General features: G+C 40.4%; 1 protein-coding gene and 1 non-coding gene across 6 annotated transcripts; both read left to right on the forward strand.

Moving 5' to 3' along the window:
• The first annotated feature begins 7422 nt into the window (after positions 1–7422).
• LOC126163331 (U6 spliceosomal RNA) lies at positions 7423–7529 on the forward strand. The gene has a single exon (XR_007535222.1). It is a non-coding gene; the product is annotated as a U6 spliceosomal RNA (small nuclear RNA).
• Positions 7530–9324: 1795 nt separating this feature from the next.
• Positions 9325–53903, forward strand: LOC126144077 (gastrula zinc finger protein XlCGF67.1-like). Of its 5 annotated transcripts, none has more exons than XR_007529756.1 (3): positions 9325–9462; positions 11327–11361; positions 31564–31845. XR_007529756.1 is itself a non-coding variant. In XM_049915468.1 (3 exons), the coding sequence occupies exons 1-3, from the start codon at positions 9391–9393 to the stop codon at positions 53576–53578; spliced, it is 825 nt and encodes a 274-aa protein (XP_049771425.1). In that variant the 5' UTR covers positions 9325–9390; the 3' UTR covers positions 53579–53903. The 5 variants fall into 5 exon arrangements, 4 of the variants coding, with proteins under 4 accessions (XP_049771425.1, XP_049771427.1, XP_049771428.1 ...); XM_049915468.1 differs by lacking the exon at positions 31564–31845 and adding an exon at positions 52861–53903; XM_049915470.1 differs by lacking the exon at positions 31564–31845 and adding an exon at positions 52861–53902 and having other exon boundaries at positions 9325–9469.
• Positions 53904–134540: the final 80637 nt, after the last annotated feature.

The raw sequence follows: 134540 nt of genomic DNA on the forward strand, positions 1-134540 counted from the left end.
TCAAACAGAGCTTGGATGGGGTGTACAGGTACAGCTGCCCATGCAGCTTCAATACCACAGTTCATCAAGAGTAGTGACTGGCGTATTGTGACGAGCCAGTTGCTCGGCCACCATTGACCAGACGTTTTCAATTGGTGAGAGATCTGGAGAATGTGCTGGACAGGGCAGCAGTCAAACATTTTCTGTATCCAGAAAGACCCGTACAGGACCTGCAACACGCGGTCGTGCATTATCCTGCTGAAATGTAGGGTTTCGCAGGGACCGAATGAAGGATAGAGCCACGGGTCGTAACACATCTGAAATGCAACGTCCACTGTTCAAAGTGATGTCAGTGAGAACAAGAGGTGACCGAGACGTGTAACCAATGGCACCCCATACCATCACGCCAGTATGGCGATGACGATTACACGCTTCCAATGTGCGTTCACAGCGATGTCGCCAAAGACGGATGCGACCATCATGATGCTGTAAACAGAACCCGGATTCATCCGAAAAAATGACGTTTTGCCATTTGTGCACCCAGGTTCGTGGTTGCGTACATCATCGCAGGCGCTCCTGTCTGTGATGCAGCGTGAAGGGTAACCGCAGCCATGGTCTCCGAGCTGATAGTCCATGCTGCTGCAAACCTCGTTGAACTGTTCGTGCTGATAGTTGTTGTCTTGCAAACGTCCCCGTCTGTTGACTCAGGGATCGAGACGTGGCTGCACGATCCGTTACAGCCATGCGAATAAGATGCCTGTCATCTCGACTGCTAGTGATACGAGGACGTTGTGATCCAGCAAGGCGTTCCGTATTACCCTCCTGAACCCACCGATTCCATATTCTGCTAACAGTCATTGGATCTCGACCAACGCGAGCAGCAATGTCACGATACGATAAACCGCAATCGCGATAGGCTACAATCCGACCTTTATCAAAGTCGGAAACGTGATGGTACGCATTTCTCATCCTTACACGAGGCATCACAGCAACGTTTCACCAGGCAACGCCGGTCAACTGCTGTCTGTGTATGAGAAATCGGTTGGAAACTTTCCTCATGTCAGCACGTTGTAGGTGTCGCCACCGGCGCCAACCTTGTGTGAATGCTCTGAAAAGCTAATCGTTTGCATATCACAGCATCTTCTTCCTGTCGGTTAAATTTTGCGTCTGTAGCACGTCATCTTCGTGGTGTAGCAATTTTAATGGCCAGTAGTGTAAATTTTTTTTTCTATTTAAGCGAGAAGTGAAATACCAGTTGCACAGATTTAGCTTTTTTTAATATAACGAAATATTTTCTTCAAAATTTTCTTCCCTGTTTCACCCCCTTGGGGGTTGAATTTCCAAAAAGAGTGAAACATGTTTTTTTTTGTTTCTGGTAGAGAAGTCATATAATGATTTCCATAGATTTAGCTTTGAAGATCCTTCCATAATGAAATAATTTCTTAAAACTTTTCATATTTCCCTAGGGAGTGGAATTTCGTACAGGTCCCTCTTGAACGGTGGCTACAATACAGGATCAATACCGTCTCCAAATTTCAAGTTTCTATTCTTAGCAGTTTTGGCTGTTTCACTTCCTAGGGGGTTGAATTTCAAAAACAATGAAATGCTTATTTTTATATGTCTGAGAAGCCAAATTCAGATTTTAATAGATTTAGCTTTAAAAATGCTTCCATAATGAAAAATTTTCATAAACTTTTCATCCCCTACTTCATCTCCTTCGGTACTGAATTTCAAAAAACACTGAGATATCTGTTTTTTTTGTATTTAAAACTGAGAAGTCATAGACCAATTTTCATAGCTGTAGCTTTAAAAATACGTTGGTAGTTCTTTAATAATGATTTATTTTCAAAAACAGCTTTCACCTACTGTTTCATACCATAAGGGTTAAATTTCCAAAAAAGCTTAAATATGTATTTCTTTATTTCTGACTAAGAAACTAAATTCCAATCTCCATAGGTCTAGTCTCAGAATTGCCTTAATAGCAACATATTTTCAAAAGACCTTTCATCACTTGTATCACCCCCTTAGGGATAGAATCAAAAAAGAAAACCCTTCTTATAAGACGCCTATAGGATAAGATCAACGCACTCTCCAAATTTCGTTTCTATCCCTAGTGATTTGGGCTTGGCGATGATCAGTCAGACAGTGAGTGAGTCAGTGAGTCGGGATATTGCCTTTTATGTATAGATTCGAGTGTGTCTAGCTGCACAGGAGCAGAGCCAAAAAGTTATCATTATAACATTGGAAAAATCAAGCTACCACCATAAACTTTGGTGATGGTGTTAGTCCTTCTGTTATTCACCCTCAAATGCCAGTCTTAACAACCATGGAAGACTTGTCAAACATCTTGGTTGTAGAAGTTCCCATTCTGGATGTTGAGGAAAACTTCCGCCTCATAAATTGTCTCGTCATCATTCTGGAAACGCCTGCCACACAATGTTTCCTTCTTCCGAGGCAAGAGAAAGGGGAATACGAGTGGTAAGGCAAGATTTGATAGCCCAAAGAAGCACTGTGTCCAGTGCAGAACGAGTTGGGGTCTTTTAGTGGACGAAAAAGATCCCTCGGAAGCTTTACGTGACACTTGTTTTGGCTTCTTCCCATAAATTTGTCGTGAGAGTTCACTAGTGTGCTCCTGAGATATTTTACTAGCATAATCTGTGTGGTCTTCGCCTTTTTCGGCTGTGACGAATCAACATGTTCCAAGTGATTGCTTTGCCCCTTTGTCTTGGGGGTGTAGTGATACATCCAGCACTTGTCTATGGTGATTAAACGTCGTAATCCATCATGTGGATTCACCCACACATCTACAACATTTCCGTTGCTGCTTCATTTCGCGAGTTTTTTTGAATAGATTTGAGAAATCTCGGGACTCAATGGGCAGTGACACTGATCATGATCAAAATCAATCTGCCCACATGTCGCCAACGCTGTTTCGACTATGCTGCAGAAATGTTGCTGGGAAGCCCATCACATCGACAATACAGTCCCTCCATAGATCCGTCTCACTTAGTTTTCCTGAATTTCGGGGATAGGGGAGTGGCTGGTACCTCCGTACGACGATGGGGGACACTTACGGCAAGTTGGGGAGCAATCTTGTCCAGGGTATGGCAATGAGATTCGTCCCACAGGTCGACAGTAAGCGTCTACAATTACTAGCATGAATAGCATAGTTGTGATGACTGATGTCTTGCAGTGTCATTTTTGTCAAACACTCGTATTCTTTCTCTACAGTAGCATACAACGTGTCCAGAGCGTTCAAAGTGAAATTAGGCCGGTGTGTTGTCCTGTGTCCTCCAAATATGTGTGCTTTGGTGTGGCGTTATGCGTGGCAGAGTAGCTGGTTGTACCTGGTCGATTGGTTGCTGGGTTGTTGTTTGACTGTGGTGGTGTAAGTCCAAGTTCGCTGTGGCCATTCTTCCTGCAGCGCTGGGCTAGTGGCGGAGACAGGTATCAAAGATCAATACACCTCTTCTTCGACGTTCTGTATTACCTCCTGACTTATGGCATCGACGTCGATGGCACTATCTGTTGTGGACTCGGTCCGACAATTCGGCCTGCCGTGAAATGCTCTATATCTTCTTTTAAAACGTGTTGTATGAGAGAGGCGTGATCATGGTGGTCTTCTACAACTGCCATGGGGACCATATTCTGGAGTCTATCATATCTCTTTCATCTGAACTCTTTCTTTCTTTTTTATTTTCCTCAATGAGCTGGTATCATTTAATGAATTCTTCTGTAGTTGCGTTGTGACATTCTTTATCAGAATTGACTGATATACAGGGTGGTCGATTGATAGTGACCGGGCCAAATATCTCACGAAATAAGCATCAACGAAAAAACTACAAAGAACGGAACTCGTCTAGCTTGAAGGGGGAAACCAGATGGCGTTATGGTTGGCCCGCTATATGGCGCTGCCATAGGTCAAACGGATATCAACTGCGTTTTTTTAAATAGGAACCCCCATTTTTATTACATATCCATGTAGAACGTAAAGAAATATGAATGTTTTAGTTGGACCACTTTTTTTCGCTTTGTGGTAGATGGCGCTGTAATAGTCACAAACGTATAAGTACGTGGTATCACGTAACAGTCCGCCAGTGCGGACGGTATTTGCTTCGTGATACATCACCCGTGTTAAAATGGACCGTTTACCAATTGCGGAAAAGGTCGATATCGTGTTGATGTATGGCTGCTGTGATCAAAATGCCCAACGGGCGTGTGCTATGTATGCTGCTCGGTATCCTGGACGACATCATCCAAGTGTCCGGACCGTTCGTCGGATAGTTACGTTATTTAAGGAAACAGGAAGTGTTCTGTCACATGTGAAACGTCAACCACGACCTGCAAAAAATGATGATGTCCAAGTAGGTGTTTTAGCTGCTGTCGTGGCTTATCAGCACAACAGTAGCAGACAAACTGCGCGAGAACCGGCAATGTCAAAAATCTCGGTGTTGAGAATGCTAAATCAACATCGATTGCACCCGTACCATATTTCTATGCAACAGGAATTGCATGGCGACGACTTTGAACGTCGTGTGCAGTTCTGCCACTGGGCACAAGGGAAATTACGGGACGATGACAGATTTTTTGGACGCGTTCTATTTAGCGACGAAGCGTCATTCACCAACAGCGGTAACGTAAACCGGCATAATATCCAATATTGGGCAACGGAAAATCCACGATGGCTGCGACAAGTGGAACATCAACGACCTTTGGGGGTTAACGTATGGTGCGGCATTGTGGGAGGAAGGATAATTGGCCCCCATTTTATCGATGGCAATCTAAATGGTGCAATGTATGCTGATTTCCTATGTAATGTTCTACTGATGTTACTACAAGATGTTTCACTGCATGACAGAATGGCGATGTACTTCCTACATGACGGATGTCCGGCACATAGCTCGCGTGCGGTTGAAGCAGTATTGAATAGCATATTTAATGACAAGGAGATTGGTCATCGAAGCACCATACCATGGCCCGCACGTTCACCGGATCTGACGTGCCCGGATTTCTTTCTGTGGGGAAAGTTGAAGGATATTTGCTATCGTGAACCACCTACAACGCCTGACAACATGCGTCAGCGCATTGTCAATGCATGTGCGAACATTACGGAAGGCGAACTACTCGATGTTGAGAGGAATGGCGTTACACGTATTGCCAAATGCATTGAGGTTGACGGACATCATTTTGAGAATTTTTTGCATTAATGTGGTATTTACAGGTAATCATGCTGTAACAGCATGCGTTCTCAGAAATGATAAGTTCACAAAGGTACATGTATCACATTGGAACAACCGAATTAAATGTTGAAACGTACCTACGTTCTGTATTTTAATTTACAAAACCTACCTGTTACCAATTGTTCGTCTAAAATTGTGAGCCATGTGTTTGTGACTATTACAGCGCCATCTATTACAAAGCAAAAAAAGTGGTCCCACTAAAACATTCATATTTCTTTACGTACTGCACGAATACATAATAAAAAATGGGGGTTCCTAAATTTAAAAAACGCAATTGGTATCCGTTTGACCTATAGCAGCGCCATCTAGGGAGCAAACCATAGCGCCATCTGGTTTCCCCCTTCAAGCTAGACCAAGTTTCGTTAATTGTAGTTTTTTCGTTTGACGCTTATTTCGTAAGATGGTCAATGGACCACCCTGTATATTTTCTTCGACTGGCTTCCACGACTCCTTTCATAGGGTGTGATATTTTGTCGGCTTCTATTGTATTTGAATTTATAATGTTGGAATGATCAAAAACGTTGTGTGTATATGACTGTATCGTTTCACCTTGACATTGCGCTTTGTTTTCTGTTCTTCAATTACAGTGGGTGGACAGTCCTCTGACTGGACACACTGAGCTCCCGTGCTAGCGACCACGTTCACATAAAAATCTTGCTCTTGTATTGTTTAGCTTAGCACCTCTTAAAGGCTTTTTACCGCTGCTGTGTCATTAACTGATATTAAATTATAACAAATCGCACCAAGAGTGACGTTTGTGATAAATCCTCGATGCGCAATTGCCTTGAAACGGCATACTGTCGTAACACACAAGTCATAATACAGAAACAACAGAATTCGATGAAATCCAATATGGAATCTCCGAAGCAGCAAGCGAGCGATGTAACGTGACGGCCCAATTGCTATGAAATGCTATTGGTTATTCTTGTTTCGATAAGTGAAACCATCGTGTTAAAAATTAAACTTGTTTGGTGAAACTCTAAATGAAACCGCACAATGGTGGAGGTTCTTGCCGACCGCTGTGGCCGAGCGGTTCTAAGCGCTTCAGTCTGGAACCGCGCTGCTGCTACGGTCGGAGGTTCGAATCCTGCCTCGAGCATGGATGTTTGTGATGTCTTTAGGTTAGTTAGATTTAATTAGTTCTAAGTCCAGGGGACTGATGATCTCAGATGTTAAGTCCTATAGCCCCTAGAGCCATTTGAATTTGGCGTTTCTAATCGGTCATTGCTGATGACTTCCAAATGGCTCTGAGCACTATGGGACTTAACTTCTGAGGTCATCAGTCTGATGACTTCCAGCAACACGACCTTGATTTGTTGTCATGGCACAATGTGTACTACTGTCGTCCTGTGTTTCCGTATTGTAACATGAGCCTTGCTCTTCTTATAATTTGATGCTATGCTGTGTGAGTCTCAAGATAACTATGTACCAATGTTTCCAGCTTGAGAGTTTCCCCCCTAAATTTAGGGTGAATCAGCTGCCTTAGGGAGTAATTTAGAGGGATGAGTGCTTCAGGAGGAAATGTAGGGGGAAGGGCTTACATCTCAGTATGTCATGCAGAAACAGTACAATGTTCTTAGCTCAAAACTGGAAAGCGATGATTTTAAAGTGGAAAAATTGACAGGAATTGGAGTAGATGGTGCAAGTGAAATGGTAGTACTCTATAGCTCTGTAACTGCTTATCTGAAAGAAACAGTTTCTGACATAACTGTTATTAAGAGTGTTTGTCATTCTATTCATCTTTGTGCAGCAATCTTCCCACCCCAATTGGGATTTCTTATTAGAGAAGCCAACAAGCAAACAACTGTTTTTCCTATGAACCTCAGATACCAGACCAATACAAATATTTGTAGAAAATTATGAATGATAGTTGCAATTCTAAAAAAAAAAAAAAAAAAAAAAAAAAAAATATTCTGCTATTGACACAGTTTTGAAGCAATGGGAGGAGTTGAAGTTCTTATTTTCTTATTGTCTCTTGCTAAATGCAGTGATAAATACTATATGTCTGGACAACTTTAGAAGATAACGGATTGCACAGCATACAAAATTCTATTGATGTTCCTCAGAAATTAATTAAAATCCATATGCAGAACTGATCTGCTTTTTCAGAGTGAGATTATATAGGTTGAGAAAGTCTTGGAAGACGTCATTTAGTTATTCAGATCACTACTCAGGTCAAACGCGCGGGATTAGCCAAGTGGATGTACTTGCTTCGGCAGTACATATACTAAAATTGGAACGACACAGAGAAGATTAGTATGGCCCCAGCGCAAAGATGACACGCAAAATCGTGAAGCTTTCCACATTTTTGCCGGCGCGGCAGCTCAGCGTGTTTGGTCAGAGAGTTAGCTGCCCTCTGTAATAAAAAAAACTGAGTTAATCGATCAACAACGAACTTGAACGGAAGTCTTACGACGTCCGCCCAGACCAGATTCAACGAACAAAAGTGAACAAAATGAGATTAAAAAAAAAAAAAAAAACGAAGCAGTCTAAGGCGCTGCAGTCATGGACTGTGTGGCTGGTCCCGGCGGAGGTTCGAGTCCTCCCTTGGGCATGGGTGTGTGTGTTTGTCCTTAGGATAATTTAGGTAAAGTTGTGTGTAAGCTTATGGACTGATGACCTTAGCAGTTAAGTCCCATAAGATTTCACACACATTTGAACATTTTTGTGCTACTCAGGTCAGAAAACTAAAGCAATGCGAACACACAATTTTTCGTCTTGAAACGAGTTCTTAAAGCAAAAGAACGTTCCAATATCCATAAGAGGTAAGATATTTGCACTAGCATTTCATAGGGAGTTTCAAATGCGATTGCCAAAAAATATAGCAGTTCTGCAAAGGACTTCACCCTTCCACTGCAACTTTCACATGTTGCTAGCTTTAGAAGTACAAAGATAACTGGTAAAATAGATGACATCTCAGAATGGAACGCCCTGCCAAATGAACAGTGGAAAAACATTTCAGACAACGTAAGTTACTGGATAGAGGTTATGCAAGGTACAGATGCAACTGGCAATGTCCGATTTCAGGATGTTTGCGATTTTGCAGCTGGGTTGCTAATACTGCCCATATCACACGCTACAGTTGAACGTACATTTTCAGTATTTTCTTGCATAAAACGTAAACTGAGAAATGGTTCTCTATACAGTTAGTGAATGCTTTACTAATTACCAGATATTATTTAAAAAGGGAAAACATATATTGTACTGAACCATCCTCGAAAATGCTGAAGAGGTTCAACTTGTCCACGTATGAGCACAAACAAACAGAATTATGCAAAGAAGGTGTAGTTGTGGCAGACCTTGAAGACTTCTAGGGACGTCCATCTTCCTCCAGCTTCCTTTGTCAGCGAAGTGAAGAGAAAATGCTGTGTAAGTAGTTTACAATATTAAAATCGCTGCTGCATGGCCGGAATTTGGCGCGTACTCTTGGAATAGTGACAAACCATACTCTAAACCTCAGATCTCTCAGGAAGTATGCAGCCACGCAATTCTCTTGAGATGTTCACCTCAATCTAGTATAATTCTTTGGGGAAATTAACGCATTATTGGTGATGTCGTTATCGTAGTACCGCTTCTTACTGCTCCAACATATTCACACTTTTAGAGAGCCAATGAGTTAGAATTTGTTGGGTGTTATCAGGTATCGTCGGAGGAAGTGTATATCCTTCTCAAAAGCGTTAAATTCCATATTTCCTGAAGAAAAATCACCTTGACTTAATACTGGAAACTTCAAAATTTCCGAGTAGAATCCTGTTTTTTCTATACGATATTTATCTAAAACATACCATAAACACAGTATAAGATGTTGATAATCAGTTTAAAGTTACGTACGAGAACTTCGTAATAATTTAAACACTGAGGCAGACTGTGGCATTTTCTAACAGAATTGCAGGTCACAATGGCCTCATGCAAAGTTTTTAAAAGTTATTTAAATGGTTCCGAACGCCCCCCCCCCCAAAAAAAAAGAAAAACAAATATAAATTTAGTAATATAGCCATTTAGTCAGACAAACTATTTAGGGGATTTTGAACCGATGTAGGGCGTTTAAAATTCGATATAGGAGGAAATTGTGCTTCAGAGTTGGCAGTACTGCTAGACACTTGTGACAAGTTTGAACAGAAACAACTGAAACAAGCACACAAACAACAGAAACAAACAATCGGGAAGGCGTATGAAAGAAACAAATATGCAGAAAAGACGACGCTGTGAGCTTGTTGACAAAGAAACGGCACATTTTTCACAGGTAGATGGTCAGTTGAAGTATTGTCAAAGTGCAGACGTACGATTAATACGTGCTTAATACGTGGTAATGAATGCCCCACTGCCATAAACTGAACCTAAGTGACGAAGCTCTGTCTCTAAATTTGCGGTTTTGCTTAATATAATTGCTGTTATTAACTTACGATGTGCCACTGTCATACCATTTTTACGTCTGTGCGTAATACATCAGTAATCGTTCGAATTTTTTCAGTTATTTCACACAGTTTTTTTTCAGAATTTACGTATTTATACAGAAAAGTAAACGGAATATGCATCGGCAACGGCGCTTTGTTTAAAATAGTTTGCGATTGTTATATGAATAGATTCATGCAGCCTCATAATGACCTGTTTTATTAGTTGCCTATGGAGTCAAGTATAACATTTGAATGGAGCAGGTAATAAAGAGGCGATAACATGATTTTACATCTGTGAGATAACATTCACAAAAATAGGGTGACTAGATTGATGTGTTGGTTGCAGATTGGTATTGATTGAAAGTTGGTTGCAAGTGCCTTCTGCGTGGCTGTCCTACTACACCGAATTTTAGTGGTGTAGTTTTCTCAATTTAAGATTATATGCAATGAAATACAGATTCACTAATCACAGATGGAATTATGAGTGTAGTAAATACGCAACAGGCAGAGGATAGTTTCTCAGCTTAGAGCAACAAGAAAATGTACACACAAGGCATCATACTTTCAGGAGAATGTAGCATTGCCAATGTAGACAAGTTTTGTTCTGCATCCTGCGATGAATTAGTCTGTAACACTGAAGAGATCGTGCGAAAAAATTATTTTTGCCTTCTCACGATTCAGTTGTGCACAGAAAACTAAAATTACTTTATTTTCTCAAGCTTCTTAAGACCACTATATGATTAAACACTTGCAGATTTGATAAAGAATAGCGAGATTAGAAATCAACTGGGCATCAAAATTATACTTAAGAAAATGAAGTAGAGAAAGAAATGGCATGAACAGATTCAGATGAACAAGTAGCCTACATAAATTAATATACAAATATACATCTTGAGGGAAGAAAGATAAGACAAGATGCAAAGAAAAGCTGCAGTCTGGTTGAAATTGGGGTAGTCAATAATACCTAAACGAGAACTGGTTATGATGATGGCCTTATTGTGCACCACTCTTCAATAGCAGTAGCTTTTCCTCCTTTTTGTGAAACATCAGGCCAATATTGAGATGGATTTAATCGTAACAACATATATTTATACACTATAGAACTGCTGCCTTAAATATTTGCTATCTCTAGGTGATGTATTACATGGTATGTTTTATTAAGACTTGCAGTATCTAGCCTCCAGCAAGATTGCACACTATCCATATCTGGATCTTTCCATGAAAAGGGAAGGTTTTGTTATATCTGTACCACTTCATGTTCCATTGTTTAGTGACAGATTGACTCAGTTCACATCAAACCTTCCCCATATGTAGAGTCATATTCAGATCTGTTTTTTAATTTCCACTTTAATACTTCAGTGTAAATTGTTCAAATGCTACGTTCATAACCATGCAATGATTCATTTGTGTCCTGGCCTCCCTTGTTGCGATTCAGATGTTACAACATCCTGGAATTTCATTTTTTACCACAGAATCCCTCACTATAAATGTTGATACAAAAATTTTTGGAGAAATCTTACTGAGCGGTTGACCTAATTGATATCTCTGCACACAGCTTCCTCCATTCTGCATATTTTTAGGATGTGTGTGTTTTGTGTATTTTTATTTGTGAACATGTAATAATTATATTTGCAGTTATATTTCTTTGATTTATTTGTTGTGATGTTGTTGTTAAAAATGTGCCTTTCTGATACCTCCTTTTTTCCTTTCCAGAAGCTTGCAAGGAAAAGGAAGATTGCTTTGCAGAGGTATAGTAAAAGTATCTGGTCCATTCTTCCACCTCTGGGGCTCACAACTCTTTTTTGAGTATGGGTGTGGCGAGCACGGGTTCCCAAGCTATTGAAGCACCTACTTTCTTTCATGTGCTGCAACCTCTCATGGTAGCAACCTTTGATGTTGACCCACTCAGCTATTCCCTAGACTCTGCTTTCCTTTCTCGGTATATTCATTAATTTACATTGATTTTTGCTGAAATAATTTTTGGCCCACTTCTGAGTTTGACCTTCATTTTCGAAATTTTTTCTGTATAGTGGACTTGACTGGGGAAGAACACCTTAAGTAGCACATACTCTGTGAAGTGTCAAAGATCATGTGTGAGAAGAGGGACAAGCTAGACATCTGGGTGCAAAACAATTTATCAAATACTTTGTATGTACTCAAACTGACAGGTAAACTTTTGCTGTGACAAACCATTATTTTCTGTGGAACAAATTAAATAAAAATTTGGAGAAGTTGAGTCATTGAGAATATTGCTCAGTGGATTGCTGTTGATTAAAGCCTCCTCTGCTGCAAAACATAAGGCTTTTCAGGCATATGAACACCCAGGTTGACACACCAGTGATGATTGCATCACACAACTTTGAATATGGTCCAAGGACTCAACATCCAGAGACCTTATGCTTCAAAGATGAGGAGCTGCAGGCTGATCTCAAGTGGCGAGTTTAATTAAACAGATACAGATGCCTTTATCGTAGCCTTTGAAGGGAATGTCCTCCTGGAAAAAGTTAGTTATGGTGTACAGGTTTAAAGTGAAACCTTAAGTCCCACGACTCATGAGGTGCTTCTGATGCTTACACTTCGGTCATATGTGATCCTGCTGCAAGGAATACCCAAAGCATGCCAACTGTGAGCACTCATACTTTTGTGCGTGAACTGCACAGAACACTGTCTTCCGTGTCCATTAGTTTGCTCAGGCTCAAGAAAGAAAAGAAAATACAGGAATATAATCTACTGACCACTTGTCATATATTGAGGCACAAAATAAAATGTATGTGTACAACCTGTGATACGATGCCCGGTGAAGTGAAAGTCGTGGCCATCTCCTCTCCCACCTCAACTTTTCTCTAAATATATCTCCCATGACCTTCCTCTCCTATAGTATCATCTTCAGGAACCACTTCATGCACCCATCTAAAGAAACATCTACTGGAAAACCCCAGACTAGAAGCCAGACACCAAACAATGTCTGAGCGAGCCACTGCCTCTGGGTCCTAGGGCTGCTTGTTCTTCATCCCCCCACCCCACCCCCAATGTCCTCTGTGGATAGGCCCTCTCAAGAACTTTGGCCACCAGTAGTGAAGGAGCAGGAGGAGAATGGGACAAGGCTGCCCCGGTGCCCTCGATGTGCCACTGTGCTGGCTCAAAGAGGACATCTGGAGGGGACTGTGTACTGGTTTGAATTTATGTCATCAGTGAGTGTCTTCCCCTCAATACCACATTGGAAATAATAGTGGTGCAGTGCAAACGAGTGCAGTGATCACCATTTGTAACCAGAATGAAATTTTCACTCTGCAGTGGAGTGTGTGGTGATATGAAACTTTCTGGCAGATTAAAACTGTGTGCCGGACCGAGACTCAATCTCGGGACCTTTGCCTTTCGCGGGCAAGTGCTCTACCAACTGAGCTACCCAAGTACGACTTATGACCCGTCCTCACAGCTTTAATTCCGGCAGTAGAACACTTGCCAATGAAAGGCAAAGGTCCTGAGTTCGAGTCTCGGTCTGGCACACAGTTTTAATCTGCCAGGAAGTTTCACCATTTGCAACTCCTGGCAGCCCACTCATGTATCTTTAGTTGACCACCAAGATGGAGTGTAACAATACGAGAGAACGAAAGTTGCTACTCCTTCTCTCATATTGTTTAGTTGACCACCTTAATCCAACAAGTTTGTCCTCCTTGTCTATTTGTAGACTTCAGTGTGCACCACTTTGTATGGGGAGTGACACCTTCCTCTGAAAGGTACCTTCTAATTGACCAGCATCTTAGCAAACATGATCTACATCTCCTCAGTGATGGTGCTCCTTCACACTCCAGCACTGCCTTTCACACCTTCTCAGCTATCAATCTAATGATCTCTTCCCTCAGTCCCTTGGCTTCACTGCATTGGTCACTACTTGACAATGTTCGTGACAGTGACTGCTTTCCAGTGATCCTGTCATTTCATTGTGACTACCAGGCAGACCAGCTACCACAGTGGGTGTTTTGAAGAGCCAGCTGGTAGTTGTATGCCTCTGCTGTTACCTCCCCCTCTCTGTCATATTATCAACAGGAGTGCGCAAGATGTATCCATCACAAACACCCAAGTTGGTGGAACTACAGTGCCCCTCCCTACAGGTCCCCTCCACTGCCAGCACCAGGATGGACCAAAGACACTGCAATATCTGTTCAGGTTTGCCAAAGAATGTTGCACGTGACATCTCTTATAGACCAACCTTACCACTTTCAAGCAACTTCATGCTAAGGCTTGTTATCTAATTAAATACAGTAAGAAGGAATGCATCTCCTCCCTGGGAATGTATGCCTCTTCATCCAAGGTGTAGTCCAAGCTCCATAATCTTCTGGACCACTAAAGATCCACAACTATACCAAGTCTCTTTCTTCAGGATGTTCTCTGTACTGAAGTGTTGGCTCTTGCTGAACACCTTGCGATGGCAGTGGCATACCCTTCCTATGTGACTACCTTCTCTATGCGTACATGATGAATTGAAGACCTTGCCCTCTCCTTCACACCTTGGCATGCTGTATTATCTAATGATCCTTTCACTGACTGTGAATTACTTCAGGCTCTTGCCTCACCTAACAATATAGCCGCGGGTCCTGATTCCATTCACAATCAGATGTTACAACATATGACTGGTACTCTATGACTCTATCTTCTCAGAGTCTCCAACTGCATTTGGCTCAACTGTGTCTTCCCTTTGCAGCGGTTATTATTCCAATGCTTGAACCGATCAGAATCCAATGTCCATCAACAGTTACCAGCTGATTGGCCTCACCAATGTGCTCTGCAAACTGGCTGAAAGGGTGGTTGCCCATCAATTACACTGGGTTCTAAAATGTTGGAGCCTTTTGTCCCACTGTCAGTGTGGTTTCTGGAAGGGACGATCCACAACTGACCTTATGGTTATGTTGGAAACAGAGATCTAACAGTCTTTTTCTGAACACCCAACACCTCATTGCAGTCTTTTTTGACCTACATTAAGCATGTGACATGCAGGTTGTGCATTTTTGTCATTGTACCACAGTCCAGCCTGACCCAGAACTCTACTTGGGTACCCAGCACTTGGATATTGTAGCACAGTCCCAAATATTGGGGCTCCTTTTGACAAAAAGCTGACATGGGTGCTCTCATGTTCATAAACTATGGACTACTTGCATGTGAAATTTTAACACTTTCTGCTCCGTGCCCATGTGCTCTTTGTGCCAGTTGAGCTACTCTCCATTTTATCTGTTGGGTTCTGGTCCAATCCCATTTGGATTTTGGTTGGCAGATTGATGACTCAGCACCGCCTTTAGCTTTGAAATTGTTAAACAGCCCATCCTTCTGGAGTTTGACTGGCATCTGGTGCCTGCAGGCTAGTCCCGTAGACTGTCTCCTGCCAAAGTGAGGATCTTCCCTCATCAGTTCTGACAGAATCAAATCTTGCTTACCTATGCAATCACCATTTGTCAGTTTCCTGATCATCCAACATATCCTATTCTTTCTCCATGCAAGGGGCACTGACCCCCTGACACCCACCCGCATGTGAGATTTCCAGCCCTGTGCCACCACCTCCATCTATCCTCTTTAGAAAGTATGTCTCCTGCCAGTCAGGAACACCATTCATTGCGAGGAACATGTAGTGTTTTGAGGAGGATCTGATGGCCATTGACATAGCCCTTTGTTTCATTAAACATTTGATCTCATTTTAAGCTGTAGGTACTCATTAAGCAGTCTCCAGGCCATTTACGGACTTAGCTAATCAAAGCTCATAGCAAACTGACCATGGTTTTATTTTACATGATGAGCCACTCCCACGTTATGGCTGTGGAGCCTTCCTGACAACCATTCGTATCTTAATGGAACCCCCCCCCCCCCCCCACCTTCTGGCTGTCTGTGCTAAACAAGGTCTTCCCAGTTCTTTGCCTCGGTTATTGTTGGATCAATATAACTCGTTCTCTGTGACTGGCTTTTATTCTCAGATATAAGATTTCAAACTCCTGAGGACCCTGGATAGAGACCTGTACCATTGTCAGGATAATAAAGCATGGAGTGTGGAGCAGGCCGGTCACCACACTGGGCACTAATGATACAACATTAGTGAAGCAAGAATTGTATTACTTTAAATTTTACAGTTGTTTATTCTTCTCTATGGCAGTGTCCAGGCCAGTGACAATGCTGCGCATTGTCTTGCGATGTGCTGACTCTCTCTCAGAAATATTCAGAGGATGTCGCTCCAGCAGCATCTACTCACATATACATGATATCAGGTGGGTGACAGATCTTGCTGGTGGCAGGCATAACCTGTACAGCAGGCGTCACAATCCAGGAAAGTGTCTGCATGTTGTAAAATTTGAAATTTTCCCTGTGAATCAACTGTTCAAAAAGATTTCGGGCTCACAGCCAGTCGTCGTAAACTTCATTGCACGATATTTTGGCTGGACAACTGCCAGCCATCTTCAGGTGAGCCGGACAAGGACTGACGAAGACGTTCTCTGCTCTGTCTTATATAGTGCGCTGATAGTACTGCTACGCATGCGTTGCAGTCATGGAGACAGAAGGGAATATTTTGAACAGGCTGACGGTGTTGCCATGGGCAGCCCTCTGTCTCCTCTGGTGGCTAACCTTTTTATGGAGGATTTTGAGGAGATAGCACTTGAATCCGGTTTGTAAACCAACTGTTTTTTTGGAGATACATCGATGATACTTTCATAGTGTGGCCCCACGGAGAAGAAAAGTGAATGGAGTTTTTTCGTCATCTTAACTCCATCCATCAGAATATCCGATTTACTATGGAACTAGAGAAAGATGGCTGTCGTCCATTCCTGGATGTTTTGGTTTAACGGAAGATTGACAGCACGGTGGGACATTCTGTCTATCATAATCCCACTCAAACTGATTTGTATTTGCATTCTTCAAGCTGCCATCACCCATCACAGACCACGAGTGTACTTAAAACCCTTGTGCACAGGGCACATATGGTGTCGGATGCAAAGAATTTGCCTAAGGAACTTGCACATTTGAGGATGGTGTTCAGAGACAATGGGTACTCGAAACAGAAAATTAACAGGGCCTTCTCAACTAGAGCCAGGAACCGGAAAGTTCATCAAGAGGAGAACGTGCCAGCCAAGTCCCTAGCATTTCTTCCCTTCGTTGGAAATATCTCCTTGAAGAGGGTGAGAATTCTTAATAATTTTCATGTGAAAGTGGTTTTTCGTCCGCCTTGTGAGATTTCAGATTTGCTGGGATCGGTGAAGGATGATTTGTTTCTGCAGAAGGCAGGAATTTACAAAATACCGTGTCAATGCGGTATGGCCTATATAGGACAGACAAAGTGTACAGTGGAAGAGCGTTTTACAGAACATCAACATTGCACTCGCCTACTGCAACCCAGTAAGTATGCAGTCACAGAACATTGTATTTCTAATGGACATTCAATGGAGTACAACAAAACTTCGATTTTGGCCACAGCAACAACTTTTTGGAACTCCATTGTGAAAGAATCCGCTGAAATACGCATTGTGGGAAATCTAAAGAACCGTGACAGTGCTTACCAATTGAATAACGCATAGAATCCCATCATCTCCAAAATTTGCTCGAGACGAAGATGCCAGAAGACTTTGACAGTTGCGGCCAGCGACAATACCAATGGCAGCTGAGTATTACAGTTCCACCAGCGAGGGCACTGTTGCTGGGCGGAGTGGCCCTTCTGTCTCCGCGACTGCAATGCACGCGTGGCAGTGCTATCAGCACACTATATAAGACGAAGCGGAGAACTTCATCAGTCCTCGTTCGGCTCACCTGAAGATGGCTGGCAGTTGTCCAGCTGAAATATCGTGCAATGAAGTTTACTATGATCGGCTGCAAGCCCGAAATCTTTTTGAACATGCCTGCAAATTATTAGACCACATTTGTGGACTTTGAAGGTACATGCTCAGGTTATCTCTCAGCAGCTCTGCACAATGTGAATATGAACAAGAGCATAACCCTTCCACCAAGGAAGGACAGGGGTGTTGATGACTGCCTACAGGTATAGCATATCAGTCAAGTAGCAGTTTTGAAGGTGGAACTCATCTTGGCGAATGGTAGCAGCACATTACGTGGGTCAGTCCATACCAAGAGGTCCAAGAAAAAAATAATTGGTGGCTTGACCCTCTCAAAAAAATTTTATATTTGCTGGGTGAATTCCCCAATGTTTAGTAGCCACAAAAATATTTTTTTTTAAATTTATTGTTTATTATTTTGAAATGGTGGTCATATTTGTTCCAGGCTGCATGTGTTTTTTTGTATTTGCAAGCATCTACACTTTTTACAGTTATTCAGTAGTGGAGTGTCCTAAGCCTTTCAGATAAAATGTATTTAGTTTATCACACTATGGGCTACAAATTAACATCATTGTCACTTAGCTGAATGTATTCTTTAATATATTTTTAATATTTAAAGTTATCAGCCGCAAATTAAAGTTTTGAACAATAATTTTCCAAAGAAAGATTAATTTCTCAGTTTTAATATTTTTCCTGCTATTACACTGTGTAGTCTTGTTACTTTTTATAGAGTACCAATGGTGAGCAGCTTACACTAAAAAATACACTATTTTAAAAAAATTGATTTTTTTATTTTTCCATTTTATGGCCTGCAATATCTTTGTTGGGGGACCAGATAAAAATCTGAAAATTTCACTGTTAATAGACCTTTATGATATCAAACTTCAGTATGAATTTCAACTTTGAGATTCAATTGGAAGTTATGGAAAAAAGATTACAAAAATGAGTCAAAAATACATTTTTTAACATCTGCGATATCTAGGCGTATGGAATAAAATGTATCAGTTACAGTATATAATTTAATCATATCTATGATTACTTACTTTTTTATTGAAAATAAGCCTACCAATTACATTATATTTTTCTCTTGTTGTTTGTTTTTAGTACGTCTCTCATTGAAAATTTAAGAAATTTATTCACTCAGTTTGGGTGTTAGATTATAAGTTCACCCAGTCACAGTTGTAAATTCCATGGGAGACAGCTTCCTTAGTACATTTTTAAGTGGCATTCAAACTTGATCCTTCTCAATTTTTTTAAAAAGATGTCCTTGGTCCTGGAGGTTGTTAAAATAACAACATGTACATCTTGGTTTTGACAGTCAATATTATCAAATTAGCCAATCCACCACTGTTCATCATAAACACAAGCCACTATGTCTTTATTTTGAAGAACCAGTTGTACAAGTTGTCCACACTCATGAAGTTCACTATCAGGCGAAGTTGATGTGATCTTACACTTCAGTAAGTTGTGTGAATGGGATACAAAACAATGAAAAGATTGAGTGCCTTTAATCTTCTTACGAGTGTTGTACCTTTCCTTCAAGACACTGTCATAGACTTCTTGTATCCCTCACATTGTACAAAACATAGGTAATTCCTTTTTTTTTTACAGAATTCAAACATTTCTTGAGGTGTTACGTTATGATTGTCATTGGTCTGCTGCAGACTTGCTTTTGTGACAGCTCGCTTTGTTGTACTCACGACACCATCACAACCATTCTTCCCATGGCATGAAGCGAAAAACTGCCATTCTACATCAAACCCAAAATCTTCTTTATGAAAGGAGATGTTAATAATTTTTTTGTTTGTTTTTATATTGACTTTTTGCCTCATCCGAAAAGTAAATCAATTTTTTTATGTAAGGGTGGTGCTGTTTAATGTAGTTTGTTAATTTTATTTGAAAAATGTGCACTGCTGTAGTGTTGCGTTCAAGGTCTTCATTTATGACACAAAAGCTGTGGCTCATTAGTTTATCTTCATCTTTATAGTAGAATACGAATGGATGAACTGTGGCCTGTTTGTTTACCCGGTGGTGCCCTTGTACTTCATCTTGAACAACAAAGGAATAATTTTCTGAAAAGTCAGCAAGAACTAAGCATTCATCAGCTGCCTAGGTTTGCTTTTTGTCTTTCAAAAATTTACTTTGAACTTTTGCAATAAAATGATACATTTTCAGATTTTCAAGGATAGCCACCAACACTTCAAAAAACTCTTCTCGTGGTTTTATGACTGTCACCTTTTCAGTTCTGTATGTGTCACCCATTGTTTATATTTTATATTGTCAGACATCAAATCCTCTTCTTCAGATTCTTCAAACATGTCAAGTAAAGCTTGTTTGCCTGGACAATCTTCACATTTTCCCTTGATCATACAATAGTAACTGTCAATATTGCATACCATATCTTCCAAAAGGTCTTTATTGTCAACTATAAGATTGGCCCCATCTATCATCAACTTTACATTCTGATGATAAAAACAAACACAAACATTATGGGTGCCAGATGCCCCTGCAACAATACACCATCTTGGTCTCAAATCGCTAAACTTTGATCTTCCAATTTTAATCTCAGGGTTTTCTTTTTTATATTTGGTGACTAGTTCATTTAAATTACACAATATTAACCTTTTTTTGTCTTTGAATCTTAGAACCATTTTCTTTCACAGAAAAACAGTCTTTTTTGCCAGACATCAAACGGCTGTTATTGTCATCGTCATAATACTTAATAACGTTATTGATTGTGTTTTCATCTACCAAATTAGATGCACTTTTCTTTTGTAATGCTGGTAAAATCCCCTGTTCTTTTACTAATTGCCTTGTTAACTTAACAAGGTGTTCTGACACATTAAATTCATCACTAACTTTTGCTCGACTCCAAGAATTCGGCAGTAAACTGATAATCTTAATTTTATCCCCTTTGTTTGAAATGCTGCATTTAGTTTTTAGTTTTTTTATCAAATCATCATATTCGGTTGGTGAAGTTTTAGAACTTCCATCTGTTTTAGTACAAATTGTATTTTGAAATGAAACTTCCAAATTCTTTTTGACTTTAGCTGCCACTTTCTCAGTTTTTGTATTCAAGGCACTTGGTCTCTTGTTTTGACTTAGTTTTCTAATTTTACTAGCGTGCGATACACCCAGGATTTCACAAGGTGTATCTACTTTTTTGGTGGTTGCTGATAAGTCACAAAATTCTGTATCTGAGGTATCACTATCCTTTCTCTTGTGAATTACAAATATCTTAGAATAACATTTTGGACACAATGATTTTCCTGGTATGAGATTGACAAAAGGGCTTTTATTTTTAGAATAATGATCAAATGTTATTTCTCGCAGATCTTTTGTCAAAAGGGTCTGTGCAACACTGATCAAAAAGGTGATGAAATTTTTTAAGTATTTCATTTCATGGTACTTGCATGTTGATTTGACCTCTGGGCCGACTCGTAAGTAAAACAACACTTTTTCTTCTTCACTGTAATCTTCGATTAAAATAATGTCTTTATGATAAACTCCATACACACTTTTATGACATGCTTCATTAATAATAACACCAACAGAACACTGAGACAGCATTTTTCAACTGCACACTTCAAGAACTTCTAGCTAAATAAGTGTGAGTAGACAATTGTTGTTGTAAGAGGGAAGACAACAATCAGACTTGTATAGGCTTGCAGATTCAATTGTTAGCCTGCTGAAATAATTACCACAGCATTGTTTCAACAAATAATAATTAGTGAGTATAATGCGGTGTGTTACATTATGCAATTGGTATACTTTATTTGGTTAGCCTACCAGATATCACAGATGTTAAAAAATGTATTTTTGAGTCGTGTTTGTAATCTTTTTTCCATAACTTCCAATTGAATCTCAAAGTTGAAATTTATATTGAAGTTGAATATCATAAAGGTCTCTTAACTGTGAAATTTTCAGATTTTTATTTGGTCCCCCAACAAAGATATTGCAGGCCACAAAATGGAAAAGTTTAAAAAAATCAATTTTTTAAAATAGTGTATTTTTTTAAGTGTAAGCTGCTCGCCATTGATATTCTCTAAAAAGTAACTATACTATACAATGTAATGGCAGAAGAAATATTAAAGCAGAGAAATTAATCTTTCTTTGGAAAACCACTGTTCAAAAATTGAGTTTTGTTTAATTTGTGGCTGATAACTTTGAACTATTAAAATATATTAAAGAATACATTCAGCTAACTGATAATGATGTTAATTTGTAGCCCAGAGTGTGTTGAACTAAATGCATTTTATCTGAAAGGCGTAGGACAAGCCACTACTGAATAACTGTAAAAAATGTAGATACTTGCAAATACGAAAAAACTCATGCGGCCTGGAACAAATATGGCCACCATTTCAAAATAATAAACAATAAATTTAAAAAAAAATATTTTTGTGACTACTAAACATTGGTTCAAGGTGTGGGTAACGTATGAGTGGCCAAGTAAGTGGTCCCGACAGTCAGGATACCAGTTACTTTGGAATAAGGCTAGGCATGTCGGACATATTTTGAGTCGTGGTCACCTTTGTGCTCATACGGCAAAGACTACCAAATCCACCGGTTAGTCCCTCAACCGTTAGGGGTAAAACTCAATGGGACTCGGGGCAAGTAAGGCTAGCAACCTGCTTCCCTAGTACTTTAAATATGATGCTGGCAACAATCAGAGCAAAATGCCTCGGACCTTTGGAGGTGACGGAGTCCCACCTCTAACTGACAAACCAGGGACTCCTAAGATACGACTTGGCAAACAAATGGTAATGAGATGGGGAGCTGTTAATATCAATGGGGGCTACTCTGGGAAGAAGGTAGAGCTGGCAGAGGCTGCAAGTAAGATGGGGCTGGACGTTTTAGCTGTTAGTGACATTCAGGTAAGGGGTGAGAAAGAAGAGGAAGTGGGAGAATACAAGGTCTACCTGTCAGGAGTCAAAGCAGGAGTAGCACAATGGGGTGTAGGGCATTACATCAGGAAAGAAATGGAACCCAGCGTAGTTGCAATAAGGTATGTAAACGAACGACTGATGTGGATAGATTTGACAGTGTCTAGCAAGAAAATTAGGATTGTGTCAGTATATTCGCATTGTGAAGGGACAGATCAAGATAAAATGGATAGTTTTTATGAGGCACTCAGTGATGTAGTTGTTAGAGTAAAGGCCAAGGACAGTGTTCTGCTCATGGGTGATTTTAACGCCAGGATTGGAAATCGAACAGAAGGGTATGAAAAGGTTATGGGTAAATTTGGAGAGGATATGGAGGCCAACAGGAACGGGAAACAACTCTTGGATTTCTGTGCCAGTATGGGCTTAGTAATCACAAATTCCTTTTTTAAACATAAAAACATTCACCATTATGCTTGGGAAGGCAGGGGAACCAGATCTGTCATTGACTATATAATAACAGATCAGGAATTCAGGAAGGCTGTGAGGGACACACGTGTATTCAGGGGATTCTTTGATGACTCTGATCATTATTTAATCTGCAGTGAAATTGGGATTGTGAGGCCGAAAGTGCAGGAGGTCAGGTCCATATGTAGGAGGATAAGAGTGGAGAAACTTCAGGATAAGGAAATCAGGCACAAGTACGTAACAGTGATCTCAGAAAGGTACCAGTTAGTTGAATGTAGTCGATTACAGTCATTGGAAAAGGAATGGACAAGGTACAGGGGCACAGTACTAGAAGTGGCTAAAGAATGTCTTGGAACAGTAGTGTGTAAAGGTAGGATGAAACAAACAGCTTGGCGGAATGACACAGTCAAGGCAGCCTGTAAAAGGAGAAAGAAGGCATATCAAAAATGGCTACATACTAGAATTCAGGTAGACAGAGAAAGTTATGTTGAAGAAAGAAACAAAGCCAAACAAATAATTGCAGCATTCAAGAAGAAATCTTGGGAAGGCTTTGGGAACAGGTTGGAGACTATGGGTCAAGTTGCTGGAAAACCATTCTGGAGTGTAATTAGCAGTCTTCGAAAGGGAGGTAAGAAGGAAATGACAAGTATTTTGGACAGGTCAGGAAAACTGCTGGTGAATCCTGTGGATTCCTTGGGCAGATGGAGGGAATATTTAGAAGATTTGCTCAATGTAGGTGAAAATACGATCAGATTTCGAGGTACAATGGGATAGGAATGATGATGGAAATAGGATCACATTTGAGGAAGTGGAGAAAATAGTCAATAGATTGCAGTGCAATAAAGCAGCTGGGGTGGATGAAATTAAGTTGGAACTCATCAAATACCTGGGCCTGGCCTGGGAGTTGAGACAGGTTCCATCAGACTGGACGAAAGCAGTAATCACACCAATCTTTAAACATGGAAACAGAAAAGATTGTAACAACTACAGAGGTATCTCTTTAATCAGCATTGTGGGTAAAATCTTCTCAGGTATTGTTGAAAGGAAAGTGCGAGTATTAGTTGAGGACCAATTGGATGAAAATCAGTGTGGGTTTAGGCCTCTTAGAGGTTGTTAGGACCAGATCTTTAGCTTATGCCAAATAATGGAGAAGTGTTACGAGTGGAACAGGGAATTGTATCTATGCTTTATAGATCTAGAAAAGGCATATGACCCAGTTCCTAGGAGGAAGTTATTGTCTGTTCTACGAGATTATGGAATAGGAGGCAAACTTTTGCAAGCAATTAAAGGTCTTTACATTGATAGTCTGGCAGCAGTTAGAGTTGATGGTAAATTGAGTTCATGGTTCAGAGTAGTTTCAGGGGTAAGACAAGGCTGCAACCTGTCTCCACTGTTGTTCATATTATTTATGGATCATATGTTGAAAACAATAAACTGGCTGGGTGAGATTAAGATATGTGAACACAAAATAAGCAGTCTTGTATATGCGGATGACTTAGTTGTGATGGCAGATTCGATTGAAAGTTTGCAAAGTAATATTTCAGAGCTAGATCAGAAATGTAAGGACTATGGTATGAAGATTAGCATCTCCAAAACGAAAGTAATGTCAGTGGGAAAGAGAGATAAACGGATTGAGTGCCAAATAGGAGGAACAAAGTTAGAACAGGTGGACGGTTTCAAGTACTTAGGATGCATATTCTCACAGGATGGCAACATAGTGAGAGAACTGGAAGCGAGGTGTAGCAAAGCTAATGCAGTGAGCGCTCAGCTACGATCTACTTTCTTTTGCAAGAAGGAAGTCAGTACCAAGACTAAGTTATCTGTGCACCATTGAATCTTTTGATCAACTTTGTTGTATGGGAGCGAAAGCTGGGTGGATTCAGGTTACCTTATCAACAAGGTTGAGGTTATGGATATGAAAGTAGCTAGGATGATTGCAGGTACTAGTAGATGGGAATAATGGCAGGAGGGTGTCCACAATGAGGAAATCAAAGAAAAACTGGGAATGAACTCTATAGATGTAGCAGTCAGGGCGAACAGGCTTAGATGATGGGGTCATGTTTCACGCATGGGAGAAGCAAGGTTACCCAAGAGACCCATGGGTTCGGCAGTAGAGGGTAGGAGGAGTCAGGGTAGACCAAGGAGAAGGTACCTGGATTCGGTTAAGAATGATTTTGAAGTAATAGGCTTAATATCAGAAGAGGCACCAATGTTAGCACTGAATAGGGGATCATGGAGGAATTTTATAAGGGTGACTATGCTCCAGACTGAACGCTGAAAGGCATAATCAGTCTTAAATGATGATGATACTAAACATTGGGGAATTCACCCAGCAAATATAAAAATTTCTGAGATGGTCAGGCAACCAGTGCTGGAGCACTTGGTATTGACTGGTCCATATGTTTCGCCTCATAGGAGGTGTTGTTGTGGTCTTCAGTCCTGAGACTAGTTTGATGCAGCTCTCCACGCTACTCTATCCTGTGCAAGCTTCTTCATCTCCCAGTACCTACTGCAACCTACATCCTTTTGTATCCATTTAGTGTATTCATCTCTTGGTCTCCATCTACGATTTTTACCCTCCATGCTGCCCTCCAATACCAAATTGGTGATCCCTTGATGCCTCAGAACATGTCCGACCAACCAATCCCTTCTTCAAGTTGTGCCACAGGCTTCTCTTCTCCCCAATCCTATTCAATACCTCCTCATTAGTTATATGATCTACGCATGTAATCTTCAGCATTCTTCTTCTGTAGCACCACATTTCGAAAGCTTCTATTCTCTTCTTGTCCAAACTAGTTATCGTCCATGTTTCACTTCCATACATAGCTACACTCCATACAAATACTTTGACTTCCTGACACTTAAATCTATACTTGATGTTAACAAATTTCTCTTCTTCAGAAACACTTTCCTTGGCATTGCCAGTCTACATTTTATATCCTCTCTACTTCGACCATCATCAGTTATTTTGCTCCCCAAATAGCAAAACTCCTTTACTACTTTAAGTGTCTCATTTCCTAATCTAATTCCCTCAGCATCACCTGACTTAATTCGACTACATTCCATTATCCTCATTTTGCTTTTGTTGATGTTCATCTTATATCCTCCTTTCAAGACAGTATCCATTCCGTTCAACTGCTCTTCCAAGTCCTTTGCTGTCTCTGACAGAATTACGATGTCATCGGTGAACCTCAAAGTTTTTATTTCTTCTCCATGGATTTTAATACCTACTCCAAATTTTTCTTTTGTTTTCTTCACTGCTTCCTCAATATACAGATTGAATAACATCGGGGGAGAGACTACAACCCTGTCTCGCTCCCTTCCCAGCCACTGCTTCCTTTTCATGTCCCTCGACTCTTATAACCGCCATCTGCTTTCTGTACAAATTGTAAATAGCCTTTCACTCCCTGTATTTTACCCCTGCCACCTTCAGAATTTGAAAGAGAGTATTCCAGTCAACATTGTCAAAAGCTTTCTCTAAGTCTACAAATGCTAGAAACATAGGTTTGCCTTGCCTTAATCTAGCTTCTAAGATAAGTCGTAGGGTCAGTATTGGAGGTATAGGAGGTATATCACAATGTTAATCCTGTGGATACTTGGAGCTGGAGAATTTATTATTGTTCATATGAGAAAGTGGTGTTATGCCTGGCTAGTGATGACCAAATGTGGCCTACTTTTCCGAGCCCATTGGCAGCCTTTGCCACCACACTGTTTTGCAAGAATGGCTTTAAGGGGTTCAGCAGGATAGGTGTCCCTGTGAAACTTTTACTCTCACTTGAGAAATCAATAAGTGCTGTCACAGTGACACTATGTCTTCTCCTTGCCGAGGCCTCTCGCTCATTTGTGCGAATTAGGTGGTATATTCCGGGTTTGCTCTGCTATTCACAATGCCAGCTTTCTTTCTGTTCACCATTCTGATTGTGGCACAAGGTACTGGCTGGCTCGTCTTGGTGTGGTTCTGGCTGGAGAGAACTTCGAGAATAGTTAGCATTTGCCTGTAATACATTCCTGCTGTGTATGACTACCTTCAGTGTGGATGGTGTTGGGGGTGTCTCCTGCCACAGGTGGTCCAAGGGGCCCCTCAGCTCTGCCTCATTTGTTTGCTACTTCTGTCATCCCTCCTGTCCCCTGTTTTAATTGATTTTATGCAGTTTGCCTCTTTTTATGGTGCACAATGTTGTCCAGTGTAGGGTTAGCCCTTGATTGATTAGTGGATGCTATCCTCCTCTTTAACACTTTGCCTATGTTGGATGCGAGTGTGGTATGGTTGTTGGCACTCCTGCCCTTTCGCATGCAGATACCTGGGGGTCACTCATGTGCGGCCTTAACTGTTTTTCTCATCTTGTTTCCTATTGATGGTCCAACTGATCACCATTACATCTTTAGTCTTTTCCCTTTTACTGTTCTGGATCCCTTAACTAGAAGGCATTCTTTACAATGTAGATATATTCACCCTTAATCAGGTTGATGGGGGTCAGTTGCGGTTGGAGTTTCTCTCACCGTGGCTGAGCCCTGGGAGACAACTCATTTGTTCTAATCTACATACTGATCCAATCCATACACTTTCACTTCTCCATAAACTATTTTTCAGCTCTAACAACAGTACTGTCTTCAGTGCCTCACTTTTACTATTCATAATTACTTTCCTCATACCTGCACATTCCTGGTGGATGTCACTACTGTGGGACCATTGCCTTCACTATTTAGTCCCTTACCTCAGTCAACCATCCAGCATATGTGACTCAACTCACAGAAAGCGAACAACTGTATGGATATTCAGCAGGACAGAGCAACGGCACACAACTATCTTGACAATCTTCTCACGGGTGCGTGAAGTGTTTGGTGAGGAGAGGAGAATAAGCAGAGGCTGTGCAATGTCCTCCCCACTTTGATTGCCTGACTTCTCTCCCTCTGATTTTTGTGTGTGGGATGAATTGAAGGGTCAGGTGTACTCAAGTAATGCGCTCACTGAAAGACCTACAGCAGAATGTTGAAAACATTGCTGCTGCTTTTCCTCAGGCAGAGCTGCCAATCATCTCACAGTTTGATAACTTGCACACTATGCAGCATAGATGTCAACAGTACCCATTTTGAGCATTTTCTATGATAGTTGTTAACAAAGGTCAATTTAACCTCCATCTTATTGTAAATATTTTCTGAGTTGATTTTATTTTGCTCATATTGTAGAAATAGTTTTATGCAGATTTAACTGGAAAAGCATTGTGTGTGGACACTTACTTTCATTATCTGCCAGATAGTAGTGACCAAGGATGCCGAGAGTAGTTGATGTCCAGAATTAAATTATTTTCTGCAATCAGATTCGTGGTAGGGATTGAAGGACATAGTACAACAGCTATTCACAATATGTTTTGAACCAAACATCCTGCAGTGACATAGCTGTGAAGCCATAGTCAATGGTTTATCTGACCATGATGGCCAAATTAAAAAATGAAAAAACACTGATCAGCTAAGTACGGATAATAGAAGTATGGTATCTAAGAACCATAAACAATGACTTGATCGTGTTTAGTGAAATTATAGGAAGAATGTTTGAGAGAAACTTATAAGTTAGAAAGTGTCAATGGTTCTTGTTTTCCCCTAAAACAAACTAGTTCAAAACTGAACAGATGCAAGGATAAGGGAGAGAATTAGACTTAAAGTATCTTGTAATTAAAGTAATTACAAGGACAAACTGTGTTCAAGATTTGAAACTACTTTATCACCTGAAAATAATCCAGTATGTCAACAAGGAAGCAAAAGTCAATGTATTATGCTCAAAAAATAAAAAAAAATAAGCCAACAACTATTTTAAACACAATTAAACAAGAAAGAAACAAAACTGGTGACCCAAATGAAGTGTAGTCCCCAAAAGTGGTGCGAATCATTGGGCACCAAATTCTGTGATTACTTCCTCACAGTGACAGCAAAACCACAATCTAGTAAAAAACAGTCAAATACAGGTGCATTGGATTAACATGAACAGACAACACATACCACGAACAGATGTTAGTTTCAAAAATACAATCCCTAACGGGAACTCATCAGGTCATTACAATGTAGTAAGTCTGCTGGCTGTGATGTTTCTTAATCAATCGATAACACAGGGCATATTGCCTGACAGGCTTTAATATGTGTAGAAACATCCAGCTAGAAAATTGAAGATAAGCAGACCATCTAATTACTGGCGTAGATCACTCCTTCCAGTGTTTTCAAGAAGGTTTGAGAAAGTAACCTATGGAAGAATTGTGACTCTCTTAAATGAGCAGAACATCTTAACTACCTCTCAGTTCGGCTTTCGTAAAGCATTCTCCTCAGAGGAAGCCATAAAAACCTCACAAATGCAGTTCTTGCAGAGCTAAATGAGAAAAATTATACTGCTGGTATATTGTGTCACCATGTACAAATCTTGGAGCAGTCTGTTCCAACACTGCCAAAAGAACTAATTGGAGATTGGAAAAAATACATACCCACGCAACAGCGGGTACTCAGCTAGCTCTTAATAAAGCCTCCTTTGTCATTGCAGTTGATTATGTAAGCACAATCATTTTGTGCTTTGATATCTGTTTGCACTAAATTTTGTGGGAAATATTTTGTACTTTTAATTAAAAAAAGAATGTCTATTGAAGTTACGTGAACTGATGTGCAAATGAGACATCTAACATGTCAGAAAACAGTAACTACATGGCAGTATAACTTGTACTCTGAAGGTGTCAACATGTATACCACAATGGTGTTTTGGGTACTCAGAATTTGAAACTTTGTGATGAAGCTTGTGCTGCTAGTTATTGTGACTGTACTTTCTGGATATGTAATTGCATGATATATATAGTAAACTGCATCTTCTCTGGTATGGAAATAGTGTCATATTTGCTTAAAGTGGTTTCTGGTTTTGTATTTGTGTAATTTGGATATATTTGTACATAAAATTATCTCAGTATGCTTATTCTGAGGCCTGATTATGGCCATCTTTGACTGAAATTGATAACCTGATTATTTGTGGTCCATGACTGGATTTATAGTAAAATAAATGAAATTAAGAATTTCACAAAGCCACTTACACTGTTTCCAGGTGTATTTAAATTTCATAGTATTCAAAATTGATCTCCACATGGCTTACTACCTTTTACCTTCTCAATATTTATTTTTTAATTACATCCATTTTTCCCCTTTGTGGCAACAACAATTTGACCTGCAAGTGCACACACTATGGAACTACTTAGGCTAGGCAAGCACGAACAATTTTTCGATCAGCTGATCACAAAATTGTTTTGCTAGGACAGAGATGTTATGTGGAAGTAGGCACATGGCCAATTGAAAAATTGGCCAAAAAAGAAATTTGTAGCAAGTCACAAAATTATTGACCAAGGGAAATGATTCATACAGCATATTTCATGCTGCGATGCACATTTGTTCATTTTCACTTGGCCAGTTCGTATCATGTTGTATAAATGGAAAATGTAAGTATAAATAATGAGGAATTAATTTCTTTTGTTGAGTGTTTGCACTGTATGACAAGAAATTAACAATAATTATAGTGATCAACAAGTGAAAGAGAAACTGTGGTTTGAAATATGCGAAAGTTTAATATGAAATGGACAGAGCTAATCTCTACACACACACACACACACACACACACACACACACACACATTTTGCAAACAAGGATGTATATTTTTACTAAACATTCCAGCAATATTATTGAATGAAATGTATGTACTGAATTGTTTGACAAATCACTTTATTGTATAATTGGGTACACACAATGTTTAAGTATGGTTCTTTTAAATTTAAATATTTCAGAATGTTAGTTCTTAAAACATTAATTCAAAAGTGTGTATATGTTATCATATTGCCAAGGAACAGATCCTGCTGCTGAAGTAGAATATTCTGAAAAGTATTTACAATTATCTAGAGGTACTTGTGAAGTATGTTCATTTGTTGCAGAAATGTCCAAGAAATAGTTCTCTGCAGGAATATTGTCCTTGTCTTCTATGTGTTTACCATCATGTTGTCTCACAGAGTTGTGAAGCATACAACAGACTTTTATAATGGTTTCAAAAAACTCGAGATTTGTGTCAAGGGGTCGGTGTAGTATTCTCCACTTATTTGTGAGAATGCCAAAAGCACACACTACCATTATGCGAGTTGCACATAGTCTGTAATTGAAAATTCGTTTCAGATGTGTCAAATTTCTTTTAGCACAAGATTTTAACGCATGTTCTGATAGATTAAATGCCTCATCATCAACAAAAGAGCATATCACATTGAAGTTCCTGGTTCTGTCAGGAAGGTTTAAATTGTTATTTGACAGTTGTTTCCAAAAATTCATATTTTTAAATATTATGAAATCACTGCAACTACTGTATGCCCCTACGTTGACCATTGAAAAACTATAATCACTGTCCACAATCGCCATTAGTGCCATTTAACAATATTGCTTATAATTGTAGTACAATGGCCCTGCTTTGTTTGCTTTCTTTAATCATATGTGCTGTCCATATCTAGTTCCTAGGCAGTTTGGGAAATTAGTAAATTCATAAAATCTATTTGCTATATTCATCCAATCTTCAGTAGTCTTTTCTTGCGTATAAATAGGGTGGTGGCATTTCCATAACTCATCTCATGTATCTCTTACTATCTCTCTGTGTGTCTTAGCTACAAGTAAATATTCAAAGTATAATGACTGGAATCTGTTCCCTGTAGCCAAATAGCTGTGAACAAATTAATATATCTACATAGTAATTGCCACATATGTCAAAATTTTTTATAATTGAAGACTGTATTGATTCTGTGTATTCCAGTAAAGAAAATTCAGAGTTGGTGGCAAAATTTAAGGAAATGTTTCAAGAAGGAATACAATGGCCAGAGGGACCTAAAATCTGGACAAGCTTCAAAAAAATGCAAGAAATATGAATACTTCGATCAGCTGCTGTTCCTTTTGTCATCCTTGAATGAAAGGCAAACTAACAGCATTGTTCCAGAAGATCATAAAACCCTGGTGGAACCACCAGTTTGCTGCCCTACTGCTATTTTACAATCTCCAGAGGAACCTTCTGGTACACAAAACAGTGATGCAGTTCCATGATCAGAGCCATCAACAGCACCAGTTCTTGTGGCCGCCATCAGTGCCCAGGAAAAAGGTGAAAAGTAGTTACGAAGAACGCCTACTACAGATTCTAGACAATAAAAAATGAGGAAGTAGTTGATGAGGACACGCATTTTAGGCTGTCTTTAACACCTTCATTATAAAGGCTTAATCTAGCAGAAAAAAGTGAAATTCCTGCTGGCAATTGCTGATACGGAACAATCGAGTGGATTTCCATCATCAGCTGAAGAAGAATGCCTATTGAGGTCCATGTGTTTGAATTTGGAAGAACTGTTTTTCATTCTGGACAATTTTTACCTGTTGATTTTCATTTGTAGGTATGGATTTATCTGTTCCTATGAATATGGAAGACTTGAAGCAGGATTTGTCAACTGCAGTACGGAATACAAATTTTACAGTTGTCGCCCCCCCCCCCCCCCCCCCGCACCCCCACCCCCCACCCCTGCAACCTCCCTTCAGTAGCACTAGTACTACTGTGTTATTTTTCACTTGATACTAGTACTGTCGAAGGCAAAAAGACCGACATACTTGATACTAGTACTGTCGAAGGCAAAAAGACCGACATACAAAAAATTTGTAGCCCTTATTTCAGTTGACCTATGTTGGTCAAATGAAGAATAGGATTCTTGTGCTAGCAAAGACGAAAAGATACTATTAGTATCAAAGATGAAAAAAAAAGTTGTATCCCTTACTTCAGTTGGCCCATATAGATCAACTAAAGTGTGGGATACAAATTTTATGTATGTGTTTTATTTTGTTTCTTTGCCTTCACATAGTTCAACTGAGGTACAGGATGCCAATGTTAAGTATATTTATTTTTTTGTCTTTGCTAACATTAGTATCCTATTCTTCAGTTGACCTTTGTAGGCCAGCTGAAGTGTGGGATACAAATTTTATGTATGTGGGTCTTTCTGCGTTTGCTAGCACTAGTACCAACTGAATAATTCGTCTGTTCAGCTGTATAGGTCAGCTGAAGTATGGGGATAGAAATTTTACATTGTTTTTGCCTTCACTAGTAGTAGCAGAGGCGAAAAAATCAACACCTTTAAAATTTGTATCTCATACCTCAGTTGACCTTTGTAAGTCAACTGAAGAATAGGATAATGATAGTAGCAAAGGCAAAAAAGTCAGCATACGTTAAATTTATATCCCATACTGCAGTTAATCTAAACAGATCAACTGAAGTTCAGGATATAACTCGTATATGTCAACCGAGGTATTCCATACTAACGTTACTTGTGTCCCTTTTTTTCTTTCCTTTTTTGCATTAATATCCCATTCTTCAGTTGGGCTGAGTAGGTCAACTGAAGAATGGGGTACTATGATTGAAAAGAAGCAATATACTTAACATTACATTCGAAATACGATGTACGTGATATATGTCTACCATCTATTTTCTCTGACCTGCATTCCTTTATTTCTCAACATTTGTCTTTGCTGTTAAATCTGTGCAGTACATCATCTCAGGTAGCTTCTGATGTCATTGGTCAAATCTGATAGATTGTATCCCATTCTTTAGTAATCCCAACATTTGTGTCAACTTTTAAATAAACAAAATCAAATTTTCAAATATACACTGTTTTATTCAAGTGTATTTTCCTTATAGTAACTAAAAGCCTTTCAGTATGTGAAATACTGTCACGAACAACATTCTGCTACATAATACAAAGCTTCCAACCTTTACAGTTTAACCATAAAATTTACAGAAATTGCAGCATTTTACTGTTTTACGGGCAGGTGGTGTCATTTTACAACTTTGTGGATAAAAAAAATTAACATTCAATAATCACTCCACTTCTGTACAGTCGATTGTTTGCACGGGTCAAAGGCAAGTCTACAATAGTCAATAACTTATTCTTTGATATGATTGGTACTTTTAACCATGTGATGTTTGTGTTGTCATTGGAATTGAATTTAAAGCCAGGACAACAGTTCTTCCATGTGAATCTTGTGTGTCGACAGGCTCTGCTCCACAATACTTAGTTTTGTTCTGTTCGCTTGTTGTGATTTAACCCGTATTCTCTGACCACGTGTGGACTAATTACATTCATTCCACCAGTGTGTGTGTGTGTGTGTTTTTTACCATGTCCATATTCTTCGTTCACGAGGTTGGTGTCATGTTCATTTAATGGTTTAAGACTTTGTGTGCTTTGACGTGTTTCAATGAAGTGTATGACTGCCTTGACTGTTTGTTATAATTTTATGTGACATTCGGTGATTGAGGTTCCTTTTGATGCTTCACTACATATTGAGAAATTTGTTCTTGGACATTTTCATATGCTGTATTCCTACTGCAGGATTTGTGAATAAACCCAACAAGAAGCAGTACTTCCAGACATTTAAAGGATCATATTCCTCCCCCCATGAACCATGGACCTTGCCGTTGGTGGGGAGGTTTGTGTGCCTCAGCGATACAGACAGCCGTACCATAGGTGCAACCACAACGGAGGGGTATCTGTTGAGAGGCCAGACAAACGTGTGGTTCCTGAAGAGGGGCAGCAGCCTTTTCAGTAGTTGCAGGGGCAACAGTCTGGATGATTGACTGATCTGGCCTTGTAACAATAACCAAAACGGCCTTGCTGTGCTGGTACTGCGAACAGCTGAAAGCAAGGGGAAACTATGGCCGTAATTTTTCCCGAGGGCATGCAGCTTTACTGTTTGATTAAATGATGATGGCATCCTCTTGGGTAAAATATTCCGGAGGTAAAATAGTTCCCCATTCGGATCTCCGGGCGGGGACTACTCAAGAGGATGTTATCAAGAGAAAGAAAACTGGTGTTATATGGATCGGAGCATGGAATGTCAGATCCCTTAATCGGGCAGGTAGGTTGTTGTTGTTGTTGTTGTGGTCTTCAGTCCTGAGACTGGTTTGATGCAGCTCTCCATGCTACTCTATCCTGTGCAAGCTTCTTCATCTCCCAGTACCTACTGCAACCTACATCCTTCTGAATCTGCTTAATGTATTCATCTCTTGGTCTCCCCCTACGATTTTTACCCTCCACGCTGCCCTCCAATACTAAATTGGTGATCCCTTGATGCCTCAGAACATGTCCTACCAACCGATCCCTTCTTCTGGTCAAGTTGTGCCACAAACCTCTCTTCTCCCCAATCCTATTCAATACTTCCTCATTAGTTATGTGATCTACCCATCTAATCTTCAACATTCTTCTGTAGCACCACATTTCGAAAGCTTCTATTCTCTTCTTGTCCAAACTATTTACCGTCCATGTTTCACTTCCATACAAGGCTACACTCCATACAAATACTTTCAGAAATGACTTCCTGACACTTAAATCTATACTCGATGTTAACAAATTTCTCTTCTTCAGAAACGCTTTCCTTGCCATTGCCAGTCTACATTTTATATCCTCTCTACTTCGACCATCATCAGTTATTTTGCTCCCCAAATAGCAAAACTCCTTTACTACTTTAAGTGTCTCATTTCCTAATCTAATACCCTCAACATCACCCGACTTAATTCGACTACATTCCATTATCCTCGTTTTGCTTTTGTTGATGTTCATCTTATATCCTCCCTTCAAGACACCATCCATTCCATTCAACTGCTCTCCCAAGTCCTTTGCTGTCTCTGACAGAATTACAATGTCTTCGGCGAACCTCAAAGTTTTTATTTCTTCTCCATGGATTTTAATACCTACTCCGAATTTTTCTTTCGTTTCCTTTACTGCTTGCTCAATATACAGATTGAATAACATCGGGGAGAGGCTACAACCCTGTCTTACTCCCTTCCCAACGACTGCTTCCCTTTCATGCCTCTCGACTCTTATATCCGCCATCTGCTTTCTGTACAAATTGTAAATAGCCTTTCGCTCCCAGTATTTTACCCCTGCCACCTTAAGAATTTGAAAGAGAGTATTCCAGTCAACATTGTCAAAAGCTTTCTCTAAGTCTACAAATGCTAGAAACGTAGGTTTGCCTTTCCTTAATCTTTCTTCTACGATAAGTCGTAAGGTCAGTATTGCCTCACGTGTTCCAACATTTCTACGGAATCCAAACTGATCTTCCCCGAGGTCGGCTTCTACTAGTTTTTCCATTCGTCTGTAAAGAATTCGTGTTAGTATTTTGCAGCTGTGGCTTATTAAACTGATTGTTCGGTAATTTTCACATCTGTCAACACCTCATTTCTTTGGGATTGGAATAATTATATTCTTCTTGAAGTCTGAGGGTATTTCGCCTGTCTCATACATCTTGCTCACCAGATGGTAGAGTTTTGTCAGGACTGGCTCTCCCAAGGCCGTCAGTATTTCCAATGGAATGTTGTCTACTCCAGGGGCCTTGTTTCGACTCAGGTCTTTCAGTGCTCTGTCAAACACTTCACGCAGTATCGTATCTCCTATTTCATTTTCATCTACATCCTCTTCCATAATATTGGCCTCAAGTACATTGCCCTTGTATAGACCCTCTATATACTCCTTCCACCTTTCTGCTTTCCCTTCTTTGCTTAGAACTGGGTTTCCATCTGAGCTCTTGATGTTCATACAAGTGGTTCTTTTATCTCGAAAGGTCTCTTTAATTTTCCTGTAGGCAGTATCGATCTTACCCCTAGTGAGATAAGCCTCTACATCCTTACATTTGTTCTCTAGCCATCCCTGCTTAGCCATTTTGCACTTCCTGTCGATCTCATTTTTGAGACGTTTGTATTCCTTTTTTCCTGCTTCATTTACTGCATTATTATATTTTCTCCTTTCATCAATTAAATTCAATATTTCTTCTATTACCCAAGGATTTCTACTAGCCCTCTTCTTTTTACCTACTTGATCCTCTGCTGCCTTCACTACTTCATCCCTCAAAGCTACCCATTCTTCTTCTACGGTATTTCTTTCCCCCATTCCTGTCAATTGTTCCCTTATGCTCTCCCTGAAACTCTCTACAACCTCTGGTTCTTTCAGTTTATCCAGGTCCCATCTCCTTAAATTCCCACCTTTTTGCAGTTTCTTCAGTTTTGATCTACAGGTCATAACCAATAGATTGTGGTCAGAGTCCACATCTGCCCCGGGAAATGTCTTACAATTTAAAACCTGGTTTCTAAATCTCTGTCTTACCATTATATAATCTATCTGATACCTTTTAGTATCTCCAGGATTCTTCCATGTATACAACCTTCTATCATGATTCTTAAACCAAGTGTTAGCTACGATTAAGTTGTGCTCTGTGCAAAATTCTACCAGGCGGCTTCCTCTTTCATTTCTTACCCCCAATCCGTATTCACCTACTACGTTTCCTTCTCTCCCTTTTCCTACACTCGAATTCCAGTCACCCATGACTATTAAATTTTCGTGTCCCTTCACTATCTGAATAATTTCTTTTATTTCATCATACATTCCTTCAATTCCTTCGTCATCTGCAGAGCTAGTTGGCATATAAACTTGTACTACTGTAGTAGGTGTGGGCTTCGTATCTATCTTGGCCACAATAATGCGTTCACTATGCTGTTTGTAGTACCTTACCCGCATTCCTATTTTCCTATTCATTATTAAACCTACTCCTGCATTACCCCTATTTGACTTTGTGTCTATAACCCTGTAGTCACCTGACCAGAAGTCTTGTTCCTCCTGCCACCGAACTTCACTAATTCCCACTATATCTAACTTTAACCTATCCATTTCCCTTTTTAAATTTTCTAACGTACCTGCCCGATTAAGGGATCTGACATCCCACGCTCCGATCCGTAGAACGCCAGTTTTCTTTTTCCTGATAATGACATCCTCTTGAGTAGTCCCCGCCCGGAGATCCGAATGGGGGACTATTTTACCTCCGGAATATTTTACCCAAGAGGACGCCATCATCATTTAATCATACAGTAAAGCTGCATGCCCTCGGGAAAAATTACGGCCATAGTTTCCCCTTGCTTTCAGCCGTTCGCAGTACCAGCACAGCAGGGCCGTTTTGGTTATTGTTACAAGGCCAGATCAGTCAATCATCCAAACTGTTGCCCTTGCAACTACTGAAAAGGCTGCTGCCCCTCTTCAGGAACCACATGTTTGTCTGGCCTCTCAGCAGATACCCCTCCGTTGTGGTTGTACCTACGGTACGGCTATCTGTATCACTGAGGCACGCAAGCCTCCCCACCAACGGCAAGGTCCATGGTTCATGGGGGGAAGCAGGTAGGTTAGAAAATTTAAAAAGGGAAATGGCTAGGTTAAAGTTAGATATAGTGGGAATTAGTGAAGTTCGGTGGCAGGAGGAACAAGACTTCTGGTCAGGTGACTACAGGGTTATAAACACAAAATCAAATAGGGGTAAGCAGGAGTAGGTTTAATAATGAGTAGGAAAATAGGAATGCGGGTAAGCTACTACAGACAGCATAGTGAACGCATTATTGTGGCCATGATAGATACGATGCCCACACCTACTACAGTAGTACAACTTTATATGCCAACTAGCTCTGCAGATGACGAAGAAATTGAAGAAATGTATGATGAAATAAAAGAAATTATTCAGATAGTGAAGGGTGACGAAAATTCAATAGTCATGGGTGACTGGAATTCGGTAGTAGGAAAAGGGAGAGAAGGAAACGTAGTAGGTGAATATGGACTGGGGCTAAGAAATGAAAGAGGAAGCCACCTGGTAGAATTTTGCACAGAGCACAACTTAATCGTAGCTAACACTTGGTTCAAGAATCATAAAAGAAGGCTGTATACATGGAAGAAGCCTGGAGATACTGACAGGTTTCAGATAGATTATATAATGGTAAGACAGAGATTTAGGAACCAGGTTTTAAATTGTAAGACATTTCCAGGGGCAGATGTGGACTCTGACCACAATCTAATGGTTATGAACTGTAGATTAAAACTGAAGAAACTGTAAAAAGGTGGGAATTCAAGGAGATGGGACCTGGATAAATTAAAAGAACCAGAGGTTGTACAGAGTTTCAGCAATTGACAGGAATGGGGGAAAGAAATACAGTAGAAGAAGAATGGATAGCTTTGAGGGATGAAGTAGTGAAGGCAGCAGAGGATCAAGTAGGTAAAAAGAAGAGGGCTAGTAGAAATCCTTGGGTAATAGAAGAAATATTGAATTTAATTGATGAAAGGAGAAAATATAATAATGCAGTAAATGAAGCAGGCAAAAAGGAATACAGACGTCTCAAAAATGAGATCGACAGGAAGTGCAAAATGGCTAAGCAGGGATGGCTAGAGGACAAATGTAACGATGTAGAGGCTTATCTCACTAGGGGTAAGATAGATACTGCCTACAGGAAAATTAAAGAGACCTTTGGAGAAAGGAGAACCACTTGCATGAATATCAAGTGCTTTGATGAAAACCCAGTTCTAAGCAAAGAAGAGAAAGCAGAAAGGTGGAAGGAGTATATAGAGGGTCTATACAAGGGCGATGCACTTGAGGACAATATTATGGAAATGGAAGAGGATGTAGATGAAGATGAAATGGGAGGTACGATACTGCGTGAAGAGTTTGACAGAGCACTGAAAGACCTGAGTCGAAACAAGGCCCCCAGAGCAGACAACATTCCATTGGAACTACTGACGGCCTTGGGAGAGCCAGTCTTGACAAAACTCTACCATCTGGCGAGCAAGATGTATGAAACAGGCGAAATACCCTCAGACTTCAAGAAGAATATAATAATCCCAATCCCAAAGAAAGCAGGCGTTGACAGATGTGAAAATTACCGAACTATCTGTTTAATAAGTCACAGCTGCAAAATACTAACACGAATTCTTTACAGACGAATGGAAAAACTGGTAGAAGCTGACCTCGGGGAAGATCAGTTTGGATTCCGTAGAAATGTTGGAACACGTGAGGCAATACTGACCCTACGACTTATCTTAGAAGCTAGATTAAGGAAAGGCAAACCTACGTTTCTAGCATTTGTAGACTTAGAGAAAGCTTTTGACAATGTTGACTGGAATACTCTCTTTCAAATTCTTAAGGTGGCAGGGGTAAAATACTGGGAGCGAAAGGCTATTTACAATTTGTACAGAAAGCAGATGGCGGATATAAGAGTCGAGAGGCATGAAAGGGAAGCAGTCGTTGGGAAGGGAGTGAGACAGGGATGTAGTCTCTCCCCGATGTTATTCAATCTGTATATTGAACAAGCAGTAAAGGAAACAAAAGAAAAATTCGGAGTAGGTATTAAAATCGATGGAGAAGAAATAAAAACTTTGAGGTTCGCCGATGACATTGTAATTCTGTCAGAGACAGCAAAGGACTTGGAAGAGCAGTTGAACGGAATGGATACTGTCTTGAAATGAGGATATAAGATGAACATCAACAAAAGCAAAACGAGGATAATGGAATGTAGTCGAATTAAGTCGAGTGATGTCGAGGGAATTAGATTAGGAAATGAGACACTTAAAGTAGTAAAGGAGTTTTGCTATTTGGGGAGCAAAATAACTGATGATGGTTGAAGTAGAGAGGATATAAAATGTAGACTGGCAATGGGAAGGAAAGCGTTTCTGAAGAAGAGAAATTTGTTAACATCGAGTATAGATTTAAGTGTCAGGGAGTCATTTCTGAAAGTATTTGTATGGAGTGTAGCCATGTATGGAAGTGAAACATGGACAATTAATAGTTTGGACAAGAAGAGAAAGAAGCTTTCAAAATGTGGTGCTACAGAAGAATGCTGAAGATTAGATGGTTAGATCACATAACTAATGAGGAAGTATTGAATAGGATTGGGGAGAAGAGAAGTTTGTGGCACAACTTGACCAGAAGAAGGGATCGGTTGGTAGGACATGTTCTGAGGCATCAAGGGATCACCAATTTGGTATTGGAGGGCAGCGTGGAGGGTAAAAATCGTAGAGGGAGACCAAGAAATGACTACATTAAGCAGATTCAGAAGGATGTAGGTTGCAGTAGGTACTGGGAGATGAAGAAGCTTGCACAGGATAGAGTAACATGGAGAGCTGCATCAAACCAGTCTCAGGACTGAAGACCATAACAACAATAACAATTCTGGTGATTTTCTGTACAGACTAAAATCAATCAGTAAAGGGAGAAAAATTTGCCTCTTGTATGGTATGTGGGTGTGATATTAGTATTGCACATGGTGGAAGAAACGATGTAAGTAAACATGTGAAGCACAGGAAATGTGTTAGTTATGTTAAATCGAAGGAAGATAGCAAGAAAATCAACACCTTTTTTGCCAAGTCTGTAAATGTTGACAATGACATAATTAGGGCCGAATGTCTGTTTACTTCCCTTTTGGTGGAACACAGTGTGCCCTTAAGTGTGGCTGATCATGTTGGTGCTTTATTTAAGATGATGATTCCCACATCAGATAATGCAAAAAAGACAATACAGAAGGATCCGATTCCACCCATCTGCTTTGACCCATAATGTTCTCAGTATGGTAGAAACAGCTGTTTCCAGCGTTTACAAAATGATGACGATAATGTCGCTACTTACATGCACCAACAAACATAAACAAAAATTAAAATGACACAATATGTCTCACTCCAAAAATAAAATCAAACTAATGGAACAACCACATAAAATTGGGGGTTTAGGGTGGAGAGAGGCTAAGTATACAGCAACAAAAGAACACCGCACCATCCCAAAACAAATAATATACAAAAAAAAATTAAGTTACAGCATTCCTCTATACCAACAAAACCATAGGAATCGGACACTTCCCTTACCTATGTAAGTCAACCACAGTTATTGATACCAAAAAACCAACACCTGTAACTTGGAATTAGTGAGAAACTACTTTTGTACTGCCTGTAAAAACATCAGCAGAAAGTTCCCACCGAAGGATAATGTGTTAAAGCATGCTGAAGTTGGTAGGTTAGACAAAATTGATGATGCACAGTTTTCTTCCATTCGTTTGTTCTTGGAAAAGTTTCATATCATATTATGCAAGGAAGAGAATGAAATTACAGATGAGGTGGTGAATGAGCTTCAGAGGCAGTTCACAGCTCTTCAGGTAGATGAAACTTTGGCCGCAAATCAAGATGCTGCAAGTGATTCCAGTTGGGCACAATTATCAAGAATTCATGGAATGGATGGACTGAATTTCTATAGTAATGCTCTCTATTCTGAACATACCCCATAGCAATACAGAATGTGAACGTGTTTCCAGCCTTGTGAAGAAAAATTAAACAGAGTCCAGATCATCCATGTCCAGTGAATCTCTGGGATCTTTCTATTTTGAATACCATGAGTTCTGGTCCTTATTATGATGAAATATTTTCTCAAGGCTTTTTGCAGGAAGCTAAAAAGGTGACAAGTATGTCTTTAATGTTGAACTAGCATGTGATTTGCAATGTGTCTTATATTATTTCTTGTCTGTGTTAAGTTAAACAAGTGTTATTGTGTAAAGGCTTTTTCAGTTATTGCACATCTGCTTAATTTATCAAGGAATTCCTGTTATGTATGCTCCAAACCAGTAATCAACGCACCTGCTGCAGTTTAACATGGATTTCTTCTTGACAGTTACGTTCATCTACAGATCATTGGCCTATGGAGTAAACTGATTTTATTTCATTGAAGTATCCTGTTTAAAGCATGGATTATTGTATCTTGTAGCCCAAAAGTATTATTGTTTTTAGCAAGCTGGGATACATCAAGAATCATTAAACTTTTTGTTGCGTGTGAATTTTACTGATAGTCCTTTTGAAACGTTGGCAGGTATGTTAATATGAAATGTAATAATTGGAAGTATCATATCAAAACTGTTGATAGACTTCTAGTATACTCCAAAATTTTGAAGGATGTAACCTCAGTTCTTCGTAGAACATACTGAATTGTCCTTTTACTTGTGTTGCACTTATTACTGGATGTACTCAACATTTTCTCTGCTGTTTCTTCTGTCTCAGTTTTATAAGAAGGGCACAAACATTCACAACCATTTCAAAATCCACATTTATATCAGCCGTTGACTGGTTAACAAATTGGCCATGCATGCAAATAGTTACTGACCAACTTGCAGAATTTCAATGCTACCCATCGGCCAAGTAAAAAAGGTCAATAAAAAGTCATTCATGTGTGCCCAGCCTCAAATGCCATGATTACTTTTTGTATGCATTTCATAGGCCTTTTACAGTGAAGATTTTCATTATGACTTGTTTTTTTAATCCTTAATAGTGAACATTATCCTAACATTTTTAATAAGAGCTAGTCTCTGAGAGTCCTATTTGTTTCATTGAGAAATCTTCCATATTTTTTATTTATTTATTTTATGGAAGAGTGATGTGGCCTTTGTTATCTTTGAACCATGCAAAAGATTATTAGCACTATGCTGATGGCATTGGCAGCTGTCAGATATGAAGTTTACCATCACACTTTCATAATTGATAACACTAACCACATAAATAGTCCTTCCCTCCTACCCTCTGTGCATTGCTCTTATCATTTTACTGGTAACAACAATGTGCCTTAAAGATGAAGCACTTCCAGGATGCCTGCTTGGAACCGATACAAAACCAGTGGATACTTCTATTTGTATGTCATTCAGTGCTCTGTTAATGATGTTTAAGGATTCACTTGTGAACAAAGAAAAAAATTAATCCATAGTAGGCCTACCTATAAATTTGAACAACATGTATTCGATCATGTGAAAGGGATACTATTGTAATAATGATCCATAAGATATGCTTCTTTTTATTTACTGCTCACAGTTTTGAGAGATGGCTCATTCTCAAGTGGTATCTAGAAACAGTCAAGCTATTATCAGCACATTTATCTTTCTATGTATGTGCATTATTTGCCTGTATTACAATTGTTTACTTGCACTATTAAATCTTAAATGTTATTTTTCAAATATGAGCTACTTTTGTTTTGTTCTATTTTTGTGTCGTTCTTGTATACAATCCAGTCATAATAATGTGACCAATGCTTTTATTCGATGTCAGTATGCAATAACCACTGACAGACGGCAAGTGGCAACACTAGCAGTGGGGAGAGGTTATATAAAGTGTGTCAGGGGGATGAGGAGACCAGTGCAGTCATTGTTGCCACGTGAAAATTGAGCCATTATCTGATGTCCAAAAGTGCATGATAGCGTTCGGGCCAAGGGTGGAGGCATATCCAAAATGGCTACATTTGTTAGCTGTTCACTTGCCACTTTGGTTACAGAATACCATGCATGGCAAACTGGCAGTATACAAAACCAGAGTAAATGCTACCGTGATGCACCACAGGCCATAGATGACAGGGGTGAATGATGGCTGCGGAGATGTGTACAGGCGGGCAGATGTGCAAGTGTTGAGCAACTGACCGCCAAGATGAATTGAGGGGCTACCAAACAGTGTCTCCTCGACTGTTCAGCAAACGTTGATACAGCAGGTGCCTGGTTCATGCACCATTGCTAACTGCTGTTCATCGGTAATGAAGACTAGAATTTACACACCATTATTGCAACTGGATGTCCACTGAGTGGCGACTGGTGACCTTTTCAGGTGAACCACGTTTTATGCTCTGTTGGTGAGAAACATCTGAAGGCAAACAACCTGCAACAGTTGTCAGAAGGGTCCAGGCCGGAGGAGGGAGCATTATAGTCTGGGGAATGTTTTGTGACATTCCCTGGGGATACCACTCTGGGAGACACCACGAATCTACACAAGTATGCATCTATCCTTGGGGACCATTTCCACACCTACATATTAGTTTGCATTTCCTCAGCACAATGACATCTATCAGCTGGGCAGTCCAATGTGTCACACGGCTCGCTGTGTACATGCATGGTTCAAAAAGTACCAAGAGTTAACCATATTCCCGTGGGCATCAAACTCCCTGAATTTAAACCCAGTCGAGAATCTATGGGACCATCTCGATCAGACAGTTTGCACTTTGACTCCTCAAACAAGAAACTTTCGTGCTGTGGATTCCCAGCTGAGAAACCTGGCACAGCTGGCAACAACATTGGAGTTGGCATGTCTCCACACACTTGTCAGCAGCTTCCGGAACCTCACACTCTCTCTTCCCATCCTGCACCAGTCAGTGCTGCAAAAGTCACAGACTTTAGACAGTTGGTCACGTTAATTTATATCTTTGGTGAAAATCAGTTTATGTTGTATGTGCTATTTAGGATTATCTTTTGTCATGATTTATCTGTCACCAATAAGTATTTTGTTTATGTTAAGTGCTTATGTCCACTGTAGTTTCAGTTTTCCTGAATATTCTTACCATATGTGGAGACATTGTTTTTGCTTTTGTTTATACAGCGTATACACAAAGTCCGGGAACACTTTAAATTATTTATTGCACAAGAACTAAACATTGTACAGATGTCGTACATATTGCATTTTGAAGAGAAACTCTGAAAGCTTTTTTTTACAAACATTTGATATGTGAACCATGAGTGACCCGGCAGACGTCAATACAGTAATCGAATTCTTGCCACACCCGTCCCAGCATGGCATCGTCGGCTGTGGTAGTTGCTTTCAGTGTTCTCTCCCGGAGCTCTGCTACATCACGTGGTAGGGGCGGTACATATACCAGATCTTTAATGTGTCCCCACAGAAGAAAGTCACACAGAGTGAGATCTGGTGATCGGGGAGGCCATTTCATGAAGCAGCTGTCCCCTTCTGTAGCACAGCTGATCCGTCGATGTGGCAGCTCTGTGTTGAGGTACCCATAAACTTTACGATGAAAATGGGGTGGTGCCCCATCCCTCTGAAAGATGAACGGAGAGTCTGATTGCATTTGAGACATCAGGCATTGCTGCAACATGTCCAAGTAGGAATATCCAGTGACAGTGCTCTCGGCGAAGAACAATGGACCATACAGTTTTCAACGTGACAAGGCACAAAAACATTTACCTTTGGGGAATCACACTCAAATGCAATGTGTTGTACCCCAGATTTGACAATTATGCCTGTCCACTTTTCCACTGGTCTGGAAAGTGGCTCCGTTGCTAAAAATTAAGCGATCAACAATGCCATCCCCATCTTCTTTCAGTTGTTGCAACTGCAAACAAAACTCAAAACACTTGTCTTTGTCTTTGTCATTGAGCTTCTGCACTAGCTCCAATTGAATGGTTTCATAGACAGTTCCTGTTGCAGGACTTTCCATACTGTCATTGGAGCCATTTCAAGTTCACAGCATACACGACACACCGATTTCTTTGGACTCCTTATGAATGTCTCTCATACGCACTCCACATTCACTTCACTCACACTGGGATGTTTGCTTCTCTTTGCTGGGCACAAGCAACCCATCGTAATGAATTTGTTGTGGCAAGTGGTAAATGGCTTTGCTTGTTGGTGGCTTCTTACCGTATTGGTTCTAAGCATCCGTTGAACAGCTGTAGCACACTCCAACACACAGAAAGCCTACTTCTCACCTAAACTAGTCATGTTTGCGACTAGCACTGACTATCGGCAAATTACCAAACTATGCTGTGACGGTATACGTGAAAAAAGGACTTTCAGGTTTTCTCTTCAAAATGACATATTCGTGACATGCATGACATCTGTACAATGTTTGGTTCTTGTGCAATAAATAATTGAAAGTGTTCCCAAACTTTATGTACACCCTGTATATTCTTTGTATCTTGTGGTAAATTTTTGTCCTGTTTGTCCCATGTAGAACATGTCACAGTCACTGCGTTTGATTTCATATATTCTTGACTGGTCGTGTTTTTTAGCTTTGTCTGTTCTATGCATTATCTTCATTCCTAGTTTATTCTCTGTGCAGAAGCTAATTTTAACATTAGTATTACAAAATGGTACATATTTTTTGAGAAATATTTTCCAGTATGGAGTATTATTCTTTCTTTCTTAATATTTTCTGCCTGCTTTCGATAATGGTATTGTCTTGTTTTTGTTTACACATTTGGGTCTAATTTTCTTTCTGTATACGAAGGGGCCCAATAAAGGCTATCAGTAGTCTAAATGTTTATGGCTATTTTTCAGCGTAGTCCCCTTTTAGGGTGACAAGTTTTTGCCACCGGTGCTGCAGGCCTTGTGGAATAATTTGTACTGCATAGCAAAAAGGCCCACCACAGCCATTATGTCATCATCTGATCGAAAATGTGTTCCAGCTACATTTTCCTTGAGCTTAAGAAAGAGAAGAAAGTCAGACGGCCCAAACTGTGTAAATAAAGTGGCTGCCGAAGCAGTACAAAGGCACAGGACACATTGGCAGACATTGTAGCGATGGATGTTTACACAGGCACATTGTACTGATGAAAAAGCACTTATTGTGTCAACATCCCAACACATTTCACTTTCATGTCCTCTCACAAATGCATTAGTTGTGCTCCATTCACTGTTTCATCTTTTTTCAGGTGTTCAGCCAGGATAACACCCCTCGAATCCCAAGAAACAGACTCCGTCATCTTGCCAGCTGATATGACTGACTTGAACGTATTGGGAGTGTGTGAGGAGGGGTGATTCCACTGTTGCAATTGAATCTTGGATTTGGGTTGAAAGTTGTGAACCCATGCATCTGTTGTCACAAAACATTTTAGAAATGTCACAGGATTTTGCCTCAGAAAGGTCCAATTTTTTGTGAACATTTTTGTGTCTCTGGTGCTTGTTTTCTGCTGTCAACAGTTGTGGGACACATCAATATAAGGCCTTGTGCAAATCAAGTACAAGTGTTACCACGCGTCCAACACGTTCTTGAGATGTGCCCACTCTCTCAGCAGTGTAACATTCTGTCACCTACCAGTCTGCCATAATGATATCCTCAATTGGAGTGAAGTTTTCCTCTGTATTGGCTGTTACTGGTCTTCCACTGTGGGGTGCATCTTGGACAGAGGTTTCTCCCTGATTGTATTCTTCCACCCATTTTTTCACAGTGGAATAGGAAGGGGCATCTTATCCCATGTTTCCATCATGTTGCTGTGGATCTCTTGTACACTCATGCCCTTTTTCAGCAGGTATTGGATGACCACGTGCTTGCTGTCTTCATCCATTTTACAAAATGTGTACACCTTGGACACTTCGAACTCCAATAACTGAAACAGAAAAAAAAGACATTAATAAAAAATTCGGTATGTAACCTAGCAAAAGAATGCACCATTCACGTGACATGTCACAGTGTGAAAATATGCTGTAAGATACGCTAATGGGTACCATGATGAGTTATGTATTATAGTCACTTGTGGTTCATGTATATGTCAAGTTTATGGACACTATTGTCATTAGCTATAGTTTTGTATACAACAAATTTATGCTCTTGTCTGTTCCATATTTGGTTGTAAATTTTGATGCTGTTATGTGTTTCATTCATTTGTTGGTGAAATTCATTAATTTTGTCATTCTTTTCATTAAGTGAAATGTGGTTGACATCAACATAATGTCGGGAATAAGAGAGTTTATCTGCCCATTGGATTTGTTCCCTGAAAAAACTATTTTTTAAGTGATTTATGAAAATATTTGCCAGCATTCCTGCAAGACAGCTTGCCATAGCCAACATATAATTTTGCACATATATCTTTCATCTGTGCAGACTCTGTTTTCCATTTTTCTTCCTCCACAAAATGTATTGTGCTATTTTAGGGAATATGGAGATGATAAAGCAACCAGAAGTGGTTAGCCATTATTGCTGACTTCATTCTCTTTTTACTCTCTGTTACTGCAAGCTGTTTTTCACAAATTATGTGGGAAGCATGATCATAGAACAGATCCATGATGTTTATTGGAATTCAGTTAACAATTCATAACAGATAAAGACACTGTAAGCATTAACAGAAATTTACTACAGTAAGCAAAGCTCTTTCATATTTACTGAAACAGGCTGCTCCATCTTCAAGCTGATGTCATAGAAAGATCTGTAAGCCAGCTCATAATCAGTTACCAGCCTAAATATTTCTCACAGTGTTATAGTGCATTTGGAAATCAGCTGCCAAAAGCAGTGTTTTTGTAAACACAGTCAAAGTCTGCTTTCCATTGCATATTAAATGTAGGGATAAGGCTTCCATTTAGCGAGTTTGGTGCAAAAGATCTCTCGCCTATCCCTTTTTCTATGATGAATACAATTTGACATATTGTGAAGAATTACCATTTCATCAAAAAATAAGTGAGTCTTTGATAAATGTTGTTGTCGTTGTCATCATCGTCGTCATTATCTTCAGTCAGAAGACTGTTTTGATGCACCTCTCCACACTAATCTGTTCAAAATTGCTTTAGGATTGACTGGAGCATGTGGGGTGTGGAACACACATAATCATACATTGCATTCACCTCACTCAAACAGGCAAACTATTCAATGTAAATGTATAAAACTGGCATTTACGAAAATACATTTTCTAACATTACCAAATATTCAACATGTGGGGAACTTAATTTTTACTGAAGGTCGGCCAACACATTATGTGAACAAGATCTTAAGAATACATCATATTTTTCATCTACACCAAACTGTACCTCTGTTACATTTTTCTAATGTGAGATAATTTCAGTTAAATATTATGTCCAGTGGCCCACTCACCAACTTATATCTTGAGAGAGTGAAAGTGATACAAAAATCAATATTTCAGTATTGCAACAATTTTATGATGAATAATAATTATTATTTTATGTGACACAGACTAAATTCCTGACATGAACTTCCTTTGAAGATAGTTGTTGATAAGGAATTGCCAAAACTTAAAAAATATATAAATTTGTTGTGTAGCTTCTTACCATTGTAAACTGTGCATTCCAAACACGCGATTGAACCTACCTATGCTTCATTTCTTTGATGGTAATAGAAGAACTACACTGAAATAACTCTCATTGCCATGGCAGACACTTGAATTGTCAAGGACACTTGATATTAATGAAACAATAATCTCCTTCACTGAATTTTTCAAAATTTGGACCCATACTAACTATATTCTGTATTGTTTGAAATGGCAGGGTTAAGGTGGTAGCTTAATGATTGTATGCCCATATGTTTTTGCTGTAACTACCAGATTTGTGTGTGCACCACTTCATAGTTCGTGTGTGAAGTTTGTGCTTGGTTCAGCTACTAGAGACCATAACAACAGCAGTTGCTGGCACTGCCTGCCTGCCTGCTGTGCCTCCTGTTAGAACTAATGATTATATAGACCAGAGTGCAAGGATCCACCAGCTGCTTGTCTGTTTGTACTATGTTTCTCATGTGTTTACATGTGTTTATGCTTTGTCATTAAATAAAGTTACATTGTTCTGGTGATAGAACAGTTTTTGTCAGCTCATCGATTTCATATATGGAGAATTATGGTTTATGGAAAGATATCAGCTGCATAAGCTCTACCTTTTGAAGATTATCACATAATCAGTCTTGTAATGCTGAAGCTAATCAATCACTTCCTCCTTATGCTTTGCCCTGGTAGATGCCTTGTCTGTAACTGAATGGTAGGGAGTATTATTGAGAACAGTTGTTGTTGATTTTCCCACATTTTGAATTAGTGACTCTGCTTCATAAACATACCATAAATGTTATCTTCCTGATAATGTCACATTGTCTCTGATTTAAAAACCAGGAGCCCATTTGGAAGAAAACCTTGCAGTTGCATGAATCAACAAAAATAATTCTGCCTTCTCACCATAAGCTGATGCTATTGCCCTTTAATTGTTGACTGTCCAGCCCTGCTTGACAGCATAACCAGAGTTGATCAATGTTTCCTCAGGCCACAACACTTCATCAATATTCAGCCATGGATCTGCTTTAAAAATTGGCAGCATTGCCATGCAGCTGTGTCTTCCATTTCCATCAACAGTTTACAGCTGCAGAAATGTCCATAGTGAATTCCTAAGTTGTGAAATACTCTGAATAACAATGTATGGCTGCCTTGAAAAAGACATGATTCCTTAAAGGTGATCAGTAACTTGTTGAGTATCGTAAGTTCCATGCTGTTTCTATAATTATGCTGTGCAGTACATGTTAATTGATTAGTAATTGTCCAGTGGTCTCTTTTATATGGACATAACATATGTGAAACTAGTATATAGTACTTATTGAAAAAATGTTAGTTTTCTGCATAAATGAAGTTTGAGAGCACAGTGCGTAAATTTTACTTCTCATTTCCAAAACTATGGCAAAAATGGGTTTCCTATGTCTTGTGTATGACTAAAGGATATATAATGTTGGCTTATGTAGATAATATTTTTCCTGTGTAAGCTTCATAATACACTCCTGGAAATTGAAATAAGAACACCGTGAATTCATTGTCCCAGGAAGGGGAAACTTTATTGACACATTCCTGGGGTCAGATACATCACATGATCACACTGACAGAATCACAGGCACATAGACACAGGCAACAGAGCATGCACAATGTCGGCACTAGTACAGTGTATATCCACCTTTCGCAGCAATGCAGGCTGCTATTCTTCCATGGAGACGATCGTAGAGATGCTGGATGTAGTCCTGTGGAACGGCTTGCCATGCCATTTCCACCTGGCGCCTCAGTTGGACCAGCGTTCGTGCTGGACGTGCAGACCGCGTGAGACGACGCTTCATCCAGTCCCAAACATGCTCAATGGGGGACAGATCTGGAGATCTTGCTGGGCAGGGTAGTTGACTTACACCTTCTAGAGCACGTTGGGTGGCACGGGATACATGCGGACGTGCATTGTCCTGTTGGAACAGCAAGTTCCCTTGCCGGTCTAGGAATGGTAGAACGATGGGTTCGATGACGGTTTGGATGTACCGTGCACTATTCAGTGTCCCCTCGAGGATCACCAGTGGTGTACGGCCAGTGTAGGAGATCGCTCCCCACACCATGATGCCGGGTGTTGGCCCTGTGTGCCTCGGTCGTATGCAGTCCTGATTGTGGCGCTCACCTGCACGGCGCAAAACACGCATACGACCATCATTGGCACCAAGGCAGAAGCGACTCTCATCGCTGAAGACGACACGTCTCCATTCGTCCCTCCATTCACGCCTGTCGCGACACCACTGGAGGCGGGCTGCACGATGTTGGGGCGTGAGCGGAAGACGGCCTAACGGTGTGCGGGACCGTAGCCCAGCTTCATGGAGACGGTTGCGAATGGTCCTCGCCGATACCCCAGGAGCAACAGTGTCCCTAATTTGCTGGGAAGTGGCGGTGCGGTCCCCTACGGCACTGCGTAGGATCCTACGGTCTTGGCGTGCATCCGTGCGTCGCTGCGGTCCGGTCCCAGGTCGACGGGCACGTGCACCTTCCGCCGACCACTGGCGACAACATCGATGTACTGTGGAGATCTCATGCCCCACGTGTTGAGCAATTCGGTGGTACGTCCACCCGGCCTCCCGCATGCCCAGTATACGCCCTCGCTCAAAGTCCGTCAACTGCACATACGGTTCACGTCCACGCTGTCGCGGCATGCTACCAGTGTTAAAGACTGTGATGGAGCTCCGTATGCCACGGCAAACTGGCTGACACTGACGGCGGCGGTGCACAAATGCTGCGCAGCTAGCGCCATTCGACGGCCAACACCGCGGTTCCTGGTGTGTCCGCTGTGCCGTGCGTGTGATCATTGCTTGTACAGCCCTCTCGAGTGTCCGGAGCAAGTATGGTGGGTCTGACACACCGGTGTCAATGTGTTCTTTTTTCCATTTCCAGGAGTGTAGCTTTGGTGGAATGAATATAGTAAATTATTCTTCAAACAACAGTAAGTCCAGTTCAAGGGTTATGTACAGCAATTGTAAAATTTCAAGTGAAATTATTTAGATTAGCAGTGATACTGTTAATGCTGCCACAGTTATCCATAGCTTCTCAGTGGATGGTATAACTGCACTCTGGTAGTACAGGTAGGGTTATTTTGGTACGCTTTGTAGCCAGTAGCTGAACATATAGCTGTCAGTTACTCAAAGCCTCGATGCTTTCTGATTGGAATTTTCATATTGGACATATGAGGAAGCACCTTTCTCAAACAAAGCAAGGGTGTGCACTGGTTCAGCCACTGGATTCATCATTGTCTTTACCAGTGTATTCCAAATCGGAGCAAATTCTCCCCATTAAGACCTTTTTAACATTACATTAGACACAGATCATCTTACATCCCTTTTTATTTTTCAGTGCTCCTTATATACTTTTATATTGTACAGTATTTAATATTTTAATTGTGCTAGAGTAATGACATTTTTTCTGATACATGTCTCTTTTATTCAGCAGCAGCTGCCCACAAAACATCGATACCTGCTGTAATGACAGTCACACAGATACTTTCAAACATGAAGAAAAGCATTTAAGCAGTAGCAAAAGCCAACAAAATATCATGCAGGATGTATCAGATGCAGATGAGACCAGAAATTCTGTATGTTGTGTATCTGGAGAATATGATACTAACAATAGCTATGGTGAGTCTCAGAAGACACTCAAGAATAAGAACAGTCTGAAGGAACACTCACTTTTGCACAGTGACAGCCACCGCTACAGCTGTACTGTGTGTAGCAAAACATTCAGTACAGCCAATTATCTGAAAATACACATGAGGATACACACAGGTGACCGTCCATTCATTTGTTACGTGTGTGGCAAGGCGTTCATACACAACAGTAACCTGACATGCCACATGCGCAACCATACAGGTGAACGACCCTTCAGCTGTACTGTGTGCTCAAAGACATTCACTAGTGGTAGTGTCCTAAACCAGCACTTGCGTATACACTCCTCTGAATTCCCTTTCAGGTGCACAGTGTGCAGCAAGACATTTAAATGGAAAAGCAATCTGACAACACATTTACGTATCCATACAGGTGAACGTCCCTTCTGCTGCGCTATATGTAGCAAGACATTCACAGATGGTAGTAGCCTAAGGAAGCATTTGCGTGTCCACTATGTAAATGCTCCTTCAGTGGCAAGATCTTCTGTTAGATACTTGCAATGAACAGTTAGGTGTATGAGTGAATGCCTGTAGATCGAATCATAATGTGCTGCTGCATTTTTTTAATGTTGTTGACTGTGTTTACATATTGTTGTTACCTGTTGGGAACTGTTATTGGGACACATTTGAATGTGTTACAGGCACTGAAAGATATTCACAAACAATATGTGTGTGATTGTGTTGGTGTTATAAGCAAATAAAAATTTTATTTAGACAACTGAAAGCATTTGTTCTATCATTTTTGGAGAATTGAATAGGTGAATGTTTTGTAATTATGTGAATATTGTATTAAAATTTCTATCAGTTTAACAGCTGGAATGACTTGTAAACAAAAATGTTTTAAAATGCGAATATGAAATTGGTGTAAAGAGTTTGTATGTAATACATTGTGTGATCTGTTCAACCATAAATAATGGCACTTGAAATAATTTCAACTACGCTCACATGACCTACTTCACACAGATTGGATGCTGGGCACAGGACACCCTGGAAGACAAAAAGGTAACACTGCTACATAGGCTGTAGATTTTGAAATTCTCTCAGTGGTTATTGTCATTTGAGTTAGGGGTGGTAAGAGCACAAATTATTTTTTATGTTACACAATAAGCCATTCATGTTTCTCCTTGTGTTGAATGAACCATTGTATTTAGTGGCAAGTACATTGTATCATTAGCAGCCGTAGTAGAAATGCATATGGCGTTCTTGATTTGCCATATATCTGAGAAAGTCATTTGAAGGGTTAGTGGACACCAAGCCTCAAAGCCTCACTCTCAATATGATAATTATTTCTTTCATTTTGATTGTCAAATATTCCCAATACTTTTGTGGAGTTATTGTATTCACCAGCATGAATAGCTTACTGATAAAAAGTTGGAGAAAGAGGGAAGATGTTATGCACTCTGCATGACAGTCACTTTATGGAACACACTGATGCACACTAAACTCCCACCAAACTAACCCTCAGTAGTCGGGCCTCTCAGTAATCCAGCCCACATCTGAACTTCTTGTTGTTCAAGCAGAAATGACTTGTACAACAATGAATTACCATGTGCAGCTTTGTGTAGTTGATGAAAATGTTAAAGAGTGCTATACATATTCCAAATTGTAGCTTTCTCTTGAGTTCAGTATCTTTTGGCATCTTAAAGAAAATGTATTATGAAATATCTCAAGCATAAACTCAAAATTTTAGGCAAGAGATTCTTAGCAGAAAGCCATTGCTGCTGACTTTCAGTTATTTATGACAACAACAAGAAAAACGATGATGTTTGACAGTGCGGAGAGTGAATTGGGAAAGAAGAAGATTATGCAAAAGAATGAGAATGAAGAACTGACATAACTGTGTATGGATGGTTCATACAACAACTGTAAAGGAATTGCAGTCAGTGGTCCAGTAACAAAGAAAAAAAGCAGTTGCTTTTAACGAACATCTTGGTGACAGTAGCTTGTTTGCAGCAAGTAAGTGTTAGCTATCAAACTGGAAAACAGAAGGTATGGGATATAACAGAGGAAAAGGTTTAACCAATAATGCCTTGTACAATGCTGACGAAACCTGTCTCTTTCATGAGATGCTTCCTTCAACAATACTAACTGCTGAGAATGTAAATGAAAACGACAGAAACATATAATATTAATGGTGTGTTGTAACACAAATGGGTGATAAACACTCTGCTCAATGGTGATTGGGAAATCCCAGCATCCACATTGTTTTCAACACAGTGATAGAAATATACTACCAGTGCAATACTGTGCTCAGAAGAAAACATGGATGGACAGAGACATATTATCTTGATGGTTCCACAAGACATTTACCCCATCTGTAAGAAAGGAGATGAAGAAGGAAAATCTTCCACTGAAAGTTGTCCTTGTAACTGACAATGCTCCCAGTCAACCTTTTGAGGTGACACTGAGGTCTGTTGTTATACAAATATTCTTCCTTCCACCCAGTGTGAAAACCATGATTCATCCCATGGACCAGGCTATTTTGGAATCAATTGAATGTTATTGACAAGCACTTGTTGTCTCCTTGGTGAATGAATGTGAAAATGACTCTACCGATGCTATGTTGAAGGTGTAGAAAACTACAACTTGTGTGATGTTGTTCTCTAAATAGCAGAAGCTTGAAAAAAATTTGAGAACACTACGATAAAGAAGAGCTGGAGAAAAATGTGGCCATCCATTGATGCTGGGTGACAGTGATGAGGCAGGAAATTCGAAAGAATCAGTAGCTGACACTTTTTACATTGATATCTTCCATAAGCTTCCACGAGAAAGAGAAGTTGATGAAGACGATGTTGCTAATTGGCTGAATTAGGAAAACTGAGAGATAGTCCAAACTTTAACAAACTGAGAAATAATCAAAAGTATGTAGGAAAGTAATAGTGAAAGTGGATGAAGAAGAAGATACAGGAGAGAGCATGAAGAATTCTCACATCGATGGTGCTGAAGTTGCAGACATCTTCCTGGAGTACATTGTGCAACAACATATAAAAGCAGTACTAATGTAAACTTTGTAAAGCAGTTGCCTGATAGAGCATGCCGCCATCCTGTATAATCATGACAACTGAAAATTCATGGCATGTTTCATAGTGAATGGTACTACTGTATATTTACACATTCAAAGACTAAGTCTTTTATGAATATGAGTGTATCTCCACGCGCGTGCACTCTCTCTCTCTCTCTCTCTCTCTCTCTCTCTCTCTCTCTCTCTCTCTCTCATTTTCTACATTAAATTGACAATTCCTTGCCTCAGAATGTGTATTCTGTCAACTGATCCCTTCTTTTAGTGAAGTTGTGCCGTAAATTTCTTTCCCAATTCAAATCAATATCTCCTCGTTGGAGGTGTTATTGCTTTATTTACATCAACTATAAACCTATTAATTTTGCTGTTCTACGACAGAACAAAATCTATAAAATTGAGACTGTTGTGCTGTAGCACAACGTTTCAAAGGCTTCTATTTTCCTCTTGTATGAACTGTCTGCATCCATGTGTCATTTCCATAAAAGGCTACAATCCGGACATATACCTTAAGAAAAGATCTCCTAACACTTAAATTTATATTTAGCGTTAACAAATTCCTTTCTTTCAGAAATTCTTCCCTTGCTATAGCCAGCCTGCATATTAAATCCTCTATACATTGACCATCACAAGTTATTCTGCTGGCCAAATAGAAAATTCATCTACTCCTTTTAGTGTCTCACTTCCTGATCTAATCCCCACAGTATATCCTGATTTAATTTGACTCATTCCATTACCCTTCTTTACTCCAGTTGATGTTCATCTTATAATCTCTTTTCAAGACTATCCATTCTGTTCAACTGCTCTTCTACCTCCTTCGTCACCTGACAGAACTACTATGCTGTAGGCAGACCACTAATTTTTTTTTTATTTCTTCTTCCTGAATTTTCATTCCTTTTCCAAATTTCTTCTTGATTTCTTTCACAACTTGCTCAATGTGCAGATTGAATAACATATGGGATGAGCGAAAATCCTTTCTCATTTCTTTCTCAACCATTGATTCCCTTCCATGTCTTTCACTTTTTGTAACTGCAGTCTGGTTTCTGTGCAACATGTAAATAATTTCTCCCTGTTTTTTACTCATGCTACCTTCATAATTTCATGAAGTTTATTTCAGTCAACATTGTCAACAGCCCTCTCTAACTCTAGACATGCTATAATTATGGATTTCCCTTTCAATAATTTATTTTCTACAGATAAGTTTTAAGGTCACTATTGAAATGTGTGTTTTTGGCACTCAAACAGATCTTCCCAGTGCCTAGTTCCATCAGTTTCTCGATTCTTCTGTAAAAAAATTATGTTGGTATTTTGTAACCATGACTTATTAAACTATATCTAAAAACAAAGATGATGAGACGTACCAAACAAAAGCGCTGGCAGGTCAATAGACATACAAACAAACACAAACATACACACAAAATTCAAGCTTTCTCAACAAACAGTTGCTTCATCAGGAAAGAGGGAAGGAGAGGGAAAGACGAAAGGATGTGGGTTTTAAGGGAGAGGGTAAGGAGTCATTCCAATCCCGGGTGCGGAAAGACTTACCTTAGGGGGAAAGAAGGGAAAAAAGGACAGGTATACACTCGCGCACACACACACACATATCCATCCGCTCATGTGGATGGATATGTGTGTGTGTGTGTGTGTGCGCGCGCGCGCGCGACTATGTACCTGTCCTTTTTTCCCCCTAAGGTAAGTCTTTCCGCTCCCGGGATTGGAATGACTCCTTACCCTCTCCCTTAAAACCCACATCCTTTCGTCTTTCCCTCTCCTTCCCTCTTTCCTGATGAAGCAACTGTTTGTTGCGAAAGCTTGAATTTTGTGTTTGTGTTTGTGTTTGTGTTTGTATGTGTGTCTATCGACCTGCCAGTGCTTTTGTTTGGTAAGTCTCATCATCTTCGTTTTTAGATATATTTTTCCCACATGGAATGTTTCCCTCTATTATATTCATGACTTATTAAACTGATAGTTAAGTAATATTGTCACCTGTCAGCACCTGCTTTCTTTGGAATTTTTGCATGCTTCTCAAAGTCTGGGGGTATTTTGTCTTTCTAAACACAACTTTTATACTTGGAGGTATAGTTTCATCATAACTGGCTACCCCCAAGGATCTCTGTAATTCTGATGGAATGTCGTTTCCACCTTGGTGGTTCAGCACTGTGTCAAATTCTTCTCACGGTATCGTCTCTCTCATCACATCTTTATGTAACTCCTCTTCCTTTGCTCTAATATTGTCTGAAAGTTCACTTCCCATGTAGAGCTCATCTACAGAGTCTGCCAGAAAAATTTATACACTCTTTTGTCAGGCTCTATTGAGATATCGATATTACCGTTCAATTTGAGTTAACAGTGTGTTGTAGTATGGTCTTTGGCCCAACAGATATTAGTATTTTCATCTCGGTATTGAGAAAACAAGATGGCTGGAGCATGCTTGATATTCAAACTACGAAAATATATTGCGAAGTGGTTTTTCAAGTTTGATAATGCTGTTGAAGTGCAACTTCACTGGAGGTGGGAGTTTGAAACAGAACCATCAACTCGCCCGACGATTAAATGCATCATTGACAAGTTTGAATTACATGGAACGATTTGTGATATTCACAAAGTAAGATCAGGAATACAGTGTACAGTTAAAAGTCCTGCTTCGTCAGCTCTAATGTTTGTTAACTCTCCACAGAAGTCTGCTACACAATGTGCATATGAAGTGGGGGTTAGCAGTACAACTGTAGAAAGAATTCTAAGTGGAAAGTTTACATTCCACAATTACTGTACACGATTAATGACGATGATCCTGATTGCCAAATGCAATTTTGCAAATGGTATCAGCAAATGGTAACTGATAATAAACAATTTGTGACAAAGGTAGTATGGGGTGACAAGGCACAATTTAAACTTAATGGAACTGTGAGTTGGCATAACAGTGTGTACTGGACACCCGAAAATCTGCATGTTTGTGTAGATAAAGCAGTCAATCTACCAGGGGTTCATGTATGGTGTGGACTATTATCTAGGGGTTTAGTAGGACCCTTTTTCTTTGATGCTACTGTCACTGGAGAAGTGTACCTGGAAATATTACACACAATAGTTTTATCAGGTGTAAGTGCACTTTATGGAGCTGATGAAGAGGTCTTCTACCATCAGGATGGGGTGCCACCTAGCCGTATGAGCTTTCGTGGATGACAGTTTTTCGGAGCATTAGATTGGATGAAGAGGGCCCATTGAGTTCCCTCCACGGTTGCCATATCTAACACCTATGGACTTTTACTTGTGGGGAACTGTGAAAGATAACGTCAATTGACGTAAGCCATGCACACTGGAGGAACTTCACCAGGAGATTACAGTGATATGTGCAGCAATCTCCATTGTAACAGTGACTAACGTAGTTGCAGAGACCACTCGTCGTTCTAGCGTGTGTTGTATAGCCGCCAGTGGTGAACATTTTGAACATTTAAAGTAACCATGTGCTAATCTGAAGGTTGTACAACATGTGTGATAAATTATTAAATATAAAATAAACACATAAATAATACTTTTTGTCCCTTAAAGTGTGTGTACATTTTTATGGTGGATTCTTCCTTCAACCTTTCAGCTTTCCTTTCTTTGGTTAGTACTGGCTTGCTATGTAAGCTCTTGATATTTATACATTGCTCCTCTGTGCTCGAAAAGTCTGTTGAGTTTTTCCTCTAGCTATGAATACTTACGCTGCTGCGTATTTGTCCTCTAGCCCTTCCTTCTTAGCCATTTTGCACTTTTCTGCCAATTGCAATTTTTGGGTGTGTCTATTCTCATCTTCATTTGATGCTTTCTATATTTTTTCTTTCATCATTTAAATTCTGTAGTTCCTATGTTATCCAAGGATTTTTACTAGCTCTTGTCTTACAACCTATTGATCATCTGATGCCTTCACAATTTCATCTCTCATAGCTTCCCAGTCTTCTACTGTATTTCCTGTCCCTGCTCGTCAGATGTTTCCTAATGCTGTCTTTGAATCTCTCAATAATCTCTTGTTCTTCCAACTTATTCAGGGCTCCTTCTCCTTAATTCCCTGCTTTTTTCCAATTACTTCAAATTTAATCTGCAGTTTATAACCAACAAGTTACCGACATAGTCCCCATTTGTCCCTGTGAATGTCTTACAGTTTTAGAAATGATTTTGAAATATCTGCCTTACCATTAGCCGGTATAATCAGTATCAAATTTTCCAGTGTCTCCAGATCATTACCATGCACACAGCCTTCCTATGTGATTCTTAAACCAAATGTTAGCAACCATTAAATTGTGCTCTGTGCAGATTTCTATCAGGTGGTTCCCCTTTCATTCCTTTCTTTCAGTCCATATTCTCCTATTATTTTCCCTTCTTTTCCTTTTCTTTATGGTAAGTAGCAGTCTATCTTTTCCTACATTGTTGATTTTGTATTTATAACCCTGTGCATTATTGAACTGATGTGAGAATATTATATTACACTGATAAGCCAAAACATTATGACCACATCCCACCGTTAAGTAGGATGCTGCCTAGTGGCACTTTGGGCATGTGACACAGTAACAAAAATCTGTAAGCAGATGATCAAATGTTCATGTGCTGTTGTCGTGAGCATCTACAGAAAGAGGTAGGAGGACAGTGAAACCACCATTAGGCACTAAATGGTTAGGCAGCCACAACTCTTCGCAGAATGTGAGGTTTGGAGGCTTGACTGCTCTGTAAAGTAGGGTAGATTGTGTTCTGTGGCATCTCTACAAAAAGAACACAATGCTGTTATGGAGCACACCGTTCATCATATATTGTTGAACATGGAGCACCACAGCAGACTATCTCTGTATTCACAGGTTGACCCTGTGACATCGTCATTTAGGATTGCAGTGGGCATGGGACCATCAGGATTCTACTGTCAATCAATGGAAATGAGTTGGCTCTTGGGGAGTAATTTTTCATGCACGAGGTTGATGGTTGTCTCCACAAACACCATTCTCAACGTAAACGGCAGCTTGAAATGTGCAGTGTGCCACAGATACTGGCTGGTGGGAGCAATGTTATGCTATGTGAGACGATCTCCTGCACTTGCATTGGACCTGTGGTAGCAATCGAAGACACACTGATAGCTGTGAACCATTTGAATCCCTTCATGCTTTATGTCTTCCCTGACAGTGATGTTATCTTTCAGCATTATAACTGTTGATATCTTGGAGCCAGAACCTTGGTACAGTGATTTGGGCTGCATTGTAGTGAACTCATGTTGATGTTTTGGTGACCAAATTTGCCTGTAGTAAATCCGATGGAACCCATCTGTTTCACTGTCAGGCGCCATTACTGTGTAAGCAAATCAGTGGCCCATTATTTACACAAATTACATGACCTGTGCACACACATCTAATGCCACATACCTCCGCAAACCTACCAACAAACTGTTGAATTCCTGATATGCTGAATCAGTGATGTAGTTCATTCCAAAGATGGACAAACAAGCTATTAAGCCAATGGTCATAATGTTTTGGCTCATCAGTTTATTTCTAAATTAAGCACTATACTCGTACATCAAACTGTATGGGATGCTTCAATTGCCAAATGCCCGAGGACACAACCATTGCTTGTAGAGATAATGCTGTTAGTAGTGGATGAGAATCCATGGTATATGGAGCAGAGGAGTCTTTTACATCTCCTCATAAGTTAGTAGGTAATATAGTCTTCCAATGTAGAGTGAGCATTGCCCTGTTTACCCTCAGTTGAGGAAAAACTGAGGAGCTGTAGGCGACAAGCAGTGCCCACATGGCAAAGTTGAGGAAATTTAATGACACTGAACCTCTAGCATTTGACGTGTTTTTGCAACTGCCATTAAAAAGCCTGTCACCAAAACCTATGTAAACCCAAACTCCTGAGACTGAAGTGCTACATGTATTTGGAGTTTAATCTGGAAAACGATAATAGATTCCAAAAATTATCTTGCTACGAAGTCAATGGTGAGTCCTTTAACAGCTCACACAAAACAATGCCGGTGATCAAGAGGGTGAGTCCCTAGTCTACATAATCACCTCTAACAGAAGAGCATATTTAGAATATCTTGATTTGTTTCATATTCTAGTATGGTGAGTTCTTATGTGACGTGCCCTTACTTAACATTCTTTTAATTGTAGGTACCTGTCATTTCATTTCAGTGTACAAAACTTTTTAAATTTTTAAACTTATAATGTGTAACCTCCATATCTGACTATTGGTTAATGTGAAAAATTGACCATGATTGTCTGCACCAAGTAGAAACAATAAATTTTTACTAGGCAGTCGTTTGCTAGAAATATTACTGGTTAGTGGTGAGAAGTGTACAACAAATTATCCTTTCAAACAACTTTTTCCATTTCCTTTTGTCTCTGCTTACTTGAATTATGATTCATATACATAAAACAGTGCAATTATACATGTTAAGTACAAAATGAAAAGGGGTACCATGTGCCTGCCTTTGATAATGCACAACACACTCAAGGGAAATAATTTAGAAATAATTAACATGGCTGCCAGCCCAATTGGGCACTATCTGTTCACTACTTAAACAGTAATGAGACCAGCAATGATCGCGCACCTGTTTAGCTGCACATATGGCAACAGGAAGTAATGTATGTTTCCAACTACTCAACAAGGTAATAATGGGAAAATTATAGCAACTGCTTTCAATTGTTCATAAAATCAAAACATAAAAATTTAAAATAGCAATAACCTCTAGAAACTGAAAACGATGAACTGTAGGCAACCTGTGTTATGATAATTGAGAAACCTCACAGTAAAATTTACCGAACCATTGACCCCCCAACACATTTGCAAGGCCTTATTATGAAGTAAGGAAACAGACAATACAGTTTGACAGTTAACATAAATAGAAATGTGCAAAAATTTGTAGTTTAAGAGCCGGTTGGGGTGGCCGAGCGGTTCTAGGTGCTACAGTCAGGAACCGCGCTACCACTATGGTCGCAGGTTTGAATCCTGCCTTGGGCATGTATGTGTGTGATGTCCTTAGGTTAGTTAGGTTTAAGTAGTTCTAAGTTCTAGGGGACTGATGACCTCCCATAGTGCTCAGAGCCATTTGAACCATTTTTTTTAGTTTAAGATAGAATGTTGATTTACCAGTGAAATAGAAATTAGCTTTACTTTCCTTAAGTTTAGATTTCAAGAATAAACTTTGCTTACTATTATTATTGTAGAATGGAACAGTTCACATATTGAGGTGTATTTAACATTTACTTTGAGTTATCTTTTGACTCAATAAGAAGACCAACTGGCATTATTTTTCTTTCATATTAATGTTCTTTTAGTTTAAGCAATGACACTCAGACATTTAACAGCAGGAAAGGTTATAGTGACATTGGATAATATATAAATGAGAAATCTAAAAGTTTTACGTACAACACTTATTATTGAAGTAGTGGCTGTCCCAGATTTCCCATTGTTTGATTTTTTCCTGACAGCTTTTCTTCCATTGCATGACCCAGTGCTGTTTTCCTTTGTTACTATTTTCTAACACGTTACTGTAGTCAGTGTCCATCCTTCTTTCTCTTCTTTCCTGTATTTCTCTTGTCACCGTACAAACCGCACTGCACACTCTACTGTATCAACCGTCTTGGCCACATACAACAGATGGCTACAAGACCATGCTGATTGTTGGTGCAGCATATCATGTCCCACATTACACCTGCTGATATCATTAATCCTGTACCTTCAAATTGATTACTTTTTCTGCGTCACTCTGGGTTTTTTTCATACACTATTTCCCATGCCTTTCCTGTGCCACAGAAACATGTATCTCATCCTACCAACCACCCCCCCCCCCCCCTCCCACTTCTCCACCAAATTCCAGTTTGCACCTACTAATTTTATGTAATCTAGTCACATCTGCCATTCCCCTTCCTCACACTTATCCAACCACAGACCTTTTTATTTTTTCTTTGATCTCACTGTGTCTTCACAGCAATTTGTCAGTTTTTGTCTTTCACTATCAGTCTACTCCCTCAAATTTCAACTTTTTTCCCCATTACTTAATCTGTTTCTTCTTTTTTGTGATTTTTTCCTATGTGTTTGGGAGTATTTTTGCGAATTTGTTTAGACGTAGTTCTAAGTTATTTGCGTATTTTTACATGTTTTTATCGACCACCATGGATCCTTGCTCCTTCCAACTGCATCAATACAGAAAAGTTTCCTTATCCCTAGCCCAAACCCATTCACATATGCTGTTCCTGTGACAGAAAAGTTTCCTTATCCCTAGCCAAAACCCACTCCTACATTGTTGCTTGGCTCATGGAATTCCCCCAAATGGCCTTACCATCAAATTACCCTTCTCCAACTGCCACTCTTCCTTTTACAATGACCTCCATCTATTCAGATTCTGCCAGTAGTTAACCCTCACCAATGTAGTCCTGCAACACCATATCAGTCATGTCCAAACCTCTTAGCAATAGCTTCTCTCCATCCACAAAATTCTCCTGCTGTGCAGTCTCAAATTCCAGGATCCAATAACACGCCTTGAAACTCTTGCCCTCCACCTCTGCAACAACCTCCAAACCTCCCCCACATCTCCTTATAGCTGACAAACCTGTCTCACAGTCCAACTACGTTTACCCCACCCTCAAAAAACCCTCTCACCTCCACACAGATTCCAGAACTTAAACAGACCCAAAACACATTCATGAACCTTTTCTCCAAAAGCCTTAGCCCTGCGGAAATATCTGTCCTTTCCAAAAGCCTAACCTTTTGCCCCACTCCCAAATTCAGTCATGCAGGACTTGTTAAAGGCCTTCTGTCCTTCTCCCGGTCCCTATAATGGAAACACTTTTTTGTGGACAACCCTACCAATCAGATGCAATCGAAGATCAGTGATGAACTCTGCCTGACTCAATTCACTCTATCCAACTGTGATCCACCCTCACTGCCCCCAAATCAACCCCTGTTAACTTGCTAGAATTTGTTAACATCAAACCTTCCCTCAACATGTAAACTAACCTTACATCCACAGGAAGAACCACAATGCACCACCTAAAAACTGATCCTGACCTTATAATTCTACCTGCTGACAAAGGCACCACCACTGTTGTTTTGAACTGCGAGGATTATCTGGCAGAAGGACTCCGCTGGCTGTCAGATTCATCCACGTACAGATCCTGCCACTGTGATTCCATTCCATAAATCCAGCAGTATCTCCACACTCTCCTCAAATCCTTAAGCCCATCTCAGAACCTCTCCCCAGAGTCCATGTCCCTCATAACCCCTACCACTCCCCCCTCCTGCCTTCTACATGATTCCATAAATCCAACCATCCAGGATGCCCCATTGTGGCTGGTTACTGTGCCCCCATCGAGAGAATCTCTGCTCTCGTAGACCAACACCTTCAGCCTATTACCTGCTTCCTATCCTCCTATATAAAGGATACCTACCATATCTTCCACCAACTCTCCACAGTTCCTGTTCCTTTACCATATGATGCCCTACTTGTCACTATTGGTGCCACCTTTCGTTACCCTAACATCCCTAATGCCCATGGCCTTACTGCTATTAAACACTACCTTTCCAAACCAATAACCTCCTTCCTAGTCGCCAAGAACAACCATGTGTTCACCCACAGTTATTTCTCCTTTGAAGGCATTACCTGCAAACAAATCTGGGGTATTGCTATGGTCAACAGCATGGTGCCATCCTAAGCTAACTTATTCATGGGCCATCCTGAGGAAACCACCTTAAACACCCAGAATCCCAAACCCCTCACCTGGTCAAATTCATTGGTGACGTCTTTGTGTTCTGGATCAAGGGTGACAATGCCTTATTCACATTCCTCTACAACAGGCTGTTCCAACCAAGCTCCAGGGAGCCGGAGTGCTCACTGTGGCAGCTCGGAGCCCCCGTGGAGGGGGGAAAGCGAACTCACTGCCCCCTGGTCGCATGCAGCCGCAACTGATGCAATAATCTGTGTTCAATGACAGCTATGACTAGCCACGGGAGCCCTGTACCTCAATTGGAGGATATCTTTCTATCCGTTGAGACGGATGGTCGTCCGCAGTGTCTTGTATGTCATAAAGTATTTAATTCTGCGATGAGGTACAATACACGACGACATTATACACGTCTTCACACAGCACACTACGATCAGGTAGAAGGCGTTGCACGCAGAGAACTGGTAGCCAGGCTTAAGAATGACATACCAGGAGACGCAAGTTTAAAAACGGTTTCATAATATGGAGGGTATCAAAACATGCAACATAGTTCATGTTCTGTTATGCGTGTATAATTTTCAGGTGAATGAGAGTGGAGAAAACACTACTGAATCTGCAATTCGATCAAGTTACAGGGTCACTAACATCATTGCAGTGAGTGGCAGGCGTTTTTGGTGGGACCACTCGTAAAATCGTGCATGGTAGCAGTTGCAGAATGTTTGATTCCAAGGGAGGTGCAGGCAATTGAAAGGGTTTGCCTGTCGAAGCAAACAATGTCTCTTCGAATCCTAGACACAGCAGTGGATTTAGAGACACAGCTCAGGAATAAGGTGGAGAGCTTTGTTTCATTTTCGCTAGCGCTTGACGAAAGCACTGACTTACCAGACTGTGCTCAGCTTGCAGTGTATGTGCGTGGTGTCGACATGGAGCTGCAAGTAACTGAAGAACTCTTGGATGTGGTACCACTCGATTACACTGCAACAGGGCATGACATTTTTGAAGCTGTTTGTGAATCAGTGGACAGTATGTATTTGCCGTGGGATAAGCTCCATTCTGTAGCAACAGACGGTGCACCACAAATGATCGGGCGTCACTAAGGTTTTGCTTCTCGTTTGAAAAATAAACTCAGGGGAGAATTCGGGAAAGACATTTTGGCTCTTTATTGTTTTATTCACCAAGAGGCACTGTGTGCTGAAACAGAAAGCTAGGTGGTGTAATGAAAGATGTCGTGAAGTGTGTGAATTTTGTGCGACATCACGGTATGAATCATTGCCAATTCAAAGGATTCCTGAAAGGTATGGAAGCTGAGTATGAGGATATACCTTACCACAGTACAGTTCGTTGGCTGAGTTGGGGAAAAGTTCTTGATGTTTTCTTTGCCATTCATGAGGAAATATCCCTTTTTCTCGAAATGAAAGGGGAAGAAATGCATTGTCTTGAAAGATATAAAATGGATATCAGATCTGGCGTTCCTAGCTGACATAACTATGCATCTGAATAATTTAAATCTGTCATTGCAGGGCAAAGGGCAGCTAATTGTTGACATGCACGACCAGATCAAAGCGTTCATGGAAAAGTTACATTTATTTGAGAGGCAGATGGGTAATGGACATTCAAGGTTCTTCATTGCTTCTTTAAAACTACCTGAAGGTACTACTTTTGGAGATTACCAAGCAAAGTTAAAGCAGCTCATCACGTCATTTGAATCAAGATTCCGAGACCTCACTAGTTTGGAAATGGAACTTAAGGTGTTCAGAACTCCTTTTTCAGTTTCCCCCGATGACTTGTCATCGTCACTTCAATTGGAGATTATTGATTTACAAAATTCAACTTTGTTGAAAGAGACGTACTACAACACATTGGATTTGTCACGATGGTATCATTCATTACAACAAAAACATTTCCCAAGATTCACAACAATGCTGCTCAGATGATATGCATGTTTGGATCTACGTATTGTTATGAGCAGCTTTTCTCAGCAATGAGAAGAGTAAAAAGTAAGGAATGATTGTTTCTTCAGGATGCAACAATGAAAGCCATCCTCCACATGAACACTTTGACGCCTGATATTTCCGATCTCGTAATGAAAAGAAAATGTCAAGCTACAGAGGCCCAATAAATTTAGTATGCAATTTCTTGTAAAACAGTTGTTTCTTATTTATTGCCTGAACATCGTATTTCCTGGTGTAGCATGTCCCCACGTCTTAGCAGCTAAGAGTATGAGGTTGTCGATCTTGTAAGACACAGCTGGCACATCAAAACGCTTGCCTTGCAACGGCCTCAGCCAGCCGTGTTACATGCCGGCGTGCCAGCCCACTTGAATGGTCAGAGAGAGCGACACAGGTCCCTGGAGCAGGGAGTGCTGCGCGGCTCACAATGGAGCCGACGAGCTGAAACAGCCTGCTCTAGAACCTTAACAACTTCTCCCCCATTCACTTCATCTGGTCCTACTCAACCCAACAAGCCACCTTCCTTGATGTTGACCTCCACCTCAAAGATGGCAACATCAGTACCTCTGTCCATATTAAACCTACCCACCACAAGCAATACCTCCACTTTGACAGCTGCCACCCGTTCTGTAGCAAGAAGTCCCTTACATACACTCTAGCCACCCATGGCTGTTACGTCTGTAATGACATGCACTCCCTCTCAAAATATATCGAAGAGTCTCACTCAGGCCGCAATTACCCTCCCAACCATGTACGAAACAGATCTGCCCCTTATCTTCCAGTCACCCACCAATTCCCGAAGTCCCACTGTCCAGCCACAGAGAAGCATTCCTATCATGACTCGGTACCACTCAGGACCTGAGCAACTGAATTTCTTCACCAGGGCTTCGACTACCTCTCGTCGTGACCTGAAATGAGAAATGTCCTACCCACTGTCCTTTCCACCCCTCCCACAGGGGTATTCTGCTGCCCACCAAACCTACGCAATATCCTCGTCCATCCCTATACAACCCTGCTCCCAACCCCTTGCTCCATGGCTCATACATCTGTAAAAGACCTAGACACAAGACCTGGCCCGTGCATCCTCCCATCACCATCTACTCCAGTCTGGTCACAAACATCACCTGTCCCATAAAAGGCAGGGCTACCTGTGAAACCAGCCTTGTGATCTACAAGCTGCAACCACTGTGCTGCATTATATGTGGGCATGACAACCAGCAGGCTGCTGTTCGCATGAATGGCCACTGACAAACTGTGACCAAGAAGCAGCTGGACCATCCCGTTGCTGAGCACAGCACCCAACACGACATTCTTCATTTCAGTGACTGCTTCACAGCCTGTGCCATCTGAATCCTTCCCATCAACACCAACTTGCACAGGTGGAAACTCTCCCTGCAATATATCCTATGTTCCCATAACCCTCCTGGCCTCAACCTTCATTAGTCCTTGTCCTTACATACGTAGCCCCTTCCCTGTTCCCATTCCAGCACTAGAAAGCCCTCTATTCCACCAACACACTGTCAGTCTTTTTACTTCTCTCCTTTTCTGCTATCACTCTCCCCTTCCAGCCTCACCTCTCATCTAACCTCTCGACTGCACCTAGCTTCCCTACCCTCTCTCCACCGCGTCCCTGTTTGATGCCATAAGCAGCACTTTAGCGACCCCCATACATACCCCTACCTTTCTATCCCTCCAACCCCCCCCACCCCCCCCAGCCACCTCTTTAACGCCATCAAACATTTGCCTCTCCCATCATGTGCTGCTGCTCACAGTCTGGCTTCAGCTGCCTGATTTTCCTCTATACAAGCAACTCTCATGTCTCACACTACAGTCCGTCAACCGCATGCTCACTCTGACGTCACGTTACTCAGATCCAGAGATTGCACTAGTTTCTCAAATTCACCTTCTGACAAACGATACTACATTTCTCTAATGGCATCGACCCAATAAAATTACAAAATATTGCAGAAACATATTACATTTTATATTTAAAAATAACATTTCAAGATTTACAGACAAAAAATAGATAATATTTACTGGATATAAATTTGTTAAAAAAATACTTTAGGTGGCACTTCTGTATTATAGTGTCATATATATACTCCACATTTCAAAACTCTACTCACAAAAGTCAGAAAAACTTTAATATGGTTGTGTAATTAAACCCATGTGTTCTTATATTGGTGTAGTTGTATGCGTAATCTTATTTACTATTCATTAAGTCATTTTTTTTATTGAAGCACATAATAAAACATTTCTTAACATACATGCAATAACACCATCACAACTTAGAGTAAGTGTCGTTTAAATATTCGCAGTTAACATTATGTAATGTAAATAAGTACAAGTTATGTTTAGTTAGAGAATATCTCCAGATTTGTAACTTGTTCAGGGTTGCCACAAGTTCTGTAAATCAATACATTTCAAACATGTCAGGGAAATCTGCAAAATTGATAAAAACACTGGAAAAAAATCTTGTTTTTATCTCAGTAAATGAAATGGTTTGTTTACTGAGATGTCATGCATTGTCGCTGGCTGGGTGTAGCTGAGTATGTGTGCCACTTCCCTACTCCCTCATTCTTACAGCCTCTTCCCTTCCTACTACTCCCCTCAGCTTGTAGTCAGTGCTGCCACCACTATTGCCACTAGACTAGCAGCTGCCAACGAGAAGCAGGGAGGTGTGAGGAGTGGTTTGTTTGGATCTGGTTCTCGGTGACAGTTGACGCAGCGGCCAGAGATGGCAGTCACATGTGCATGAGTTGTGTCTGAGTGATTGTGTGAATGTGTGTGCTCGTTTTGTGATAAAGGCTACGGCCAAAATTTTAGTTGTGAGAGTGTGATTGTCTTTTCCAAGTGCCTGTCTGTGGATCAGCAATCATCTTTACAGTGAGTTGTTACCTATTCTCATTAGTATTGATTCTCTGAATATTCGAGCAAGTTATCTGTTGCATGAACTGATCACAGCAGTCTTATTTCATCAACATGGTGTCTGTGATACGTGAATAGCTGGCCACTCAAGTGGGCTTCCATGACAGCCCAAAACCAGAGGCCATTTCTGTGGGTCACTCTAATGGATCGGGCCTGCTGATGTGAAGCCCATCATTTACCACTGAGGTGCAGGTCCTGTCTGTTGTATCTAGTCTAAGGGAACTGTTTGCGTGTGGCATAATGTGGGGGATTTTCAAGGTTTATCCATGGACCCAGGACTGTGGTGCTCCTCGGCAGGCCAGAGGCCACAGGCGATGAATTTCAGGAATTGCGACTGTGTCACTGGAAATAGATCGTACAGTGCAACATTTTATTTATTCTAGTACATTTATGACACTTCGAAAGTAGTTTATATATTAGAAAGTATGCACAGTAAGAAGAAAATTGTGGCAGTCGCTGGCAGTTTGTACGCTATATACTGATATATTTCTTTAAAGAAAAATCACACAATACCTGTAAAATAATAGATGTAACACAGGGGGTAACAACCCACAATAATAAACATAGGAAAACCAACATTTTATTAGTGGTAACCTAAAGTGTTAATTGACACTCTCTTCCCCCACCGTATACAATTCTTCCAAGTGGCCTACTTTTTTCTGGGTTTATTTCTGAATGTGTTTTGTTTTATTTAAATAAAATAACATCAGTGGTCTTAATGAAACACATGGTTCATGGATAGTGACTGGGCCAAATATCTCACGAAATAAGCGTCAAACGAAAAAACTACAAAGAACGAAACTTGTCTAGCTTGAAGGGGGAAACCAGATGGTGCTATGGTTGGCCCGCTAGATGGCGCTGCAATTGGTCAAACGGATATCAACTTTGTTTTTTAAATAGGAACCCCCATTTTTATTACATATTTGTGTAGTACGTAAAGAAATAGGAATGTTTTAGTTGGACCAATTTTTTTCGCTTTGTGGTAGATGGCGCTGTAATAGTCACAAATGTATAAGTACGTGGTATCATGTAACATCCCGCCAGTGTGGACAGTATTTGCTTCGTGATACATTACCCATGTCAAAATGGACCATTTACCAATTGCGGAAAAGGTCGATATCGTGTTGATGTATGGCTATTGTAATCAAAATGCCCAACGGCTGTGTGTTACGTATGCTGCTCAGTATCCTGGACGACATCATCCAAGTGTCCGGACCGTCCGCCGGATAGTTACGTTATTTAAGGAAACGGGAAGTGTTCAGCCAATGTGAAACATCAACCATGACCTGCAACAAATGATGCCCAAGTAGGTGTTTTAGCTGCTGTCACAGCTAATCCGCACGTCAGTAGCAGACAAATTATGCGAGAATCGAGAATCTCAAAATCATCGGTGTTGAGAATGTTACATCAACATCGACTGCACCCATACCATATTTCTATGCACCAGGAATTGCATGGCAACGAGTTTGAATATCGTGTACAGTTCTGCCACTGGGCACAAGAGAAATTACGGGACGATAACAGATTTTTTGCACGCGGTCTATTTAGCGACGAAGCATCATTCACCAACAACAGTAACATAAACCAGCATAATATGCTCTATTGGGCAACAGAAAATCCTCGATGGCTGCAACAAGTGGAACTTAAGCGACCTTTTACCGATGGCAATCTAAATGGTGCAATGTATGCTGATTTCCTACATAATGTTCTACCGATGCTACTGCAAGATGTTTCACTGCATGACAGAATGGTGATGTACTTCCAACATGATGAGTGTCCGGCACATAGCTCGCCTGTGTTTGAAGCGGTACTGAATAGCATATTTCATGACAGGGGGATTGGTCATCGAAGCACCATACTATAACCCGCATGTTCACCAGATCTGACGTCCCCAGAGTTCTTTCTGTGGTGAAAGTTGAAGGATATTTGCTATCGTGATCCACCGACAATGCCTGATAACATGTGTCAGCACTTTGTCAATGCACGTGTGAACATTACGGAAGGCAAACTACTCACTGTTGAGAGGAATGTCGTTACACGTATTGCCAAATGCATTGAGGTTGACGGACATAATTTTGAGCATTTATTGCATTAATGTGGTATTTACAGGCAATCACGCTGTAACAGCATGCGTTCTCAGAAATGATAAGTTCACAAAGGTACATGTATCATATTGGAACAACCAAAATAAAATGTTCAAACGTACCTATGTTCTGTATTTCAATTTAAAAAACCTACCTGTTACCAACTGTTCATCTAAAATTGTGAGCCATATGTTTGTGACCGTTACGACGCCATCTATCACAAAGCGAAAAAGTGGCTAACTAAAACATTCATATTTCTTTAGGTACGACACAAATATGTAATAAAAAATGGGGGTTCCTATTTTAAAAAATGCAGTTGTTATCGGTTTGACCTATGGCAGCGCCATCTGGTTTCCCCCATTAAGCTAGACAAGTTTTGTTCTTTGTTGTTTTTTAGTTTGACACTTATTTCGTGAGATATTTGGCCCAGTCATGATCAATGGAAGATTTTTGCTCACATGCTTTGAAATACAGAAGTCCTTACATTTTTTTGTCAACTTATGTCTTTACTTACCCTTAAGATCTCAAAATTTGTCAGGGAAAAATGCTAGAATGTGTCTGGAAATTGGGGAATTTCACTTGGGATAACTTGTGGCAATCATGTTGTTATGCGAATTACAATTCCATGGCATTGTTACGCAGGCAATATGTGTGTAGCATTCTGTTACTTATGTGGCATGAAACATTATATACAGGAGTTATTCAAATATGCTTACCAGAGAACACATCATCTCTAATAGTAGTCTAATAATTAAAGATTGTTTCCTGAAAATTATTCTTAAACAGAGTAAGTTTTCAAGATATGATTATACATATATAATAGCATAATTTATTTGTGATCATTGAAACACACATAATATTATGCATGTTGCTGAAAAATGAACTTCTCACTCTATTGGTGCATGTACAAAAATGCTGTAGCTCACAGCAGTTCAGGTCAGGCACAGTATTATTGTGCACCGTAGCAGTCTGGTCCCTTTAATCCCACAACCAACCAACCAAGTTATCATAAAGAAGTCCATTGTTTATTCATACAGTGCAATACCCAACACACTCCACATTACACACAACACTGGTAATTGCAACTTATACAATATGTCTACTATGTCTGAAAAATAATTATATTTTTGTGTTCTATTAGTAAATTGTTACATCTAAACATTCATTAAAACATAGAAATTATGATTACAAATTTTCTTGTTCATGGGTTGGGTTTGTTGCATAGAGCCACTGCTTACATCTTAAGCAAAATTGCTCACAAAAATCATTGTAAGGATGGAGGGCTGGGAAGCAGAGAGGAGGAGGAGCGTGAAGATAAAGGACCCAAAAAAAGGGGGGAAGTCGAGTGGACAAATGACAAGAATGTAAATATATTATCAGTAGTAATAAAAGAAAATTACTGAAAACTGGACCAGAAATGGCTATTGGCCATTTCCTTACAATCAAATAAATAAGAACTACCATGTTCAACAGAGAAACCATATATTACTCAGGAGTAATCGTACAGATAACATATGCTGACTAAAAGAAACCCAAACAATGAGCAGCATCTGAAGGTTAAGTACACAATGGAAATTGAAGTGGATAGGAATTAAGTTTCCTGGGCTTTCTTATTATGTAAAATGATAAGAGCCTTGGCTTCTCAATTTTTCAGAAGCCAACGCAGTCTGGCGCCATAATATGCAATGATTACAATCATCCCACTAGATGTAAAGTAGCGTACTTTTGTACAATGGTAGCATGACTGTTAAGTTTGCCTCTAAATGAGGCCAAAGTTAATAAAGAGCTGAACATTTTGAAGCAAGTTGTGGTGATTACTGGCTATAAGCTGTTGATGGTTTCCGGTGTATGGGAAGCACAGGCAGATGAAATCACAGGTGATATAAAAAAAGTACTTAATGTTGCAGTATAGGGGACCAATCTCTGAGAACTTGACCTGCTTCTTCCCAAAAAGATTTAGGGTAGGGTTCCATACAAGGGCGCAACTAAGGTATAAGTTGAAACATAGGCTCTGTAAACAGGGTGATAAATACAATTCATCCAGCATATATAAGTTGCAGTGCGGATCCTTAGAATCATTTTATATTGGACATATGGGTAGAAGTTTTGTCACCTGTTTTAAAGAGCATGTAGGTCCTAATAGGACAGTTTTGGGCAGAATTTAAAAAATGAGGGTCATTGGATAGGTACTATAGACAATACGCTTAAGGTTTTGCATCATGTAGCGAAAGGTATGCAGTTGGATATTTTGGAGGAACTTTAGATTTTTAAGAGCAAAATAAAAGAGCCACATAAAGTATTGAATGAACAAGTTGATTTTCGGTTTTATCGGTCCTTTTCTCTGTTCCAAAATGGTGTATAGTTTATACTCTCTCCCACTACCACAAACCCCTTTATTACTTCTGCTAACCCCTGGATTTTGAATTCCTGTATGCTGGGCTTCACCCGCTGCCCCCATTTCCTTCTCCCATTCCCCCCCCCCCCCCCCCTCCCTTCTACTTATTTTCTAATATTCTCATAGTGATGTTTTGCTACTTGAGTGCATTATCATGTACTGAATTAAGTTTCTAGCTTTTTATGTATGTGGCTGCGGCCTGAAATTTGTGCTTTGCCTGCCCACTTACACCTGCCTTCTTAATTTCACGAAAATAAATTGCATATTTTTCAGTGTGTGGTTCAGTTCTTGCATTGTTATTATGTTCCATTCCTAATACATTGAGGGGACAACTCTTGATTTGAGTATGCACTATTGTCTGTGTGCCTATAGGCTGGTGCTGGTTGGATAAGATGATTTCCGTGTACGTTGTGCCTTTTCACTGCTTATGTGGTATGATGTGTACGGCAGACTGTGAAGCTCACTTTACTTGTTCATTATGTGGTCTCCAACACTAAATTATTTAAAAAATTTGTTTGGGTTCCTTTTAGTTAGCATGTATTAGTCATATGATTACCCATGAGTAACATACAGCTTCTCTGTTGAACATGGTAGTTCTTATTTATTTGATTATAAAGGAATGGCGAGTAGTTGTTTCTGGTCCAATTTTCAGTAATTTTCTTTTATTTCTACTGAAAATATATTTACATTCTTGCAATGCTGTCCACCTGACCTCCCCCTTTTTTTTTTTGGCTCCTTCATCTTCATGCTCCTCCCCCTCCCCGTTTTCCCAGGTTTATCAAGACTATACCTGTGTTGTCTCTCTCTGAGCCACTTGTGCCTACCCACACCCACTGGGCCTTTAACCTGTGTGCTTTTTTTTTTAAGCACCATTTCTTCTGGCTTTCCTGCAATTCTGATGTCTTCTATTATTGTTTCTTCCTGTTGGCTCTATACCATGTTTGGCTTTTCTCATTGCTGTAATTATTTCTGTGATTCCTAAAATTCCTGTGATTATATCACCATTTGTCCTCATCCTCCACTTTCTTCATAAATGCAGTAATTATCATGTAATTAATACCAGCATAACACATAGAATTATCAGGAAGCTTCATCCATAATTCTCAAATGATCTCCATTTCAGAACAGTGTTGCCACATATATTCTTTTTTGTAAACCCAGTTTTTGCCAAATTCTCACGTTGAGATTCTCACATTGGCATCATAGGACCTTGACTCTACAAAATCACACCGCACACTCTCTCGTTTTTGCTTAGACCAGTATTCCTTCAAGAATTTGTCTTTAAATTCATGAAAACTCTTGCTAAAAATATTGAGGTTCAAACCCCACCTCTTAGCATCCTCTGCTAATGCATCAATGATAGTACTGATCTTTCGCTTATCCACCCACAATGTTGGCAATACCATTTCACAATTCTTAATAAAATCAGTTGGATTCAGTCCAGCCTGCTTCTTGAGTGGAGCAAAACACTCCTGTCTCGTTACTATCACCATACAGTATACGTGATACATAGTTTCGCCTTCCCTGAAATCTTTGTTCTAGATTAGCAGTTTTGCTTGCTACTTCAGCAGTGATCATGGCCAACATTTCCACCTCCAACCTTTTTTAACAAGCATCCGGCTGTTTATTAACCTCAGTATCTACTACAGACACAATGCTTCTCAAATTTGAGATTTTGTTTTTTGCTGTTGCATTGCTGTGATCTGTCCCCACAAGCCCACCTAACAATTTGCCAGCTTTATTTTTCACAATAGGTTCAACATTTTCGTGAATCCTAACTATTTCTGAATCAAATTTACTATTTATGTCTGTCACTTTCAACTGTACTGTCACTGTGTCAAGCTTAAGATTACCAATTTTTTTGTGATCATAGCTCATGTTTCTCCTTTGGCAGAATCTACCTTCGTTTACTGCACTCACTTCACCCCTCACTACTCCAACATGGCTATTAACAGTTTTGATTGATTCCCACCCAGGGGGCACACACATTTTTTGTGAGTACATGCTTGGCCACCACACCAGTCCTTGCAGTGCTACTTCCTTTTCTGTGTTACAAGTCCATCATCCTACTACTCTTTTATCCTCTCTGTCTTTCCACTGGACTGTCTTCTGGTTTGTGTTTTGGACGCTTGTTTTTGTACCTTCCGGTCTTCTACAACTTTCCATTATTAATTATATGGTCCCCTTGTTGGGTTTGGCTTGCGACTTTTTTTTTAATTTTACAGTTGTGCTGATCATGCAGGGAAGGTCATCCAGGGTGGTGTACATTCCACCTTTGTGCCTTTCTCCATTTGCACCCTTCATTCTTGCAACCGTACTACATCGAAAACCCACCACACTAGCCATTCCATTGGGGATGAAAGGGGAAAGGGGGGGGGGGGGGGAGGAAGAGTGTCATCAAGTACCTGCTTGCAGGGATTGCACTATTGGCATCTGAGCCAGAAACTCCCCACAGAAAGTCGAGTACTATGTGTCTGTCATGGCTTGGACATTTGGACACGGGGACTCAAGGCAATGGTTTATTGGTCAGGTAAGCGTTGCTGAGGCTGGGTTGTGCCTGCAGGGAAAGCCCCCATTAGGAGGTGGTACCACAGTGGAAGATTTGCACATGAAGTGAATTCCAGTTTCTTCAGCTGGTGGCCATATGGCTTCAGCAGTCTTTTCTGAAGCTAAGACATATTACAATGCAGAAAGATGTGCCCCCAAAATGTTCCCATTCCTAGCTACACCATGGGAAGAACATAGTGTTCAGACACAAGGCAAGAAATACTCCCCCCAGTACATAGTTTGTTCTAGCATGGTTGAGGACTCCTTTTTGACTACAAAGTCATTGTTCTTAATTGAGCATCTCGATGATGGGATAGGGGCAGCAATTTCAAAACTGAAATGTGGCTCAGTTCTGCTTAAAGGGGTCTTCCCCACTCACTCACAGGTGCTGCTCGCCTGCAACAAACTGGGTGATATCCCTATCACTGTAACCTCCCATAAAAGTCTGAATATGATACAGGGTATCCTTTTCCACCAAGATGTCCTTCTGCAGACTGATAATTTATGTGCCAATTTGTAGCAATCAGGTGTGCATTTTTTCTATTGTTTCCAGTGGGGACCAAAAGACAACATAATGGATACTGGAGCCTTGGCCTTTGAAGGTGATTTTTGCCTGAGAAGGTAAAAGTCATTGTGTATCACTGTGGTGTCAAGCCCTATTTTCCTCCTGTCATGTGATACTAGAAGTATTTGCAGTTGGGATACATGTCTTCACATTGCAATTCCAGCCCCATCTATTAGGATTGTGGCCATCAGTTGCACGATAATACTCCTTATGCCCTTCTGCCCATCTGTGTCAAATGTGGAGAGCACCAATCCCCCTGTTCACCAGAATGCACCATTTTCAAGCATGTAAAGAAAATCCAGGAATATAAGACCCTTGACTGCCTCACATATAAAAAAAGTACAATCACCTGCATCCTACTTGTATGACAATGACATATGCTACTGCTATGGCAACATTATCCTCTTTGGTGACTGTGCCACTGCCCTCAATATCATTTGTTTGTCCCTTGGGGCCACCTGACTGTACCCACTCCTGTGCAGGTTGGGGGTCCTTCTCCTAGTGCTTTCTCCACTCCTCCTCTGGGAACACCAATCCCTTTCTGCTGGAGCCATCAGCCCCCAGCTGGAGAAGCAGTACCCTCCTCCAGCACCCCTTACAAGGAAGTGGTCTCTCAGGACACTCCCTTCCCAGGTCTCTGATGACCTGCAACTGAAGGCCATCCAGTGGCTGAAGGAGCCAGAGGTCCTCATCTGTCCCTAGATCTAAGGCAGACAAGCCCCCACAGATGCTGTATCATCTTAGAACAAGAAGAAATCCTCAAAAGAGTGGGAGATCCTGGTGGCCTCTGTGCTGCCAGACCCCATAGGTTCTGCCTCTGTATCCACAGTGTCTCAACACAACTTTGGAGGCTGTGGCTGTTCATGTGAAGACATCTCTGGGATTTACCATCTGTCACATGTATCTTGTCCCACTGATTGAGTATCCCAGACTCCCCCTTCGTTTCTAATATAGGTTGACTTCAATGCCCACAACCCTTTCTGGGGTGGAACTATGGTCCCTGGCCACAGTAAATCTGTCGAAAACTTACTTGCAGAGCTCAGCCTTTGCCTCTTGAATACTGATGCTTCCACACACTTCAGTGTGGAATATAGGATTTATTTGGCCATTAACATATCCATTTGTAGCCCATGTCTTCTACCATCCATCCATTGGAGAATCCAATGTCACTGTGTGACAGTGATCATTTTGACTCTCCCTTGGTGTCACTCACCTGGGCATCTACCCAGATTGGCTATCTCCATAGATGATTAGGATGCTTTCACAATTGTCGCTGCCCTTCGAACCCTGCCAAGTGGAAGTATTGATGCCATTGCCCAGAGCACAACTGCAGTCATTTTATCAGCAGCTGACTCAGCCATCCCCCTCTTGGTTGCGATCCTGTCATCAGAAGACAGCACATTAGTGGATCCCCCGAAATTAACGTGGCCATTAGAGATCACAGGTGGGCTCTCCAATGCTACAAGCGACATCCATCGACGGAGCACCTCATTACCTTTAAACAGCTCTGTGACCAGGTCCACCACCTGTTAAAATGACAGGAACAAGAAAGCTGGGTCGAAGTGTTGGTACCATTGGACCACATACCCCTCCTTTGCAAAATTCGATGCCTCTGTGGGAACCAGTACCACATGGGTGTACATGGTATCTCTGTGGATGGTGATGTCTCTACACTGACTCAGACATCGAAATAACAGAAAATGTGGAGGAAAAAAGAGCATAATGTCTTACATCAGTGTTGTTGTTGTTATAATAATAATAATTATTATTATTATTACTATGACGAATATAGTACATTGACTCGTGTTATTTCATGGCCTTGAAATACCTCTATATGAATTTTATTTTAGATATGTCGCCGTTATCCAACACAAATTTGTTGGTTGGTTTAAAATTGGGGGAAGGGACCAAACTACATGGTCATTGGTCCCTTGTTCCTAATAAAACAATGTCACAAGTGTGAAAAACGGACAAGACATATAACACAAAACAGAAAGAAAAGAAAAACCAAAAGAGCAAAGGACAGGCAACGAACACTAAAAGGAACAAAAGAGGACAAGAATTAACAGCGAGACGCTAGAAACAAAAGAGAGTAAAACAAGAAAGCAGATTACAGTGGTTGGCCAACCACTCTGCAACACATTAAAACTTCCACCCTAAAAGCACTATGATGGAGGACAGAGGGACAAAAGACACGTGCTAAAACATACATAAAAGCATAAAACCCACTCTCACGAATAAATTGTAAAACTAAAGCTGCTGCTGAAGCATCATTGCCCAACACCGAAGGTAGGGAGCTGGAAAAGTTAAAAGTCCGCTGAAGAGGTGGGTGACTGTCATTTGGGAGCCACAGCGACACAGAGATGGGTCCTCGCCACGGAATAGGTAACCATGAGTTAGTCATGTACAGTCAATGCGAAGCTGGCAGAATACAGTTGATTCCCTGCAAGAGGACTACATGGAACACTTCCACACATTCATCATCTCCTTAATGACACACAGCTTGTTGTGCGTACTGTTATGCCATACTGTCTCCCAAAGCGTGAAAACCATGTGGTGTAAGACAGAACACAGGTCAGCTTCAGAGATGCCCATCTCCATAAGCTGTTTCTGCGTCGCCTTTTTGGCCAGCCTGTTGGCAAGTTTGTTGCCTGGGATTCAGACGTGTCATGGAGTCCACACAAACACCACTGAATGACGGGACCATTCCAGGGCATAAATGGACTCCTGGATGGAGGCTGCCAGAGGATGGCGGGAGTAGCACTGGTCGATAGCTTGTAGGCTGCTCAATGAGTCAGTACACAGGAGAAATGACGTGCCAGGGCATGAGCAGATGTGCTCAAGAGCATGAGATATGGCTGCCAGCTCTGCAGTGAAAACACCGTAGTCATCTGGCAAGGAGTGCTGTTCAATATGTCCTCCATGAACATGCGCAAAGCCATGTGACCCTCAGCAATCGAGCTGTCAGTGTAAACCACGTCAGAGCACCGGAACATGTCAAGAATTGAGAGGAAGTGACAGTGGAAAGCATGGGGTTAACAAAGTCCTTAAGGCCATGCAAAAGGTCCAGACGAAGCTGCGGCCGAGGCATACATGAACGGACTGCAAGTAGAGGTGGTAAAGGGAAGGACTCCAGTTCGCAGAGAAGGGAGCACACGCAAACTGCAATTGTTAGCCCCGACCTGGGCCGCTGATGTCGGAGATGGACTGCCATGTGTGGGAATAGGTGGTGTTAATTCGGGTGCTTAGGAAAACTAAGAATGTGTGCAGCATAACTGACGAGCAGTTTCCCATAGTCAGTTTGGGATTGGACAAGGGCTCTGTATGGCTGCAGCAGGATAGAGCGATCTACACTTCAATTGGTGTTGCTGAGGCAACAGAAGGCATTGAGATGCTGCCAGCACTTCCACTTAAGCTGACGAAGATGAGGAAGCCACGTCAATTGAGCATCGAAAAACAGTCCTAAGAATCGATATGTCTCCACTACAGTGAGCGGATCGTCATGAAGATAAAGTTCTGGGTCCAGAATAATGGTACGACGCCGACAGAAGTGCATGACACATGGCTTTGCGGAAGAAAACTGGAAGCCATGGGTTAGAGTCCATGACTGCGCATTGTGGATGGCTACCTCCAGGCACCACTCAGCAGCACCAGTACTGGAGCAGCAGTACGAAATGCAAAAGTCGTCTGCATACATAGAAGGTGAGACGGAGGGCCCAACAGCTGCTGCTAGACCGTTAAAGGCCATTAAAAATACACACACCCTCAATACAGAGCCCTGCGGGACTCCATTCTCCTGGACATGGATGGAACTATGGGAGGCACCAACTTGGACATGGAAAGTACAGAGCAACAGGAAGTTTTGGATAAAAATTGGGAGTGGGCCCCGGAGACCAAACTCATACTATGTGGTAAGGATATGATGTCGCCAGGTCATGTCGTACGCTTCACATAAGTCAAAAAAGATTGCAACCAGGTGTTGGCGTCTGGGAAAGGCTGTATGGATGGCAGATTCGAGGGACACAAGATTATCAGTGGTAGAGCGACCCTGGTGGAAGCCACCCTGACATGGAGCCAGTAGGCTACGTGAGTCCAGGACCCAGCTGAACTGCCGACACACCGTACCCTCCAGCAACTTACAAAGAACATTGGTGAGGCTGATGGGCTGATAGCTATCCACATCAAGTGGGTTTTTACCGGGGTTGAGCACTGAAATGGCGGTGCTCTCCCACCACTGCGATGGAAAGACGCCATCGCACCAGATCGTGTTGAAGATGATGAGGAAATGTCGCTTGTAGTCAGATGAAAGATGTTTAATCATTTGGCTGTGGATCCAATCAGGCCCAGGAGCTGTGTCGGGGCAATATGCAAGGGTACTGAGGAGCTCCCACTCTGTAAGTGGGGTGGTATGGGATTCACTGTGGCATGTAGTGAATGAGAGGACTTTCCTTTCTGGTCGCCATTTGAGAGTGCGAAAGGCTGGGTGGTAATTCTCTGATGCAGAGGCTCGAGCAAAGTGCTCAGCAATCACGTTTGCGTCAGTAGATAACACGCCATTTATGGTAACACTGGGAACACCTGTTAGGGTCTGGTACCCAAAAAGACATTTGATCTTTGCCCAGACTTGGGAAGGTGACGTATGGCACCCAATGGTCGAGACGTCTCTCTCCCAACACTCCTGCTTCCGTCGTTTGACGAGTTGGTGAACGTGGGCATGGAGCTTTTTAAAGGCTATGAGGTGCTCGAGGCAAAGGTGCCACTGTAGAACTCGCTGACGCTCCTTAATTGCTTCAGCAACTTCCGGCGACCAAGTGACTGTCTTATGCCAGAGGCACCCTAAAAAGCGAGGGATCGCGTTTTCTGCCACAGAAACAACTGTGGTAGTCACCTGCTCAACCATGGCATCAGTGTTACCATGTGGAGGAGATTCAACGGTGACAGCAGAGGTGAAAGTTTCCCAGTCCGCCTTGTTTAAAGCCTATCTGAATAGACGTCCATGGGCCTGATGCCAGAGCAGTCACAGGAAAATTGGGAAATGGTCGTTACCACACAGGTTGTCATGTGCTCTCCAGGGGACAGATGGGAGAAGTCCTGGGCTGCAAATTGATAAATCAATGGCATGAGTCACACTTAAATGTGTGGTGGCCTCAGTATTTAAGAGGAACAGGTCAAACTGAGACATTAAAGTTTCGACATCTTTGCCTCTGCCAGTAAGCACGGTGCCACCCCACTAGGGTTATGGGCGTTAAAATCTCCCTAAAAGTGGGAAAGGTTTAGGGAGTTGATCAATCAGTGCAGCTAATACATTCAGAGGTACTGCACAGTCTGGAGGAAATAATATACATTGCAGACAGTTATTTCCTGCGTCATCCTCATTGTGACAGCAACAGAGGGGTTTGAAGGGGCACAGGGTCACTATAGACAGAGTTTAGGACATAAACACAAACTCCACCTGACACAATTATAGTCGCTATGCTTCCTGTAATATCCCTTATAGCTGTGGAGGGCAGGGGTCCGCATTGCCGGGAACCAGGTTTCCTGGAGGGCAAGGCAAATAGCAGGTGTAAAGCTTAACAGTAGCCGTAGCTCAGACAGGCGGAGGAAGAAACCCCCGCAATTCCACTGGAGGATGACGTCATCGTGAGACTGAGAAGGCATGGAACATACAATGAGGCAGTTTACGCCTCAGAGTCACCTGCTGCCACCGACATTTTGCCTGAGCAGCCCATATCCATTGTGTCTGAGGGTCTGGCAAGATCTAGGTCCTCAGCAGACACCAGAATCTCCACACCACCTTCGGATGTAGAGCTTGTGGTATGCATTCCACCACAATTTCCTTGGTCTTAGGCATCTTCTTTTTTGAATTTCTCTTGCTGCTCCTTGGGTTTCCCTGGCTGGGAGGACATCACTGGCTCAGTCAACCAGCTGCTTTTAAGCTCTTCAGACACTAGTGGATGTCATATTTCCCACAAACAGAAACCTGGGAAGGGAGTGACCCAAGGGACCCCTTCCTAGCGAGAGAAGCCAAAGAAGACATACGCTTCTCCAGCTTAGAAGTGGGGACAGACGTCCTCGATTGTTGGTGGGGGGGGGGGGGGGGGGGCAGTGTTGCTCCCAAAGTAGGTGGCGCGGGAGCAACAGGGAGGTAAATACCCCCACCCCCACCATCAAGGGGGCAGGTGTAGTCTTCTGGTTCTGAGAGGTGACTATGGTTGGCAGAGCTGATGGTGCCAGAACTGTTGTAGTGGCGGTGTAAGACGATGTCATACATACAGGATGCAGGTGTTCAAATTTTCTCTTAGCCTCAGTGTAGGTCAGTCAGTCCAGGGTCTTGTACTCCATGATTTTCCTTTCTCTCTGGAGAATCCTGCAGTCTGGCAAGCAAGGCAAATGGTGCTCTCTGCAGTCGACACAGATGGGACGTGGGGCACATGGAGTATTGGGATGTGATGGGCATCCACAATCTTGACATGTGAGATTGGAAGTACAGTGGCAAGACATATGGCCGAACTTTCAGCACATAAAGCACCGCATCGGTGGAGGGATACAGGGCTTGTCATCACAGCAGTAGACCATCACTTTGACCTTCTCAGGCAATGTATCACCCTCGTTCTCAGGCAATGTATCACCCTCGAAGGCCAAGATGAAGGCACCAGTGGCAACCTGATTATCCCTCAGACCCTGGTGGACATACTGGACGAAATGTACACCTCACCGCTCTGAATTGGCGCACAGCTCATTGTCAGACTGCCAAAGAATGTCCCTGTGAAATATGATGCCCTGGACCATATTTAAGCTCTTATGGGCATATGGTTACAGAAACAGTCCCAAGCTCATCACAAGCGAGTAACATCTGGGACTGGGCAGAGGAAGCTGTTTTCATCAAGATTGACCCAAATCTCGTTTGTACAATCTCTCCACCTTACCAAACTTGTCCTCTAAATGCTCAACAAAAAAACCAAGGCTCCATCGTCATGAAAGATTCCCCATCAGCTCTCGAACATGCAAGGTACTGGGACGAATAAGATCCACTGCCATCCTTAGCCTGACGTTCCTCCCACGGTGGAGGGGTACTTCTGTGTGTTGAACTGATCTCATGAATGCTTAGAGACTGCTGGTGTTTCACCAGCAGCAAGAGATGGTGGACTGCCCTTCATCGTGAGCTGGGGCCCTCCCCATGGGCGCCTCCCGTCTGCAGCAAAGCCCACCTGGCAGGATGACCTTTGCCGGGAGTCCCCATGCCCCAGAGGAATGGCGTCTATCCCTTGGCATACATGGGGAGTTAACGGCGCAAGCATCAGCGGAGTGATCCCTTTGTGGTCAAGGGGCTACAACCAACAGGGCACATGCAGGCCCCACCACAACAGACTATGCTACCGTGCTGGATATGAGGTGCAAAGATGTCCATGGTCATCGTCAATGCAGAAAGCAACACTGCTTAGTGCATGGTGGAAAATGCATCCAGGAAGTTGTCTTCGCCAAAGAGATGGAGAATGGGAGGGACTGAAATGCGACTATGAGAAAGTGAGCTAAAGATCTCAATGCACGGTGGACACAATGCGCCATGTAAGGCACTCTTCCCCAACTGGCTCGCTCTTCAGGAAAATTTTGAGGAATGGTGGTCAAAACCTACAGGGGACCATCACATCAAGTCTGAAACGTGTGAAACTTCCTTTAGTTGCCTCTTATGACAGGCAGGAATATGTTGGGCCTATTCCTAGTCCCAGACCTGCTGAGGGGGGCAACATGAATTCAATAAAGATGCACATTAACAAATACGTAGGCAGATATTTCATTCAGTTAGCCATCTTCTGTGTTTATGAATCATTTTGAAGAGAAGGTAAAACAAATGTCTTTAGACAACTTCTTGAAAAAAAAAAGACATGCATTTTATAAACTGTTTTAGTATTTTTTCGGAATGGAATGCATTATCCTCTTTTTACGTGGATTCCAACAGAAAAATGTTTCGCACAACAAGTTTTTTGCAATGCGAGTAACTCTCAGAAGTGAATTATCCTCGTTAAACGAGATCCCACAATACAGTTAATTTGTAAACGATATGATCTTTTTTCAAATTTCTCACAGTTACTTACTGGATCTGCTTCATTTATTTATCGATATGTTCCTGTAAAGTTTTCCAATTTTGCGTTTATTTATTGTTAACACAGTGTATTTATTATAAAATAATCTACATTATGCTCAATTCAGAATTAATGTTAAACAAGGAATTACTTAATTTTAATAAAAATAAACATACATAACATTTTCCATAGGCCTATGTTTTTGTATCACAGAACCCCTAGTTTTGAGACACGTAGCAAGATGGTTATTTAATTTACTGTCTTTCAGTTTCAAAAGAAGACAACATTTCCTTTTAATTAATTGCGAGAATATTTAGTACATATTTATACAAATGATGGTATAGCTCTTTTTGTAAGATTTTTCAACTCTTTTATAAAGCACTATCACAATAACAATGATTCACTTCACGGCAATCACCACAATTACTACACGAAAGAAATGATTAATTAACCGGTGACCAAAAACGACAATTTTGTGGGAATCCCTATGAAACCACAGATCTAGGAAAACAGGAACAACGTCAACATGCAGTGTGTGAATTAAAGCCTGAGTTGAGCTCAGACATCCTAGATCCACTCGATAGAAGTTACTGTACTTTGTGCCTTGTCCTAGCGATCTATTGTTTGGTTGGAAGCTTGTTACTGAGATGCATTCTAGTAACCATGGTGCCAAATCTTGCACATAAGCTGTGTGCGTGTTGTTGCAGCCATTTTGTATCACATTTGAACTTGAGCATCTTTTAAATGTGCTTTCATAAATTGTTCTCGTTCTGTGTGATATTTCTATCATGGCAGATTATTGGCACATAATCTAAGTTGTCAGTAATACACAAGATGCTGCTACTGCACCGCCGTTGCAGCCTGGAAGTTGATTTGGTCCTTCCCCTTTCCTCGAAAAGCCCTCAAAGGTAAATACTATCTGTACAAGACTTAGTGACTCTTGCCGCCCTAGTTCTATTCCGTAGAAGTGGGAAGAGAACGATAGACATCGTGTTGCTTCTCACTGCTGCGGGTGTTTGCGAATTTGAACTCTTCAACAGGTTTAAATTAAATTTGTATTCATTATTGTCAATATGTACCAGATCTGGACATGAGCGAATTTGCAAGGTGCTTTCATAAAACCTTGTCACTTCCATGTGACATTTATACCATAGCAAATGATCGTCATGGAACATATGTTTCCAGCCATGTTGAAAAACACTGCGCTAACTGTTTGTGCATACAATTCACCAATGTCCTTGGTGGAGTAATTGCAACATATGTTTGTGCAACACTTTAGGGATAAGCACACGTGCTTGTCCAGAGTCATTTTGCATTTCAACCACACAATGATGGATGGACAGGTTATTCCAAGGAGCAAACTATCAGCACACAAAAGAATTCTGAATGTTTTGCACTGATCAAGGCCAAGCAATACGGATATAGTGCAACAGAGGGTACATATCAGGGTCTGCTTCTGTGGCCTGAGCAGTTTTCGTACATTGCAGTGGAAAAGTATGTAAAAGTTCACTGTCCAGCACATCAATCTGACAACAAGATGCGGCAGTATAGTCTTGTAAACTCAAGAGCGAGCAGCGCTTTTGGTGGGGGAAGTGGCCTTTCCTGGAAGAACTCTGCCACTGGCGTACAGGGCCACCCAGAATCAGTTGCCTATTACCTGTCTAGCGTTGTAGTTCGGCGTGCAGTGATATACGTCGTTTCTGTTCGTGGGATCTTAGTTGCCAGTGTCAGTCAGTAGACTTTGTGTACTCACTGATATACTTCAGTATCCGGAAGTGATGGATAATCGCTCTGCACTGCAAGAAAATGTGCAGAATACTGAGGAGATATTTGCGGAGTAACGAGCGTTCGATCGTCTCTAACGTTATTACAGCGTGTGTTAAGGAGGTGACACAAAAAGAACTGTTGGCTAATATTACCAGTCCCAATCAAAGGGCTGCAGTTTATGCAAACGTCAGCCTCGCCACAATAGGACGCATAAGGAAGGAACGCGAAAACAAGGCGCATAGTTTACTGGAATCGGCGCGAAGGAAAACTAATAATTTAGGTAGGAAACCCATCGTTATAGACAGTTTCACAAAATCGGTCACTCGGCAAACGATGGAGGACTTTTACATAAACCAAAAAATAGTGCCCACATTTCGGGAATTACTTACTGCCGTGAAACAAAAAATACATTTTCCTTGGCAGAAAGATATTTTACACAAGACATTGCGTGAAATGGGATTTACCTCATGGAGATAAAAACACCTCCATGATTTACCTGGAAATACTTTTCAGGCATGTTTACGAAGACAGTGACAGAAAAAGCAGTGCGAATCGAACTAATACAACACACGAAATTATAAATTTCTGGTTACTGTTCAAACACACTTCGTGTTGCAAGAATTGTTAAGTTTCAATGCATCCCTTCAAAGAAAACTTCTACATTTTAGTAGAAACACAAAGTAAGAACAAGCGTTAAATTCTACAGATTGATTTCGACTATATCTGGTTCGTCTTACGAATAGAGAGAGGAACATACATTAACATGAATAGGCATTCGGTTCTATGTTTGTAGTAGAATCCTGACTTCCGTTCTTATGTTAATATTATGTACTCTACAATGTTTTGTTTCGAATAAGCTATCGTCTTTTGATTCCCCTACACTGTTAACGCATTTGTGTAAAAATAAACGCAGCCGGGACATATCTGTACACGGCGTCGCCACAGATTTAAAGCGCGCGCCGCGGCAGGGACGGTACTAAGTTGTGAAACAGCCTGTAGAAGCGCCCTGTGACGTAGCAGGGTAGGCAGAGTGGGGTCTCGCTCGCTCGCTCTCTCTTCAGTTTACCGACAGACTACACCATTGAATTCAGAATCAGGACCAACATTAAGATGAGAAAGGGCATCAACATTTGTGTGCTTCAACGTGGACTGGTACAATATTTCGTACTGATAATGTGACATAACATGGCCCAATGTCGTACCTTCTGAGCCGTGCATGGTGGAACAGTTGTGGACAAAGACTGAAGTGGCTTACATTCCATCACTAGGTAAAACCTCCGACCGAACAGATAGTGGTGAAACTATGTCACTCCATAGATAATAGTGAGTGCTTTGTTGTCTTGGAATAGCTGCATTGACCCTTGGTCAAGAAGTTGGAAGCGAAAGCAATCGGCCTATCTTGTGAACCACATTTGTTCAGGTAACACATCAAACCTGCAGCTGAAAGAACTTGAAAAAGCATATGAAGGTTACTGACATGTTCCCCCAAAGTACATCCCGACACCACAATATTATCCAAGTAATCTGAACAGGATGGAACTTTAGCAGTAAGCTGCTCTAAGTAGGGCTGGACTACAGCAGGCGTGAAACTGCGCTGCCAAAGGATAAGGACAAAAATTTCAAAACCCTAAATGTGTGTTGACCACAAACAGCTTCTGAGACTTCTCATCTAGCAGAATTTGCAAATACACATCATGTATGGCAATTTTTGAAAAATAGCGAGCTGCACCAAGCCTGTCCATTAATTCCTCAGGGCGAGGCAACAGATAAGTAACAATTATTGTTTGTTTATTCACAGTCAATTTAAATTCAACACAAATGCAAAGTCTTCCTGGAGGTTTCGGTTAGGTTACTAACGGAGAAGCCCACTGATTAGCCTGGATAGGAGCAATAACACCACTGTCTTGCCATTCTTTAAGTTCACTTGAGGGATGGGACGCACGTGAAAAATCTTAGTTTGTGCACTGTCTTTCATTGTAACGTGTGCCACGAAATTATTAGCTCTGCCTTGTCCATCAGAAAATAAATCGAGAAATTCCGCAATCAATCAAGTAACACCACATTTTAGGTTGAAAGCAGAAACAAAAAGTACATTGTCCTGAATATGAAAACCGAACAAGTCAAAAGAATCTAATCCAAAAACATTTTCACGGCTCAAAATTGTAAATGTCACTGTTGAGGTGTGAGACTGGAATGTGGAAGGCAAACATCATGCATCAAGTACTAGAATGTTCTGACCATTGTACGCAGTAAGTTGTGTAGAAAATTTTGTCAACTGTGATGAGCCCAACTGTTCATAAGGGGCATGATTAAGCTACGTAATGGAAGTCCCAGTGTCTAACTGAAGTCGCACACAGCATCCGGCAGTGACTAAGTTCACAAACAGTTTGTTTACCTGTCATTGCACAGTGCTTTGGCAGGATGAAGCTACAATCTGAATTTGGTGATTACTAGTACCACTAGCTAGTTTAGAAAAAACTGCATTCACTGAGTGAGCAAACTTTGGTAGAATTCTTTTTCTGTTGCTAGCGAACAGACTGTACATGACCTAGCTTCCCACAAGTAAAGCAAGTTGCATTCCGTGAAGGGCGACTTTGCCTTTTATACATTGAAAAAAAGGGGACATGATTTCACAGCAAACACATGCACTGACACTTGCTCAGTCTGCCCACAGTGTGGTGGCCTGTTTGCACGTGGTGGTTGGTCGCAAGGCCGTATCTGTTGGCCACTTTGCACTACACTGCAAATGGGAGTTACCTCAAAGTTTTCTATGGCACTATCACTTGAGCCCTAATGTTCAGTGATTTGTAACACTTGTTTAAAACTAGGATCAGAATGTTTTAGAATCTGTTCACGAATCATACTGTCTGTCACATTGTGTGCAACTGCATCACAAATCATTGGGTCACTATACTACTGTCCACAGCTGCACTGAAAATGACTGTTGCGTCAAACCCTAGAAGTTCAATGACTCACTGATACTTTTTCTGTTCTGGCTTTTTTTGCAACTGAAAGAACTTGTAACAAACTGCAGCAGCCTTTACTTGATCCTCATAATACGTAAGTAGATGGAAAATAAATCTTCAAAAACTAGCAACTGCAGTCGATTAGTCTGGAGTAACTTCTGAGCAAGGCAGTAGCCCGTTGACAGAAAACAAGAAAGTTTCACCATACCCTGCACTGTCGCACAGTGAGTGTCAGACTGAGCATATTAGTTGATCCATTCCTCTTGTTGTTCACTGAAAGCTCGGAACAGTAGAATGCATGGAGGCAGTGCCATGGATGTGCCTGCCTGTTGTGCTGGGGTTGATGCAGCAGTGGCTTGTGCATTAACCCTACTGTTCTGTTCAGGTCTATATGACCTGAAATGGTTATAAATTTCGTTTATTACTTCAGTGTCAAAATACCTTTATGAAATTTGGCGACTTTGTCTGAAAATACAATATGAGTTTATGGTTAAAAAAGTTTTAAAATATTATAAGTCATCTGGTCATAAATCTTAAGATTTACATACATCATGTTCAGGTCAGTGTGACCTGATACTAATATTATTGTCCTGAAGTCAAATACTTCCTGGTTCTCCCATTTTTAGTAGTAATGACTATCATTGTTCACACTTACTCTCAACATTCATAAGTCAACATAGGTGCTGCATTTGTAATTATGTTCAAGGGCTTAGAAGTAAAATTAATGAACTACTTATGCGCATTGATGAATTAGAGTCATCAAACGCAGTTAATATAATCTGCCTCTCTGAACATCATGTGACCACTGGTATAGATATGTTAAACCTTACGGAATTTAAGTTAGCCTCTTATTTCTGTAGACAAAATATGGAGAAAGGGGGAGTTGCCACATTTCTTAAAAACGGTTTTAAATTTAAGAATATTGACATTATTAAATATTGCTTAGAGCACCTTCAGGAAATTTCAACCTGTCTATAAACGGTCTTGAAGGTTTATTACCTCATCTAAAATTAAAAAACAAAGAACTAGTGGTTGCTGGTGATTTTAATATAGATGTCCTGAGAAACACTGTCAGTGAACAGTTACTGAAATCAGTTAGATTGTCATTCAATTTAATTTCTACTGTAAATTCTCCAACTAGGGTATACAAATGTTCTAAGACTGCCATAGATAATCTCTTTATAGACAATTCTAGGCAACTAAGCCACATTACAAAACTAGTAGTAAATGGGCTATCTGACCATGACATGCAACACCTAACATTAAATTTTGAAAACTGTCAGGGTAAAACATCTATCAGAACTGAGTACAGAACGCCAATAAAACAGTCAAAAACTGAGAAATTTAGGAGATTGTTCAAATAAATTAATTAGATGGATGTTTACAGCATCCAAGACACAAATGGAAAATATTACTTCACCTAAAGGAATAGAATCCATCATAAAGTCCTTGAAATCAAAGCATTCTAGTGATTATGATAACATATCAACAAAGTTAATAAAAGAGTGTTCATGTGAGCTTAGTCATATCTTAAGTTATTTGTGTAATCAGTCACTTGTCTCAGGATCATTCCCAGCCTGGCTTAAATATGCTGAAGTTATACCTCTCCACAAGAAAAGGGACAAAGAAATGCCATCAAATTACCGACCGATCTCACTTTTGCCAGTTTTTTCAAAATTCTTTGAAAAGGTTATGTTCAAGCACCTACTTAAGCACCTTAGTGAAAATAACATACTGTCAAAGTCACAGTTTCGGTTTCTTAAGGTTTCTGATCTTGAGAAGGCTATTTATACTTACAGTGAAAATGTCCTTAATTCATTAGACAACAAATTAGAGGCAACTGGCATATTCTGTGACCTGTCAAAGATTTTTGACTATGCAAATCACAGCATTCTTTTAAGTAAATTAAAATATTATGGCATCACTGGTAGTGCTGCAAAGTGGTTTCAGTCATATCTTACTAATAGAAAACAAGGGTGTCAATACGTAACACTTCAGCAGTAGGCAATTGGACATCATGTGACTGGGAAGAAATTACATGTGGTGTTCCGCAAGGTTCCGTATTAGGTCCACTACTTTTTCTTGTGTTCATTAATGACTTGTCATCTGTTATATTACCAGATGCCAAGTTTGTCTTATTTGCAGATGACACAAACGTTCCAATAAATAGTAAATCAAATATAAATTTAGAAAGGGCAGCTAATCAAATTTTTCTGGCATTAATAAGTGGTTCATAGCCAATTCACTGTCATTAAACTCTGAAGAGACCCATTATATGCAGTTCAGAGCTTCCAAGAGATTTCATTCCAGTGTGTGTGTATAAAATATGATGACATGGAAATAGAAGTTGAGAGTGTAAAATTCTTGGGATTACAACTTGATAAAAAATTCAGTTGTGAGCATCATACTAACAAACTGCTAAAGCGCCTAAACAAGTCTGTGTCTGCAGTGCGAATGATATCAGACATAGGAGTTACAAATATAAAAAATCTCGCATATTTTGCTTATTTTCACTCCGTTATATCATATGGTATCATATTTTGGTGTAACTCCACATACTGAGAAAAAATGTTTAATGTACAGAAGCGTATAATAAGAGTAATGTGTAGTGTAAGTACAAGAACATCATGTCGAAACCTATTCAAAGAATTGGGCATACTAACCACAACTTCTCAGTATATTTATTCCTTAATGAAGTTTGTTGTAGATAATACATCTCTTTTTCCGACTAACTGCTTAGTAAACAGTATCAATACTAGGAATAAGAACAATATACATGAAGATTTAAAATCACTTACTCTTGCCCAGAAAGGAGTCCAATATTCAGCAAGGCTTGTTTTCAATAAGTTAGCAGCAACTATTAAGAGTTTAGTTTCAGACAAGGCACAATTTAAACATAATTTAAAATAATTTTTGGTGGCCAACTCCTTTGATTACATCCAGGAATTTCTCAACAAGTGCAGTAGACCATTTTAATGAAAATTTATTATACTTTAATTTTTGACAATTTTATTTTATTTATTCGTTCGGCATATACAAGGCAAATATTACAGTGTCATTACAATCCAACAGGAAATTACAACACTACACAATGCTACTTATAGTTTTGAGCCAATCTATGGCTAGGTCAGGCAGGTAATGTATGTCCCTCAGTTCACCACTATATCCTACCACTTCACACACCAGTAGGTGGTCCATTGTCTGGCTTTCACCACATTCACACACGGGACTCTCCGCAAGTCCCCACTTATTCATTAGATGTTTGCATCTTCCCACGCTTGTTCTAAGGCGATTTAAGGCAACCCAGAGCTTCCGAGGGAGATCAAAACCATTTATCTTCTTGCTGGGGTCATCGATAAGCTTTTGGTTCTTGTGTGTCCCTTTGCGCCATGATTCCCCCAGGCTAGCTTTGGGTCGAAGTCCTGTAATTCCCTGCCAATCTTCCAAAAGGGGGACCTAGAGTTTAGCGTGTTGATGGGTGATAAGTCTTGGTGTATAGGGAGTTCTGGATTGTGTACGATCTTCCTATATATTCTTGAGGTCGCCATGGAGCGCCTTATATCAGGGGGTTTTATATTTTGCCAAGGACTGGGAGCCAGTCACATGGGGTAGCCCTAAGTGTGTCGCTTCCCGAGCACGGGGTCCCGGGTTCGATTCCCGGCGGGGTCAGGGATTTTCACCTGCCTCGAGATGACTGGGTGTTTGTGTTGTCCTCATCATTTCATCATCATCCAGGAAAGTGGCGAAATTGGACTGAGCAATGGTTGGGAACTTGTACGGGCGCTGATAACCACGCAGTTGAGCACCCCACAAACCAAACATCATCACCATCACCACACCTTAAGTGTGCCTGAGATAATTCTCATCGTCTCTTTCAATTGGGTGTCTACTTTATTTACATGCGCACTTTTCGTCCAGATTGGTGAACAATATTCAGCCACACTGTACACGAGGGCTACTGCTGACGTCCTTAGTGTATTAGCTCCGCACCCCCATGATGTTCCAGCCAGTTTAGACATAATGTCATTTCGAGATTTTAATTTCTGTTTGGTGTCTTCCAGATGGGAGCTAAACGTTAGTGTGCGGTCTAATTTTACTCCCAGATATTTGGGCTTATCTTCATGTCTGATATGCCGGTCATTCAGGGAAATCTGTAGTTTCCTGCATGAAGCTCTGTTATTAAGGTGCATTATGGTACTGGTCGTTTAACTGGGGTTGGGATGTAAATGCCACTTAAGGTAGTAGGTGTTCAGCGCTTCAAGGTCCGCATTCAATGTTTTTTCAAGATCTTCGAAATTTTTGCTTTGGTATGCGATGGCCAGATCATCCGCATACGCAAATTTACGCGACCTGGTGCTCGGCATATCAGATATGTATAAATTATAAAGGGTCTGAGCCAGGGCTGACCCCTGCGGCAGGCCATTGCTTATGACCATGCTTTTGCTGCTCTTTCCATGGAGATAGACCTTGATCTTCCTGCCTGTCAGCATATTTTTTAGTAATGTGTACGTCTGATTGCATTTGATAATTCGAGTAAGCTTGAGCAGTAGTCCTTCGGTCCAGACAGTGTCATAGGCTGACGTAAGATCTATTAATACCAGGCCCGTTTTCAGCTTGTTCTGACAGCCTTTCTCTATATATGTTGTAAGGGACAAAGCTTGTTTACAGCAGTTCCTTCCCACACAGAACCCTGCTTGATAGTCCGGGAGGTTCACCTCAATGTATGGTGCTAGTCTGGCTAGTAATATTCTCTCAAATAGTTTGTAAGAGGTACAAAGCAGTGAGATCGGTCTATAGTTCTTTGGGTTATCTCCATCCTTCCCTGGTTTCAGTACCGCTATTACCTTAGCTTCTTTCCATAACTTCGGGAGTGCACCTGATTTAATGCATTCCGTGAAGAGCTTGGCCATCCATTTCCTCCCAATGGGTCCCAGCTCCCTCAGAAATTCTGGGAGGATTTCGTCGGGTCCAGCTGCTTTCCCTGTTTTCATTAGTGTTAGGGCCTGGGTAATCTCCTCAACATCTACTGCTTTGACAATATCTAGATTAGTTGGATTATTGGCTAATTCCTTGGTGAGGTTCCTGGAGATCCTTTTCTTCTCCTCAGTCTTCAGGCGTAGTTTGGAGGTCTGTTTCATGGCAGTCGCTATTTCGGATGGGCCCACACCCACGGCCAATCTTCGTGGTGTTGTGGCACCACCCAGTTTCCATAGTAGACCCCAGCTCTTCCTGCTAGAATGGGTAAAGTCCAGATTCTCCATTTCCATCTTCCACCTGTTCCTACATTCCTCGCTCATAGTGTTGATCAGTCGTTCTGCAGTCTCGTCCTCCCCACTCCTCTCATACTGCTCTAACAATGACTCGCACTCCTCTGACCAGCAAGGAATGTATTCCCTCCGGGCCCCTCGGGGGATAGCCTTTAGGGCCCCTTTATATATCAGGTTTACAAACCTTTGGTAGTTCTCTGGACTTGGTGGTATTCGATTTATTGTCTTCTCAATAAAAGATTTATATTTCCCCCAGTCTGATTTTCTCATATTCCACCATGGAATCGGGGGGCTCTTTATGATCGAGATGGAAAGGCCGATCTCCACAATAATCGGGAGGTGTTGGCTCCGTGGGAAAGCTTCGAGGACTCTTCTTGTAGCTTGCATTGGTACGCCCATTGCACCGCGTGTGACGAAGGTCAGGTCAGGTGCCGTCTTTGTGCCCCATACTTTTGAATTGAAGGACGCTCTGTCCTTGGGATCAAACAGGAGGTGTAGGTCCCGGATGTCAGCCCAGTCACTTAGTCCAACGCCTTCTGGAGTGGATCTCTGATATCCCCATCTGGTGTGCTGGGAATTAAAGTCGCCGGCATGATTGCTGGATGATTAGCCTGCGGTAAGATTCCTATAGGCCATTGCTGCGAAGGTGGTTTGTAGACATTGTAGATTGTCATCTCTCCCAGTTTAATGCTTATTGCGTGTGGAACCGATTCCACATTGTTCTCGAGGTTTCCTAGAAGCTCATTTTTCACCAGGGTCGCCATACCATGTTTGTCGTGTCCTGAGTATCCCACATTGGTGAATCCTGGTATGCATAATTGTTCGATGTTTTCATCCGTTAGGTGTGTCTCCTGCAAGTGTACGACACTTACTCTTTCTCTTGTTACAATTTTTTCAAGGATTTCTCCTTTCGCCCTTGTGTAGCCTTCTATATTGAAGTGGCACACTCTCACCATCTTCGTGGAGTAATTCCACTTCTGAATCGTTTGCCTTCTTGTGGGCCGGGAGGCATTTGAGTGTCCGGTCGCCGGAATTGTGTAGTCTTTTTGCCGTTGCATTTTACTGCAGCGTTGCCCGGGGAGCACCATCGTGGAGGTTGTCTACACGTCACTCCCAAGTGACAGCCAAGTAACTAACTACTGTGTGAATGATGGATGTATGGAAAGCAGATGTAAGTCTTAAGTCTGTAAATAGTGGAAGTTTAATTTTAAATCTTGTACATAATTTGACTGTTCTTAACTGAGGATCATTGAAATGAATAATTTACTTTAATTTTTGACACTACTCTGTTGTAATAGCCAAGTAACTGTGTGAATGATGGATTCAATGAAATCAGATGTAAGTATTAAAACTGTAAATATTAGAAGTTTAATTTTCATTCATGTACATAATTTTACAGTTTATTGACTGAGGATCATTAAAATTAATGAAACTCAAGTTTTTTTTCTAATTACATTTTTATAATGCGTTTATCTGACATGTTCCACACCCAGGAGGATCCCCTCTTTTGTGGGTCTATGGAATGAATAATTAAACTGATCTAATCTAATCAGTGGACTTTCATTATGACTTGTCAGTTCTTTGAATTATCCATCGTTTCTGCTCAGTTTGTGTTCTCTATCATTTGCGATGAATCTGAATTGCGACATCATGGTGATTACATCATTGAATGACACTGAATTGGATAAATTAGTAAATAGCATGACAGATGATGGATCACTTTCCGAGTTCAAAGATCATGTCAGTAACTCATCTAAATGCAAGTGTTCTGATGACATTGACAACAGCCCACAGCCTGTTCAAATCAATGTACAAACTTCTGTTTCTAAGAACTGGAACATAGAATGGCAGTTGCAACCACAGCACAATACGGCTGCCTATCTGCTTCAAACATCAGGAGCACCCTGGAGGTTACCAGGTAAGCAAGCAGCAGAACAAGTGGTGTAAAAAGTTCATTTGAAGTATTATTTTCTACAGTATTTCAGAATGAAATAATAGAGATGACAAATATTGAGGGGCAATGAGTTTATGGTAAACAATGGACAAATACTGATGATTCTCTTTTTCACGCATACTTAGGACTCCTATTCCTTCCAGGTGTATATCACTCACATGGAGAATCTATAAAAAGTTTGTGGAATAAGGATACAGGCAGAACATATTTCAAGCAACCATGTTCCTAGATACATTCTGTAAGAAACAGGGTGTCTTGCGATTTGATAAGAAATCCACAAGAGAGGCAAGACGATATACTGATAAACTCGCCACAGTCTGCAGTATCTGGGAGAAGTGGTTATAAATTCTTTCTAAACTGTATAATCCAGGGGAAAATGTGACCGTCAATGAGCAGCAGGTAGCATTTAGAGGCCACCGTCCATTCAAGCAGTACATCCCAAGCAAGCCAGCAAAATATGAGATCAAGTCACAGCAAATCTTCATATGTACTGAAAGGAGAGTGTAGCAGCACCAGAAAAAATCAGGGAATGAGAGTAGTTATTGATCTTACCTTTGATTTGCAAGGTTACAATGTAACATGTGACAATTTTTTTACCTCATACAACTTGGGACAGTTTCTGCTGAAAAGGAAACTGACAATGTTAGGAATCATACATAAAAATAAGCAAGAACTTCCACAAAAATGACCAAACAGGATGTTCATAGTTCTTCATTTTACTTAAATGACACTACAGTGGTCAGTTATATTCCTAAGAGAAATAAGAATGTTGTACTAATGACCACCCTCCACCATGGTGGGGAAATAAGTGACAGAGCTGATACGAAGCCAAAAATTTGAAATTATAATTCAACAAAGTAGCTGTAGACACACTCGCTCACTTAACAGGTACATGTACATGCAGATGAAAAAACAATAGACAGCCCATGATAGTTTTCTACAATGTTCTTGATGTTGCTTCTTATAATGCATACGTCTTGTGGACTTCGATTGACCCTAACTGGAATGCAATGAAATCGACTAGAAGTAGAATATTTTTGGAGGAACATGGAAAGTCACTGGTTGCCAGTGTGTTGTATCAAAGAAGCATTTTCCAAAAACAGAAGAATCTTTGAGAATGGTCATGAGCAGGTGGCAGGTGTGGCTAAATCAGTAACAACAAGAAATTCTACTAAATGTGCATGCTTTAAGTACTGTCCTCCAAGCAATGACATTAAAACAAGCAAGTTGTGTGGAAAGTGTATTAAACATCTATGCAAAACACACGTCACCTACTTGTGTACAAACTGCAGTCAGCAAAAGTAAAGAGGGCAATATGGACAGATGGTTGTTGAGAACGACTTTTTGGTGGTAATGTCTGTTGCTCCTAAAATACCTTACATGACTATTAATATATTAAATGTTCTTTGGTGAAGTTCTGTGTATTATTATTATTATTATTATTATTATTACTATCATCATCATCATCATCACTATTACTATTATTAGGCTGCAGATTCCTCGACTCGCCCTAAAGGGTGGTTGGGTTCGGATGCTGCTGAATAGATCAGGTGTCCACTATACGCAGGAGGCGGCTACATGGGTAGCAGGGGCTGTGTGGCGTGGACTGGGCGGTTTTTTGGGTTAGAGGTTCTCGGGAAAACACAAGAGGGGCTTCAGTCACAAAGAGTGCAGGCTAAACACAGAAAGAACGTAGATACAGGAACCATTGGTATAACAGTTGTAAATTGTCTTAGCTGTGTTGGAAAAGTACCAGAGCTCCAAGCGCTAATAGAAAGCACTGATGCTCAAATCATCATAGGCACTGAAAGCTGGCTAAAGCTGGATATTAGCTCAGCCGAAATTTTTACGAAGAACCTAACGGTGTTCCGAAAGGAAGGGCTAAACACGGTTAGGGGTGGCGTGCTTGTTGCTGTTGAAGTAGTTTAACTTGTCGCGAAATTGAAGTACATCTACATTTACATCTACACGATTACTCTGCAATTCACATTTAAGTGCTTGGCAGAGGGTTCATCGAACCATACTCATACTATCTCCCCACCATTCCACTCCCGAACAGCGCGTGGGAAAAACGAACACCTAAACCTTTCTGTTCGAGCTCTGATTTCTCTTATTTTATTTTGATGATCATTCCTCCCTATGTAGGCTGGGCTCAACAAAATATTTTCGCATTCGGAAGAGAAAGTTGGTGACTGAAGCTTCGTAAATGGATCTCGCCGCGACGAAAAACGTCTTTGCTTTAAGGACTTCCATCCCAACTGGCGTATATTATCTGCCACACTCTCTCCCCTATTACGTGATAATACAAAACGAGCTGCCCTTTTTTGCACCCTTTCGATGTCCTCCGTCAATCCCACCTGGTAAGGATCCCACACCGCGCAGCTATATTCTAACAGAGGACGAACGAGTGTAGTGTAACCTGTCTCTTTAGTTGATTTGTTGCATCTTCTAAGTGTCCTGCCAATGAAACGCAACCTTTGGCTCGCCTTCCCCACAACATTATCTATGTGGTCTTTCCAACTGAAGTTGTTCGTAATTTTTACACCCAAGTACTTAGTTGATTTCACAGCCTTGAGAATTGTACTATTTATCGAGTAATCGAATTCCAACGGATTTCTTTTGGAACTCATGTGGATCACCTCACACTTTTCGTTATTTAGCGTCAACTGCCACCTGCCACACCATACAGCAATCTTTTCTAAATCGCTTTGCAACTGATGCTGGTCTTCGGATGTTTCCTGTGAGTTAGTATGGGTAGAAGTCATTGTTGGCAACCGGAATAAAATGATAATTGGATCATTTTACCAACCTCCCAATTCAGATGATACAGTTGCTGAGAAGTTCAAGAAATCTTGAGTTTGATTTCAAACACGTACCCGACTCATACGATAATAGTTGGTGGTGACTTTAATTTACCCTCGATACGCTGGTAAAAATACATGTTTAATTCCGGAGGTAGGCATAAAATATCATCTGAAATTGCGCTAAATGCAGTCTCTGAAAATTATTTCGAGCAGTTAGTTCATGAGCCCACGCGAATAGTAAACGGTTGTGAAAACACACTTGACCTCTTAGCAACAAATAATCCTGAATTAATAACGATCATCAAAACCGATTCAGGGATTAGTGAACACAGTGCTGGCGTAGCAAGATTGAATAATGTAATCCCCAAATCCTCGAAATATATCCATTCAAAAAAGCAGATAATAATTCACTTGACGCCTTCCTGAGAGACAATCTCCACTCTTTTCATATAAATAAGTGTAGACCAGATGTGGCTTAAATTCAAAGAAACAATATTGACAGCAAGTTAACAACGAGCATCAAAACGGATACAGGGATTAGTGAACAAAGTGTTGTCATAGCGAGACTGAATATTGTAACCCCGAAATCCTCCAAAAATAAACGAAAAATGTACCTCTTCAAAAAAGTGGATAAAAATTCACGTTATGCCTTCCTGTGAGACAATCTCCACTCCTTCCAAATTAACAACGTAAGTGTAAACAAATGTGGCTTGAATTCAAAGAAATACATGGTGACACAGAAAAACGGGAAGTTTTCCAATAAAACTAGAAGTGATGAAGGAAAGAAATTGCATTCACAGAAACTGAAACCTTACAACTTTGCCATAACATTGATGGCATTTATCTTTTTTTTTTAAATTACGTGCTTTAGATGGCGTCCTCCTGTACGAATACATTCGTGAAATCTGCTGTTGAGATTCCTCATTGACCACTGCAGCGTCTCAGCTGGGATATTCTGAACTGCATCTCGAATTCTCTGTTTTGACTCATCCAGGGTTCTTGGTCGAGTCGTGTAGACTTTGCTCTTGAGGTAGCCCCCACAAGAAAAAAAATAACAAATGGACGAATCTGGCGATGTAGGGGGCCAGGGAATGTTATCGAATCGTGAGTTCACACAGGTGCCAAACAATTCTCGGACATATGCCACTGACTGCCGTGCAGTGTGTGATGTCGCTCCGTACTGGTGAAACCAGGCTTCTTGAACGTTTGGAAAGTTGTTCAATGCAGGTGTAAATCCCCAAGATTAGCGATCTTTTACAGAACCTCAAAATTTAGCACGGACGCCAATGCGAGATGTTTATAATAGTTTCCACGACGAAACTTTGTCTCGAAACCTTGCAGAAAATCCAGAGAGATTCTGGTCGTGTGTGAAGCATGTTAGCGGCAAGACACAACCAATGTCTTCTCTGCGCGATAGCAATGGAGATACTATAGAAGACAGTGCTGCCAAAGCGCAGTTACTAAACACAGCCTTCCCCAATGCCTTCACAATAGAAGACGAAGTAAATATTCCAGAATTCGAATCGAGAACAGCTGCCAACATGAGTAACGTAGAAATAAATATCCTCGAAGTAGTAAGCAACTTAAATCACTCAATAAAAGCAAGTCTTCTGGTCCAGACAGTATACTAATGAGATTCCTTTCGGAATATGCTGATGCATTAGCTCCATACTTAACAATCATATACAACCGTTCGCTCGACGAAAGATCCATACCAAAAGACAGAAAAGTTGCACTGGTCACACCAATACTCAAGAAAGGTAGTAGGAGTAATTGACTAAATTACAGGCCCATATCGTTAACGTCGATATGTAGCAGGGTTTTGGACAATATATTGTGTTCGAATATAATAATTACCTCGAAGAAAACGGTCTGTTGTAGACATGGGTTTAGAAAACATCGTTCCTGTGAAACACAACTAGCTCTTTATTGACATGAAGTTTTGAGTGCTATTGACAAGGGGCTTCAGATCGATTCCATATTTCTGGATTTCCAGAAAGCTTTTGACACTGTACCACTATTATTTCGTAGTGAAGTTGCGTGCTTATGGAATATCGTCTCAGTTATATGACTGGATTTATGATTTCCTGTCAGAGAGGTCACCAAAAATGGCTCTGAGCACTATGGGACTTAACATCTACATCTACATCTACATCCATACTCCGCAAGCCACCTGACGGTGTGTGGCGGAGGGTACCTTCAGTACCTCTATCGGTTCTCCCTTCTATTCCAGTCTCGTATTGTTCGTGGAAAGAAGGATTGTCGGTATGCCTCTGTGTGGGCTCTAATCTCTCTGATTTTATACTCATGGTCTCTTCGCGAGATATACGTAGGAGGGAGCAATATACTGCTTGACTCTGCGGTGAAGGTATGTTCTCGAAACTTCGACAAAAGCCCGTACCGAGCTACTGAGCGTCTCTCCTGCAGAGTCTTCCACTGGAGTTTATCTATCATCTCCGTAACGCTTTCGCGATTACTAAATGATCCTGTAACGAAGCGCGCTGCTCTCCGTTGGATCTTCTCTATGTCTTGTATCAACCCTATCTGGTACGGATCCCACACTGCTGAGCAGTATTCAAGCAGTGGGCGAACAAGTGTACTGTAACCTACTTCCTTTGTTTTCGGATTGCATTTCCTTAGGATTCTTCCAATGAATCTCAGTCTGGCATCTGCTTTACCGACAATCAACATTATATGATCATTCCATTTTAAATCACTCCTAATGTGTACTCCCAGATAATTTATGGTATTAACTGCTTCCAGTTGCTGACCTGCTATTTTGTAGCTAAATGATAAAGGATCTATCTTTCTGTGTATTCGCAGCACATTACACTTGTCTACATTGAGATTCAATTGCCATTCCCTGCACCATGCGTCAATTCGCTGCAGATCCTCCTGCATTTCAGTACAATTTTCCATTGTTACAACCTCTCGATACACCACAGCATCATCTGCAAAAAGCCTCAGTGAACTTCCGATGTCATCCACCAGGTCATTTATGTATATTGTGAACAGCAACGGTCCTATGACACTCCCCTGCGGCACATCTGAAATCACTCTTACTTCGGAAGACTTCTCTCCATTGAGAATAACATGCTGCGTCCTGTTATCTAGGAACTCTTCAATCCAATCACACAATTGGTCTGATAGTCCATATGCTCTTACTTTGTTTATTAAACGACTGTGGGGAACTGTATCGAACGCCTTGCGGAAGTCAAGAAACACGGCATCTACCTGTGAACCCGTGTCTATGGCCCTCTGAGTCTCGTGGACGAATAGCGCGAGCTGGGTTTCACATGACCGTCTTTTTCTAAACCCATGCTGATTCCTACAGATTAGATTTCTCGTCTCCAGAAAAGTCATTATACTCGAACACAATACGTGTTCCAAAATTCTACAACTGATCGACGTTAGAGATATAGGTCTATAGTTCTGCACATCTGTTCGACGTCCCTTCTTGAAAACGGGGATGACCTGTGCCCTTTTCCAATCTTTTGGAACGCTACGCTCTTCTAGAGACCTACGGTACACCGCTGCAAGAAGGGGGGCAAGTTCCTTCGCGTACTCTGTGTAAAATTGAACTGGTATCCCATCAGGTCCAGAGGCCTTTCCTCTTTTGAGCGATTTTAATTGTTTCTCTATCCCTCTGTCGTCTATTTCGATATCTACCATTTTGTCATTTGTGCGACAATCTAGAGAAGGAACTACAGTGCAATCTTCCTCTGTGAAACAACTTTGGAAAAAGACATTTAGTATTTCGGCCTTTAGTCTGTCATCCTCTGTTTCAGTACCATTTTGGTCACATAGTGTCTGTACATTTTGTTTTGCTCCACCTACCGCTTTGACATAAGACCAAAATTTCTTAGGATTTTCTGCCAAGTCAGTACATAGAACTTTACTTTCGAATTCATTGAACGCCTCTCGCATAGCCCTCCTCACACTACATTTCGCTTCGCGTAATTTTTGTTTGTCTGCAAGGCTTTGGCTATGTTTATGTTTGCTGTGAAGTTCCCTTTGCTTCCGCAGCAGGTTTCTAACTCGGTTGTTGTACCACGGTGGCTCTTTTCCCTCTCTTACGATCTTGCTTGGCACATACTCATCTAACGCATAATGTACGACGGTTTTGAACTTTGTCCACTGATCCTCAACACTATCTGTACTTGAGACAAAACTTTTGTGTTGAGCCAACAGGTACTCTGAAATCTGCTTTTTGTCACTTTTTCTGAACAGAAAAATCTTCCTACCCTTTTTAATATTCCTATTTACGGCTGAAATCATCGATGCCGTAACCGCTTTATGATCGCTGATTCCCTGTTCTGCGTTAACTTTTTCAAATAGTTCGGGTCTGTTTGTCACCAGAAGGTCTAATATGTTATCGCCACGAGTCGGTTCTCTGTTTAACTGCTCAAGGTAGTTTTCAGATAAAGCACTTAAAAAAAATTCACTGGATTCTTTGTCCCTGCCACCCGTTATGAACGTTTGTCATGGTCATCAGTCCCCTAGAACTTAGAACTACTTAAACCTAACTAACCTAAGGACATCACACAACACCCAGCCATCACGAGGCAGAGAAAATCCCTGACCTCGCTGGGAATCGAACCCGGGAACCCGGGCGTGGGAAGCGAAAACGCTACCGCACGACCACGAGCTGCGGGCAGAGAGGTCACCGTTAATAGTAATTGATGAAAAGTCATCGAGTAAAACAGAAGTGATATCTGGCGTTCCCTAAGGTAGTGTTATAGGCCTTTTGCTGTTCCTTCTCTATATAAACGATTTGGGAGACAATCTGAGCAGCCATCTTCGGTTGTTTTCAGATGACGCTGTCGTTTATCGACTAATAAAGTCATCAGAACATCAAAACAAACTAAAACGATTTAGAAAAAAATATCTGAATGGTGTGAAAAGTGGCAGTTGACCGTTAATAACGAAAAGTGTGAGGCCATCCACATGAGTGCTAAAAGGAACTCGGTAAACTTTGGTTACGCGATAAATCAGTCTAATTTAAAAGCCGTAAATTCAACTAAATACCTAGGAATTACAATTACGAACAACTTAAATTGGAAGGAACGCACAGAAAATTTGAATGAAATTACAATGAAATCCAGACCATTAGCTGCTTACAGGCGTTGATAAATATCAAAGCTTACAGTTAAAAATGTATGCCCCGTCCGGGACCTCGAGCCCATTACCTCCTGCTTACAGGGCAGATACTCTATACAACTGAGCCATTGAGGACACAGAGGGCAATGCGACTGCAGGGACTTATCTCGAGCTCAATCCCCGTGAGACCCACATTTCCATCTTAAAGTCCACACACTACATTTGTAGTGCCTCTGCCCACTATATTCATTACTCGCGGCACTCAATCTGCCGATTCCCAAAAAAGTTTAAGCAATATGAGTGCATCGGCACTGAAAAAGATCATTCGCTGGTAAGCCTTAGCTATATGAAGATGGTATATGTTTATCAACGCCTGTAAGCAGCTAATGGTCTGGATTTCATTGTAATTTCATCCTTCGAGAGCTGGAAGTTGACCAATGGTATCTGTTCTCTTGGACGCGTCCGGAAGAACAAATACCATCTTCATATAGATAAGGCTTACCAGCCAATGATCTTCTTCAGTGCGGATGCACTCACGTTGCTCAAACTCTTACGGGAATCGGCAGATTGACTGCCGCGAGTAATAAGTATATTGGGCAGGGGCACTACAAATGTAGTGGTTGGACGGTAAATTGGGAATGTGGGTCTCACTGGAAGCGTGCCCTGCAATCGCATCGCCCTATGTGTTCTCGATGGCTCAGTTGGCTAGAGCGTCTGCCACTAAGTAGGAAACCGGGATTCAAGCCCCGGTGGGGGCGCACATTTTCTGCTGTCCCCGATGATATTTATAAATGCCTGTAAGCAGCTAATGGTCTGGGTTTTACTGTAATTTCATTCTTCGAGAGCTACAAGATCACCAACGGTATCTGTTCTTTCAGATATGGAGGATGTATCACATAGAATATTTCGTGGGGAAGGTTAACCAAAGACTGTTTTATTGGCAGGACACTTAGAAAATGTAACAGATCTACTAAGGAGAGTGCCTACTCTACGCTTGTCTGTCCTCTTTTAGAATACTGCTGCGTGGTGAGAGATCCTTACCAGATAGGAATGACACAGCACATCGAAAAAATTTAAAGAAGGGCAGCACGTTTTGTATTATTGCGAAATAAGGGGGAGAGTGTCACTGAAATGATACCGGATTTGGAATGGACATCATTAAACAAAGACGTTTTTCGTTGCGGAGCAATCTTCTCACGAAATTCCAGTCACCAACTTTCTCCTCCGAAACCGAAAATATTTTACTGACGCCGACCTACGTAGAGGGGAAATGATCACCATAATAAAATAAGGGATATCAGAGCTTGTACAGAGAGATATAGGTGATCGTCCTTTCCGCAAGCTAATAGAGAATTGTGAAGATAGTTCGATGAACCCTCTGCCAGATACTTAAATGTGATTTGCAGAGTATCCATGTAGATGTAGATGTAGATATATGTCTTTTTTTACTCCATTCATCAGGTGTGATATTTTGTTGGCTTCTGTTATATTCGGATTCATGATGAAATATCTAATTTCACCTTGGCATTGGGCTCTGTTTTCTGTTGTTGAATTACAGAGGGTGGGCAGCCTCTTGACTGGACACGCTGAGCTATCGTGCTGGCGACCACGAGACCACGCCATTCACACACAGATCTTGCCCTTGTACTGTTTGGCTAAGGCTCTCCTAAAGGCTTTTTGCCGCTGATATTTAATTGTAACAAATCGTGCTAAGAGTGATGTTTGTGACAAACTCCAAATGTGCCGTTGCATTGAAACGGCATAGTGTCATAAAACACAAATTTTAATAGAGAAACGGTAGAATGCGATGAAATCCAACATGGGATCCAATAAGTAGCAAGCGAATAATGTCACGTGACCTGACCCAAATGCTGTGAAATACTATTGGTTATTTTTGTTTCGGTAAGTGAAACCAACAAGTTAAAATTTACACTTGTTGAGTGAAACTCTAAACGAAACCCAACAATGGTGGCAGTTCTAACTGGTCTTTACTGGTAACTTCTGGCAACACGATTTAGGACTGTTGTCACGCCACTATGAGTGCTACTGTCGTTCTGGTTTCCATACCATAACACGAGACTTGTTCTTCTTATAACTTGATGCGTGAGTCTCAAGGTAACAAGGTGCCAGCGTTGCCAACGTGGGGGTTTCCCCCTAAATTTAGAGTGAATCATCTGCCTTAGTAATTTAGAGGGATAAACGCTTTAGGTCGAAATGTAGGGGGAAGGGTCAACATAGCAGTATGTCATGCAGAAACTACTGAATTTTTTTGTTAAACACTAAAACGTGTAACACTAAAAATTAGTAATTTTCCACACAGGACTTCCGAAATGAATGCATGAGCACATTTTTCAATATCCGGAGTTTTAATGGAAGGTTGTATTGGTGTAAATAAAGACTAATTACTGTTCTCTATATGTTTCATGCATGTTATAAACGGATTACTATCAATAATTAATAATGTTCACACCTCATTGCTTTTCAGACTGGTTGACCCCTGGTCTGTCCGGTCAAGGATGTAGAGCCTTTTGCAAATATTGCTATTCTACGCTTAAAGCTCAAAAAAGCGTCTGCTAGGTCACGCAAAAAGTAATAGCACGAAGGAAAACGTGAAATGCGGAAAATAGCCATATCATGCCAAAATATAAAGCCTCTAGAAATCAGTAACTATGTTACAGGGGCAGAATTAAAGGTTTCTGTTTATGTTGCCCAACACTTCTCTAGTAACAATGCAAATCACCAAGGAGAACATCTACCAATGTACTTCTCTGTAGGGACTAAAAATACATCGCACAAATTGTACCGCAATAATTAAAAAGGTAAATGAGCCATGTCCGCTATTTTTCTGAATTGCCCTCTGTTCTCCATCACTCCGTACTCAAACTTCTAAATTCGCCCTCCCCCTCCCTGTGCGAACCCCCATTATGCTTGATATACACTCCTGGAAATTGAAATAAGAACACCGTGAATTCATTGTCCCAGGAAGGGGAAACTTTATTGACACATTCCTGGGGTCAGATACATCACATGATCACACTGACAGAACCACAGGCACATAGACACAGGCAACAGAGCATGCACAATGTCGGCACTAGTACAGTGTATATCTACCTTTCGCAGCAATGCAGGCTGCTATTCTCCCATGGAGACGATCGTAGAGATGCTGGATGTAGTCCTGTGGAACGGCTTGCCATGCCATTTCCACCTGGCGCCTCAGTTGGACCAGCGTTCGTGCTGGACGTGCAGACCGCGTGAGACGACGCTTCATCCAGTCCCAAACATGCTCAATGGGGGACAGATCCGGAGATCTTGCTGGCCAGGGTAGTTGACTTACAACTTCTAGAGCACGTTGGGTGGCACGGGATACATGCGGACGTGCATTGTCCTGTTGGAACAGCAAGTTCCCTTGCCGGTCTTGGAATGGTAGAACGATGGGTTCGATGACGGTTTGGATGTACCGTGCACTATTCAGTGTCCCCTCGACGATCACCAGTGGTGTACGGCCAGTGTAGGAGATCGCTCCCCACACCATGATGCCGGGTGTTGGCCCTGTGTGCCTCGGTCGTATGCAGTCCTGATTGTGGCGCTCACCTGCACGGCGCCAAACACGCATACGACCATCATTGGCACCAAGGCAGAAGCGACTCTCATCGCTGAAGACGACACGTCTCCATTCGTCCCTCCATTCACGCCTGTCGCGACACCACTGGAGGCGGGCTGCACGATGTTGGGGCGTGAGCGGAAGACGGCCTAACGGTGTGCGGGACCGTAGCCCAGCTTCATGGAGACGGTTGCGAATGGTCCTCGCCGATACCCCAGGAGCAACAGTGTCCCTAATTTGCTGGGAAGTGGCGGTGTGGTCCCCTACGGCACTGCGTAGGATCCTACGGTCTTGGCGTGCATCCGTGCGTCGCTGCGTTCCGGTCCCAGGTCGACGGGCACGTGCACCTTCCGCCGACCACTGGCGACAACATCGATGTACTGTGGAGACCTCACGCCCCACGTGTTGAGCAATTCGGCGGTACGTCCACCCGGCCTCCCGCATGCCCACTATACGCCCTTGCTCAAAGTCCGTCGACTGCACATACGGTTCACGTCCACGCTGTCGCGGCATGCTACCAGTGTTAAAGACTGCGATGGAGCTCCGTATGCCACGGCAAACTGGCTGACACTGACGGCGGCGGTGCACAAATGCTGCGCAGCTAGCGCCATTCGACGGCCAACACCGCAGTTCCTGGTGTGTCCGCTGTGCCGTGCGTGTGATCATTGCTTGTACAGCCCTCTCGCAGTGTCCGGAGCAAGTATGGTGTGTCTGACACACCGGTGTCAATGTGTTCTTTTTTCCATTTCCAGGAGTGTATTTGAGTGTATTTAAATTATGTTTTATAATAAATAAATGTTTTATAATAAATAAATTCCTGTGTTTGGTAATTACTCTTAAGCGATTAACCAGTTAATCTTGTTTTAATTGTGCAGTGATTTTGGTCCAGGTCTGCATTCGCTATTGCTGTGTCCGGCCCTTTCAATTTACTTATTTAATGCTCAGTCTTGTATAGATTATGTATCTGTTTCTTTGCCCTCGGCTTCCTGAGTTGGTCATAGCGTTGGAGCCGTTGGTCCCTGGCGTGTTATCCACTAACCTCCGATTCACAGGTTGTGGTATGCCACCTCCAGTCTTGCGGTAGCCAGTGAGGCAGCACAGCCTCCTCGCTTACCACAGTGTCTCTCTATAATTAACTTCTTCATCTGTTGGCAACAGCCGAACCTTGCCTTCCCAGCCTGGCTTTGTCTTGTATTGCTGCTTGATTTGGAGGTCTTTCAATTCTTAACTGTGTATTGCTTTAAATTTTAAAATCGTTGTTACATTCTGTTCCAAATTTGTTAGTCACCAAAGGGCGTTCCAAATCTTTGTTATAATGCTGGATGTATAAATTTTAAAATATTGTCAAATCCTGAACTTAGAGAATTTGAATATCGCTACTTTCCTGTTTGAATAGTTGCAAATTGCTAGCGCCAAAAGCGCACTCAAGTTATTTTAATGGTAATCCTGTCCTTATACAAATTTTACTAAATAAGGACGTCGTTCCTAGTTTCAAGTTTACTGTGGAAGGAGTGGTTTCCAAATTGTTAGGGTCATGACCTTTCTGCAATTATAGTGAAGTCAGATTTGCGCGGTTGAAATGTTACAGTCGCCTAAAGGGCTTTCGAACTGTTTTTTTATGAATTTGAAACGATTCTTTAAAGAGGTATTACTTGTTCCGCAAAAAGAAAAAAAAATTATTGTAAGTTTGGTCCTTTTGGTTCGCCGTCCTGAAATCTATCTGACAATTACTATTCACTTATATGTTATTGATAGTTTTTAAGTATATCTTATTAACTAAAGGTTTACCAACCATTGTGAAGCAACAAATGGTTTTCCTTAAACTCAGCCTGCATCTTCCTCCTTAAGTTCTTGTCATATCCTGGGGCATCCACTGACATTTGAATGGCAGCCCCAGAGCGTGGTTGTCCTCCTCTTAGAAGTCATTTGTTGCTGTTTACCTCGTATATTAGGCCTAATATATAATATTACAATTGTTTCAGATCTGAGTCAGTATAATGTAGAACACAGCTTGTGTTGGTTTATCTTACTTCCGGCGGGAAAAACTGCAGTATGAGCTCCGACTTCAGCTCCAAGAGGACGGTTGGGGGTCCCTGAACTTGTGGTTTAATTACCTGCCGTCTGTTCCAGTCTGGTCGACACTACTGTGGCCGTCATTGGCAAGGTAGGTGTTGCAGTTTCTACCTATTCTTCTACCTTGCAAGAACTCGACCGATATCTTAGTTTCCTTAGAGACAGTAAATCCACCCACAAAGAATTATTAAGAATACATGCTCAACTCTGCCTTTGGAGTTATTGGTCTGGGTTGTTGCCAGCTTAGTCAGTCACAGCAGGAGGCGGTTGATAAGTTACAGGTCGAGGTTCACAAATTGTTAGTTTCAACTAGTACCTTAGGGTTGGAAGAGCAACTCCTTGATACCGAGAATACAGTTCTGGCTCTTACCAATTTCGATCAGGGGACTCGACATCGGCGTTCCTTGGAAACCGAAGCTCAAGTTGCCTCCAACTTTGCCAAATTGCCCAACCCGATTCTGTATCTCTTGAAAGATGTATCAGAGTTGTCAGTTGATCAGTTAGCTCAGGCAGAGCGTGTATTGTGGTTAACTGTCCATTTCGAACGTCATGCTGATGCGCTTCAGCTATCTCATACTGTTATCCTTAATTTATTGCACCCACTAGCCTGCGGCTCCTTCAGTGATTTTCTCGCCGAGGTACTCCAAAGTCAGGAGTCTAACTGATTTGAGACGGCGTATTATCGAAGAGAAGCTATCAATCCTCGTTCACAATGAATTAGAATGGACACATTCAGGCACCGAATGACGCTTTGTTTCCCTACATAGATCGTGTTCGCACCACAATTCCGCAATCCCCCCCCCCCCCCCCCCCGCTAAATTGGCCGTTGGGGAACAGGAGGTCGTTTTACCATTCTCGAAGGACACGCGTATTTTTTGGCAGTAAATCCACCACCTGTTCGGAATTGAACCAGTTAGTTGGTTCGATTGAAGCTGTAAGGTTTTCTGTTGAACAGTGCGGTCTTCCCTCGCTTAATGGCACTTGTTCTTATTTATCTGGGGAGCGCCTGCGGAGGCGATGCTTTTATTGTGGACCCAATGATCATTTGGTGCTGGAATGTCCTGTCGAGCGCCCATGAAGACCTATCAGCTGACCTCATCAGAAAAAAAGTGGGCGGGGGGGGGGGGGGCGCCGTTTGGGGAGGTGTCAGGTCGGTTGTGCCCGTATCATTGCTTCTAAGGATTCTCTGCTTCCCTTTATTTGTGCTAGTCTGAATCAGGTACCTGCTTGTGCCGCCTTCTTAGATCTCGGTAGCGCCATTTCCCTTCTTAATTACTGTTGGTATTTAGAGTTCAGGAACATTTGCAAGGTCCCTCCCACACGCTCTTCTTCTCAGAGATGTCGAACCATCTATGGGCAAGAGTTGCCTCTGTTAGGAGAAATAAAGGGGAAATTGACTATCTGTGGGTTTTCATGGTCGATTACCTTTTCTCTCGTGAGGACTTCGTCTGTCGCACTAATCCTAGTGTGTGACTTTAAACGACGGACTGGACTGGTCCTCGACTTTGGTCTTGCCACGCTCTATTTTGGATTTTTTCCTTTAGAAAGAATAGCGCTGTGTTCGTTTGTTCAGCATTTCAGTGATCTCGTCTTTATTGTTTATATGTGAAATTATTTGATTTTAAAATGCTCTAGGTCATATATTAATGCCCACTGAGGTCGAATATCAAGGCTGACCTTTAGGGTAGCAAGTTCTTGCTTGCCCGACTTGTCTATGAACTGTAACATCGGGCATGGTCGTGACAAACAAACGCCACTAATCCTTGTGTGTGACTTTAAACGACGGACTGGACTGGTCCTCGACTTTGGTCTTGCCACGCTCTATTTTGGATTTTTTCCTTTAGAAAGAATAGCGCTGTGTTCGTTTGTTCAGCATTTCAGTGATCTCGTCTTTATTGTTTATATGTGAAATTATTTGATTTTAAAATGCTCTAGGTCATATATTAATGCCCACTGAGGTCGAATATCAAGGCTGACCTTTAGGGTAGCAAGTTCTTGCTTGCCCGACTTGTCTATGAACTGTAACATCGGGCATGGTCGTGACAAACAAACGCCACTAATCCTTGTGTGTGACTTTAAACGACGGACTGGACTGGTCCTCGAATTTGGTCTTGCCACGCTCTATTTTGGATTTTTTCCTTTACAAAGAATAGCGCTGTGTTCGTTTGTTCAGCATTTCAGTGATCTCGTCTTTATTGTTTGTATGTGAAATTATTTGATTTTAAAATGCTCTAGGTCATATATTAATGACCACTGAGGTCGAATATCGAGGCTTGTTTTCTGAGCTCATGTTGGAAGGTCTTGGTGAGATCCAGCACTTCTCTTAAAAGTAGGATTTTATTGTTTAACTGTTGTATATTTTATTACTACTGTGATTTCGTGCTTAGGTATTAGCGCTTAAGCATTTACTACTTTTAAGCTTGCTTAAATGTGTTTGTTTTTTGGGAGGTCTTGTTAGCAGTTGGCTGTTTAATCAAATTAATTCTTGTGTTTGGTCATTACAAATAAAGGAGTAATCAGTTAATCTTGTGTTGGTCAGGGTCAGGGTCAGGTTCTGCTGTTGATGTTGTTGTGTTGTGCCCTAGGAATTTACTCATTTGATGCTCAGTCATGCATGAATTATGTCTGTTTGTTTGGCCTCAACTTTACGAGTTGGTCGTAGCGTTGGAGCCATTATATCTGTCATGTTATCCACTACCTGCCGATTCACCAGGCGTGGGTAGTCAACTCGGCTGTGTACATGTTGTGTGCAGTGTGGTGTTCTGCCTCCTGTCTTGTGGTAGTCACTGAGGCACCGTGGCCTCCTTGCTTGACATAGCACCTGTCTATAACTTAAGTTCTTTATCTCATGGTGTTTGAACTTAAGTTCAAATCAAGTTCCCTGGTATTCTAAGCCATCCTAGCCAAGTGTTAGCTTTCCCAGCTTGGCCTTGTGTTGTATTCCTGCTTGATTTGGATGTCTTTCAATTCTTAGTTGTACTTTGCTGTAAATTTTAAAATCGTTGTTACTTTGTGTTCCAAAATTGTTAGTATCCAAAGGGCGTTCCAAACCTTTGTTATAATGCTCGATGTGTAAATTTTAAAATATTGCCAAAATTTGAATATTGTTACTTTAATGTTCGAAAAGTTACCACATTAGTAGCGCTAAAAGGGCTCTAAAGTTATTTTAATGGCAATCCTAAACTTGGACCTTTCTTTGTAAATAAGTGGCTCTTTCCTTATTTTTAAATTGTTGTGGTACTGCTCTTTCTGTAGTAGTAGTGAAGTCAGATTTGCCTGATTGAAATGTTAAGGATGCCTAAAGGGCTTTCAAGCTGTGTTTTTATGAATATGAGACTTATTTTAAATTGGTATTAATTGTTCTGAAAAAGAAATAAATTATAGTATGTTTGCTCTTTTTGGTTCACCATCCTGAAATCTATCTAATAGTTACTATTCACTTATGTGTTATTGATGTTTTTATGTATATCTTATTTAATAAAGGATTACAAACTATTGTGAAGCAAAAAATGACCTTCCATAAACTCAGTGTGCACCTTCCTCCCACTGGTAAATGCGTTTATCATGCCAGCGCAGAAGCTCAGCTGGCTGTCCTCTGCAATAAAGAAAACAATTTCAGTGAAAGGATCTACAATAAATTCGAATGGGTATCATGTGACGTCCGCCGCCCCCCCCCTACCCAAATGCAACGAACAATAACGAAAAAAAAAACAGATAAAGATAGGATAACAAGTTTGCATCCAGGAAGTTGTAGTATCAAAATCCCGTCAGGTGCGGTAAGTTTGTTTTTATTTGTAAATCCTTACTGAAATGACTTTGATCATTTTTACTAAATTAATTGATTCAAGTCTTATTGTTTAATTCCACTCCTTTGTCACATAATTTCAAGCATAATGTCAACTGTTTCATTTACTCTCATTTTCCTTTCTCCACTTGAAATCTTTGTTCATGTGCTTTTCATTAATTTTGTGTATTAATTTCGATTAAATTTCTTTTGTTTCATTGCCTTGGTTTTTCGTCCTCATTATTGCATTCGTTATATGTATGTCTTATTTTGCTTGAATTTCGTTTTACTTATAAACCTGCCTTTCATTTGAATGTTAATCTGCGCTATTTTGTCCATAGTGCAGTAGGTATCTACATTATGTTTTAAATCACTATGCAAAAAAATGACACATCTGGAAACAAATACATTTTTCACACACATATAGATTAGTTCGTCTTTTGTTTTTTAAATGATAGATAGTAATTTTGAAATAATTGAATATTGTAACAGATAGATGTAAATTCATATTCACAAAAATTCCGATTGAAAAAAGAGTGATATAAAGAAAAAATGAAAAAGTTAATATGGCAATTAAAATGATGTGACAAAAGAAAGAAATAAAAATTTACATTTAAACCAATCAATTGAATAAAATTAATGATCGAAGTAATTTCGAAAAAGATTTTAAACTAAACAAAAATTGTGCATGTGACGAAATTCGAACCCACACCCTCCTGCATTGTTGTTGTTGTTGTCTTCAGTCCTGAGACTGGTTTGATGCAGCTCTCCATGCTACTCTATCCTGTGCAAGCTTCTTCATCTCCCAGTACCTACTGCAACCTACATCCTTCTGAATCTGCTTAGTATATTCATCTCTTGGTCTCCCCCTGCGATTTTTACCCTCCACGCTGCCTTCCAATACTAAATTGGTGATCCCTTGATGCCTCAGAACATGTCCTACCAACCGATCCCTTCTTCTGGTCAAGTTGTGCCACAAACTTCTCTTCTCCCCAATCCTATTCAATACTTCCTCATTAGTTATGTGATCTACCCATCTAATCTTCAGCATTCTTCTGTAGCACCACATTTCAAAAGCTTCTATTCTCTTCTTGTCCAAACTATTTACCGTCCATGTTTCACTTCCATACATGGCTACACTCCATACAAATACTTTCAGAAATGACTTCCTGACACTTAAATCTATACTCGATGTTAACAAATTTCTCTTCTTCAGAAACGCTTTCCTTGCCATTGCCAGTCTACATTTTATATCCTCTCTACTTCGACCATCATCAGTTATTTTGCTCCCCAAATAGCAAAACTCCTTTACTACTTTAAGTGTCTCATTTCCTAATCTAATACCCTCAACATCACCCGACTTAATTCGACTACATTCCATTATCCTCGTTTTGCTTTTGTTGATGTACATCTTATATCCTCCCTTCAAGACACTATCCATTCCGTTCAACTGCTCTTCCAAGTCCTTTGCTGTCTCTGACAGAATTACAATGTCATCGGCGAACCTCAAAGTTTTTATTTCTTCTCCATGGATTTTAATACCTACTCCAAAATTTTCTTTTGTTTCCTTTACTGCTTGCTCAATATACAGATTGAATAACATTGGGGAGAGGCTACAACCCTGTCTCACTCCCTTCCCAACCACTGCTTCCCTCTCATGCCCCTCGACTCTTATAACTGCCATCTGGTTTCTGTACAAATTGTAAATAGCCTTTCGCTCCCTGTATTTTACCCCTGCCACCTTCAGAATTTGAAAGAGAGTATTCCAGTCAACATTGTCAAAAGCTTTCTCTAAGTCTACAAATGCTAGAAACGTAGGTTTGCCTTTCCTTAATCTTTCTTCTAAGATAAGTCGTAAGGTCAGTATTGCCTCACGTGTTCCAGTATTTCTACGGAATCCAAACTGATCTTCCCCGAGGTCGGCTTCTACTAGTTTTTCCATTCGTATGTAAAGAATTCTTGTTAGTATTTTGCAGCTGTGGCTTATTAAACTGATTGTTCGGTAATTTTCACATCTGTCAACACCTGCTTTCTTTGGGATTGGAATTATTACATTCTTTTTGAAGTCTGAGGGTATTTCGCCTGTTTCATACATCTTGCTCACCAGATGGTAGAGTTTTGTCAGGACTGGCTCTCCCAAGGCCGTCAGTAGTTCCAATGGAATGTTGTCTACTCCGGGGGCCTTATTTCGACTCAGGTCTTTCAGTGCTCTGTCAAACTCTTCACGCAGTATAGTATCTCCCATTTCATCTTCATCTACATCCTCTTCCATTTCCATAATATTGTCCTCAAGTACATCGCCCTTGTATAGACCCTCTATATACTCCTTCCACCTTTCTGCTTTCCCTTCTTTGCTTAGAACTGGGTTTCCATCTGAGCTCTTGATGTACATACAAGTGGTTCTCTTATCTCCAAAGGTCTCTTTAATTTTCCTGTAGGCAGTATCTATCTTACCCCTAGTGAGATAAGCCTCTACATCCTTACATTTGTCCTCTAGCCATCCCTGCTTAGCCATTCTGCACTTCCTGTCGATCTCATTTTTGAGACGTTTGTATTCCTTTTTGCCTGCTTCATTTACTGCATTTTTATATTTTCTCCTTTCATCAATTAAATTCAATATTTCTTCTGTTACCCAAGGCTTTCTACTAGCCCTCGTCTTTTTACCTACTTGATCCTCTGCTGCCTTCACTATTTCATCCCTCAAAGCTACCCATTCTTCTTCTACTGTATTTCTTTCCCCCATTCCTGTCAATTGTTCCCTTATGCTCTCCCTGAAACTCTGTACAACCTCTGGTTCTTTCAGTTTATCCAGGTCCCATCTCCTTAAATTCCCACCTTTTTGCAGTTTCTTCAGTTTTAATCTACAGGTCATAACCAGTAGATTGTGGTCAGAGTCAACATCTGCCCCTGGAAATGTCTTACAATTTAAAACCTGGTTCCTAAATCTCTGTCTTACCATTATATAATCTATCTGATACCTTTTAGTATCTCCAGGGTTCTTCCATGTATACAACCTTCTATCATGATTCTTAAACCAAGTGTTAGCTATGATTAAGTTGTGCTCTGTGCAAAATTCTACCAGGCGGCTTCCTCTCTCATTTCTTAGTCCCAATCCATATTCACCTACTACGTTTCCTTCTCTCCCTTTTCCTACACTCGAATTCCAGTCACCCATGACTATTAAATTTTCGTCTCCCTTCACTATCTGAATAATTTCTTTTATTTCATCATACATTTCTTCAATTTCTTCGTCATCTGCAGAGCTAGTTGGCATATAAACTTGTACTACTGTAGTAGGTGTGGGCTTCGTATCTATCTTGGCCACAATAATGCGTTCACTATGCTGTTTGTAGTAGCTTACCCGCATTCCTATTTTCCTATTCATTATTAAACCTACTCCTGCATTACCCCTATTTGACTTTGTGTTTATAACCCTGTAGTCACCTGACCAGAAGTCTTGTTCCTCCTGCCACCGAACTTCACTAATTCCCACTATATCTAACTTTAACCTATCCATTTCCCTTTTTAAATTTTCTAACCTACCTGCCCGATTAAGGGATCTGACATTCCACGCTCCGATCCGTAGAACGCCAGTTTTCTTTCTCCTGATAACGACATCCTCTTGAGTAGTCCCCGCCCGGAGATCCGAATGGGGGACTATTTTACCTCCGGAATATTTTACCCAAGAAGACGCCATCATCATTTAATCATACAGTAAAGCTGCATGCCCTCGGGAAAAATTACGGCCGTAGTTTCCCCTTGCTTTCAGCCGTTCGCAGTACCAGCACAGCAAGGCCGTTTTGGTTATTGTTACAAGGCCAGATCAGTCAATCATCCAGACTGTTGCCCCTGCAACTACTGAAAAGGCTGCTGCCCCTCTTCAGGAACCACACGTTTGTCTGGCCTCTCAACAGATACCCCTCCGTTGTGGTTGTACCTACGGTACGGCTATCTGTATCGCTGAGGCACGCAAGCCTCCCCACCAACGGCAAGGTCCATGGTTCATGGGGGGGACCCTCCTGCATATGAAGCTGTAATTCTATTCATTTTACCATGCAACCAGACTACATAATGCAACTTTTTAACGCTACTGAGAACCTCACAAAATTCTGAATTTGTTTCTTCTGTTACTCGCGAATGAGGACCCACCATGGTGTATTGCTGTAGTGTGTCATATTCTGGTACCTGGGATCTTAACCTACATCACCATATGGATAATTTCTAATAAATCGATCGCACACCAGGGGACCTCTCCTAGTTAGAAGTATATAGATAACTTGTAAAATGACTTCTTAGAATGGAACGCCCTACCAAATAAACAGTGGAAAAATGTTTCATACACTGTAAGTTCTGGGACAAGGGTTTTGCGGGAAGCAGATGCAGCTGGTAACAGGCCCGGAAATGGGGGGAGGGGGACGAAACTGGGGTATTCACCCCAGGCGGCCATTTCAAGGGGCGCCAAATTCGCATTCATGAAGGGAAAAAAAACCTTGTTTCACAAAGCACCTAGCATTCCGGCGTGTGTTGGTCTATCGATCATTCATATGATTTTGAAAAGCATCCCTGTTCGTCTTTGAACATGTGTGAACACATTCTAAGTTGATTTCTAAACGTATGCCTGTGTAGTGGAGGCATATGTGATGTCTCTGCAAGGGGAATCCCCATCGAATCTAGATGTAAACTTCCCTGCAGTCAAAGGGGATGGGGTTACACGGGCTGAGCCAAATAAACCCAAATGGGTGAATACCACCCGTTGCTTGCTTATGTGTTTGATTGGGAGTGTGAATGATCAGTGTAGTTATAATTGCTAGCGAAATTTATAGATTCAGATTACCAGAGTGGAAATAAATGACTAACAGGAACAACAGATAAGAAGGAATGCACATCAATCTTCTTCGTGTACAGAAAAAAAATGAAATTTTGCCAGATCGATATACTGCTAAAAGCCAGTTGTACAGTCCCCGATTAGCAGCCGCTGAAGTTCTGTTCTCGGAATAGCGCGGAAGACGCATTGTATGAACATGTGATAATACCTAACTGGAGAATAAAAGTGGGTAACTATACTGGTGATTCTGGCTGGGTTAGTGAAGTTAACCAGAGAATAAGTTTTGACAATGGCAGGAATAGTTACAGAATAAGTGATAACAAGAATTTTTGTTAGAACAAGGAAGGAGAAAAAACGGGGACATCACACAAATTATATTAATTATATTGAAGAATACGACATTCTAAATTTATATAACAATTTCGCACTACTATTTACCGATCTCATCCTTGGGAAACTGGAGCGTTTGAATGCAATGTGAAACAATTTCCTAACAGAGAACTTTTAGCTTGTAGTTGACCTAAAAGACATATGATATCGGTACTTTGCGAATTATATTGTGTCGTGTTATCTTTGTAAATGAGGTGGATAAAAAAGACCACTTGAACCAAAGCAGTCAGGCTTATATGGCCTGTGTTACAATTGCTGCAGTATTAGAAAGGCCTATTTGGTTTCATGTAGCAGACAGTAACAAAATAGATGTCACCAAATCGAGAGATCACACCAGTCTTAGGATACTATTCGTATTAACAGTTTTTTCAGTATTAGAAAACGACTTTTTTGATTTTTCATGTAGCAAAACGTTTGACAAACTTTGATGAGGTAATAGATACTTTCGCAGAAAGGAAAGGACGCCATGTAAAGTTGTAGCAAGATTAGAGAGAAAAAATGCTGGGACCTAAGGACTGAAAAAATTAGCACTGTCTTGCTCGTTCCTTGTATTTACTGGTTTTATTTATTTATTTAGAACCTGTAAATCCAATACAGTGAGACATTCACATAGATGTAGGACATGTCACATTATTACAAATTATACAAAAGGAACACATAAAAGACCCTCTTGCAAGAGGATATGTAGGTACAAGCCAAAATCATATTGCTAGGTGCAGACAAAATTACACTTAAAAAAGTTAAAAGTAGATCTTAATACCTACATAAAAGACATAACAATGTTAACAGTGATTCAGACTATGATAGTGCATAAGAATACATCAGATTTAATTAAAAGAAAAAATCAATTAGAATTAACACAATTGAAATATTCTTCAACAAAATAAAATGAATTATCTTTAGATAGTGTTTAAGCTGTTGTTTAAATCTGGGAAGCTTGTGGACAAGTTATTTCAGTGATGGTGGGAGAGCACTGCAGATCATGTAATGGGCTCCTTTTGTACAATACTGTGGTTTTTTAATTCATAATGGAGATCCCTCTTCCTCCTGGTATTGTGGGTATGGAATGGATCATTGTTTTGCATACTTGCTCATTTTTACAAATGAAATATAACAGTGAGTAAATATATTGACATGCAGGTGTCATTATCTCTAATTTTCTAAAAAGGTTTCTACAAGAATGTCTAGGCTGGACTCCACTTATTATACTAATTACTCTCTTTTGGGCAATGAATATTTTCTTTTTAAAGTGGCTGATTACTCAAGAAAACTATGCCATACAACAATAGTGCATGTAAGTAATTGAAATAAGCAGTTTTTGTGCTGTCTCAGTCACAGGCAGTGGAAATAATACGAATAATGAATGTTGCAGAGCTGAGTTTTTTGAGAAGTTGTAAAATATGCTCTGACCATTTTAGATTGCTGTCAATGTGTACACCCACGATTTTGAATTACTCAACTTGTAGTAACTCACTTCCATTACATTTAATATTTAATTGATCTCCCACTTTTTACTTACTTGGAAATGAACCAAATGGGTCTTGTTAACATTTAGTGATAACCCATTATTTTTAAATTAATTAAGTACTTCAATAAAGACAATATTGGCCGATTCCTCAAGATTTTGGTTGGGAATTTTGTTTATGAGAATGGAGATGTCATCAGTGAAAAGAGTTTCCTATATTTAATGTTATGTCACACAAAAGTTATTAGCTAATAGGCAATAAAGTGTGATATCATTTTCTCCCAATTACAAGTAATCCCATCCAGAATTAACTGTGGGCTTTTTTTTTAATGTGGGTAGGACATTTTAATTTCCACTATCCTAAATATAGTTTTGATCACTTCCATTATAAAATATATAAGTTCGAATTCCCCTGAGCGAAATACAGTGACTCGTGACAGAAGAATGCTGTGTGAAGATGTCTGGCACTGCACTGTGGAACACTTAAGACCAAATAATATATCTTACATTGCATTGAACAGGTATGTTTCATATATCAAACTCTTTAGAAGAGTTGCGCTACAAAATGAGCATACTTCTGAAAATCATGTTTTTTTTTTAAACTTTTGACCTCCTGTCTCTAACGCTGGAGAGGAGTGGGAGGGGTGCAACTGTCAATTGCTGCCCCGGTTCGGAAATATCGTAGATCCAGGGCTGTCTGGTAATGTCCAATTTTGGAATATTGGCAATTTTGCAGCTGGGTTACTAACATTGCCAGTATCAAATGCTGCAGTTGAATGTACATTTTCATTACTTTCTCGCATAAAAAATAAACTCAGAAATAGGCTCTCTATACTGTTAGTGAATGCTTTGCCACCTACCAGATATTATTTAAAAAGGGAAAACATATGCTGTCCTGAACAGTCCTCCAAAATGCTAAAGAGTTCAACATAGCCATTTACGATAATAATTGTTTACAACATAACACACAGTAGAATATGCTAGAAACAAAGGAAAAGAATCTGGAGAAATATGTGTGAGTGTAAGAAGTTCGACGTGTTTTGCGACAGGAAATTTATCTCTTGTTACATAATTGTGAAACTCCACTTGACAGAGCGATGGTCAGAAGACAGTGCTTATGTGGTAAGAACGCTGTTAAAGGTAGTCCATGTTTCAAACGTAAATGTGTTTACCAGTATAACTGTGTAATGCAAACACTAATCAAAAGTTCTGGATATGTGATAAATGTGTAAAAGTGAACACCGGTGGTAGCAGGAGTTGCAAAGTTAAATCCTAAATACGCCAACTTGTTACACAAAAGCAACGAAGTAAAGGTGAAATTCAAGATGAGATGAACATTTGGCACCAGCCTGGAAAGACGGGAAAAAATCTCGTTTCTCTGCAAGTGAAACATGTGACTACTGACAACTGTTTTATTGCATTAGTGGACACAATCGAGAAAACAAAAAAATCCAGCCAAATGACAAAACAAAACAATCATTCTGGTAATACAGCATAAAGATCGCTTAAGAGTCAGCACATGAAAAAAAAATTATTGCTGACCGACAGTCACGGTCGAAAATGTGACTTTGTAAAACCTAAGTACTGTGCAATGTTTGTTGTTAAACATAATGCAGGCCTCAGCAGTCTGATTTCAACTGTGCTGACGTAATTATTATTCTTGCAGAAACGAGTAACAGTCGTAATAAAAACAACTTTTTCTGTAATTTTTAGATGGTGATCTCAAAACATAACACAAATGTATTTGTATGTACCATTCCTTACTGTTATGACACACCAGAAATCAACCAAACCATGTATAAGTTTAACAGATATGTAATTAACATATCATAAACGTTTGCTAACATGAAGGTAATTGATATCGATCTATTGCCGCAAAGAAGTGACTGTACTAATCATGGCTACATTTGAACAAAATAGGAAAGCTGAGACTGTGCAAAAATATTGCAACAATAGCAAGAACATGGAAACAAGTTGATGTAATGAAGACACTTAGAACTTGCTCTGACAGAAAAGTGTCCCTTTGTGTTGCAGAAGACACTCCAGACCAAGCTTCAAGACAAAAGTATTCCTGCAAGGGGGTGCATTGTACAGTCACCTTCAAAAGCTGTGAGCAACAGCTGAAGATGCAAAGCTAGTGAAGATGCTAAGCAATCTCTTTTTGCTGATGATACAAGAATAGTAATCACACCCAACAAGCAAGAATCAGCTGAGGAAGTTATAATAACGTCTGTCAGAAAATTATTAAGTGGAGTTCTGCAAATGGACTCTCACTAAATTTTGAGAAAACATAGTTTATACAGTTCTGTACAGTAAATGGCGTAACATCATTGATAAAATTGTAGACTATGAACAGAAGTGTTGTTGCTAAGGCAGAATATTCAAAATTTCTGGGTGAGTGCATTGATGAGAAATTGAATCGGGAAAAACACATCAATGATCTGCTGAAACGGTTAGGTTCAGCTACATATGCTATTAGAGTTATTGCAAATTTTGGTGATAAACATATCAGTAAATTGACATACTATGCCTATTTTCTTTCACTACTTTCATATGGTACCATATTTTCGGGCAATTTGTCGTTAAGAGAGAAAGTATTCATTGCACAAAAGCATGTAATCAGAATAACAGCTGGAGCCCACACCTTAAGGACCTCGTATTTAAGGAACTTAGAATATTCACAGTTCCTTCTCAATACATATATTCACTTATGAAAATTGTTATTAATAATTCATTCCAATTCAAAAATAACAACGGAAGTGCATAGCTACAACACTAGAAGAAAGGATGATCTTCACTGTTCTGCATTAAATCTCACTTGGGCACAGAAAGGGGTGAATTATGCTGCCACAAAAATCTTTGATCATTTGCAAAATAGCATTAAAAGGCTTACAGATAGCCAACAAACACTTAAAATCAAATTAAAAGAGCCGGCCGGAGTGGCCGTGCGGTTCTAGGTGCTACAGTCTGGAGCTGAACGACTGCTCCGGTCGCAGGTTCGAATCCTGCCTTGGGGATGGATGTGTGTGATGTCCTTAGATTAGTTATGTTTAATTAGTTCTAAGTTCTAAGTGACTGATGACCTCAGAAGTTAAGTTGCATAGTGTTCAGAGCCATTTGAACCAAATTAAAAGAATTTCTGAATGATAACTCCTTGTACTCAATAGATGAATTTTTAGATGTGAAGTAGTAACTGTAAAAAAAAAAAAAAGTTATTAAAAGTCTGACAGATAGCCAACAAACACTTAAAAGCAAATTAAAAGAATTTATAAATGACAACTGCTTCTACTCAATAGATGAATTTTTACATATGAAGTAGTAACTGTAAAAAAAAAAATACATAGCTGACACATTCTACATCATTACGAATGTCATATTCATGATCTGTGGAACAAGGATTAATGTATGTGTGTATGTATGTACAGTGATAATTGCATCACAAACACTGCCTGCAGTTACATCAGTGCTACATGATACTTCATCCAAAAAGCCTTGAGAGCTTGAAAGTATTTCTGCTGCATCATGCACAAGTAAAAAAAAAAAACTGCACCACGAATATCGACAAGAGCAAGATTAATTCCAAAGAGAAGCAGTGATTTTTTTATATATGCCAACTACATGACTACATCAAAATCAAATGGACAAATCTCCAGCTGCAATGTAGGGCATGTTATAAACAATCCAGCTCAAAGCGAGACAATGAAATATGGTGCATATGTAGAAAAAGACCAACAGCAGGACACTGAAGAGAGCTTGAACAATCTTACTACCTTTCATCAAAATATGAGAAGTCTCAGAAATAAATTAGATACTTTATCTGTAAATATAGGTGATATAGACCTTGTAAATTGTAAGTATGTTTTATGTCTTATACAATATGACAGTTGGTATTGAGGGGCTTCAGCTTAATGGGTATGATTTAGCTACTCACTGTTGTAGATCAAGGTGCAACCACAACAAGGGGTATCCGTAGAGAGTCAAGACAAACATGTGGTTCCTGAAGGAGGGCAGCAGCCTTTTCAGTAGTTGCAGCGGCAAAAGTCGGGATGATTGACTGATCTGGCCTTGTAACATTAACCAAAACGGCCTTGCTGTGCTGGTACTGCGAACAGCTGAAAGCAAGGGGAAACTACAGCCATAATTTTTACCAAGGACACTCAGCTTTACTGTGTGGTCAAATGACGGTGGCGTCCTATTGGGTAAAATATTTCGGAGTTAAAATAGTCCCCATTCGGATCTCTGGGCGGCGATTACTTAAGGAGAAACAAAACTGTCGTTCTATGTATCGGAGCGTGGAATGTCAGATCCCTTAATCGTACAGATAGGTTAGGAAATTTAAAAAGGGAAATGGATGGTAGGAATTAGTGAAGTTCCATGGCAGGAGAAACAAGACTTCTGGTCAGGTGAATATGGGGTTATAAATACAAAATCAGTAAGGGTAATGCAGGAATAGGTTTAATAATGGATAAAAAAATTGCAGCACAGGTAAACTACTATGAACAGCATAGTGAATGCATTATTGTAGCCAAGATAGGCACGAAGCCCACTCCTACTAAAGTAGTCCAAGTTTATATGCCAACGAGCTCCTCAGATGAGGAAGAGACTGAAGAAATGTATGATGAGATAAAAGAAATTATACAGATAATGAAGGGACAAGAAAATTTAGTAGTCATGGGAGACTGGAATTCGATAGCAGGAAACTGAAGAGAAGGAAAAGTAGTAGGTGCATATGGAATGGGGGTAAGGAATGAAAGAGGAAGCTGCCTCATAGAATTCAGCTAACACTTGGTTTAAGAATCATGAAAGAAGGTTGTATACGTGAAAGAGGCCTGGAGGCACTGGAAGGTTTCAGATAGATTATATAATGGTAAGACAGAGATTTAAGAGCCAGATTTTAAATTTTAAGACATTTCCAGAGGCAGATGTGGACTCTGACCTCAATCTATTGGTTATGAACTATAGATTAAAACTGAAGAAAATGCAAAAAGGTGGGGATTTAAGGAGATGGGACGTGGATAGACTGAAAGGTCTGTAGGTAGTTTCAGAGAGAGCATTAGGGAACGATTTACAAGAACCTGGCAAAGGAATACAGTAGAAGATGAATGGGTATCTTTGAGAGATGGAATAGCGAAGGCAGCAGAGGATCAAGTAGGTAAAAAAGACGAGGGCTAGTAGAAATCTTTGTGTAACAGAAGAGATGTTGAATTTAATTGATGAAAGAAGAAAATATAAATATGCAGTAAATGAAGAAGTAAAAAGGAATAAAAACATCTAAAAAATAAGATCAACAGGAAGTGCAAAATGGATAAGCAGGGATCGCTAGAGGACAAATGTAAGGATGTAGACGCATATATCACTAAGGGTATACAGATACTACCTACAGGAAAATTAAATAGACCTTTGGAGAAAAGAGAAACACTTTTATGATAACAAGACCTCAAATGGCAAACCAATTCTAAGCAAAGAAGGGAAGGCAGAAAAAATAGAGTGTCTATACAAGGGTGATGTACCTGAGGGCAATATTATGGAAATGGAACAGGACGTAGATGAAAGTGAAATGGGAGATACGATACTGCGTGAAGAGTTTGACAGAGAACTAAAAAATCTAAGTCGAAACAAGGCCCCAGGAATAGACAACATTCCATTAGACCTACTGATAGCCTTGGTAGAGACAGCCATGACAATACTCTACCATCTGGTGAGCAAGATGTATGTTGATAGGTGTGAAGATTACCGAACTATCAGTTTAATAAGCCACGGTTGCAAAATACTAACGCGAAGTCTTTACAGACGAATGGAAAAACTGGTAGAACCCAAACTCGGGGAAGATAAGTTTGGAATCCATAGAAATGTTGTAGCATATGAGGCAGTACTGATCTTATGATTTATCTTAGAAGATAGATTAATGAAAGGCAAACCTACATTTCTAGCATTTGTAACCTTAGAGAAAGCTTTTGACAATGTTGACTGGAATGCTCTCTTTCAAATTCTGAAGGTGTCAGGGGTGAAATACAGGGAGTGAAAGGCAATTTACAATTTTACAGACACCAGATGACACAGAAAGGAAGCAGTGGTTGAGAAGGGAATGAGGCAAGGTTGTAACCTATCCCTGATGTCATTCAGTCTAGGTATTGAGCGAAGAGCAAAGGAAACAAAAGGAAAATGGAATTAAAAACCATGGAGAGGAAATAAAAACATTGAGGTTTGCCGACGACATTGTAATTCTGTCAGAGACAGCAGAGGACCTGGAAGAGCAGTTGAATGGAATGGACAGTGTCTTGAAAGGAGGATATGATGAACATCAACAAAAACAAAACAAGGATAATGGAATGTAGTCGAATTAAGTCGGGTGATGTTGAGGGAATTAGATTAGGAAATGAGACACTTAAAGTAGTAGATGAGTTTTGCTATTTGGGGAGCAAGTAGAGAGGATATAAAATGTAGACTGGCAATGGCAAAGAAAGCTGGCTGTCTCCTTGTCAATATGAATGCAATCTCCAATGGATAGAAGGGCATCACAAGAGGCTAAATATATCAGTGTCAGTAGCAGCTAGTTCATTGGTGGAACAGAGAAAGAAAGTAAAGATTGATATGAGATAATTCAAGAGAAATTTAAAAACATAACTTGCCAGTTACTCCTTCGACTGTTATGATTATGTACATTAAGTAACTATAGATACCTGTTACCTGAATAAGTACCTATGTTCTTATAATATAATGATTAGTTTGTGATACATATGCATGTGGTTATGTGTATAATACTAGCAAATGAGAAATACAACAGCTATCTGCTATAGATTTCTTAAAAAACTGACATTCCTGTTAATTTAGCTGTGTTAAACTTATTTACATGTTTATGGGAATAATGCTAGGTCGTGGACAATTTAGTCATTCTGATGCATTCACTAGAAGATGGAAAGTTGTTGTCCCAATGGGAGATAAGAGTGAACAATATTTTCTGATATAGATGTGGCTGAGTGAATTCAGGACATTAGTGTACTATCAAACTTTTTGTTACATTAAACAATGATAATGAGCTACCAGTTTTAGAAAAATGGTACTTCACACAAGTACAATATAAGATATTTCAACTTAAGTTGCCTTCAACTAGCTCTGATTTGACATAAAGGAGGACACAAAATAAATTAATATTAAAAAAAAGTTAAAAATCACAGGCTTCCAGGCACTCTTTCCAAGGCTACGATTATGCAGATTTAATAACTAGATTCTTGTTCTACTCTTATAATGTACATATAAAGCTATTATTTTATGGTTACTGAGAAATACAACAGCTATGTATTATAACTTGAGAAGTGTCACCTTTAGAAAATAAATAAATATAAATGCTAACTTTCCTCTTAATCTTAGTGTGTTAAACTTAGCCTGAGTAAGCACAAATGTTACACAGGCTTCTGTGAATAATGATAGGTGGGAGGCAATGTTGTTACCCTGAAGCATTATTGGGCACCTGTGTTCCTAATATTTTCACGAAACGGTGGAAAGTTGTTCTGACACTATTATGGTGTTTACAAAAAGGGGCATTCCCAATTCCTATAGAAAACAGCTGTTGCTGTAATGTGGTGGAGTGAAACTGGAACACTACTGTTTTTGCAACACGAAAAATCGATGTTTTGTCTAAAATGGAAAAAGCTATTAATACAAATAGTACACATAACCGGTGTGGTTTTTCGATTTGGTTGTCTATTATGGCACTCTACGATAAAAAAAAAGGAACAGTCCTTTCCACTACTGCAGCAATTGTAGCACACGCCATATAAACAAAACAATTTTTGCACAAATCTTCATTTTGATGTGCCTGATTTACGTAAATAATACGACAGAATTCTCGAAGTTCTCAAATCAAATGTGTATTGCTACAAATAAACAGCATTACTCAAGAAACCAGAAAATTAGTGTCACTTGTCCATCACATGCTCCAGTTTCTCAAGTACAAGAATGAAAAGACGAAGTACGGCTTCCATTGACGAGCGAAATCTGGATGTAAATTCGGAATCAGAGTCGTCTCACTTCCTTCTCCTTCTGCATTCTGATGAACAGTTCAGCCAAAATCTCATCACTGTTTGCATATGTCACTACCTTGCTTTCTTGAAAGTTTGTTCCCCAGTTAAGCTTGCCAACTGGCCAGAATCACCACCTAAGTTATCCAGAGTTTATTCTCCAGTTTGTATGCGCTATACAACGCGATTTTCGCGCTCTTTCGAGAATAGAGGTTAACCGGCTTCTAACCAGAGATTGTACGACGAGTCATTAAACACTGAGGCAAAGTGTGGGATTATCTGAAAGAACTACAATTCACAATTGCGCCATATAAAGTTTACAAGTTTTAAAAATCATAAATGATCTCCCAGAACACATACGAAATGCCAGCTCCTGTATGTATGCCTATGACACAAATATCCTGATAACCAGTAGATGAGACACATTGCAAATGCAGTCAATAAAACTACTTATCAATTACAATCTTGGTTTGAAGCAAATAGACTACACATAAATACTCAAAAAACTGTAAGTATAAACTTTCACACTAGACTAGTCATAAATACTCAAACAACTGTTAAGTATAAACTTCCACACTAGAGAAAATCTTACCCCCCTCCAATGCAGTTATAGTTAGTGGTAAAGAAGACATTACAGACAGACAGGACACCAAATTTCTTGGACTTACCATCAGCAACACTCTAAACTGGAAAGCACATATTGAGGGACTGTCACAAAAGCTTAATAAAACCCGTTACCTATTAAGATCATTAAAAGACACAGCCAGTATAACAGATACCTTGAAGCTGGTATACCATACCCTGTTTGCGTCTGTCTTGAGCTATGGCCTAATCTTATGGGAAAATAGCTCCAATGCTCTCATAATTTTCAAGTTACAAAAACAAGTGGTAGGAATAATGAAATATAAAAGAAGAACTGAACACTGTAAACCACTGTTTCAACAGTTAAAAATCCTGTCACAGCCATGCCTCTATATAATGGAACTACTTTGTTTCACAGTACAGCACTTGGAATCCCTCCACAGAAATGCAGACTGCCACACACATGACACCAGGAACAAAACCCAATTACAAATGATAGCTCACAACACAAAACTATATGTGAATGTGGTTAAGTGTACGGGAATTAAAATATACAACCACCTCCCAACAGACAAAAAAACAAGCAAAAACCCAAAAATAATGAGAATTAAATTAGAGGAACTACTACTAAATCGCTGTTTCTATTCCATACATGAATTTCTTGAAACAAAAATTTAATTACTTTTAATAAGCTGTTTATTCACTTGTAGATATTTCTACTTAGTCTGTCTTTATCTCATATAATATATGAGATACATATTATGCATTCTGCTATGTGAAGTATGTACCACAAAATTTTAATTACTTATAATAAGCTGTCATTTCACTTGTAGGTATTTACACTTAGTAAGATAATTTAATTATTGTTTGTTATATTTATTCTGTCTGTATCTTTTATATGTGTTCTGCTATATGTAGTATGTATCACCACTGTCATCTCTCATCACACCATCTTCTTTATATTTTGTCTATATATCCTATATATTGGATAGCAGTAGGTATTAAGAAGTCCTCCCAAACACTTAAACACCTCAGTTCCATGAAAAAGATTCACAATGATCCAGAATTCGTAAATTTCCATCATAGATACAAAACGATCTATAGGTAGGTGCTGATTGCTGCAAAAAAGTCATTTAATGGCAAAATATAATGCAGAGAATAAAAGCAAAGCAGTCTGGGATGTTATAAAAAAAATGAAACGGAGGGAGGCAAACAAATGCAGAATAGCATACTGCTAAGGGAGGAAGATAAGGTAATAAATGATCCACAACACTTAGCAAACTATGTAAACTTAGCAAACTATGTAAACGAGCATTTTTCAAGTATTGCAGAGAAGTTACAGCAAAAATTACCCCAAACAAATAAAACACCTGTAAATAATGTTGCACTAAATACAATGATGTTACTTCCAACCACAAGGAATGAAGTCAATAAAACTGTTCAAGAAATAAAAAATAAAAAGTCAGTACGCTTGCAGAAAGTACCAATGTGTGTACTGAAACAATACATACAAGGCCCCTTAACAAACATAATAAATGAATCCTTCACGTCAGAGACCTTTACAAATCAGTTAAAACAGGCAAGAGTTGTACCTTTGCTTAAGAAAGGTAGTGCAGAAGACAGAAAATTACCAGCCCATTTCCCTGCTGTCACCATTCTCAAAAATAATAGAAGCAATTACAAAAGACAGATTAATGAATAACCTGAATAAATACAATCTTTTAAGTGAATCACAGTTTGGTTTCTGTAGTGACAAAAATATGGAGTCAGCCATAGTAGAATTCACAGAATTTGTACTTGATGTTCTTGATGAAGTGAGTGTGTCACAGGCATATATATCTTTTTAAGGCGTTTGATACAGTCGACCACAAGATTCTATTAAATAAATTAGAAGCATTAGGAATAAGAGGGGTAGCTAATGACTGGTTTTGATCATACCTAACAGATAGGGTACAAAGAGTAGTGATGACATATACTTCAAATAGATCTAAACATTTAGTAAAACACTTACCAGAGCAAAAATACATTATTATAGTGGTTCCGCAAGGTAGCTTATTAGGACCAATACTGTTCCTGATATACATAAATTACTTTCCAAGTAGTGTTACTCATGGTGAAAAAATTCTCTTCACTGATGACAGCAGTATTATAGTCACTGAGAAAACAAGAGAAGTCCTTGCCGAGAAAGCAAATGAAACTCCCAAGGAAGTTTATGATTGGTCAATAAGCAATAAAGTGACACTGAACATAAAGAAAACTAATGCCATGAATTTCAGTTTGAAGAGGAAAAATGACAATGTTAAATTAAATTTAGATGGCACCTGTATAGACTGCATAAAAAATGCAGAATTTCTAGTAATGATATTGATTTTCAGTTGAAGTGGTGTGAACACACAAAGGTACTTGCAAACAGAGTGTCATCAGCATGTTATGCCCTTAGAATCGTATCATCAGTGTGTAACATGAAGAGTCTTTTAGTTACATATTATTCATATGTACACTCTATTCTTAGCTATGGCATTTTTTTGGGAAACAAATGCACAAAATATGAACACAATTTTCAAACTCCAGAAAAGATCCATAAGAATAATAACCAAAAATACTAGTCGAGCTCATTGTAAAGATCTGTTCAAAACACTGGGGGTTTTAACTGCTCCATGCAGATACATTTACCAGTCAGTTGTACACATCAAAAATAACATTTGTAATTACAGCACAAACTACTTTATCCATGACTATGAAACAAGAGACAGACAAAACTTACATTTCCCAAGAAAAAATAAGCATAAAACTCAAAACAGTATTTTCTACCAAGGAATAAAACTGTACAATAAATTACCAAAAGAGATTAAAGAAATTGCAAAAATACACTTATTTAATTAGGCAGCTAAAAAGTACGTGTTATGCAATACGTTTTATACATTGGAGGATTTCTTAGCTAAAAGAGATTAGGGGTTTGATAAAAAAATGTTATTCAAATAAATAATAACAATAATGGTAATAAAATATCCAACAGTCCACATAACACCTTCACTTCATATTTTTTCCTTTCTAGAAATACTTCCCCCAAACTATGCATAGCACAACACCAACACCTCATCCTCTTTCTGAGCTCAACATCTCACTCGTTATGGAGGGATGCTGATTCAGTTTTTCCAGATAGCAAATGGGAAGTTGTGGTACAGTAAATGGCCCAGAGATCATCAGTGTGTGTGTATGTGTGTGTGTGTGTGTGTGTGTGTGTGTGTGTGTGTGTGTTATGAAACAATGTGTGTATAGTGTGTGCAGTGACTGATAGTGACATATAAGTGAACAGTGTGGCATTACATTATTTAATAAGTTATTTGTAAAAAAAAAAGTATTGTATACCATGAGTAAATATGATTATTGTCTCTAACTAGAAGTCTGTAGATATGTATGTATACGAATTAGTTTATTTTAAATTGATCAAAATTTGTACATACTTTGACATGTCTTATTTCCTTGTAAAAAGAGATCTACGGATGAATAAAGCTACTACTGCTACTATGTATTCTGCTATGTGAGCTATGTACCACTACCATCATCTCTCATCATACACCGTCTTAACGTAATTTTCATATTGGTTTGTCTTATATCATGATTT

This window comes from Schistocerca cancellata, chromosome 2 (assembly GCF_023864275.1).
Source record: "Schistocerca cancellata isolate TAMUIC-IGC-003103 chromosome 2, iqSchCanc2.1, whole genome shotgun sequence".
NCBI lineage: Eukaryota > Metazoa > Arthropoda > Insecta > Orthoptera > Acrididae > Schistocerca > Schistocerca cancellata.

Coding starts and splice junctions, on each gene's coding strand:
- LOC126144077 (XM_049915468.1), top strand. CDS start 9,391: ATGAAAGAAACAAATATGCAGAAAAGACGACGCTGTGAGCTTGTTGAC. Junction 9,463..11,326: donor AAACGGCACATTTTTCACAG/GTAGATGGTCAG, acceptor TTTCCTTTCCAG/AAGCTTGCAAGGAAAAGGAA. Junction 11,362..52,860: donor AGGAAGATTGCTTTGCAGAG/GTATAGTAAAAG, acceptor TCTTTTATTCAG/CAGCAGCTGCCCACAAAACA.